Here is a 144179-nt window from a genome sequence, read left to right on the forward strand (position 1 = left end):
CCAACGATCTTCGATTCCCCCAAGGGACACAGCCTCCCTCACGTCCCCCCACTGAGGCAGGGCGCTGGGTACCGCCATGGGAAGAGTGTGTTCCTGTCTGGTATTCCTCAAGCGTCTCAGGATAATGACGGGAGAATCAAGCCACATTTCTATATTAAGAAGACTAATGGTGATCATAGTTTTTTATTTAGCCGAGGTTTGGCTGCAGAGGTTAGCTAAAGAAAGCATCCTCTGTCTTCCTTTTTTTTTTTTCCCTAGAGTGATCTCAGCTGAATGAATGAGAAACCTCTATTTGTAGTTCTATACGTTTTTGATTAATTTAAAATGGCTGATATATTGGTTCTTAAAGGACATCAAATGGTAGTCAAAATATTTCAAATTATAATAGACCTTTAATAAATAAGAAATCGTGGGCTGGGAATCAGAATGTATTTGCCTATAACACCATCACTTGAAGAATGAGGAAGCTAAAGCCTTTGATTATATGACTACTGTATCAGCCTACTTAAACATAATTCACCTACATTTCTTAAAAATATAAACCAAAACGCTCTTTCCTACAATTTGTCTAAAGTGGAAAGGATAATTATATGACATTCAGCCTCAATATTGTGCTGTCCTTGATACCCGGTTTGATATACCCTTATGAGTCAAACTCCCTTACAATAACGCCCTTTGAGCTCTTCAATAATGAAGCCCCTTGGAACTGGGCTGCAAATGAACCTGGTTAGACGAAATCTTCAAGGGCACAGCACTATTGCTCTTGTTACTCATAATGTTGAATGCTTTTTACATTAAATTCCCTCCAACATTTTTATAAGTGATTTTTAAAGTAAACTCCATAATTCGACTGCAGAAAACTGGACCTACATAAGGAGATGATGGAGATTTTAGTGAGCTCTCTGCTCACAACAATATGCATTGGAAATAGAATGAGCACCAGGCTCTCTGTCTCTTGGTTAAATCTTGGGTGTTTAGCTGATATCATTGTTTGGCATTTGCCTTTTTTCTCTCAGTCTTTTACCAATGGGTAACGGAAATACAGTTGTCAGCTTCAAATTATCCAAATGTGAGGAAAGTAACTCCTCATAACATTCTGCCTTTCCCCTTTGAGCCCCACCCAGCCCCACACAAACCTAGTACCTCCATTCTTTAATGGGTAATGGGAAAAGAGCCCAGACAACCGCCATGTCGGATATTTAACTCAGTCTCAGGCCGCTTGCAGGGACTGACGCCTCATGCTTCACGTCAAAGCAGAACTAGATGGTAATTTGCCTGGGCTGGTTTCTAATGATGTGTGTAATGGAAACGTTCCTCCCAGACACCTGCAGCAACTAGCTCAGTCTTCAAAGCATGAGATCTGCTCTCCCCATTTTAGCATACAGGCTTACAAATATTGTTATTGATCGTAAGATTATCCAATCCTTTTAAAATACAGCTACAGTATTTGATTAAAGGACTTTCTACTGCCATAAATTTCAGACTGACTCTCCATTGGTACAGAATTTCCTTTCCACTTAGTTTTTTCAAGTGTCTGCCATTAATTTCCTTGAGCAATTCTTTAGTCCCATGTCAGTGGATGGTTCAAGCCCGAGGGACTGACAGGTTCATTTTACTCTCAGTTTAACAGGACCCTAATTGTCTCCTCTAGGAAAATACCGAGTTTTGCTGCTCCTGACTTTCTGGAGAAAAGTGCATCCTTCCTTCTACTGGGTAAGGACCTGGAGTTATAGAAAATCCTGTTGTGATTCAGACTTGCTCACTTCACTCACTCCTGGGTTGACATGATTCAGCTCTTCCTGGGCCCTTACAGAGTGTGCTCTCATCTCTCAAGTCAAAGAATCAGTTCACCAACTGGCCACCAGTCGTCTGCATGAGGCCAAAAGGTACTATCATTGTTTGCTGGAAGCCGATCCCAGTACCTGTGTTACAAATCAATTCAAACTCTGACTCATAACTTTCTTTCATTCCAAAGCAAGATACTGAGGCCAGCACGTTGTTGAATGGATTTTTAATTTTCAGGTATTAAACCCCATTCACCAATAAGCAAAACAGAACACTCCAGGCTATTTTTAAGATTAGTAGTCTTTTTTTTTTTTTTGGTGAGGAAGATTGTCACTGAGCTAACAACTGTGCCAATCTTCCTCTATTTTGTTTTTATGTGGGATGCCGCCACAGCGTGGCTTGACTCATGGTGCTAGGTCTGCACCTGGGATCTGGGCCTGTGAATCCTGGGCAGCTGAAGCAGAGTGTGTAAATGTAACCACTACGTGACCGAGCTTTACTCTTATTGAAACAGATTAGTACAATACTAGTCATTTGCATTGAAAGATATGATTTCCTCAGGAATATTTTTAAAATTGTTTTTAGCATCAACTATTGGGTTAAATTTATAATTTGTTTTCACTGTGCTATTTTAGATTTGGCCTTAGGAAACCTTTGGAACATCACTCTCAAAAAACATTCTCTTGAAGCCAGCAATCAATCACAATTTCAGAGTGCTTGATTACCAAAAAGACCAAGAAAGAATAACCTATCATCACTCTTCATGTTAGCACGTGTCACGGCTGACAGCGGTTGCTGCCTATGCTATGAGGGTGATTGAAAAGATAGATTTGGTAACAACATTTTTCTCCATGTTTTGGACATGGAAAAACGTCTTTGATTTGTGGCTATAGACCTTATTTGATGGACCTTGTATTGCTTTCAATGAAAAAGGAGGAGTAGTTAGTAATCATCAATGTGATTTTAATCCCCAGTGTTTTTATTTATCCCAGAGATCAATATCTCTCCAGGAGCACTCCTTTCAATAAAAAACACCGTGGAGAAGCTCTGTCCATCATCCTAACCACATCCATCTCTCAAGCCAGTGATCAAATAACTTCAGCATGTATGAGTTTGTTTGGGGTGTCCTTAAAGTAGGCTAATTCTGTTCCAGTTGAATGTCCTTGATTATATGGTTCGCAGACAGAGGAGATTATAAAACACCAGAAACTATTCAAATGTCTTTGTGTTAATTAAATTGCCAGAAATTTTATCATGAGGCTGTAATGATCCCAAGGCCTTGGCAGGATTAGCTCCTTTACAAGGGGTACCACGCGGCTGCAATCAGACTGCAGGCTAGAGCCCCCTGGGATCTGGGCAAAGCAACCCTTTGGTGCTAAGTGGATGGATGAAGGTTTTGCAAGGAGATTTTTTAAATGTGTGCAGTATATCAGACCTTGAAGCCACTCAAATCAGGACAAGGTTTTCTGTCTTATTTATTTCCAAGTCCAGAATGGTTAGAACTTTGGAGTGTGACTTCTCTCTTCACCTTCATAGCCTGCTAGAGCTCAGTTCATGAGCAATATTTAGGGATTTTCTCTTGTTTCTTATCGTTGTACTTTCTTTTCGACCTTTGGAACTTGATAGGAAATGTCTCATGCATTCTCTCTCGTGTGAACTTTGAAAAACACTCTGGGATAGTATTTTGCCCCTAGCTTGGCTTTGAATGTGGGAACCCTATGATACGATGTGATAATGAACAATGTGAAATTGTTGGTGGAGTGATAGTCTCCAGATCCATTGAAAACTCCTGCATGTTCTGAATGAGGCTGGATGGGTTGCTATGCAAGTGTCTCCCTGGAGGTTTGTTTATTTTTTTTCCCCTGAAGGTTTTACTCTCAGTCAGTTGTCTCTTCCAATAAGTTATCCAAAATAAGAAAGAGGAATTTTTCTTGATATTGCAAGGAGCCTTCTTTCTTAGACAGCTGAAACTTTTAACACTGGAAATTTGAAGTCAGGTAAAACTTTCACGTTTCTTTTGAAATCTGACCCCGCTCAGTTTACTAAGAGATTTGCCACGATTTGATGAACCTTTCTATGAACCTCAGGAAATTTCATGCTAGGACTGAAACCGAAAACGAAGCCCATCTCACTAGAGGTCAGATTTCCTCTGACCAGCTAGCCAGGCTCTCCTCTCAGGTCATAGTAGTCATTTTCTGCCTCAAGATGAAGGAGAAAGATTAACAGTCTTTACACTACCAAGTAAAATATTTCCAAGGAAAAGGGAGTCCCATCAAATATTTTCTAAAGAAGTTGACATCACAATATCACAATACATGTAATTTTCCTCTGGACTCATTATTTGACCAGTGGCTTTGTTATAACGCAGATAGTTCTCTGTGAAAATGAAAGCACAGATGGGGATTAAAATTATGACTGTCTAATAATGATAATGACAACAAGATGGACAGTGATAGTTTCAGAGGGAAAAGAAGGAAGAAGTAAAGAGCTTCATGAAATGTTTCTTGGATTAATAAATTTATCAGTGTTTTCACTGACCCAATGGAGCCCTTGATTCAAAGATGGAATTCAAAGGCAAATACACAGCTTATAAAACTGTACAAACTTAGCACATCTCGATAGGCAATTTTGTATAATTCTCTTGAATGAAGTCTTTATGTGCCTAAATAAATGATACCTGCTTCTTAAATGATGTCTAAATCAGGCTTTCTCAACCTCAGCACTATGGACATTTTGGGCTAGATAATTCTTTGTGGTGGGGGCTCTGTCTTGTGCCTGTTTATCAGAAGTCCTGCTCTCTATCCAGTAGACACCAAAAGCATCTCCCCTGCCAAGTCATGGCAATCAAGGCACGTCTCTAGACATGGCCACATGTCCCCGGTGGGGTGAAATCGTCCCTGGTTGAAAACCATTTACTTAAGTCTTATGTGCTCTATGTCTCCAAATGCCTTCCAATTCAGCCATTTACATGTCAGTTTGTTTCTTTCCATGAGTTCAAACTCCAAGGAACGTCTAGGAACAGTCAGAGAATCTGTGAGTTGGAAGGGCCCTTAGAAAAAAGAGAGGATTATAATAACAGCAGCAGCAATAAAATAAATTCTGAAGTGCAAACCTATGAATGAAGAAATAAAGACTGTCCTAAAAAGAAAACAAAAAGATCAACTCCTTTTTTTTGTTTATTTTGAAAAAGTCAACATGTGAAATGGTTGCTGGCTTGTTCTGCAAAAGACTAGAGTTGTGTTCTCCAATACAGTAGACATGAGCCACAGTGACTATTTAAGTTTAAATTTAAATTCAGTAAAATTAAATAAATTAAAAAATTCAGTTTCTCAAATTGCTAGTGCTCAAAGCCATTTGTGACTAGTGGCTACCATATTGAACAGTGCAGATACAGCAGATAGAGAACATTTTCAGCACAGAAACAGTTCTACTGGACAATGCTGCTTAGACAGCATAGGCAGTGAGTGGAAGTTACTGTGAGATAAGTTTCCATTCAATATTAGAAAAAAATGTTAAATTAGAGCTTTACAACACTTATCCTCTCAAAAGACATGAACAAGATTTGAGCAGATGGCAAGAAAGAATTTTTGCTGGGTACACTGCTACCCTGGATGAACAATCCTCTAAGTCATACTCAAAAGGGCCTATGTATAAATTTTTATAATTTTTTATATAATAAAATTTTCATAATTTCTAAACTCAACCCCATGGAATCAGAAGAAACATTCATATTTCAGAATCAAGACATTACAAATGTTAGACAACTTCTAGACCAAAGCAATAATTACAGAATGAAGACTGCTAATTTTTTCTCTGTGGTGAGGTTTGTTCACATCTTATCTGCCTTCAATTTTTTTTTAAGTTTATATGATTACGTCAACATTTTCAAATGAATTCCAGCCACTTAAAATGTGAAACAATCCAAAATCAAGATTTAGTCCTATATTGTAAGGAGGGAAGGACTAGGCTTAGAAGGCTCAGAACACGAGAGGGTGATCAGAGTGGAGTCAAATGCCAGCCATCCAGCAGGGAAGATACCACTCTCGTGTGCAGCAAAACAGCTTCCAGTCAAAGGAAGGAGCACTCTGGAAGCATTGGAAATTCACGCGATAATTGAGGATAAGTTATCCTCAAAAAAATCCAGAAAATTACATTTACTCCTATCTATGACCATTTTTTTTCCAAAGTAAAATGTCCACTCATAAATACACACACACAATTTACAAATCCAATTCACTGAATTTCAAAGAATCCACTAGTCCTTCTTGAGAACTTTGTTTTATGATCTTTATTTATTGTGCCTTGCACTATTGCTAAGACAAAAGGAAGACACAATCCCACACCCTAGGAAGCTTAAGAGTCTAGATGGATTCAAGCGACACACAAATACAAAGAGAGAATGATTGTAGGTCATACTGAGCACAGGACAGTTAGTGTAACACAGTAAACAGATCGTTATAGCTAGAGCAGTCAATGAAGACTCCGAGGAGAGCAACAAGACGAGTGAGATTTAGATCAACAGATGAACGAGTTTAAAGTAAACTCTGCACAGAGAGCAGAAAAGGCAAAAGCAAAGCGATATCCTGGTGAAGGCAAAAAAAGAAATCTGCACATCAGAACTCGGGGTATGACGGGAAATGATTGAATAGCAGAGCAGGGTCCCGTTGTGGGTGGGCTTGAGAGCCAGGGAGAGAATCATGGACCTGACGTGTTGGGAAACTGGGAAATAGGAAGTCTTTATGCGCTTTACACAATCAAGTGGCACAATGAAATAGTGCCTTAAGGAAGATCAGTGGGCATAGGTTAGAACGAACTGGGCGAGGTGAGCTGGGAGGAGTGCAGGAGAGGAATTGCCACACCGGTCTAGTCAGAAGCGTTGTCACAAGGATGAGTGCTGGGGTATGGCTGAGGGCACAGCAAAGTCTGAGGAGGAACATTCTAGCAATGAAGAGTGTTAAACATTGGTATGGATTATGGTAAGGAGCTTGACATCTCTATCGGATAAATTCACAGACAGGCTTCCCTACAAAGAGAATAGTAAGCTGCTAGTTTCTCAAAGAATCTTTCAGCCCTATGGTCCTCTGATCCTCAGCAAACGAGAATCACAGAGGAATTAGGTTATTTCTTTTCTTGATCTTTATTCTGCTGTTCCTTGCTGAGCTGCTAAAGTGCTGGAGCAGACTACATACTCTCTCTGTGCCTGTTTTAGTGCCTATAAAACATAAATTGGTTAGTTACTCATCTCACAGTGATGTTGCAAGGCTTGTGAAATGTTGGACTCTAGGAAACCTTGGGCATTTGGAGGAAAAACAAGTGTGACAAATAGGAGACAGAAACCACCTAAAATTAGATATAGACTTTTACCTTTGAAAACTGCATATTTCTTACCCTGCAGGTACCCAGACTCCATCATGGACAAATATATTCACACACACAAACTCTGAACAGTATAGAATGTTAAAGTCCACAAATCTTCTAAAGTTCCAGAAGCTCAATGATGAGTTATGAATGTGAAAGCTTTAAAAAAAATAGTCTCTTCAAGCTAAGGGATTTTTCCAGGCATTTAATACTCTAGAAAGAAATATGTGAAATAAATGTGAAGATAAAATGAAGGATATTCATGAGCAGTTGTTAGGGAGTGAAAAGAAGTAAATCATTCTCTTATAAACAACACCACTGAAAATCAATTACCATCTTCCGATCGTCAAGCGCATCACTCCCAACCAAGGAGACGACTACTGTGCGATACTAAAAGTCACACAGGAAATCCCTTATTCATGGTTGGAATAAGCTAATGTCAAAAATAGGAAAAAAACATCTTGAGGAACAGCTAGTTCAACCCCTTCACTTTAAATAGGCGAAGAATCTGACGCTCAGAAGGATTAAGTGTCAAGCCCAAGGTCATGCGGCTAATCTGTGGGAGCCAGGATTTGGACTCTCGGTCCAGGGACACACTCTTCACTTTTTGTGGATCACAATTGGTCTTGGTGCCATATAAAGAGTAACCATGGATGTATTATGCCTGAGATTAACTGGTTTTCTTTTTCTCTCTTGGATTTCCAATCTTGCCAGAAGATCAAAATTGAAGAACGGCAGCAAAGGAATAGAAAAATGCAAGTAAAAAAGAGATTTGGAACATTCCAATCACAGATTTCCTTTGAGGGGCCTTGGGTTGTCTCCACTAGTCATCCTTGTTCCACACATCTAGTCTTAGAGGCCAGCATGAAGGCAAGGGAGGAGTTACTTTATAACTTGTATTGTAGATAAAACACTTGCTAGAGAAAAGATAAAGGAGCTTAAGGGGAAAGTTTCCATTTTTGATGTATTAGAAAATATGAAAGATTGCTACTGAAAAAGTAAAAATAAAAACCAAAAAGTGAGCTGAAAGGATTGAACCTAACCTCAAGATTTTGGAGAACAAAATAATGTAACAAACAGAAGAAACACTACGTCATGGAATCCACGTGTGTGGCATGAGGAAGTTTCCAAAGCTCATAAGGTGAATCAAGATCTTCTAAAGAAATAGGTTGCTGGCTTCACAGAATGTTGAGGATGAGTCACATGTTCAAGATCCCCTTGAAATGAGATGAGGCATGTTCATTGTCTAGTAGTGATTAAGAACTCTCAGAAAAGGGATTTAGAGTCGTTCACGTATTGATTTGATGTGACAATAATGTAGAAGAAGTACAATAATGTGTAACATCTGATGGAGAGCTTGCTTATGTTTCCGGAACCCACCAACCCTTACCAATTTTGCTTATTCACATGAACCAAATAATAAGGGAGACAAATAATAAGGCAAAAAATATACAGAGAGAAACAGAGTCTGTATCTGTGATTTTTGACTCCAGAGGGAGAAAGATAAAAATGGGGAGACACATGTACTATTTACAGATTTTCTTCAAATTGAGTCTTATGGCTTAGTAAAATATTTAGATGATATTGAAAACTACTTGCTTTTTCAGAAACATATCACCCAGTATGTAAAAATAGGCAAACGGGTGAAGGTGTTTATTGAATGACAATAGAAAAAAACCATCATGGCATAGTTAAAGTAGCCCTGGGATAGATATAAAAAATTTAGATTTTAGTCATCCATTTCTTCCTCTGTAAGGAAGAGATAATTATATTTCTTCAGGCTTTCTCAAGAGTTGTTGGAACACTCAAATGCAGATATAAAAGCAATTTTGTGATATGTAAAGTATTAAGCAAATGCAATTTTGCATAGCTATTTGTAGACTTGATGACCTGATCTAAAAAATATTAACCTGAAATTTGTAAAAGAGAGACAATTGGGGCCAACTCTGTGGCTGAGTAGTTAAAGCTCAGCACGCTCCACTTTAGCAGCCCAAGGTTCATGGGTTCGGATCCTGGGTGTGGACCTGCTCCACTCATCAGGCATGCTGTGGTGGTGTCCCGCATACAAAGTGGAGGAAGACTGGCACAGATGTTAGCTCAGGGACAATCTTCCTCAATCAAAAAAAGAGGAGGATTGGAAACGGATGTTAGCTCAGGGCGAATCTTCCTCAGAACAAAAAAAGACAGATAATTGTTCAGGTAAATTGATAAAGCTGGGAATAGCCAAAAGCATCAGGTATATATGAAAAGCATTAATTCAAGAGAAAAGTAGCGGGGAATAACACCAAGGTAATATTAAGAGTCTCAGATAATTATATTCTAATGTACAGAGAAGGCTAGAGTCAAGCAAGCTTGAAATTTTTACAGAAAAGAATACAGAAGCCCAATGTGTTAATGAGATTTGAAATAGAGAAATGAACCTTGTGTTTACCAAAAGCACATCAATTGGAAGTGGTTAAAGTCTAGGACAATAGAAAAAGGGTTAAGCAGTTACATAAACTTCGATGAACTAGCAGAGCAAACTAGAGAAGAGGCCATCTGGGTGAGAATTAAAAGAGAGAAAGAGAGAGAGAATGCAACAGAATGGGGGCACTTTTGATCTAAGATGACAACTGGTCCCTGTTAGCTTCAATAATCCCAGTTTATGTCTGTTTTCCAACAGTAATTGCTAATAGCACGTCTTCCACTCTCAAAAGTGTCCTGGTTTGAATAAAAAAACATATGGTGCTCCTAGTGGAAGGTAAATATAGACTGCAAACTTAGATTACATTTACAAATGCACAGCATGACAATTAAAAACAGAAAAGAGACTCATTGTATTTGAGCCGCTCATACAGTACTGAGTTCAAACCTGGTTCCTATACATTAAAAAAAAAGACTAACAAACTAGAGTAACGTAGGCTAGTCAAGGGTTATTTACCATATCATATCATAAGAGAATCAATTTAAGAACTAAAATAAGAGGACTTAAGTCTGACATGATACTGTCTTCATTCTGTCAACAGGTATGTCATGAAACAGTGATGATTCAGCTTCATCTTTAACATTGAAATAGGAAGATGTGGGATTTATGGGTAGAATTGATTGCAAGGCAGCTTTTGGTGGATTGTAAGCAAGTTCTTTCTAATAGTTAGAACTATTCTTAAAACGAATGAGCTGTTTTGATAGCTAATGAGTACCCTGTACCTTGCTGAGTTCAATCAGAGGCTGGATATCTGCCAGTCATGGATGATACGGAAGGAAATCTTGTTTTCCTGGGAGTTTGGACTCTAGGTCTCTTAAGACTCTACGTATCCATCGCTTACGTCTTCAGCAAATGAATCGTGTGCCTCTTCTTTGAGCTCCCTGTATCTCACTCAGCAAAGGCACATGGCCAATATCCACTTAGAGCTATAGATCCGTAAACAAATAATATCTGTTGTTTATAAATGTGTAGGTAATTAATATTTATTAAGCCCCCACTTTATACCAGAGTTTTTCACATGTAATACTATATTTAATCCCCATAATAATCCCACAAAAAAGTCAGTTATCCTTTCCTGAGAGAGAAAGAAAAAGAAGTTTAGGAAGCTTTTGACGGGCCCAAACTTACTCAGTTAAAACTGGTAGAACTGGGATACTAATAAATACTCTGTCAAAACAATATATTCAAGCTCATTTTTATTTTGTGCTCCTAATGCACCAGCAGTGTGCCCTCCTGGCGGGAGTGCTGAAATACTCTCGTTTCCCCTCTTTCTGTATTTTCCATAAAATCAGTACAGCCTATCTCTTTGCTGCAGAAACTTAGATACCAAATGATACCAGAGGAATGTGCTGTAGAGTGTCTTTCTCTCTGCCTCTGTGTATGTGACCTCTTTTGGTGATACACTTCCCTTCTCTCTCTTACGGCTAAAATTAAACCAGTGGAAAATGTTTGCCTCAAAGTACATGTCCTCTTAATGAAACACAACTGTGCTTAAAGGTCAATAGATTAACAAGGGAACACAGATAGATAGTGTTCCTTATCGGGTAGGCAGAGGGTTGGTGCCAGCATAGACGTTTTTGGAAATAAGGGAAATTGGAGTTTTTTGGGGTAATATAGATAGGACAGGAGTATCAGGAGAGATGAGAGGAAAGTGAGGAGATAGATAGATGAAGCAAAGGGTGTGTTTGAAAGTCACATTCAGACTAATAGCAATCCAGGGACCAGCAACGATGTGGTTAAGAGATCATTTGCCCTAGAATCACTGAAAAATAATAAATAATATCAAACTTCAGAATTGTGCAGGATTTTATGCTTTATGGAACATGTTCACTTGCTTTAGCTCACTGGATTGTCATGCCATTTGTGGAAGGTAGACATCATCACCCCCTACTTTACCAAAGAGGGAACTGGGCTCCGGAGATATAAATTGGGAGCCGTCTGGTGATGTTGCTTTTCTACTGTATTCATTTCATAAGTACATTATTTGCTCCTTTGAAGAGCATTTTGTCTGTCTGATAAAAAATTGCATGTAAAAATAGTGTTTTGACTCTTTATATAAATTCTGAGCCAAAAGATGTTAATAAAAGGACCTAGGTGCCATTTCTATTTTTAATAGCATATAAGTTTGATTTTGAGTTGATGTTTCTTTTCTCCATGTATGATTACTTGGAATGAATAATTCCATTTGGTGCTTCCAGATTAAGATCATATGGACTCTATAACAAAAGCAAATTTGAAAGGAGTTGGAGGATTATCTTCTGGTCAAGGCTCTTGACCCACTCATTCCAAGGTGATCTTTCTCTAGGCTGCCAAACCAATCTTTATTCGTTTTAATTTTTGCTATTGAACCAGGTCATCTGAAGTATTTTCCATACCAGGGATCAATGAAAATCTCAGTTTCCTTGTCAAGATCAGTTTTAGGGAGCAAAAAGACAGTTTCACTACTTTTACAACCAGGAGATCATTTGTCTGCTGGCAATGTGATTCGTTGAATTGAACCATTTGATTTCCAGCAATATTTTTTTCAAGATTTTCTTTTATCCTTAAAACATCCTATAAATTCCGATATAAATAGGATTATAAACAGGATAAAGTTGACAGTAATTTCTATGTGTTCCTCTGCAAACGAAAAAGAAAATAGAATCATTGGCTTGCACATTGACTAAGAGGCATGGATGGCATCAAGCTTTGAGAGAGTTCAGTGTCCTTTCAAAATGAGATGAGTGGAGTCAAATTAGAAGGATTTTTGGTGTAATGTGATTTTTCTGAGTTTATTCTGTCACATGCAGCACCTTCTCATGACCTTCACATGGAGTCATGTAAGAATCAGCAGTACTTACCCAGACTGACCTACATTGTTCGTACTGGAGCACTGAAAGTATTGATTTGCTTTCCAAGAGCTTCCAGGGGACACTGGAGCTGGAGACGAGAGATGGAGCTTTATCTTGGCATAATCTTATAATGGCCTTTCCACATGCATGAATGTATTACAAGCAGACACAAAACACTCACTCTTATATTGTATTGATCCAGAGATGATAGAGGAGACAGCAAATTGCCCACCAAAATATATTCTCCCCTTTTTCTATAAAATTAGCCCATGCCTGCATTGCTGCAGTTTCCCAGCCTTCCTTGCAGTTAAATACGGGCATGAGATACATTTCTCACAAATGGATTGTTAGGGGATGTGATGTCTGCCATTTCCAGGTCTGAATTTTAAAACATTGCATGTGACTTTTCCATGCTCTCTTTTTCCTCCCTGCTGGCTGGCACCCAGGACGAGGTGGAGGCTTGGATCTGATTGTGTGGGCGTGGAAAATGCCCAGACAATCTGCAGTTATGCCCCATCAGCCTAAATTGGTCACATTTTACTTGAAAGCAAGACAGACTTTTATCTTCTTTAAGACATCGAATTTAGGGCCATGCTGGCATGGTAGCATAATCTCTACCCTAGTTAAAACAGAGGCTGTCTGGAAGCTCATCAGCTGTCTAACAACTTTATGAAGGAAAACAGTCCAAGTTACATAAAGGAGAAGGTTAGGAACAGCAATAATGTCACCTTATTGTCAGAATTCAAAGCTAGTATATAAAGAGGCACCATGATTCTTTGCATAATTTGTCTTTCTTTCCTTTCTGTCCACTAGAACTATGCCCATTTTGAAACACAGACCTGATGGCTTATTGCATCCTCCACTTCTGAGTGTGTAGTGACCAACCTCTCTTAGGCTATATGCTGTGTTTTGCTGGTTGCTAGAAATAGCACAGTGACCCAGTTTTCAATGGAGACATTAACTAAATTGAAGGCGATGGCATAGAACATTATTTTCTAATGAGATTTCCTTAAAATGAGTATCTGCCAGGTATCTTTTCAGCAGAAGCAGAGGGATGTCCTTGAGTCAGAAAAGTGCTGAGGTAGTGTTACTTACGTATAAGACCTGACAAATCAGTTCTTGTGTTCTAAACTGCATCAGAAAAGCCAACTGAGCAAACAATTTTCAGCCCCCTACTATGTCTTGGGCACTATACTAGGGGTGTGTAGATGAATAAAATACAAACTCTGTCTTAGAGAATTTACGTATATTATCACTTATCCGCAGAAGAGCCACGTGTCAATCACGGGTGCCCAACTCTGACATCCGCACCTGATCCCTGCCTGCCCTGTTCCACATTTTGGTTTTCCACAGCATTTCTGATCTTTAACACATTGTATAATTTACCTGACACATTTATTGTTTGTCTCCCCCTACTCTACCCTCAGAAGGGCAGAACTCTGTGTTTTCCACTGAGATATCTCAAAAATTAAAACAGTGCTTGGCACATAATAAGTACTCAATAAATATTTGTGAAATGACTGTCTCCCAAAAGGGTGACAGACACAAACCACTAGTGTCACATGGTATAGATACAGGATTTATTTGGATGGGGAGGAAATGCAGGAGGAGAAGTAGCAGAGTGCAAGTTCGTATCTGAACTCCATGGCCCTGCTGCTCAGATCAGTCATAAATGGGCCTTATCTGTGTCCCGTGGCTGACGTTCCAGCAGAGAGTCCTCGGTTCCATAATGCATTTAGCAGCAATGGTTGGAGAAGTGGCATGTTAGAATGTAGTGCCTTTTGGTCCTATGACTTCTATCCCATTTTCTGGTAAGTCTAACTCAAACCTGCTGAGCTAACCCTCAGCCAAACTACCAAAAGTGGGGAGAACGTGAACCTCCAGAGCACCCCAATTTTCCCCTCACTGATGAACGTGCAAATACGGAATAAATTAAAGAATGAACTTGGTCTCTATCATCTGCTGACACTTGGGCAGTGGTTTTTAGCATACTACAGGGTCTGTTTGGGTGAAACAGAGAAAGAGTTAAGAATATTAATTACAGTGTCTATTTCCTGGCCTCGTGGTAATAAAAGATCGGCTCTCATTTCTGCCATCATGGACTATGGTTGTTTTTTGGGAAAAAGTTCCATTTCACTGCCAATATATTGAGTGCCCCATACTTAGTGCTTCTCTGAAAGAACTACCAAAATGTGGGTGCTGATGGTGGTGCTTCATTTCATTTAATTTATAGTCTTCGATGATCTGCCAATATAACAACTAAGGTAGCAGGGACCTTATTTGAAGAAATTACAATGTTAGATCAAAGAAAAATGGTGACTTATGTAAAAATAAGATCAAAAGGAATGCATTTAGTTTTGATGTCCAGAATTCAAGGAATAAAATATATGCTGAAGCCCACTAATAATTTTCAGTGAATTTAGTACCAGCATTGGGTATACAGGTCAAAAGTTGTTTCCACTCTTTTTATTAAAATCAAATCTTAATTTTACCTTTTCTCTCTTTTTTGAGTTTACCATTTCAATCCCCACCGTTAAATTTTCCATTATTACTGTATCAGGGAGGGCAAAGTGGCTATATTACAACAAAGTCTGGAGATAGGTCTCATACTCACAGAGGTAGGAGAGTATAATTTGTGTGAGGAAGGAAGAATTTTTTTTTGAAAAATAACTCAATGAATCTACTTTGGTCTGAAAAATAAGCCCCCTCCCCGAGACACAATTTGGAAGAAGATTGTAAAACAAAAAGATAATCAAGGAATAAAATTAAGTTCCTGTTGGCATCATGGAGAGAGAACAAGGGGCCCATGAACAATAAGAAGATGTGAGAAGGGGCTATGGAAAGAGATGAGGACCAGCAACATGATGGAGGGGTGTGACCAGGGAGAAAGACACCAGGATGAGAGATTCTCAGTGTGTTTCTACTACGTTAATGTCTCACATCAAATTTGAAATTAATTCTGCTTTGTTGATTAAATAGCTTCATTAACCACAAACCTTTAGTAAAAAATATTCTCTACATCAATAGCAGTAAAATTATTTTCTGTTCTGTGCTATAATTATGCTTCGCTATCTTGAAACCTTCAGAAAAGACTCTCCTATATCCTGCATCTTGGGTATGTGAAGAAACGCAAGAACAGGAGGGGTAAGTGAAGAGAGCAGATGCTGAGAGGTATTAACAAAGTGTGAAACAAACTACAGAGTGGTCTGAGCAGAAGAACACAGAAACAAGTGAGATTTCCCACAGAGATATGCCCCGTCTTGTTGGCTATGAAGCACGGGGTAAGCCCTGCAGGTTTGAAGGCAGACGTGGGTTTTCTGAGTTACACTTGGGCATCTCATCTGCCTTGAGCACTGGGGCGTACTCACCAATGTCCCCAACCAATCAATACCCAAGGGCTGAGCCGGAAGTGCATCCTAACCACAGTCACAAAGCAGTAGCTGAACGGGCTTTGGAGTGCTGCCACACAGCAACTGGAGATGGTGGCAGCGGCTCCCTTCCAGGCCAGTATTGGGATATTGCTTTAGGAGGTGTTTCCTGAAGACCTTGTCTACCTCTTGTAACTCCAGTCTTTCCAGTGATTCCATGAGCAATCTTTCTTACATAACTAGGTACAGTGGATTCTGCTGTTTCCAGCTAGGAAACCTAACAAATACAACAGCCTAAGATTGAACTGTTTTTTTTCCAATTTTGGTAAAATACACATAGCATACACTTTACCATCTTAGCCATTTTTAAGTGCACAGTTCAGTGGTATTTAATATGTTCATAATGCTGTGCAAGCATCACCACTATCCATCTCCATAACTCTTTCATCTTGCAAAACTGAAACTCTATATCCATTAAACAATAACTCCCCTTATCCTCTCTCCCCAGCTCCTGGCAATCACCACTCTGCTTTTTGTCTCTATGATTTTCACTACTCAAAGTAACTCATATAGATGGACTCATATGGTATTTATCTTTTTGTGACTGACTTATTTCACTGGGCATAGTGTCTTCAAGTTTCACCCATGTTGTAGCAAATGTCAGAATTTTCTTCCTTATTATGGCTTAATAATATTCCATTGTATGTATATACCACATTTTTCTTATCCACCCATCTATCAATGGACATTTGAGTTGCTTCCTTGTTTTAGCTATTGTGAATGATGCTGCTGTGAATACAGATACACAAATATCTCTTAGAGCCCCTGCTTTCAATTTGTTTGAGTATATACCCAGAAGTGGAATTGCTGGATCACGTGGTAATTCTAACCTTAAACTTTTTGCATGAGATAAATCTGTTTGAGTATGGCCTCATCATTAGACCTCTGATATAGATGAAAGGCCTGGATATATGGCTTCTATTATAAACAGATATTGTGGAAATATTAGAATAAGTCCTGTCCCAGGCTTCTTTTCCTCCACCAAGTTCACCATATTTACATAATCTACTTTTAAAAACATGATAAAATATGACCTCCTTTAAGCCTTTTTAACTACATCTGCTACTACCTACATTTTCTTATCCCTCTGCTTCTATTAGTTATAGCATTTCTAAAATTGCAAATTCAGTTCCATAAGCATAATTCCCACAGTTGTGAGCATCAGTTCAATGTTTAAGTGGATTCACTGCTCACCATGACTCCATTTCTCTTGACTTCTAAACTCATATTTTGGTTGGCTGAAGACTTTCCTCTCATAGTTTTTACAAGAATGTTTATGAAAACAACATTTCTTGATTTCTTGTAAGTTTGAAAATATCTTTCCTTAGTTTTGATTATTGCACAGTAGTATAGCTGGACATAAATGTGATGATGTTCATTTTCACTGAAACTTTGTAGACATGTTGCACCGTTGCCAGCACTGGATGTGATTCTGGAGAAGTTTGATCCAGACTTAGTGTTTTTCCTCCTTAAATATCAGACTCTATTTTTCCTTCCCATGCTCAAGGCTCACAGGAGTGTTCTGATATGGTTCCATCCAATAAATTTTCCCACGAAAGGCTCGTGGTTGATCAATCAGCATTTGTTTTGCCTGGGACATGTTCCATTCTCAATTATTAGAATATCTTCTATTATTCTAGGAAATTTTTCTTTGAATGTATTGGTGGAAATTTTATCTTTTTATTGGATATTAGTTTTACATCTGCTGGTGCTTTAGAGTTTTTCATATTTTCCTTCTAATTCTTCAAAACTTCCTTTTTTCTATGTAATTTTGTTCATTTTTCACCAAATCTCTGCTATCTCTGATTGTGTTTTTAGCTATAATTTTATCTGCTTTCAAAATACACTTTTTTTCTAAGGTGGTTCTATTTTTCTCTTCCATTTTTGTTTTGGTGGTAGCTATAATTGTGATTTTTATGTTTACAGCTTGAATAAATAATATATGAATAGTGTTCAAAATTTAGGCAGAGTAAGGTCTATACCCAGTACCCAAATCTAGTCACCCTTCCTACAGACAATGAATTCTCTTCTGTATCTTCTCAGATATACCAGCAATAAAAATATTTATTATTTTCCATTTTTATGAAAAGAGTGGCACACCCTATACATATTAGTCTACATTTTGATTTTTTTTGTATTTTAAATATATCTTGGAGACCTTTCCATATTAATATATAAAGAGCTTCTTTTCTTTTTTCTTCCTTTTTTCCCCTTTTTTCTTTCTTCTTTGGTTCTTTCTTTTCTTTTACAGTTGTGCAGCATTCTTTTGTATTATAATTTATTCAGGCTCCTGTAGACAGATATTAGAATTGTTTTTATTCTTTTGTTATTGTAAACAACCTTGTACTGAAAAACTTTGAAGATATGTTATTTCATATAAGTTGCACGTATATTTGTTGAACAGAGATTTCTATACCTAAGAATAAATTCAAGAAATATTCAAGGTCTCTATAAAGAAAACTTTAACACACTCCTGAGTCGTATAAGGACTTAAACAAAGAGAACCTCATAATATTTTTGAATAGCAAAGGCAATATAATATATGTATCGATTTTCTTTAAGTCAATGTATTAACACAATAGCAAACAAAATGCCAACATGATTTTGAGGGATCTAGAGCAATAAAGAATTCAGGAACAACTTGAATCTTGAGTTCATATGGAAAAAATAAAGATGCAGAGAAATTCTGAATGAGAAGAATAACATACAGTTACATAAATCAAAACAGTGTGGTAATGGCAAACAAATGGGTGGCTAGATCAATGGATCAGAAACAGCTGTCCAGAAACAGTTCAATGCACATCAATATCACCTTAAATCAGTGGAGAAAGGATGCACTACTGAATAATTGTTTTCAAAAGAAAGGATAGCCATATGGAAAGAAATTATAATAACGTTGGAGTGGCAAGAACTTTTAAGTAAGATATAAATTTCAGTAATCATAAAAAGATAAAGATTGAAAGATCATTCTGCATTAACAATCTGCTTAGAAAAAAATCACCATTACAATGTTAGCATGGTACGTTACTGGTGCGAGTGTGAATTAGGACAGCTCTTACTGATCACAACCTGGCAATATTTACACAAATTACTAAAGCAAAAACCTTTTAGTGCAGCAATTATGCCTTCAAGAAAGTACCCAACACATGTACGTGCACGTGCTAGTACAGCGTGTTATGAAATGTTTGTTCTTTGCCAATCTCATAGCTCATAGCTGGTATGCGTGCTTACTCGCATTTCTCTTATGTGAGTTGAGTACCTAGTCAGATGCTTAACAGCCATTGTTATTGCCTTTTTCTTGAACTCTTGCTTATGTCCTTAACTCGTTTTTATTGGGTGATCGGTCTTTTACTTTCTGTATATATTATAGAGATTACAAATGACAAAGTTTTTCTACAAGTTTCTTGCTCATCTTTTATTTTGATTAATGGTGATTTTTTTCTAAGCAGATTTCTTTGGATATAGAGCTTCTGCTTTTGTTTCTCACTCTTTTTATCATTTTTCAATTGATTTTTGAGAAATAGTAGGAGATAATTTATGGTTTCCTTCTCTCACATTCTAACAAATATCAGAAGCCTTTTCCCCCCCTAATATTCTAAAGCATCAGATCTCAATTTTCCTTTTTTTTGTCTCTGGATCCCTTTGTGATCTTAAAAATTATTGAGAACTCCAACGAGCTTTTATGTGTGTTATATGCTATGTACACCACAGCATAAATTAAAACAGAATGTAAAAAAATTTTAATTTATTAATTTGTTTTAAAATATCTCTAACAAACACATTACCTGTTAATATATTTTGATAAAAATAACCATGTTTTTAAAAACAAAAAATAGTGAGAAAAGTAGCATTGTTTTACATTTCTAAAAATACCTTATGTGTCTTGCATAATAGAAGAAAGCTGGATTCTCGTCTACTTCAGCATTCTGTCTGTTGTAATATGAAGCACTAGAAAACTCCAACAACCATTTATGAGAGAATGAGTGAAAAAAGTAAATAATAGTATTATTATGAAAATAGTTTGACATTCATGGACTCCCGAAATGGTCTTGAGGAGCCCCAAGGATCCCCAAACCACGCTTATAACTGTTGTTCAAACCTATATGTATTACACCATATACTTCTTTCCTGGCCTATAAAAATCCCTTCTCAGTCTTCAGGGGGCCTGTATCTCCCCGTCTGATTCTTCACCTCATGTTCTCTTCATTTCCTTGGACACATCAAAAAGCAGGAGAAACACCCCCCAAGAGTGAAATTCTCCTTGTGTGATCAATCCTGCTAGCAGAAGACATTTTTTCATCTGTGCAACCACTATGTCAAAAATAATCTTGGCATAACAGGACCCTGAGGTACCTCAGGGAATCTCCCAAGGGGGAGAGGCATCTTTCACACGGTTGGGCTTAAGCCCTCACGGGCTCCTGGGATAATACGCCAGACTGTCTGATATGTTTCTCAAACACATTATCTGCTCTAATGTTTTGAGTCTTTTCCACCACAATTTACTGCTCTCCATCTTGGAAGCCTCCACTCTCCCCAGAAGAAAAAGAAGCAAACAGCTTCTTCCAAACATTTCTTCTTTCCAGGGCCATTTTGTTCATTTTACCTCTTTCAAGGTGTAAATACATTTGATCCAAAATGCTCTAGGTTCTCAGGCCTTGACAACATCTTTTCAGAAAGCTGTGGTGAGTGAGGGAAGAGAGACTACAGGTGCTGCTATTTCCACTTGGCTATGAGAATGCAAGCTCATAGTTACTGGTGCTGTGTCTCAGCACCTAGGACAGAACCTTGCACACAGCAGGCCTGCATTGAATGTTTGTTGAATGACTAAGGGAATTAATGATGGTCTCCCGGCACCAAAATTGGACCTATCCTTCCAACAAAATAGCACAGCTTCCTGGCTCTTCTCTCTACCTTTCCCCATATTAGTCCAATATGCTCTTCTCCCCTGCTAATTGTCACCAAAAACAATCTGATGATGATTCATATAGAATATAGATTTCTGTAGAGGAAAGAAGGTACTTTTATAGAGTTTCATGGAGATAATACCTCCACTCTATGAAAATAAAGTCTAATGCTGAGGATAACAGTCACTGCAAATGGCAAAGATAATCTGATCAGGGAAGTTATTTCTTTTTTTTGTTTTTGTTTTTGTTTTTTTTTGGAGGAAGATTAGCCCTCAGCTAACTACTGCCAGTCCTCCTCTTTTTGCTGAGGAAGCCTGGCTCTGAGCTAACATCCGTGCCCATCTTCCTCTAGTTTATACGTGGGATACCTACCACAGCATGGCTGCCAAGCAGTGCCATGTCCGCACCCGGGATCCGAACCAGCGAACCCCGGGCCGCCGAGAAGCGGAACGTGCGAACTTAACCGCTGCGCCACCGGGCCGGCCCCAGGGAAGTTATTTCTTATACCTCATAAATCATGATAAAGAAAAATTATCTAGTCCACCTCTGGATAAAACTAACATAGCTAAATCCTATGCCTGGGGAATCCGATAGTGTCTCCTTTTCAGTCCCATTTTCCACCTCACTCTTTTGTGTGATGCATGTCAATAATTCTGCAGTGACATTTCTTTTTAAACAGTCTCTCTCCCTATTTTAACTTCCCTATTAGGACATATGTGCCAGGTTAAGAGCCAGCTGTTGATCTTCTCTATGCCAGGCCTGGTGTATATAAAGAACTGATTTTCATAACTAAGAGATTTTTTGTCTTGTCATGGAATATTTTGTATGCCATATAGCCCAAAGTCTACCGGGATTATCTTTTGGTCTATCTATTTACAAGAACGAAATAAACAATGGTAACTTAAGTTTATACTTAGCACACATGGGCACACACATGCTTGATTTTGATAACTATTATGTTTAAATTTGGAAGCAATGAAATATAGTGGAAGTAGTAAGGGGACATTGAGTCAGAGGCCCGAGTTTCATCTTGGGTCTATGTTTTACCAGCTCTGCGAACTTAGGCAATTTATTCAGCAACACTGATTCTCAATTTCTTCATTTGTATAGTAGACGTAATAATATCACTATCCCACAGTAAAATTGAAAGGTTCAAAGGATATAAAAAAATGTGAATATGCCGTATAAACCATAAAGCAACTTATAGATGTGAGTTGGTGTTATCTATCCCGTACCACAGCACAGCCATTGTTGACCTTATTTCTGCTGTACCACTGGAGATGGATGATGCTCTTACACACAGTATACGCCCACATTCCAGCTTCAAAATTAGGCAGATCCGCATTAGAATCCTTGCTCAGCCATTTATTTAGTGTCTTTAAGTTTTTATTTCCTATGTAAAGCATGAAGAAAATAATAATACTTAATTCATAAGTTTTGGTGGGAAATAAATGAAATAATGCATATAAAACATAACGAAGGGGCTGGCCCCGTGGCCAAGTGGTTAAGTTCGCCCGCTCTGCTGCAGGAGGCCCAGTGTTTCGTCGGTTCGAATCCTGGGCGCGGACATGGCACTGCTCGTCAGACCACGCTGAGGCAGCGTCCCACATGCCACAACTAGAGGAACCCACAACGAAGAATACACAACTATGTACCAGGGGGCTTTGGGGAGAAAAAGGAAAAAATAAAATCTTTAAAAAAAAAAACATAACGATTGGTGCATAATAATGAGCAATACATAATATATTACTACCTTAATTCTAAACACACTACCTGTAATTCCACCTATTCTCTCTTACTCACAAAAAGACACATAACAAAAACGTAGGACTAAAGATTTTTTGATATACAATTGAATCAACCCTGATTTGTTCTTTATTTGGTTAGTCCCAAATTTGACACTTTATTCCTTAAAAATATTACTTCCAATGCAGCTCTTGATCAACTTTTATAAACCAATTTTATACACTGATTGTGAGCAATCAGTGGTCCCCTAGTCCCTGACTGATAAAAGAGCTTTGGAATTATTGAAGTTTTACCTGTAGACTAAATAAACAAGAATAAAACTATCATTAAATGGGAGTTCACCACATATTTTGATACCTAACATGGTTTAACATTAAAATGAGAAAAGGCATGGAAGAAATACTTTTCAGAAAATTTCCAAATGACTGGAACCATAACCAATTAATTTACATCATCAAAATCCTAACACAGCTGTAGGCAGAGGGAATACTTAATCAGTCTTGCTTGATGCTGGTTTGATGGAATAATGTGAGGTGAAAACAAAATTAGGAACCTGAAAATTAGAGGTGATATATGCTGACCTAGATTTCTGTCTCTGGTAAACTTTATGCTTCTCTGAAATTTTGAATTCTTGATTGAAACGGCCTCCACTAACATTCCTCCTGGTTAGAATTATGATTATGTTGTCAAGGTCCTACTAATGGGTCAGTGGACAGATGCTTACTTAGCTGAATACTCATTTTCATGAGGAGAGATTATGATACATACAAGATAGGCAGAAGCCAGTCTGAAGATGCCATAGATGATTGTAGAGTCAGCTACATTTTACTACATCTGCACTAAACATATTTGGGTGAATGTAGTTAAAAGTAAAAAGAAGAAGGTCAAGAAGAAAAGTGTGAAAGGAGAATTTTTTATATGCCTAAATAACTAGTTTAGTTAAATTTTTCTTTCTTTATTTAAAGTCAACTGTATGCCATTGAGTTAGATTAAAACAAATAATCTCTCTCTGTATATATATCTATATCTACTTATACATTATATACTTATGTATATAGTGAGAGAGGTCACATTGGGGATTTGAAGCACGCAGGAGTTTGTGGGACTGAACAAGTGATAAGATCAGCCCAAGAGAAGTTGGAGGAGACTGTGTGGGAAAGAAATAGAACAGACGGACAAAGCTGAGTCAAAAACCTGACTAAGTTATAAACCTACATGAGCTGGCTCTTATTTACAGTGAATTTCTGACGCCTAACCTAGCAGTTGCTTTCAAGAATCAAAAACTTTTGAATGGTGGCCAGAATTAGATCCTACTTTGAATCAAAAGAACTGAATTCTATCTATCTCAGTCAGAAACTTTTCATTTTGCCAAATAACAGCAGATTGAAATGTCGTCAAAACATGACTTTCTCACCATCAGCCCACTTGACACAGAGATTCTCTCCTTTAAGACTCACCACAACTTTGTGAAGTAGGGATTAATATCATCCCCATAATATACAAGAAGAAGCCAAAGAACAAAGTGCCTACAACCACACATTTCACAGCTTCAGAGATGAAGTTTGAACCCAAAGAAGCCCATGAGCACACCTGTACTCTTAACCAAGAAGAAAGTACTCAACAACAGGCTCCTTGGTAGATATACACATATTCATGTCACTACAGTTGCCTGAGAAAGATTTGGAACTCTTTTTGGAATTATAGTCACAGTACTTTACTAGATATATGTCCATATTTAATCTTTATGTATATCTATCTATCATTTATCTAAAAGAAAGTCTCATTACTTTCTTGCTACAAAGAAGTAAAAGTCCCTTTTTCTCCTCCTTTCCTTCTTCCCTATCTCAGTTTGATTCACTTACCTCCATAATAAACAAAGAGTCTAATGACAAAAGGTAGGAAGAAAAGTTAATTCAGCATAAAGAGAGAAATTGTGGGGTTAAGTCACAGCTGGAAGTTGGAAGGTCAGAGCTTGGCCTCTCACCTGCTGTACGTGCTGTTGCAGCATGGATGTGATTGGTTGGGTATAATGAACAGGAGTATCTGGGAGACCACACTAAATCAAGGACTAATACTCTACAGCATCATGTGATGAAATGCTGATGTGCACAGAAAAGAAAAAATCAATCCAGAGCTAGGAGGAAGTTAAATGTTAGAACCTCTCTATCATGAGCAGGAATGAACTGGTTCTTCCAGGGATGGGGGACAAGATCCAAGCAAAGGCATGGAGGCCTGAATTAGTACGACGTGGTCACAAGACCCTGAGGAGAAACCATGTATTAGAATATCCTGAGTGTTTCTTTGGAAGTGGAAGGTAAGGCTAGGAGGGGAAGATAAATTATAAAATGCTAGTTAGAACTGAATTATTCAATGTCAAATATTCCAATGCAAGTATTTTACATTTTATTTTGTAAGCATATCTAGACAATAAATGACACTTTGCACAAGTTGAATTAGTGTGGGGAGAAACTAGAGTGGAGAGGCAATTACAAAATACTCACATATTGAAGACATGAGATAACAAAGATCTTGAACACAGTGGTTGCAATGGGTATAGGGAGAGCAAGACAGATGTGAAATTTTAAAAGAATCTTCAGCATTTTGTCACAGATGACACATGGGCACTGAAGAAGTGTAAGGATTCAAAAATAACGTCAAAACTGAGAACTTGAATATCTGATAAATTTTAATAGTGCCTTTGGTGAACCCTAGGAAAGAGGAAAGAGGTTGTCAATTTTGACAAGAAAGGAGGAAATTCATGTGAAATTGTCCAATGTATAATTGGAAATATAACAATATGCCTGAGTGAGAGGTCACAGATTGAGGTTCATCTTTGGGAGATAGTCTCATAAAGGTAAATAGTATATTTGTGTAAATGATGAGGCCTTCAAGAATAGTTGAGAATTTTGCTTCTGACCATGATGGATGAACAGGGAGCAGATTTACATGCCTATCTTAAACAACTAAAAAACATGAAACAAGAATTTTGAAACACTCAACAGCACACATTTCAAGACTATGATTCCTGAAAGAAAGGAAAGAGATGGGGTGAGTCCTACAATTGCCCCTCACATTTCTTCCTGCAGTTCAAACAGGCCACAGTGGCTGGAATCTATAGGGCAGACTATCAGAGAGGAAGGACACAGAGAGACTGCTCCAGGAACTGCAGAGAGAGCCCCTCAAGGATCTGTCTGAGTACTGATCTGAACATTTGAGGGCAGAAATTACCAAAGGCCGAAGAAAATCTACAGGAAATCAGTAGATAAATGACTCACAGAGATCAGACAAAACTGGGAAGGGTTCACATTCCTACCAGCCAGTATAGAAAGGCACAGAGGACTGGGTAGAGTTCTTGGAAGTTAGTAGTGGCCTTAGACTATTAGAATATTGGTCTTAGACTAAAGGCTGTTCTAGATTTCACCCCACTCACCTCCCAGAAAGTTTCAAATACAGCCTAAAACTATCTGCTTCCAAATAAATGTGCCCCAGGAAAAGTCCAAAACAAACAAACATTCAGCATTCATCAACATATCCACAATATTTTATATCCAATAAAAAATTGCCAGATCTGGGGGCCGGCCCAGTGGTGCAGCCACTAAGAGCACACATTCTGCTTCAGCGGCCCAGGGTTCGCCTATTCAGATCCCAGGTGTGGACATGGCACCGCTTGGCACACCATGATGTGGTAGGCATCACACATATAAAGTAGAGGAAGATGGGCACGGATGTTAGCTCAGGGCCAGTCTTCCTCAGCAAAAAGAGGAGGATTGACAGCAGATGTTAGCTCAGGGCTAATCTTCCCCAAAGAAAAAAAAATTGCCAGATCTGAAAAAAAGTAGGAAAATAATGACTCATAGCCAATAGAAAAAAAAAATTGATAGAAACAGACACAGATATGACACAGATAATAAAATTAATAGACCAGGAATTTAAAATAACTCATATATATATATATTCCATATATTAAAGAAGGTAGAGGAAAGCATGAAAGCGATAAGGTGAAAAATGGAAGAGATTTAAAAAAATAAACCCCTTGTGCATGTGTTGGGGTAGGAAGTATATGGGAAAGCTCTGTCCCTTCTGTTCAATGCTGCTGTGAAACTAAACTACTCTAAAATATAGTCTATGAAAAACAAAAAATCAAAATAAACTCAAAACTTCCAGAGATGAGAAATATAATATTTGAAATAAAAAAGACATAGGATAGAATTAGCAGTATATTAAATACTGTAGAAGAAATGATTAGTAACTCAAAGATGTAGTGATAGAAACTATCTAAAACGAATGAAAGAATGGAAAAGAATTTAAAAAAACAGAGCTTAGCAATTTATGGGACAAAATCAAGTAAGTGAACACATACATTTGGAGTACCAGAAGGATAGGAGGAGATACTGAAAAATATTTTAAGAACTAGTGGCCAAGAAATTTTCAGATTTGATGAAAACTATATACAAGTCCACAAAAGTCAATGAACACCAAGAAGAAGAAATATAAAGAAAGCCACACTAAGTGATTTATAATCAAATTGCTGATAAGCAGTGATAAAGAGAAAAATCCCAAAAGCAGCCATAGAAGGAAAGATGCATTATTAACAGAGGAACAAACATCCTGAATACAGCCAGCTTTTTATCAAAAACAGCCTTAGCACTCACAACCATAACATACAGCTATGTACAGGGGGGCTTTGTGGAGAAGAACAAGGAAAAAACAAGAAGACTGGCAACAGATGTTAGCTCAGGTGCCAATCGGTAAAAAAACAAAACAAAAACAAAAAACCAGCATTAGCCTGGAGACAATGACTTTTTAATAACACTAAAATTCTCAAAGGGAAAAAAAAATCTGTTGGCCTAAAATTCTATACCCAGCAAAAATACTTTTCAAAAGTAAAAATGAAATGCTTTTTCAGATGAACAAAAGTTGAGAGAATTAATGCCAAAGACTTGCAGTAAAGATGATTAAAGAAGCTTCTCCAATCAGTCTGTGGTGGAAAAGAAAATCGCAAAAAATTATTAATCCAATAGAAGGAAGCAAAAAAAAAAGGACGAATCACAAGTAAAACAAACAGCAAGATGATTTTAATCATGTTAATAAGTACATTAAATGAAAATGCTCTAAATGCTCCAGCTAAAAAACAAATACGTCAGATAAGATAAAAAAGCAACACTCAAATATATGCTGTCTATAATAAACCTACTTTAAATATAAAGTCACAGAGAATTTAAAATTAATAGCATAGGAAAAGATACATAATACAAACACTAATCGAAGGAAAATGGAAGGACTATATTAATGTCAGATAAATATTTCAGAACAAAGAAATAACCAAGCGTAAAAAGAGATATTTCATGATAAAGAGAACATGACAATCCTAAGTTCTGAGTTGTTTCTATATAAAATAAAAAATTTTGTTGAATTTAAAGAAGAAATAGAAAAATCCACAAATATAGTTCAAGATATGAACATTCTGATCTTGGTAATTAATAGAAGTAGACAAAAACTCAGTAATGATAGAAAAGATGAGAACAACATTACGAAACCAGACAACTTGGAAGAATTTTATAGAACATGCTGTCCAACAGGAGAATGCATATTCTTTTCAAGTGTAAATTGAACATTCACCATTATAGATTATATTTTGGACCATAAAGCAAGTCTCAATAAAGTTAAGAAAATTGAAATTATACAAAGTACTTCTCTGACTACAATAGAATTATACAAGAAACCAATAATAGAAAGTCATCTGAAAAATTTTCCAAATGTTTGGCAACTAAAAAAAATTTCTAAATAGCCAATGAGTTAAAGAGATATAGGAGAAATGAAAGCACATATTGATCAGAATGAAAAGGAAAATTGCAACATATCAACATTTAGTGGGATTTAGATAAAGCAATGATGAGAAGAAAGTTATAGCATTGAAAGCTTATATTAGAAGTCTCAAATAAGTGTTATTAGTTTACACCTTAAGAAATTAGAAAAAGAATAAATTCCTCCAAAAGTAAGCAGAAGGAAGGGAATGAAGAAGATCAGAGAAAAGAAGAAAAAATAACAGGAAAACAATAGAAAAATATCAATAAAATGAAATGAAACCAAAAACTGGTTCTTTGAAAATATCAATTTAAATTAATAGACATCTAGCAAGGCAATTCAGGAAACAAAGTAGAAGGCACAAGCAATCATTACCCTGAAAGAAGGAAGGGACAGCAGTACAGAGCCAACAAACATGAAAATGGTAATAAAAAATCATTATGAACAGTTTCAAGCCAACCAATTTGACACAGTTGAAAAAGACAAAGTTCTTAAGACACAAAACTACCAAAGCTCACTCAAGGAAGAAGATAATAATAAATAACCTATTTTAACAGCCATGTTATTTTTTAAAGAAATTAAGTTCCTAGATCATGACCTTCCAAAAAATAAAATGCTGGGCTCAAGTGGTTTGACTGTTGATTGTATCAAACATTTAAGGAAGAATTAATACCAATCACGCACAAACTCTTCCAGAAAATAGAATGGGGAGCAGTTTCATTTTATAAAGCCAGTATTATTCTGATAGCAATATGATAATAAGATATTAAGAAGAAAACTTCAGACCAATATCCCTAGTGAACATACATGAAAAATCTTTGACAAAATTTCAGCAAATCGAATCCAAGAACTTATTAAAAGAATGATAAAATTATATAATCATCTCAATGGATGCAGAAAAAAGCATTTGATGAAATTCAACACCCTTTTGTGATTTTTATTCAACCTAATAAAAGGCCTCTATGAAAAACCTGCAGCTAAGTCATAACCAATGGCAAAAAGATGCATGCTTTCCTCCTAATACCAGGAACAAGGCAAAGATGTCTGTTATCACCACTTCTCTTCAATATTCAGTATTGAAAGTCCCAGCCAATGCAACAAGGTAAGAAAATGAAATAAAGGACCTACATATTGGAAAGAAAGATATAAGGCTGTCTTTATTCACAACTGACGTGATTGTTAGTATAGAAAGTTCTAAAGAATAGATTAAAACAAGCTCCTAGAACTAACAAGAAAATTTAGAAATATTGCATGATACAAAATGAACAAAGAAAAAATTAATTGTATTTATATATATACTAATAACCAGTAATTAGAAATTAAAATTTTAAAAAATACTATCTATAATAGCATCCCAAATCATGAATACTTAGGAATAAATTTCCCAAAATACATACAAGACCTGTACACTGAATCTCGTAATTGCTGAGAGAAAATAAAGAAGTCTAAATAAATGAAGAGGTATAACGTGTTCATGGGTTGAAAACTCAAGATTGTTAAGATATCAATTCTCCCCAAATGGTCCTGTAGAATCAATGCAGGCTGTGTTGTAAAAATTGATGTCAATTCTAAAATTTATATGAAAGAACAAAGTTGGAGAACTCACAGTACCTGACTGCAAGTTTTACTATAAAGCTACAAGAATCAGGAGAGCGATATAAAAATAGACATAAAATGGATAATAAACCTAAATTTAAAAGCTAATACTAACTATAAAACTCTTAGAAAAAATATAGAAGAAAATCTTTGTGACCTTGGGATTGGCAAAATTTCATACAAGATACAAAAAGCCTGAAGCATAAAAAGAAAACAAATTGGCAAAGAAGACGTCATCAATGTTATAAAACATTTTTCTCCTCCAAAGATACTGCAAAGAAAAGAAAAAAATAAGCCACAGAAAATATTTTCAAAACATATACTTCATATATGAGAACTTATATCCAGTATATATAAAGAACTTATACAACTCAGTAATAAGGCAAACAATCCAATTAGAGAATGAACAAAAGATAGGAACAGACACTTCTCCCCTTCATCCCCCAAAAAACAAATTAAAAATAAATACATGAACTGATGCTCAACACTAGTAACTATTAGGAAAAATGCAAACTAAAGTCTCCATGCGACACCACTATAAACCCAGGAGCATGTCTAAAATTAACGACTGACCATACCTGAAGTTGGCAAGGATGTAGAAAAACTAAAACTCATACATTGCTAGTGTGAGTGCAAAAAGGCACACCCACTTTGAAAAAGATTTTGGCAGTTTCTTATGATGAAAATATATACTTATAATATGTACCAACAGTAGCTCTCACAGCTATATACCCAAGAGAAATTAAAATATATTTCTGAGCTGTTCAGAAGAGCTTTATTCATAGAAGGTCAAAACTGCAAATACCACAGCGTCCATCAGTGAGTGAATGGATAAACAAATTTGGTATACCATACAATGGAATGCTATTTATCAACAAATTACTACCCGGCAACAAATTACTGATACATCCACAACGTGGACGAATATCTATAACATTATGCTAAATTAAAAGAGTCACACCTAAAACACTAAATCCTGTATGATTCAATTTATATGACATTCTGTAGCAGGTGAAACCCTAGAAACTGAAAACTGATTAGTGTTTGGCACTTGCTAGGTTTGTGGGGAAGAGATTGAGCATAAATACACAGAAGGAAACTTTTGGAGCGATGGAAATATTCTGTATCATGATTGTGGTGACGGCTATATACACGTAAGTGTGTATTGTACATTTAAAATTGTATTGCATATAAATTATGTCTCAATGAAGCAGAGAGATAGAGAGAGTAATAGATGCCCAAGGACCCTGTCTTGAAGAAAGTCCACAGTTAAATGTGCAAAGGAGAAAAGTGACAATAGCTCACCAAAGGAAAAAGAGCGATCAGAGACGCAGAAAGAAAAAGAAAAATGCCACTTGAGCCAAAGATGAGATAATCTGAATACTGGTTCTTAAGATGTACCACACCAACCACTAATGGGTACTTTAGAAATTTTTGGTTGACAGTAATAGTGGAGGATATTTTTACACTGTGTGTCGTGGTGAAAGTGGGGGGAGGAATGCTAGACACCTTGCAATGTATGAGACGGTCCCACAGAATGAGGAATTGTCTTCACCAAACAAACTTTTAAATGACTCATGGAAATTCATATATGTAAAACAATGTCTAAAACTATTTCAGTCTAGGACCTAACTTATCTCATACAAACACAAAGGTTTTCCATGTTTTTAAATACTCTGAATTCTCTAGAAATATAACTACTACATTGTTCTTTATTTTTTTTAAAGATTTTATTTTTTTCCCTTTTTCTCCCCAAAGACCCCAGTACATAGTTGTATATTCTTCCTTGTGGGTCCTTCTAGTTGTGGCACGTGGGACGCTGCCTCAGCATGGTTTGATGAGCAGTGCCATGTCCGCACCCAGGATTCGAACCAACTAAACACTGGGCGGCCTGCAGCGGAGCGTGAGAACTTAACTACTTGGCCACGGGGCCAGCCCGTTCTATTTTGATTTCTTTGAAGTCTTTATCAAATCTTGTTCATCAGTTCATACATTCCTATTTTTGAGGGCAGTGCTGCTCATGGTATTTGAATTACATTTGTATCAATCTGCATCTGTATCTGTTCTATTAATGGTGATTCCATATATTGATGCATATTGTTTCATTAGAAATGTTTCCTTTAATTCTCATGTATATACAGTTAAGGCATTAAACAGAACTATTAAAATTCTGTGAGTAAAGTTATATTGTCAACGCATTTCATTACAGAATGATAGGGCAGCATCACAAGTATTTGTGCTAAAAGGAATTGAGGGTCTGATAAGATTGCGAATGATTATTCTAGAAGAAGGGATTGTTAGAAGAATTGAATTTCAAAAAGGCATCAAGAAGAGTAAAGACTTAGGATGTTGCCACAAGAAGTTTTGTTGAGTTAAAATTTAATCAAAATTTTAAAGAATGAGCAGGCAGTGAAAGATAGAGGCAGAGGACGTATATAATATACACTTAAAAGTTTGGGCAGTAAAAGAGAGGAGATTGACAGATTTCTTAGAGTATGCAACAGAACCAAATGAAGAATTATCAAGTTGAGTGAACTTGTGTATCCTTGAAAGTGAAGGGGAAGATACCCATGGAACGTGGAGAAGTCAGGATGAAAAAAGCCAGAGAAAGTGTCAGAAGATCCTGAGCACAGCGACCGTCCTGAGTTAATGAGGATGGGAGAAGCTGTTCAGGTGGAAGATTTAGCTGTGAGCTGATAAGCAGGGCAGACTGTCCAGGAATAGACAGAGATGGCCCACTCCAGGAGAAGATGAGATCTGAGCACCGATGCCTCCAAACTTCTTTAGTCACTGTCAGTGGTGCCTGATGTCCCACAATTATAAATGTGTTCCTTCGACATGTGGATTCTTTCTCCTATTAAAAAAAAAAAAAAACTTATGTATTAAGAGAAATAGCATATTAAGCCTTAAAGATTTTTACAATTCCATGTTTATTCGGGCTCTTCTCTCAGTTCACATTTTGTTGGAAGAACACATCAGTGGTTTGGGACCTGGGTTTCTGAGACAGAATGGGGGAAACCTTGAAAGCTTAAGAAGGACACAAGCCCTAAAGTCAATCCTCAGTGACCCTACTCAGTTCGAGAAAGCCAGTGAGGGCGGCTCTTCTGGCATTGGGCCGGGCAGTAAGGGCGCTCAGAGCGGGAGTTAGTAGCTATTACTGAGGTGAAATGAGGGATCACAGGTCAGGTGATGTCAATATTCTCATTAAGATATAAAGTGAGATCATCTACCAGTTGCATTGAGGACATGAAAAGAGAGAAGGCCTGGAACAGCCCCTGGGAGTCTCAAAAAGAGAGGACCAGCAGTGTCCTTGAGCAGACGTGACTGCTCACTTGTAACTGGAGTCCCTGACTCTGCAGATGCTGGAGCTGCATAGGTCTCTGACTTCCTTGAGGTTTCTTTTATAAGCAAAAAGAAAAGCATCCAGTAGGGGTATGATAATTTGCTAGGTCTTAGGAGTAAACGTTGAACATCAGCATGGAGGAAGAAAGGCAGCAGAGGCTAGCAGGGAGAACTTTGGGCTGGGCTTCAAGACAAATGTGTCTCGTGTCTACCACTAGTAACCCATTTGACTTTAGACAAGCCAGCAGTATGATCTCCTCTAGAAGTAAAGTTTTATTACCGATTTGACGTGAGGTCTGTCCAAAGAAGGAAATCTAAATACAGAGAAAGGAGCTGGTAATTCAGTTGAAACAGAAACAGACAAGAGCATGGAAGTTTCAGCTGGGATAGATGGAGAATTCACTTAGCCAGGGGGAAAGGGAGAGAGCCCAGGTTGGTCTCTCCTTCAGAGCATCTCGCTTTCATTCCCTTGCCCCACAGGTTGGAGATGCACGGGAGCTTGAATTCCTGCTCTGCCTCTTATCAACTATGTGACTCTGGGTAATTAATTCTCTCTCTGGGCTTCCATTTCCTTGTCTATTAAATAGGTATGATAATAATACAACTATAGGCACACTCTATGTTACATGATGTGGAGCTTGTAAGATACCTAAAAGGGCTTAGTACTCCAAACATAATTGTTCCCTTTCTCTATTCTGTTTTGAAAAAACAATTATTCATAGTTCGCTTTTTCTGAATTGCTATAGCACTTCTTGTTTACGCTCCTTTATTTAGTCCTTTAACAAAATGCTCCTTTGCCTTCGTTCCCGAGAGCATGTGTTTATGGGTACGTCTGTCTATCTGATCTCCTTAATGTGACTGCAAGATTTTGGAGAGTGGAAAGATACGTGTTCAACTCCCTGTGTGTCCCTTTCAGCTTCCAGAATGTGCTACAGCATTCAGCAAATACTTGTTAAATAAATGAGGTTGTGAGTCCTAGATAGAAACTTCTTTGTGCTCAGTATCAATTACACAGCTTAGAAAGAAGCAGGTGTAGAATAATTTAGCTAGGGTTTGGGTGTTTTTGTTTGTTTCCAGTTGGTCTGTGACTATACATAGATTCGATCATAATGAAGCTGACAAAGGAGAGATGACATTTTGGAAACAGAAAAGGAATTTTGGATATTACAGCCCGACATTTGTCACCTCCCCAGCTGACAGCAGCACACGTTCGTTCCTTCCCTTTGGCTAAATTTGGATCAAATGCTGGCTGAGTGCACTGAGCAGCCAGAACTGCATTGTACCTCTATTTTGTGACATACGAGCTCCCTGCTTTAATCTCCCCTCACTGTATAAAAGAGGATCTGAGGCCGTGAAACTTCAATCCGGTGATTCATGCAGCTGCACACAATAGATCCCACCTCTCTTCTCGCTGCTGCACAATCTCAGCTAAACAACGTCTTAGAAAGCTTCAGTGCATGCAGTCAGCCTGTCACAGATTCCCCTCCTCCACACACACACTCCTTTTCTTCCACTGAGCAAAAGAGTCCGAATGCCCAGCACCTGCCTTTTTACTGACATTTCCACAAAGGTAAAGGAATGAACCTTTTGTCAATGCCAACCAAACGATCTATTTTGAAACAATGAGATGAGAAGCCTGGGCCCCTCTCCTTGCAACTGGATTACAGTGAAGAGGCTTAAAATAAAGGACACTTGATTTTATTGATTTAATGAGGGATGGAGGCTTTTCCAGAGCATCCCTCGCAGCCAAGGAACAAGTCTCGTTGGCAGGTACCTTCACTGAGGCACTTCTTTTCCACTTGTTTGGTTTTGCACAGAGCTTGTTTATGGGTTTGGCTGTTAGGATGACCCACAGCGCTCCTTCCTGTGCTGCAGGAAGCAGTCAAATGCCTGCAGTAAAGATTTTGCTGTCTGTCTCTAGACAGGGAGCCAGGGAGGGGAGACGCAGTACTGCAGGATAAAGAGCTGCAGGAAGAGGTGACAGGGAGAGCACATCTCTGAAAAAAGAAGAGTCAAATCAAACAGACTGGAAAAGAAATAGCACTTCTAGCTGCAAAAGAGATTCTGTGCAAAACCTATTATTTCTCAGCAGAATCTATTTCAGCTAGGTTTCTAAACCCCTCTCCAACCGCACCGTTGGCTTTCTCACCCCCATCTTTTCCCCTCCCCCTCCATTACCCAAGTTTGAATAGAGACGAGACTGAGGGGGTTCAGGCAGGACGTTTTATTGCAGACAGGTCCAGACACAGCTAGATAATCTTTTTGCTTTTGTTCTGTTCTTCTTCGGGGTTTCTTGTGATATTATTATTGACATGTTTACATGGAAGTTTTTGCATTATGTGTTTCTTCTTTTATATTTGTCCTAGTTTTTCATATAGTCTGACTTCATTGTCCACTGCCAGGCGAAAGGGACATTGCCAGTCACCTGCTGACCAAATTTAAGCAGTGATCTACTTTCAATACTGAAATGGACAGCGTGGTTGTTAATAGCCATGTGTATAGCCAGGATTCCTGTTAATGTGAGCACATGTCTCTATGCCCTGTGTACATTTATTTCGATGTATTTATGCAGTCCACCCATAGATTAAACACCCCCAATTCCCTCTGGTGTTACTGTCTTCTGATTGCTAGCTTAAAGAGAAACAGTTTCTAAGAGCATATGGTTTCCCAAACACAGCCCTTCTCCCTCCCTTTCAGTTTACACAGAATGAGCAGCACCCCTCCCCCCACCATTTTCTGCTCCCTGCAGTGAGCGAGCCTGAAACCAGGGGGCAAAATCATTAGTTCTCAATTACCTTAAGCCATGCAAGATAACCTCTCTCAAGGGCTGTTGGTAAAACGTGCACATGGTTCCATCGTCCAGACAGTTATGAAATATAGGTGTAAAGCTCAGCCTCTGCAGAACAGCAATGCATCTCAAATGAAGTGCTTTTATTAAAGAAATAGAATCACCAGGATAACTAATTCCATCAATACTACGTAGTTAATTAAACCCATTATAGTCACTATTCCCACGGAGTGGAGGTCAAATAAAGCACCCACCTTCTTGATTCCACTCTGCTAACAGAAGAAAGAGAAATTAAACAAAACACAACACAGACCTCTTCACAGCTCTTAAAAAAATGCTTAATAACTACCTAGTATGTCATCCAAGAAGGTCTTCAAGCATAAGCCATACCCAAAGGCCTCTGGGTTGTTCAAAAGACCACCTTGTAACTTACCTGTACTTCAATTAAGTGATCACCATCTGTTTGCTTGATTGGTGCAACAAGGTAATGACAAGTAAAAGCGAAAAATGGAATGAACAGCCACCGTGTTTTTATTAATATCTTGCAGATAAACATGATGGAGGGCAATGCTTATGCTTCAGTTTAATTTGGCTTCATGACTGATGACAGAGACGGAGCCCACGTACACGTCTCGACCTTAGCCAGGAGCTGCAAGAGTAGCACACTAAAGTTAGGTATTAAAGCCCATTAATCGGCCAAAGGCATAGATTACATATCCTGCAGTATCAACGACAACCAAACCTTCCTGCACTGACAATCAAATATAAAGGACGATTCAGATATGGACACAGAAAAGGAGAGAATTCAAGAACTATTGCATAGTGACATCGTTTTCCAGAGGAAGATGTGGACAAAAAGACACACATCTACACACACACGCACACACAGATCTCTCAAGTACTAATCTCTGGAAAATAAAACAGGGATATTTTGATCCTCCTTGTCTGAAAATTCACCAGGTCATTATATCACTGTCACACCTTCTTCTCAAAGCACTTCATTGTACATAGAGAGGATTTGCATTTACTTCTCCTGATTAACAAAGAAAACTTTGTATAAAAGGGCTGTGCACAGAGATGTGCAAATGTGGCCAGCCTGACCCCCTGCAGGAGCAGGCAGACAAGCAGTAGGGAGAAGAGGTGGACGAGGAAGGAGAAAGAATGCTTTGATCGCCGCGCAGCACACACAATGGAGCAGGGGCACCCCCACAAGTTCTGACCCTGAGCGGGCTGAAGTTTGGCATGGAGTCACGAGCGGGAAGCAATCTAATGAGGAGTGTTTCATGTGGTGGTGAGCCACAGAAGGCTACAAAACCCCCACTCTTGCAGGATGTTCCCTTTATGGTTGTTGTGACTGCTGTCAAAGTTATTGCTATTGTTGTTGATGTTGCTTTCCAGCTCAGGAAATTATAATATTGTTACACTGCAAGATAGGCCTGGTTATTTTTCAGTGAGTACATGCTCATAAAATATAGACTATAAGCAAAAGGCAGCACAAACAATCACACCAGCCCTGTGAAAACACAGGGTCAGGTGCCAAGTCCTTTATTTGTCCGGTAGTTTAAGCTGACACATGAGGCGTTTAGTTTAGATGTAAAGCCATCTTTTACTCACCATCCACACCCCTCGCCCCAACCCAAAAGCTCCTCCTCAGACTTCTTTGCTCGTCTTGTGCAGCCACCAAGCACCATGCACCATGCTTCCAGTCAACCAGACACAGACTCTGGGGAGAGGGTCTCTTTTTTCTTTACTTCATCTCCTTTGCCTCTTTTATCAAATCAGCTGGCAAGTCCAAGAAATCTCTTGCCATCATCTCCTTCCCTCCAAATCCCCTTTCTATCAGCACCCTCCTCACAGCTCCTGCTCCACCCTCCCTGCCTCCAGTCACATCCCCTCAGTCCTGTTACACAGCTCAGCATGTCAGTCATGCCAAAGTATTGTTCTCATCTCTTTATTCTTTGGTTTGAAAGCATACATTGATCACCCAGCAATGTCCTAGAGAATAATTTACGAATTCTCACTTTGGAATTAAGATTGATTCCATTCTGTCTCTATTCCCTGTGCAGATTTTCCCTCAGGACTTCCTTACTTGTGACCTATGCCCCCTCCCTGATCAGGTCACATGCCTTAGAGATACAGCCCTTTGCTCCGTACATGTGCTTCACCTCCAGCCCATCCACCTGGCCTCCCTCTTGAACTCCTACACATCCTTCAGTGTTCATCTTGATGCCTTCTCTGGGAAGCATCTCCTGATGTGCCTAACCTACAGATGACCTTATCACTCAGATTTCCCAGAACATGGGTTTTTAATATGTATTTTATGAGCATTACCATAATCTACCTATAAGTATTGATTATTCATTTCTTCAGATTTTAAACTCTCTGGAAAAATTCAGAGACCATATCTTTCTGATCTCTGTAAGAGCTTAATGAAGTATCTGTCTACTGGAATTGAATTAAAAGTTCATTTTAGTAGATTATGGAATACTCTCAAAAACAAGCTAGGTGTTCATCTACTTGGAAAAGTTTTGTACTATCATAGCTCTTCCACTTCCATCATTTTATGATCTAGAGAAAATGAGCTTCATTATTATAGTTAATTCATGAGAGGAATGGGGTGGACAAACCAACCCCATAAGGTCTCCAAAAATCACTTTGACCCAATGAAACATTTTGTAATTTTGTTTGAATATTTGTATTGATAAGTTGTGTTATTGTAAATTCCATGATTTGTACCTTGATGCCCAACCAGACATAAAAGACCACCTTGTGACTACAAAATTTTTAATGCTCTCCACCTGCCCTGTTCTGTGCCTCCATAACTTTCATGCTGGACTAGATTTACAGCCTGGAATTATTTTACTTACTTTCAGAAACCAAGGCGATTGATGGAGGATGTTAATTATATGAAAGGCAGAACAGTGGAGAGAAAAGATATATGCATTAGGACTCGAGATTTGAGTTCTAGTTCTGGTGCTGCCTACTCGCAAGCTGGATGAATCACTTCACACCTACCAGTTGCCGGAAGGTTCTCCCCATACACACACACACACACACACAAAGCCACACTGCTGGACTTTCTGAACTTTAAAGAAGGAAATAGAAGAATAGCCTTAAAATTATTAAAGGAAGCAAATTGAAAGTAATTAACACATTCACAATTTTAAACTGTATAATATTTTAATTTCATATTATTTTGTAGGAAAATAAAATTTTCTGTTGCTTTGATGTTATAATGCAAACATGATTAATTCAGAGAAAAGAGATGAAGTAATATTAGAAATAAAGAACTGTAATACAAACTTGGAACAACACAAAACAAAAAACAATATAAAATGTAATACAAACTCAGAACAATAACCAAGTCACCACTACCACTTGTAATTAACTACAGAAGCACATGCAGTAACAACAAAACAAACGAAAGGCTGCCGTTCTGGGTGGACACGTGATCACAGCAATGCAAAGGCAAGGGATTTTTAAACCAACATGAAAAATCATTAGTGTTTTAACATTTTACTGCTTATGAAATTTCTCCGGTTTAATGATTGAGAAAAGTAATTATTTGGGTCGAAAATGATTTCATTGTTTGAAAATTGACTTCTCCACCCATTGAATAAATTAGGTATAAGCTACTGAAATACCAAAAAATTCTGAGTCAAGGTGCTGAGAATTTTGACTCTGCCCCAGGCTGGAAGGAGCCTCGGCTAGTTCAGGGCTCACCAGAGAACAATAGATACAGAGGGTGAGCTGCTGGAACCTCATCTTCATCCAAGAAGAACTACTAGAAGGGAAGAAAAATATAGAGTTACGCCCTGTGTGGAAGGGAGGAAGGAAAGAAAAAAAGAGAAAAGGAAGTGGGCCTGGTGGTGCAGCAGTTAAGTTTGCACACTCTGCTTCTGCAACCGAAGGTTCCCCAGTTCGGATGCCAGGTGCAGACATGGCAACGCTTGGCAAGCCATGCTGTGGCAGGCATCCCACATATAAAATAGAGGAAGACGGGCACAGATGTTAGCTCAGGGCCAGTCTTCCTCAGCAAAAAGAGGAGGCTTGGTGGCCAATCTTCCTCAGCAAAATGATTAGCTCAGGCTTAATCTTCCTCAAAAAAACAAAAAAAAAAAGAGAAAAGAGAGAGAGAGGAAAGGAAAGAGGAAAAGCAGGAAGGAGGGAAGAAGGTAGGAAAGAAGGACGGAAATAATGTGGGGTAGAAAGAGAGAAAAAAGAAAGAAGGAGGAAGGAAGGAGCAAGAGAAGAGAAGATAAAGGAAAATTTCTGAAAGAAAGCTGAGAGGTTGACAAGTCTGGAGAACATAAGTGACTCCCCTAAATTTCTCTCAGAGTGTTCACAAAATTTCTCTCCTTTCCTCCATACACGGATTCTTGGCATCTCACTCAAATTTCAGCTTCACCAGGAAAACGGCAGTGCAGGGAAGAGGAACAACCATGAACAAGAAGGAACAGCAACCCCAACGGTATTTCCATACACTTAGCATCACTGCTGCTACACATACATATTTCCTTCCAATGGCTTCCCATTTTCTGCAAGATATATATTCACAGGCTCTCCAAAGACTAAGCACAGCTTAACTCTGAAACCTTATTTTCTGCCACATCTCCACTCCCACGCTATTCTGTAGAAATACCAGGAGACTTGCGATTTCCTGTGGACGTTCGTCAAAGAACAAAGGAGAGAGAGTCGTTTCAAGGAAGGGATGCAGTGTCGACTCAGAGGTGTTGGAGAGCACGCTCTGTCCTCTGTGCAGCCCCCTGGCCTCCTGGGAGAGGTGGCCTCCCTCACTAGAAATCCTCTGATTCCAGCTTTCCTCTCCTTGAGCACCACCTCACTCTACAGAGTTTCTCTTTTACATTTGTGCCTTCTCTACTTAACGGGAAGTCCTGAGAGCTAGGATATTTGATCATTTCTGAGACAGGAAATCTTCACAATGTGTCTGATACATATTAACAGGAATAATAGTTAATGTGTGCATCACGCATTCAGAAGAATTCTGCTATCGTGAAAACTGTACCGAACTATAATAAAATTTCCCTACATTTGCAAAACACTTGATTGCTTAAAATGCACATTCACAAATATCATCATATTTTATCATTAGGTCTGTGAAGATATTTCTGTCCCCAATTCCAAGTTGTGAAAGGTGTTAATAGACCATATTCACTAACTAGATATACTAAATAGAATAATTAGTTGCCGAATTTTAGAAAAGTTACTTCTCTGAGCCTCAGTCTTTCTACTTGTAAAATATTTGACGTGAGTCTCTGTAAAGTCCTCCTCTCTCTCTGCTGCTGTTTATTTGATTTCAGAATGTAAGAATCGTCTAGACAGGACCATCTCTTAACCTAATTTAATTCTAAAAATGTTGGGAGGATGAACTCTAAGAGGTCTCTGTGCCTGACACTGAGGCTGCTCTGAAAACACGTCAGAAGAAGAAGAGACGATTTAAAGAACAGAGACAAGGAACAGAGCCCTCCTGCAGCAAACAGCCAAGCGGAAAAATACAAACAGCCAAAACTGCACTGTGTTAATGAACTGGAAGAGGAAGCCGACGAACTCACAGGATGGAGAACCAGTCCAGTTTGAAACAGTTGCTGGCTTTTTCTGTAAATCCTACAGATGCAACACCAAAAAGTGAGGCTTTCAGATTTTAGGAAGGATAAGGGAACCAAGCAGTTGTAAAAAGTAATCAAGAATAAAGAAGACTTGAGGATGAATAACTTGCCTTATAGCTACCTGGGAATCTTTTTACCCAATAAACAGGGAGGGCACATTTTCTCTCCAGGTACACATGGATTATCCAGAAACTCTACCATGCAGGAGGCCACAAAACAGCTTCAACAAACCCCAGAGAATTCATATCGCATAGCCTTTTTGATCTGACCACAATGCAATACAATTAGTAATTAATAAGTGATAGCTTTCAAAACTCCATGTTACTGGAAACTGTTGAATATATTATTAAAAACATGCTGTGGCTAAAGAGAAAAACATAAGAAAAATTGTGAAATATTTACAGTTAGATAACAATGAAAAGATGTAGACCAAATTCTGGAAGTAAAGTAGTACTGAGAGAAAATTTTTAATTTTTAAATACATTTATCAGAAACCAAGAAAGCTTTAAATAAATGAGTTAAGTGATTGCTGAATGCACCAGTAAAAGAGTGACCAAAGAAACCAAGAAAACCAGAAGGAAACAATAAAGCTAACAGCAGGAAATCCAGGTAAAGATGAGGATGAATGTGTGCCCTTTAATCCACCCCCTCCACAAACCCCAAAACACAATGGTGGAGGGATCTTTGAAGGATAAATCTATAAGGACAGAAAGAACAGAGGATAAAAGACTAGCACCAAAACTTTGGATGATGAAAAACAAAAGAATGAGTATTAAATGACTTTGTGAACTGAGGAAGAGAATCCTAAACTGGTAGCAGAGAACTCTTCGTTTGTCTCAAGAAAGCTCCCTAATGCTTAGATATTGTCAGCACCACGCACCTCTGAAAGTGGGGGTAAATGTGGAACGGAGCCAAAACAGAAGAGGACTGATTAAAACTCTTTATGAATCAGATGTCCAGATACTCTCCTACATTCTGTGTAAGTACTCAACTCTACAAAACAGAAGAACTAAAAAGTCTCTAGAGATAGCAAAACTAAGATTCCCCGACTTTAGGGGACACCAAGTCCAGTGGGAAAATTAAATGGCATACTAAAAATAGTGGAATTAAGCGCAAGTTTACATACTGAATCTGAGAATTCCATTCCTCTTTCTGATTCCGTTACCAGGATGCTAATGGCCAACCTTATGATATTGAGGCTAGAAATTAAAAGATTATTCTCCAGGAAAACTGATAAAGAAAGAGGAGAGGCCTTAAGATACTGGTTTTACAGGTTTCTCAACAGGCTAGCCAGTTCAGCTGACAGGGTCCAACTGTGAGCACAGAGCTTCCCATCAACTTCTCCAAGCTCCACTGTTAGATATGACCCAGCCCTGGGGATGGGAGAGACAAGAAGCAAGTCAGGGGAAAATGAGACTTTGCAAGGAGAAGAAAACTAAACAAGAAACAAATAAAGCTATTATTATTTTTAAAGAGATAAGAGAACATATCACATCCTTGAATCAAGAACAAGATGCTGTTACAAAGGAACAATCAGAAAACATGATAGAGATAATGGCTATTAAAATTATAGCAGTCAACATAAAAAATGCAACAGAAGATCTGAAATAATACTGTTGACAAATCTAAAGGACAGTAGAGCAAACAGACTAAGGGATGGAGAATAGGAGAGAAATTATTTAAAAAATAGACAATTGCTAAATATTAGCTAAAATCTATAAAAAACCCATGGGTATCTAAAACAGTATCTAGAGAAGCAGCAAAGCCATCGCATCTTAAGCAGCAAACACCAGCGGAAGAGAAGGTGGAGGGCAAGAAGAGCCCATATGGACACGGATGGGTCCTTCATAAAGGCGGCAGCACCTATTTAGTCAGGAAAGAGATGCACACATACACGTAAAATATTGTACATTTTTCATTCACATACATATAATTAATAACAAATGTGGATTGGAAAGACAGATTAGGTTGAATCGCATGAAATTGCTGATAGTCAACCATTTTTGACCTACCAGAATGTCATTTCTTAAAGTTCAACCTAATACAATAAATGACTAAGGATTATCTATAAAAGGAAGAGAATAGATATAGAAGAATGGATTAAAGAACATAATAAAATGAAAGAAAGTTCTTTTCTCAATGTGTGAGAAGCTATAATTGCACAAATAATAACTCAGTTCTATGCACCAACAGGTGATGGTGGTGGAAGGTATGCAGACAAACTTACAAAATCATAACAGATGGAAAAATTACCAAGATGGAGTCCAAAGTTGTCATGCTAAGAAAATGATCAAAAATGGAAAAGAAAGAAGACAGGTGATACAAGAAATGTTAAAGCTGCCTTGGGAGAGAAAGAAATATTTAAAAGATGGGTAGTCACAGCTGTGAGAAAGGGTAAAATTAGCTAAATATGGTTACAGAGACCAACAACAAAATCAAGGCCTAAGACTTAGAGGACAAAATGAAAGTTAAATAAAAGAATTGTTAATAACACTTCAGGAGGCTTCCTAACCAGAAGAAAAAGACAGACTTCTACACTTTCCGCAGTGGGCTAGTAGTAACAGTGACAGTGCCTCTGCCCCTGCCTCCCTCACCACCGTCACGCTCAGCACTGTGTCTGACATGCTCAGTTCACAAGATGTGCTGAATGAAATCTACTGGGAGGGAGCAATCACAAATGATTTCATTTTTCCCCTTGAAAGGGATTTTCCTTTGGATTGCACAATTTCTTGAACTCCAGATTTAGAAAAAGACATAGGCTTCACATATTTTTCTGGATAAGGGTGATTATTCTTGTCCTCTTCAACAGACACTTATGACAGTGAATTAAGCCTGTAAATTATATATATTAGACTTGACCATGACATGATACATCTTCTACTTATAATTTAGGTGATCTTATATAATGTGCTAGACAGTAATGTTATCATTATTTACAGAACCTTGAATGCAGCAGTAATCATTAATCTAAATGTCTGTGCATTATTTTTAACAGAGAAGCACAGTGATCTATTCCAGGTTAATGCACAGTGAGCAGGACAGAAGGATTAAACTGAGAGAGAATAGTAGCTGCAATGCTGATCTCTGAGCGCTCTCCTCCCCCGACCCCTCCCTGGACCACTCTTCCCCTACTTTGGGATCCATCAAGCCAACTTCCTCACATTTCCATTTACAGTTAATCCTTCACAGTTTTCATGAATAAAGTAAAAGGTGTGGTAAATTACCAAGGACATTAATTATACAAGCAACATAAAATGTTTGCACATCATACTCAATAATCTCTCAAATAAAGACTAACTTGTTGTGCTTGCACTCACCCATACCAAAACTCAAGTTCTTTTACAGTTTTAATAGGCTTTAACATTTAATTTGCTTAAATTATTACTTTGTTGATATAAATAGGATGTTTACGTACTCTAGCCTAGCAATAATTGAAAGAGGAAGCCTCTGGAGACAAAATACTCAACTATGTTCCACACCAGGAATCCATGAATCATAACATAATAATTGAGGCAAGTGTCTTCCATCAATTTCAGAGTTGCTGTCCATTTGCAGCACGAGACCAAAATGAAAAAGCTAGTTGCTACCAGTTCCTCCTGAGTCATTTTAGTATATCAACTGGGTTATCTTGATTGAACTCCCAGAGTATCTGACCTCCCTCAATTTTAATACGTGTTCAAAACCACTCTCCAGCCATGACAGAAAATGCAGGTGCTCCATAAATGCCTGTTGACTGAAAGAAATGAGTCTAACAATTTAAATTCTTCACACCGTTTTTGCTCTCCTTAACCACACAGATTCTTGCTCACCCTTCCTTATCTTTAAGAAGAAGAATAATGATGCCCCAAAATATTGTGAATTCTCTGAATATATTTTAGGAATATATATATATGTATATATATTCAGGCTTTGTTAATTACTAGTTGTATGATCTTTGGCAGTATACTTAATTTCTCCAAACCTCAGTTTCCTGGCCTATAAAATAGAGATAATAACAATTACTTTATGAGGTCGTAGTGAAATTCAAAGGAAAGAGTAGATGTAGAAGTAACTTGTTCATTTTAAAGTCCTATACAAATGAAATTAGTGTTTGTATGTACCACCTACTATGGGCCCAAGACTAATCTCTAAGTTTAGAGAGAATGTAAGAGGAATACAACGTATGGTCTCTTTCCATAACAAACTTAATACCCATTTGGAATCAGGAAATAATTAGAAAAATAGATGAGACTATATAAAACTAAGCTGTATCGTCCAGGTTATTGTGCAGTAACAGTTCTAAGAAAGGAGAGTTTTAAATGGCCTGGAAATTATGACCATTTTCTTTCCAAATGGAACAGGCTAAGCTTTGCCTGAACAAAGAAGCAGAGATATCTAACAGCTGCTTACCACTCTCAGTTTCTTAAAATATCAGAGGAGTATGAGGTTTAGGCAGCTCGGAGGGCTGAGTCATCTTCCTCCTAACTTGGTATTTGTTCAGGACGTGGCTCTAACCCCGATGACAACAGCATTCCTGACCTCTGAGCTGCTCAAGATGCTAAGGCAGTTCTGAAGGCGACATGGACACCTCACCCAGATTCCCATGCACTTACTCTGCCAGTTGTGTTTCTGCTGCCTCCTGGTTTTCTCACACGGCTGTTCTAAATGAGAGAGGTCTTGACAGCTGAAGAAGAACTGAGAGCAAATGAGAAATAGCCTAGATTTTCTTCTCATAACAACGCTCAAGGCTCACAGCTGGGGCAGTTACAGAAAGGGCTGGAGCGGGAGCCTATACCGTGTACCTTTGCAGTTTGCGTAGCTTCAAGTTCAATCACTTCAAGTTCTCTGAGGACCTGTTTTGACCAAAGCTCTGGAAGCATTGGATATGTACAATTTAGAAAGAGAGATAAAAGATAAAAATCGTCTTTTTAGAGAGACCATGTCACGTATACTTTACGTTCTCATCTAACCCAGCAGTATCTGTAAATGAAGCTTTTATCGTTATTTTTCCAGACAAGGAGGCTAAGGCCCAGAGAGGTTCAACAGTTGCCTGAAATCACACAATTTATAACCTGCAGAGAGGAAATTCAAACCCAGAAAATCCTGCCTCTAAAACCTGGGCTCTTTATATTTGAATTGTCAGAGGGAGAAATATGAACAGGTACAGAGAAGCATTTTTTTTTAAAAAAAGGAAGAGGGTTCAGGGAGTAAAATATTTCCACTATTCTAGATGACGGGGTATTTTCACAAGAGGGGCATAGTGAAGAGTAAGCTAAAAAGCGATGAGGCCATATGAAGGAGAACTGTGTTAGGGTCATCACTTTGCACTCAATTCTGTTGACAACGGGGAGCTACCTTTGGTTGTCCAAATACGGGAGTGCTAGTAGTAAACCCCAGTACAAGCAAAAAGGGGGCATCATGTACGTAGAGAACTTTAAATCTGTAATAAAACCTAGTCATTCTGATTTTAATCATCACCTCGTGCCTACAATTCTAAATAATGAAGTGATAGAATACTCCTCCTCGAAAAAAATCTTTTGTAAATTTAACTTTTAAACAATTGCTGCCACTAGTGTTGAGTTTTAAAAATACATTATAAGGTTTCAATTATCACATTTTTATTATTTACTATCCTTTACTAAACATTACGTTCTCTGTGGAAGTTAATTCGGCAAACGCCCTGTTAACGCAGTTTGCCCCGCCACAGCCGCACTTGCCACAGACAGTGCAGAGTGACCTGGGAACCTTCAAGCTCAGCCTGGGCAGACACAGCTATGATTATAAGTCAAAGAATCAGAACTTGAGTTACTTCGCTTCTGTCATTCTATGGGATCACTTGGAATTTTTAATTTTTGTCTAAATGCAAAATGCTAGTGTAATATTTCTATTTGAAAAGCACAAATTTTAGTTCATGCATAAAATATGCTATGAACTTGAGTAATCTTTAAAATCAAAATCATTCCTTTTATTTGTTGTTTCAAAACAAAAGACTAAAAACTTACGTTGCTTCCCAATTACAACATGAAAATAATTTCATCACATGATGGCGGGGTGGAGAGGTAGGTGCTATAAAAAACGATCCAGTCAAGGTGTCAAATATGCTAGGAATGCCACTGGGAGTCACTGAATGTTTTTAATGGGAGGAGTCACAAAAGAAAGGTCAAGGTGAATCATAAAAGACATCATCATTCTACCTGTATGTGGCTGCATGTAAGTCCAGCTACAAATATGTTGTAACCAGAGGAGGAAAATTTAGGGTACACGTTGTCAAAACAATAAAGCATTGTCAAGGAGAGTACTCTGGCATGGGGTCTGGATGGCTGCTGCATTTCCAGGGTGCAGTATCAATCCACCCCAGCCGGGCCGTCGGCGAAAGCAGACAGTTCTCATTTTTAACTGCCAGCAGAGCACTGTATTTCAAGAAGTCACAGGAAATAATGCGATTTGGAGGGTTTTGTCACCCAATATCTTGGGAAATGTCAGCTGAGGAAAATAAGTCTTCAGAGCGTTTTGCTCAGGATGCACGGCTGTCATGACTTATACTGTTTCCAGTATTCCGTGCACCGCCCTGTGGGAGGACCGCGCATCCCTGTCCTGCGGAGGATCGTGCATCCCCATCCCGGGGAGGATCGTGCATCCCCGTCCTGTGGAGGATCGTGCATCCCCGTCCTGGGGAGGACCGTGCATCCCCGTCCTGCGGAGGACCGTGCATCCCCGTCCTGTGGAGGATCGTGCATCCCCGTCCTGGGGAGGACCGTGCATCCCAGTCCTGCGGAGGACCGTGCATCCCCGTCCTGCGGAGGACCGTGCATCCCCATCCTGGGGAGGACCGTGCATCCCCGTCCTGGGGAGGACCGCGCATCCCCGTCCTGCGGAGGACCGCACATTCCCATCCTGTGGGAGGACCGCGCATCCCCGTCCTGTGGGAGGACCGCGCATCCCCGTCCTGTGGGAGGACCGCGCATCCCCGTCCTGCGGGAGGACCGTGCATCCCCGTCCTGGGGAGGACCGGCCTGGCTGGAGCGCTGCCTGGCCTCGGCGGTGGAACATCCGTGGCCAGCGTTCCGGGCAGACGTGTGCAGAGTCAGCGGGGACTCTGCCAGGCTCCTTGCCCCTGTCTCCGCCGCCCTGCACGCACGGCGCCCCCGCGGCCCGGGTTCCCGATGGCTACGAGGAGCAGGACCCCTCCGTCAACCCACGGGGAACGGACAGCGCGGACGAGAAAGAAACGCTGGAGCTGCAAGCCACTAAGAGTTTCTGGGTACTTGTCATCACAGCACAAACTAGCCCACGTCACCGAGAGCAGTCCTTCCCGGGGCAGACACGCTGGAACCCATCCCGCGTCCAGCCGGACGAGGGGAGATGACACCTGCGGGGCTTGGAGCGCGGATAGCGGAGAATTGCACATCCTGGGCAGCGCTTCGCGTGAAGACCGCCCGCATGGAAGAACGCTGTAGACCCGACTCGTGAAACCCACCCTGGTCCACGCTTGGGGGCGGTGCCTGCGTGGGGCAGTGCGCGGGTCACCGACGACCTCTTCCGAGCTTGAGGGCTCCGTCCGCGTTGGGAAGGGCCGTGTTTCTGAGCCGAGCTGTCTGCGCGTGTGCAAGCCTTGGAGGGACCCCCCCCCCCGTTTTATTTAGTCTTAATTTTGACTCTCTTTTATGCATCTTATCGTGTTTTACTTTCTTTTTCCGTAACAACTTTTAATTGGTGTATTTTACTTAATCTTATTAATCTCTTCAAGTCCTTTAAAGAACAAGATGGGAGTATAAATAGATAAATAAATATTACAGAACAAGATCGTTACCATGTTATTGATTTTTTCTAACCGTGTAAGTGTCATGAATCTGTGTCACGTCACCAAAATTACTCCTAATAAACATCAAAATTTTAGTCCTACTTATTCAGTAATTGGCTTATTAGCAGAGGGCCCCTTGGACGTGAGCTGTGAGCAGCGCACGGCCAAGGCAAAGTGACAAGGGTCTCCCCGAGGAGAACGGGTCTGCTGACGGTATTCGCTTATACGTTTTTTCTTTCCAGAAAGCCCCTGTTCAAGATGGACAATGTAACTCCTTTAATGAATGAATAAATTAGTCTAAAACTTTTACTTAATCGAGCTCCTCTTCTTACCCTGTAAAACGTAGGCCCTGTTAAACTGCGTAAAGAAATGGAAGGCACATCCCTAGACTTCTGGAAGTCTCCATAGTCTAGCTGAGGAGTTCGATTCAGGGAGTAAAGCCACAAACAAAAACAACTCAGGATAGACAGAAGTACTCTGGGCCAGCCGATACCTAGGGGCTGGAGGAACTCGGAACAAAAGGATGGTAGTGTAAGAATAAAATTAATTTGAGGCGGCTTTCTGGAGGAGGAAGACGTTGGGCCAGGTCTATTCATCACTACTCCTTCAAAGCTTCTCTTATCACACTTTCCTCCCCTACTCCTTTAAAAATTAAAAAAAAAATCTCACAATTAAAATGTCTGGCCCAGGAGACTGAGAGCTTACCCTCCGCCCGCAGAAGGGGCTGTCTAAAAGTGGGCCCCAGGACCCCTAAGGCTGCATTCTGGTCTGGGTGCAGATCGGCATTTGTTGACAGAACCTTTCCCAGCACCAAGTATGTTGGGGTCACTGGGAAAGAAGAAACTTATGAATAAATTTGAAAGGGGGTCTGAAAATTTAGATGAATGCCAGAGGAATCCTTTGTGAATAAAATTAAGCAGTCATTGCCATGAGGACAAATGTTTTAACTGGCTCTGCTCCGCAGCCACGGCCCAAGGCTTCCTCGAGGAGGCAGAGGCACGGGTTTGTGTTAAACGGCTTAATTTTCGTAATCAACTATTTCATTGTGAGTTTTTAATTTCATTCCCATGCCTCTTTTTTTTCATTTTGCCATAATACAGCTCTAAGTACCGTGGCAAACATCTGACAGTCTGCTCAGCAGGTGCTGGGCTCTGCCGAGCTTGCGTGGCACTACCTTTTATTAATTGGGTTTCAAAATGTGTTCGTGTGTGAACAGAAGCTAAGATGGGACTATTGTACCTGTCAACATGAAGCTGGGCGAAAGAAAATATTTGGAATGTGTTTTAAAATAACTCATTGTGAGCTTGATCGGATGCGAATTTAAAAGCAGAAATGTTCTTTAATGTTGAAACAAATAATCATGCAATCGAAACAGCAATAAAATTAAAGAAATGATAAGGTTTGTTCAAGTAGTTGATAGCAATGGAACATTTTCTTTGTGCCTAATAGATTACACATTGACGAGACTTTTCTGAACAAGCATTTTAATAAAAACTCTAGAGGCCTGGGGAGGTGGTGACTACTTTGAAAACCAACAGCTAAGGCTCTCTCAATACGTCTGATGTTTCCAAGTTAATTTTTCTCTCACTTTGGAAGGTAATTTTCCTTATCGAGAAAAACTTGTAATCTGAAATTCCAAATTCCAGTCTAAGAGAAGCTCTGCCCAGCACTGGCCCTCTGAGGACCACGTCTCTCTGTTGGTGAAGCAGAAGTAGCTTTGTGGCTCTTTTCTCCCTTTTTCATATATGTATTTCGAATTCAATGAACTTTACTGACACACATTCTGAAACTCCCACTGAGGGCAAAGGATAAAAGGGAGATGAAGAGAGGGCAGTAAAAGCTGATAAAAAAAAAACCTCAGGGGTGTGCCAGGCCCTCTCCTGTCATTATCCCTGTCATTTCCATCCTTAACTTTGCTCGTCTTTGAAGTAGTGAATGTTATCTGCATCCTCCCCGGGCTCAGGGTCTACCTAGTCAGGTCTCCTCCACAGGGCTGCGTCCTGAAATTTAAGTGTGGGGAAAATAGAGGTGAAGCAACAACAATCATAAGATGAAAACCTAAACAACTAAAAATATATATATTCATGTTTGTTTCTGCTTAAAGAAATATACTGTCGTAAAAAGTCTTGAAGAGTTGTGCCAATGGACAAAGTAAAAACTGAAAATGCTGAAATTCTACTCCCAGAGATAGCCACTGTGGATTCCCTACTGGACTTTTTTACATGCATTTTCACACACACACACACACACACACACTTTTTAAAAATAAAAATGAAGCCATGTCAAACAGTCTGCTTCAGCTCGCTTTTGTACACTTGGTAATATATCAGAACAATGCTCTTTCCCCACCCCTGCTCCCAGACTATGCTTTTTTTGGTGAGGAAGTTTGGCCCTAAGCTAACATCTGTTGCCAATCTTCCTCTTTTTTTTTTTTTGCTCCCCTCCCCAATCCCCCAGTACATAGTTGTATATTCTAGTTGTAAGTCCTGCTAGTTCTTCTATCTGTGACGCCTGCCACAGCGTGGCTTGATGAGCAGTGTATAGGTCTGTGCCCAGGATCCAAACCAGTGAACCCCTGGGCCACCGATCTGGAGAGCGCGAACTTCACTGCTATGCTGCCAGACCAGCCCCTCAAGGACAATGTTTTCCTTTGATGTATAGAACTGCCACAATCTTGTACTATCTGTCCAGTATTTCACTCAATGAATGGAAAATAATTTTTTAACCAATTCCTATTGACAACGTTTACAATGTTTCTGCTGTATCAATATCGCAATCACTTGGGTAAATACCTCTGGAGGAGATAGGTTTCTAAAAACAAGACTAAGAAGTTAAAAGTTAAAAACTTGCTACATATTTCCAATTTACCTCCAAAAATGTTGCAGTAATTTACATTCCTATGGACAGTGTTTGAGAAAATATGCCTTTACACATATTTTCAAGCTTTGCTAATCTGAAAGATAAAATTTATCTTGCTTTTGTTTAAATTTGTATTGTTAGCTACACTGAGGTTATTTACACCATTTACTTGGAATCTTCACAATGCTGAGTCATCTCACTAAGGGGCATGCCACGGCTGTGTGTATATCAGGTCTTCTTTCTGTCTTTCAGTCAAGTTATATTATTTTCCTGATAGATATCTTACAAATTTCTTATTAAATTTCTATGCATTATATATTTCTATTGCTGTTGAACTGGGATTTTTTCCACTATATTTCCCAGTGAGTTTACTAATACAAATGAAGCTCATTGATATCTGAATTTGTGTTTTATTTCTAGCCACTTTCCTAAATTCTATTAGTTTTAGTAAAGTTTCAGTTGGTGTCAAGTTGTTGTTTTTGGTTTTGTTCTTGGGTAGACTACCATAATATTATAAGTAATACATTCTGCCTTTTATTTTCCAATGAGTATGCATTAATGCTAATGGCCGTTCTTGCCTTACTTCAGAATTCAATAAGAAAGCCTGTAGTTTTTCACCTTTTACAATAGTGTTGTATAATTTGCTTGGGGCCTTAGACCACTTTGAGAATCTAATAAAAGTTACAGACCCTCTTTCTCCTCCCTGGAAATACATGTGCTGCATAAACAAGCAAATTTTTCATGTATTTTTATTTGAGGCATACACCCTGTGAAGCTGATGAATACACTCACACAAAAACACCCCCTGGACAGGCTCAACTGACATCACTGAAGTTGCTTCAGCAGACTGGCCAAAGGGACAACTTCCAAGTAGGCGAAGGGTGTGAACTTCATGCAACAAGCGTTTGGTGAGCATTCTCATTAGGGGTTTGAGTTACCAACGGAAGGGTTAGCTTTCCAGTGCAATTAAAAACAGACACTCCGCAAGGCACGGGCTCTACATTCCCCTGGGACTACTCCCCGTCAGTCCAGAAGGAGAGACAGATAAGTAAACACCACAACATGAGAAGTGATGTTCGAGATGCGTGCATTCTGGAGGAGAGCACACCTGGACACTATTTTCATCAACTGCAGGAAGTTTTACACAGAATGTGCCTTCTGGAGTGAGATTTTAAAGGGGGTATCAAAAGGGCAAAGACATTCCAATGAGAGAAACAACAAAGAGGGAAATATTTTGGCCTGATATATTTGTAGAACGATGGGTAGTCCCCTGTGCTTGGAACACAGAAAGAGTGCAAAGATTTTCATTGCACTGTTTGAAATGACTCTGTTTTTATGGTAACCTCAGCCAAAATAACATAGTGTTACAAATCTTGCAAAATAAAGATTCCTCAGAAACCTCACACAAATTGCATAACTCTTGAACTATTTTGTTTCAGGGTAGAAACCTCATAGATATTCTCAGTCCTACCATTGGCTTACCAATTTAGTCCTTTTGTTCCTTTCTTAGTTAATTGATCCAGAATATTGTGGCCTGCTGAGAATGCCTGAGGGCTTTCTTTGTCTGGTACCAATTTCAGAGACTTCTGGCTGAATGCATAGTGGAAGTTGTTAGCAGTTGCTGGAAATCTAGTGTGAAAAAGCTGGCTTTGGGGAGGTTAACCCAGAAATACCAATTATCTACTTTACATCCATACATAGAAAACAATATATCTCTTGGGAATATTCACTTACCTCCTACTCATCTCAATTAAGTTCTTTATACATGTTTGTCCATGAGTGGCAGGCCTCTTTTCCCACTGTTGCTGTCAATTCACTCTCTTTCCTCTCCTGATGCTGTCTATATTATAATTTTCTCAGTGGTTTTTCCCCTCGTCACTGTTCTCAGTGATCTTCAGCGCTAGTCACCAGACCAGAATTTGCAAACTGAAAATCCGTTCTTCCAATCTTGCCCAAAGATGGTATTTTGCTTGTCCTTCACTCTCAGCTGAATCAGAATATGGGGGTGAGGGCGTTCCAGAAGGGGAGAGAGGTTGTGGCAGGCATCAGTATTCCTTAAAAGCTCCTCAGATAATTCTCATGAACAACAAGGATGGAGGACCCCTGGAACCCACGGTGTCCCTCATTAACCCGTCAGTATAGCCCTCCCTACTCTCGTCTCCCCACCTCTGCCGCCCATCCCCACACAGGCTCTAATTAACAGAATCTCGCTTCTCTGGGAAACAATCAAAAGCCACGTTTTACTATGGAAATGACCACTATTACATCAAATTTTCTTAGAATTTGAATACCTATTAATTTTCACAGTTGAGACACTGAATCTATACATGTAAAGGGAAAATATCTTTAATAAAAATGTAGTTGCCTAGGTTTTTTCCCCACCTCTGTCTTCCCAGTGTAAAACCACTGAGTTCTCTTTATGCCTCACCCATTGGTCATTTGTCTTGTTCCTTTAATTTTTGAATTCAAGTGACTGGGAACATATTTATATAGTATGATTACAATCGCACTGATTCTCACAGCAATTTTGGTGTTCGAAGCATATTAAGGAAAGAAAAAAGCAACTACAATGCTGAGGAGCTCCTAAAAAATTCCTCAGTCTTTTAGAAAATGCTTAAATGTAAAATATCACCTAAAGTATTCCATCACGTGAAAGCTAAGTTATTCTGTTGTAGACACAAATTGCACTTGTTTGGGTTTTCTTTCTCTTATTATTTCCTTAGCTTTATTTGCACCCTTTAAATCGATGCTGCTTGGTAAACTCTTCATTAGTATTTGTCAAATTATTGTTAGATTCAGCTACCTTCTGTTATTATTATAGTCACATCCTCAAAGTGTATTTGCAACGCATTCTTCATGGGTGACCCTAAAATGAGCTGTTATTAAGCATATGATTTGAGCATATACAATAGAAATCATTTTCAGAAAATTCCAAATAGCTTGAGACGCCTGTGGAGAATTCTGAGAGATATCACCCAAAAGCCATCATACACTTGTTCTTTTCCTCTCAAGACTGGATCCTCTTGGTTCTAACTCCTTGACCCCTCTTTCTCCAAGCGCCACGCAGCAGGCATCCACCACGCTCGTGGTGCGTATGTGACTACAGGAACACATTGAGTTGTGTTGGCTCCACCAAGTTCTCCCTTTCTCTCAGCCTATTACTAACTTCATTGGATAAATTCCAATTGAGTGACATTGCTTTAAGGGCAAGATGTTTTCCCAAGCCAAAATGTCATATTTAGGCTTTAAAGCATTTTAAAATAATTTAAAATAATGGTAAGTCAAAAACAATTTTCCTAATCTTAATTGATATCATGCCCATAAATAGCAATAATTTATTTCTATGCAAAAGCTCTTCAACCTTGTACTAAGAACTGAAAAACCTGAATTCTATTTTTGGCTCTAGCACTGATTGCCTGCTATAAGTCTTTCAGTTTCCACATTTATGAAACCAGCAAGCTAGAGAAAAATAAGCTGTTGTGTGCTTAGGCACAAGGACCTCAGGAATCAATGAGTTAATAATTTACACACAGCACATTTTCCTTAGAGGGGAACAGCTTTCATAACACACCACGAGTATAAAGTTGAAATAACTAAGGATGATAAACGTAGCCAACTCCAGTTATTTTGTGATGTGTATGGTATTTTAACTTTACAAATTCTGCCCTAACATATGGTAGCATTTAGCCAATACTCCTAATAATATTTATAAGTATATGGAGAATTAGCTCACAAATACAGTTCAGGAAGTTTATTTTGATGATTTGTTTTTCATGTTCTGTGAAATGAATTGCTTTTTGAGCTCAGAAAAAGTGCCTTAAGGGGGCACTTCTTTAATATTTAAAGTGAAGTTGATCCCGTTGAATGTTTTAATAAGACACAAGGAATTGGCATCTCTCCTGGGAGTCAACTCGCTAACTTTCTGCCCCATTAGCCAAACTGTTGCACGATACACAGAAAGATGGCAAAAAGCAGAGCAAATCGTCTCTGTATTTACTGTTGTTGCTTTTTAGCCAGGGGAAAGATATAAACAAGCCACTGTGTGTGAGGATGAAGCAGGAACTGGGGCCTGACTCCATCGCTGGCCCTGCACTGTTCTCACAGAGCATTGCAGCATGAAGGCCATTTTCACCAAGAGCATTTAATTTGATCCTGTGACCCCCCCTTGACTTGTTAGTGATTTTTTTTAGGAAAAAAAAGTAAAGGAAGAAAAATTACTGTTGTCAGTCAAGCCGAAGGCAATCAGATCACAAGGTTAACATGAGCTGCCCGACACATCACCACATATATACCCCCAAATCTCACTCAGTTTCCTCCTCCACAACCTACTCCTCACATCCCACCCATGCTACCCACCAGCACACACACACGGACACGCAAACACACGAAACAGATGGAACCATACAACTATTGCAACAGCGCTGGAACAAGTTCACGACTTAGAACAAATGTAGAAAACTTTAAAGAGGAAAGACTTTGACAAAATAAATTTTTAAAAAAGAATACAAATTCACATATACTTTTCTAGGGCAATTTTCCAAGTAGTAACTTTGCAAAATTTCTATTTGAAAAAATAAACAGTGTATTTCATACGTTACTTTCCAACTTTAGTAACTATGTGAACATGTTCTCAATTTCAAAATGCAATTAAACTTCAAGTTTACTTGTGACCTACTAAAGAAGGTTCCTGGATCAGAAGTAAAAAAGTAGAAATTCTTATTAAGAAGTCTTTAATATGGCTTATACAACAGAATATCCTAGGATTTTAGGATGCTGAGCTCTTTCTTAATGAAAAGGCTAGTTATATTAAGTGTGAATGTTAGAAACATACATTAAATGCTTCATTTGCTCCTTAAGGGGGAAACATGTTAAATCAAGCAATAAATATTTTTTTAAAGACTCAGTAAGAGATTTCATGGAATCCTCTCACATTTTCAAAGATTTCGAGATTTTTAATTGCCTCTATATGGCAATAAGTTGTCCATCTCTAATTTTCATTTAGCTTGTTTTTTTCTCTGCCAATGATTTTTGGCTTAATGCTCCCTTTTAGAATGTGTAAACAGAAACATAAGCAGATGATTTTTATTGGATCCACTCAAACTAAAAATAGCTAAGTTAGTATTAAAACAAAACATATACACCACAATGTTTATGTCAGCCTTTTGAGCATTCATTTTCCTGACATCAAAACATTTTCATCATACTACAGCCACTTGCAAATATGTGCTAGAATGTATATTTTGCATGTCTATAGGAGCCCTTATTATCATCAGTATGTTCATTCTACATTCACCAGCATCTTAAAGCACCTGGAACTTTAGTGGCAGAGTTACACAGACATCACAGAATTTCCCTACAAAGCGAATCTAGTGTCATCTGAAAACAAATAATTCTTGGCCCTCAATTACATAAGCAAATAAGGCCTCTGGGCAACAGAAATAGTTTTCCTGACATCCAGGAGGTAAAACCCCTTCACTTCATAATACATTTTTCTCCTGTTTTCACAAAATTTTAAGAATGTTAACTATGCACTTTCTAGACCATGGTAGATTAGAAGCTATAAATGGAAAAAAGATAGAACTGAGTAATTGAGCAAGCACTCCAACAATGACAAGGACAAATAACTAAAAGAAAAACTACTGGGGTCAGACCTGTGGTGCAGCAGTTAAGTTCACACGTTCCAATTTAGTGGCCCTGGGTTTGCTGGTTCGGATCCCGGGTGCAGACCTATGCAACGCTTGGTGTCCCACGTATAAAGTAGAGGAAGATGGGCACAAATGTTAGCTCACGGCCAGTCTTCCTCAGCAAAAAGAGGAAGATTGGCAGCAGATGTTAGCTCAGGGCTAAACTTCCTCGAAATAAATAAATAAATAAAAGAAAAACTACTAAAAGCAGACAAATAAAATATAGTAATTTGAGAAAATCTAGAGATTTATTAAAAGGCAAAACTTGTCTATACTTTTAATGGGCCCTAAGTGCATTGGTACACATATTTATATTATACCTCGGTCATAAAAGTAGTTATGTTTAATATGCTCTCTAATATGTTTGAGTGTAGTTTCAAATATAATTATAAATGTCTCCAATAAAAATAATCAGATTTTTTTTAAGTTTTGAAGTTAAAAACGTGTGAGTTTTGAATATTTAGGAAATTTATTTTTGCAGAACACCTCTTTTTCCGGCAAACACAGGACTAAGTGAGACACTTGGTATTGATATAATTTTAAAGTTCAAATGATTCTTTTACTGAAGTAAAAAGGCATCAGGACTTCAGATAGAGCGGAACGAGCCCTTGGCCACACTGAAAATACTTTGCTGGTCACTAGGTGAACGCAACCAGTAAGGCAGGATTTTGTTGACTGTCCTGGTTTTATTGTTTTTCAGCCAATTAGCAATGTTTACAGAGAGAGGACAATAGCTGAGTGGCAAATCACAAAGATATGGGGGTTAAGTCAGACCACGGTGCCTTGCTGCTGACTTCATTTCCGGGTTTGGCTAGACCCTGCATTTTTCTGGTCCCTGGAGATTCTTTATTTAAAAAAGAAATGATTCTTTTCAGATGATCCACTCTACATAAACACACACATGCCAATATGAAAGTATAAACTATGCCTGGTCTTATGTTTTTAAAAGGGGCAGGAAAGGAGGAGTTTGGGCAAGATGGTAGTTTTTAGGTTAGGCATTTTAGGAAGCATGCAAAACTGGTTAAATATGAGTTTTCTTGAACATAGCAACAGAAAATAATTTAGTTAGCTGATGAACCAGTCCATGGTAAACATTCACTAGCTAACTGTTTCATTTGGCCATGTTCTATCAGATGAACCACCCAAATTCCTGGTTACCATTATCCCACGCTGTTATAGTGCCTATGTTTTATCCCATCATGCTTTGCGGCATGATGGTAAACTAATATCACAAAATTCCAATAACACAATAACACCTGATGACTATTGCTCAAACAAGGGGAATTCTCAGTGCAGATTGGATCCCACTGGCAGAGCTGCTAACTTATATCTGATCCAGATGTCTCAAGTCATTTATAGCGAATTCTCTAGTCTAGCCAATTAGTCTTAACATTGAAGCAATTGAGTTACCTGCTGACAGGCTGAATCAACAGATAATTTATGACCTGAACTTCTGTAATTATTTTAATAGCCTTTTCATACCCTTTCCATTCTATTTACCATAACAGGAGCATTTAAAATGAGAACTCTTCACTAAAGGAAAGTAATACGAAGTTCTTGAAGAAATATTTTATTAAAGGAATCAAAGAACTGCCTTTTAAGAGGATCCATCTTAGAAAAGCTCCTCTATTTCTCCTTTTAACTTGTCAGTTTTGAAATATATTGGACTCTTTTTCACCATTTTGAGTTATTATTCTCTCTTAAATTCCAACTTGTTTATTGCTTATACTAAGACCTTCAAACACTTCAAGGATCAACTTGCTCTTCTTTATCTTGCTATTGTTAACAATGGAAGCTCAAACAGGACCCGTTCGTTTAAGTCTCATTTCTCCTCACTGATCAGGCCGAGGATTCCGGACTTCAAGAGGCCAGTTGGCCACGGAGATGGTGTCAGCCTGTCTTCACTGTGTTTACTCGCTTTCTGCTCCACACTGCATCCTGGAAAAGGTGTCCCCGACACCCCCAGCACTGATAACAGGGCAAATGTCATGGCCGTCAGAGGCGGGCTAAGGAAGAACATAGAACAATGCAAGTTTCATGAAGAAAAATGAATAAATAAATCATTTTAATCCACTTAGGTGACTAAAGAAACTATCACTCAATATTGAACTGCTATACTTTACAACATACCATAGAGAATACCAAAGAAAGTATCGCCTGGGGAGAGGCATGCTCAAACCTTCCCATCTGCAGCTGCTATCAATTATTCTGCCCTGATGTGACCAGAAAGCTCAGTTTCCAATAGAGAAATATGAGTTGTAAAAGAATCCTTATTGGCCACCCCTGCATACCCCGGCCTCTTCATTCTGTTTTGCTTTTCAAATATTTGAAATGTCCACAAACTTTGTATCCTAGCCCACTGGGAAGCTAGAAAAGCAAACTTAGCCAGTTTCAGGGCAGAGGAGAGGTTTTGTGGCTTTCAGAGAATCTCCATTGGATTACAAAAGCTCATAAAAGGGCACCTTCTCCCTAAGTGTTACATAAACCGAGTTCTGTCTGTACTTGTGATTTATGCTCTTATTGAGGATCTTGTGTCTTCCTTCTCTCCATTCTAGAAGATGAGTGAAGGACAAAAAGCCTATTTGGAATGGTTAACCTGATCATTTTTTAAAAGATGTGTGCAAATCACTGGGGCTGGGATCCCATTTGTCAACCAAATTGTCAGGAAACAATTTATTACTGACAAGAACAAAGTGTGCAGCTGGATATCCCAAACAACGGCATGCTAAATGAGCCAGAGACTTATAAATATCTTCTCGAGGACTGCATTTCCTATAGTCTAAAATTATTCTAGAAGCAGCGTGGTATAATGGGAAAAAGAATTGTACTGGGCATCAGGACGTCGGAGCTTTCTTTTGCCTGTTCTGGTGACTAGCTTTGCTGTTAAGTTATGCCACCTCCTGATTTTTGTAAAAAAAAAAAGGAAGAAAGAGAGAAACTAAGAAAGAAATAAAGTTTATACTAGATGACTTCTGAATTCCTTTCAAGCTCCAAAATTCTATACTGACAACACTAATATCTTATACAGGGAACACTGCCACCTAAATGCTACACAGATTAACCTAGGCTCGTTCAAAAGATAAGAAAACAGAATTTGAAAGATGGAAAAGAAGGTCTGTTGTAAAACAGACTTTTGATTTCTGTGTGAATTGTAGAATCAATTATATAATTGTTTTTCCGGCACAGTTAGTACAGTAAATTCAAGAGAGGGAATGTTAATAACAAATCAGAAAGAGACAAAGTAATTAGGAATTGGAACTTCACTTTAAAAACAAACTCTTAAAAAGAAGCAGTGAATAAATGACCCCCTCTCCTTTAGAACCCCAGGCTTTTATTTTGTTACACTCCACCTTGTTTTATAAGTCCCTTATAAATCTGGTTTTTTTGCTGGACTCTTCGTTCCTGGATGGCAGGGCCAGCTTTTACCCTTGTTTACATCTTTCACAGGGCTGTGCCCAGAAAGGCACTCAATAAATATTTGTTGAACTGAATTCTATTTTCAACATATTGGACGAGTGTGGCAAATATTACATGGAGTAATTAAACTCAACTGAGGTTTCTGTAAATTTAAATTTTAGTTGAATCCTCAGCCTCTTTGACTTATAAGTGACTCGGGACACTATGATTCTGTGTAGAACCTGTGAAATATCTAACTAACTGGAGAAGACTTCCTACCTTGAAAGAAAGAAAAATATCAAATCGTAAGTATGTAATCTTATCCTTATCTATTACAGTTTCTCTATCGCTCATTCCTCTATTAATCCAGTTACCATATATTTAATGGGTGTCAGATCCTCTGGTCATACAGCTGTGGTTCCCACTTTCAACAGCATGTTTCTAGTCTATGGAGAGAGAAGGTCAGTTGCAATACCGTGGGATAATTGTGGTGATATTGATATGGATACAATACTTTGATAGCATGGAAAAGTGATGCCTGAATGAATGTCGAGGATCTGAGTTGAAAGCAGTAACTCAACAACTTTATTTGAAGTTTTTCAGAAGAAACCATGGCTAAGTTGAATAACGAAAGGTAATTCTGAATCATTCAGCACAAAGGCCTAAGACTTAGACAAAGACAGTAGCATTTTATATTTATTTAAGGAATTTTATGTAGCCTTTATTATATGCCAGGCATTTTTCCAAGCACTTTATAAACAGTAACTCCTTGAAGACTCATAACAACCATAAGAGGGAACTAGTATCATCCTTCTTTTACAGATAAGGAAACCAAGTCATAGAGAGGATAAATCCCTTCACCAGGTCAAATAGCTAGTAGGTGGTAGAGGTGGGATTTGAACCCAGGCATTTATCTTTTACCTTCTTGGTTACGTGCTGCTGCTCCAAGGCTGCACAGCTGGAGAGCCGGCTGCCCCCACTCACCTCTTCCTCATGTGTGCTCTGCCTCGACACGCGATGCACTCGAGTTTGTCCTGACTGCTTTATCTGCGTCCCTGAGTGCTATCTGTCTTCCCCATCATGCTGCCAGTGTCACATGGGGCTCCCACTGTGGAATATGAGCAGAAGAGTCATGTAGTCGAGTGCTCCGGTTGAAGCAGAGGGAAAGGAGGTTGTCTTGGTTATAATATCTATGGTGTACCTGATATTTCAATGGACTTTTTGGCCCAGGCACATTCGAAGTGGGGAGATAGACTAAGAAGCAAAAGTGTTTCAAAGTAAGTGGCTAAGATCTACTTCAGATGACTCTTAAATGCCTCAACCACATCAAAGTGAAAAAGGGTCTTCAGCTGGAGATCGGAAGAGAATTTTTAGAGAGGAGACAACTTATCTGAAAAGGACTTTGCTGAGTCACAATCATGCCGTTGCTGGTCCAGGAGAGCAGGTGATAGCCCTAACCTCAAACCTAGTCAGAGAACTTCAAGACAGGACTCAAGGAAGAATTTTCTAGAGAGAGTAGTGGGAGGGGCTGGCCCCTGGAGTCTCGCTTAAGCAAAGCAACTTCACTACGACTCCTCCAACAACTTACTGTTTGTCCTCTGCACTTTAGATGGTATCTGACTCCCACTTGGAAATCTAGAGGACAAGAGATGAGCCAACGAATCTTTTCCACGGGCATGTGAAGGAAGTGGGCTGTGCTGAGATGAGGCAGCAGGCCCAGAGTCCTGGAACAAAGAATATGTGAGTGTGGGTCTAGGACCTGGAGGAGGCCACGCATGAGAAGCCAGCACAGAGCTGAGCGGGCAGAGAGCTGTTGTAAGTCCTGTAAGAGGGGTGTCTAGATGATGACTCACACCTTGGTGGACGCTGACGCTTCTGGTGGATGCACAGGGTCTGAAGGATGAGTAAGTGATCACCCTAAGCAGGGCAGCATTTGCCCTTCTCAAGGGGAAGTGTGGTTGAAAGACTTTCATTGATTTGAGGGGTGGGGGTAGAGATGAGGGTTTTCTAAGAGCCCATGAGAGGGCCCGTGGTAGAATGACCTGGCTTTGCCCACCTGCCAAGTCCAGAGAGGGGGAGCTGGATCACCAGGGGATTGTCGAGTGAATGAGGACTTTCCTGCGCCTTTTTCTCACTCCCTTCCATCATGCCCTGTTTGGAAGGGATTCAGAACCCCAAAGTTAGCCAAATGAGGACAGAGGAACAGAGGAACAGAAATCCTGCAAGAAAAGAGTGGAGAAGCCAGCTTTACACTCCTTCCCTAATAACAGGGAGGGCTTTGATATGGGACATCTTCATGATTCCAATGTGACAGTGTTTGGTGACATAAAGTAAAAGTCTTCATTATCTAAATGTAACAGAAGATTTCACGGAGGCTGCCAATCACTGTAAAGAGAAGAGCTTGCCCCAGTGAATCAATTTAAAGGGACAGTGAGGGTCAAAAATAAAGATGCTCGACAATTACCTCAACTGTCACAACTGACATTCAGCAGAAACAACAGATACACCCAAAGTATGCTGACCCAACCCAGGCAGGAGCCTGAGTCGCAGCTCAACAGAGCTTCAAGAGGTCCGGTGACCCCCATGCTTCCCAGAGAAGCCCGGAGCCCACTCTAGGTCACCCACAAGCATGTTTAACTCCATGGTTTTCCTGTGGCAGTTTACCCCATGCAACCTGCAGCCTCACAGACTCAGCAGTCTCTCCCAGTCCCAAGCTCAGGGCCTGACGAAGCAGGATGCTCACACTGCAGCCTGGCCCAAGCTCAAGAAGCAGGACTGAAGCCACCCACTGCTGGGTTCCCAATCCCTCGTCATGCCGGCACCTGCAGTCGTCTTCTGCCACGTTTCCTGCTTTGCTCCTGCAGCGCAACTGCTAGTACTACTCACAGGTCCCTCAACACAAGGTGAGTTTCGGTTCCTCTACACCTCATCTTCCTTCGCCCCCAGATATTTACACTGCTGCCCCCACGTCTAGCACCCTCTCTGATCCATTCCTGCCCTTTCTCTGGAAGCCAAGTGTGTGATTAAGAGCATGTCTCTGGAGAAAGATGTGGGTCTAAATTGGACTTCCTCTATGGAGTAACTTTTGACCTTGGATGACGTACTTAGTCATTCTAGCCCCGACTTCCTCATCTATAAAATGAGGATAATAATATTATTTACTTCGTAAAATTGTGGTGAGGATTAAATGACATAATGAAGAAAAAGTATTTAGCCTATGGCCTGGCACATATTAAGTATCAAAAAACATTTGTTGAAAAACTGAATAAATGGGCAAATAGACCCTGACACATCCGGTTTCCTGGTTGTGGAAAGCCACTCCCTCCACCACAAGTCTGGCAAACTCCTACTGACCCTGCTAAACCTGGACTAACTAGAGTCATTCCAGAGAATGAGTAACCTCTCACTATACTGATGTCTCAGGTCTCCAGGATATACCGTTGGGTGAGAAAAGAAAAGTGCTTAATAGCGCGTATTTGTACCTTTTGTGAAAAAAAGTTGTCATGTTAACCTTTACCTAGAAAGAAGAGGAAATAATACATAATGACTATTTGTGTGTATTTTTGCTAAGTGGAAACCCTGAAAAAATAAACCCGAAGCTACTAGTAGTGATGTTTGAATTCAGCCTCATGAACAGTGAGGACTTTGTGCATATAGGTGATGTCGGTTTTTAGGCACTTGGATCAATTTTTGTTTACGACTCTTATTCCATATGAACCAAAACACTAGTGACTCAGTTAAATTAATTCTGAAAACTCATTTTCCAGGCAAGAGGGGAGTAGAAAGAGAAGGAAAAGAGAACTTGCCTTGTGCCAGCTACCAAGTCAAGCACTTTACGTGCATTAGCTCATGCGACCTTCACAGCCCTGCTAGGTGCAGGTCGAGAGCCAGACAGCTCCTGAGAAGTAGAGCTGGAATCCAAACTCCCCTCGGAGTCCAGGCCCTGCACGCTTTAGCCGCAGAGTGGGGTGTCTGTTTATTGCCCATTTTGGTAACTGACGTGGAATTGGTAAGCCTGGCTTACTCCTACTTCATCATTGAACTTGCTAATAAAGACATCCAACAGTGCTGGCTGAGTACTGACTCTTGCTGCACACTAATAGAGACTAATAGAGGCATAAATTATTTTATGGCACTTATGCAGCTCTTCAGCCAGTTATGAATTCCCATAAACGGAGTCTCCTCTGACTTTATTTCCACATATTTCTACATGTTTAACCTAACATTCCATTAAATTCCACTTTGAAGACTGAAGACTATAAAAATGCAATGAGTTTATTTTGGCATGAATTGTTTTTAATAAGTCAGTGCTGATTTCTAATTATCACTGCTTTCTATTCCCGATACTTATAAGTCATGAAAGCAAGCTGATAAGCTTAGCATAATTTTCTAGAAAGTTTTTGGGAAATTATATTAAAGTCACTAGTTTTTCTTTATTTTCGGGAGGCTACTAAAAGAAATGGACAATATTATCCTATATCTATATTTTTCCAGGATAGAGGGAAACATTTTCAGTTTTCCATAGTTTTCCATATTGGACACATTTTGTGACCAAATTTACAAAGATTTCATGTTCTAAACATGCACTTTCTGAGCTTAGATTCTCAACTGATGACTTACAGAATACAGCTGTTTCCTCGCCACCACTTTCCGAAGTGAGGGTTTCAGTTCCATCATAATGGTGACGTTTGCCCGCTCCTTTCCAAAGCGAAGATCCCTGATAGAGAGGATGGAAATAGAACCAGCAGTTCTGCCTTCTCTGTGACATTGTGAAAGTAGCATTATCTGTGCAATGACTGGGTCTCCATACTCTTCTTTCTCTGAATATTGCTAAAAGCAATTTTTCTATTTTTGTATTAAATAGTATTTTTCACAAGCCTCCAATCATTCTCGACTTAGGCTTGTTAACAGTTTTGAGCTACTTTTGTTGTTGTTGTTGTTGGTCAGTGATAATGTGTCCCTCCTCCCATCTTATTTACACACCCTTTTGAACTCTGGCATCAGAGTTGGGTGAAGTCACACCAGTTAAAATATTTCTGTAAGCCAATGTTATTCCAGTGTTAAATTTAAGTGACATGGTCTGATCAGGAGAAGAATTTAGGGTTTGAAAATATTACCAAAACATCATAACATTAGCACATCCTTCACTGCTTTCCTTCCTGCTGTTTTTCATTCCCTGTAATTCATGAATGATGACATTGAGAACTAATCTTCCACACAGAGCCTATCACCACAAACATTACAGTGGGAAGAGGGTATCTCTGTTTCCATAACCTAGACGCTCGCTCATCAGATGCACACAGACTGGGGCACTTTTGTAATTGCCAATTGGAAAGTTGGTATTCTTTTTTCAGGGGTGGACTAATTTGTTTTGGAAATCAGATTGGGAGAGTCAAACTATAGAGGAGAAGCAAATGATTTGCAGGGCTGGAGAGATTATTTGTTCCCCTGGGACAATTTTCACTTGCCTGTCCTGTGTCTTCCTGTGCATTTGGGACTCAGTTAATCTTTCCTCTCGTGTGCAGAATCAAGGTGTAAATTTCCGTATAAATTGAGATCGGTAGGAACTCAGTAGCTTTAAACCCAGAAAGTCATCATTTTACTCATTTAATCTCTTTCAGGTCACTTTACTTTTCGAAAAGAAAAAAAGAAGAGTTTCAAAAGGGCGTATTTCCTAGGCCAGATCTAAATAAAAAATTACTTTATTATTATTATTAAAAGACAGTTCTCTTTGCTCTCCTTTACTTTATCCAAGCAGCCACAATTTCTTTCTCAGCAAGGACATCATCAACTCTGCTTTGACTTATCTTACAACCAAGCAAGTATTTACAAAAGGATTAAGAGTGTTCAAGACATTGCAAGAAGCAGGGCAGCCCCCTGACACAGGCACTGACTTTGACACCCAGTTTTCTGGACTGTGCCATTGTAACTACTGCCTTTTTCCTAAACTCTTTCCCATGTCCATGCACAGATGGAGAGGGAAGTACAGTCCATGGTCATTTCCATTTCACCCTCACTACAAAGTTTGCCTTCTTTCTTTTAGTCTCAGATTTAAACAGAAGATTCCCAAGGAGTACAAAGCTCATTAGCAGAGAAAATATCTGCTTATTTCACATGAGAAGAAATTGACAGCAGTTAATGTCTAAGGGAGGAAACTGCTCTTGGACAGTGCTACAGCCAGACCACTGTGGGAAAGAGTCATAAATAGAACTCCTCTTTTTTATGTGTGTATATATCTTTACAATGTGTTGTCTTTTCCTGACTAAGCAGCTTGCTGAATATCAATAATGTGAAGGAAAGAAAAAGAAATCTATTCAAGGGTGGCAAGTATCTTGTAGCAAATTTATATGATCAATGCCCAACACTGGGCAGTTCCTGGCTGTCAGTGTGTTTGTGAAATTAATTTCTTTTTAGATCCGTTTTCTTTCTACAGACAAGAAACGAGAGGGCATTGACAAGGCTTTCTAAAACTAAGACATTACGGAAATAAGATTACCTTTTGTCATGTAAACTCAAAAATAAGCAAAACAGGTCAGAACAGAGAGACTTGAATTCCCCAACGGCTCACAGCCTTGTGAATCTGGTTCCAGCTCTCTCCTAAACTATACAATTTTGAGGAATTCACATAACTTCTTTGAGACTTACTTTTCCCATCTATAAAATTAAGAGGTTAGCCTTAACTATCTCAGAGCTCCTTCCCAATTCAAACATACCACTCGTCCTAAACAACTCCCATAAATGCCTTGACTAGCATGGTCCAGAGCTAACTTTTATGAGAAGTCTGTCCTTTTGAGGGGAATGGATGTAGAAAGCCAGGAATTGCAGGAAGCCATACATTTCAGAGCCCTGTACTTCCCACCTCACGGGCTCGATAATCTGTCCTATTGTTCGAATTACATGCCTTCCCTCCTTTGTTAGAATTTGGTTCTTTTTATGAATTAATTAAAGAGCTGAAAGTGGTAAAGTGACCCATCCTAAGTCACACAAATTACCTAGGAATGAAGTCTATGTTTTTGTTTTGTTTCCTTTCCCAGGTTTCTCTCAGTGTAAAAAGTGGCCTTATTGAATGGTGTCGTATTTATCACCGTCACAAGACTGTTGGGGTCCTGCTGGGCACATAGCAAGTTACCAGACCCCACGGGAATTTGTATGGCTCACAAAAGGCATGACTCCTACACATGCACTTTCAATCTAAAATAATCCCATCTGTTTGACCTTTTGAGTGTAGTACATAAACATCTCTTTGTCCTTCAGTAAGCAAATAATACCACCATAGCTCAATTTGAATGGTATTTACAGATGAAGAAACAGAGATTCAAAAGAAGTTAATTAATTGGTCCAAGACCATATGGCTAGAAATTAGTAAGACTGGAACTAGAATACAGGGTCTTCTTTCTTCTTGTTCAATTTATCTTAATCTAAACCATTTCACTTCTGAGCTGCATGGTACAGAAAAAAAAATTCAAATCCTGCACAACTGAAAATCCTTTCCCTCACACATTAAAAATGACCTTCCCAAGTCTCAGAGATCATAGCAAGCCATTTTAGACCTAGCACGGTAACTCTTCAACCTGTCCTGGGTGAAACAGTGAACTTTAGTTATTAACTGAGCATCTCCTGTGGCTTGTCAAGATCCTGGAATCTCTGAGAGCCACAAGGAAAGATAAGCCATGAGCCCGGCCCTACCATTTGGAAAGGCAAGGCAAATGACCTCTCAGAAAGATACCTTGTAGTCTAAGGTAGTAAATGAATGGAAAGTGGCAATCTTTTATGTTCATTTATTCACATATTTAGTATTGTCTATATTTAAGTTACTGAGTGTACAAGAGACTGCTGCACATCTTTTAACAGTGTTAAATAATCCTCAAGAGAAAACTAAAGAAATAACCAAACCAATTTTTGACAAAGGAGCATTATATAAAGGTTCACTGGCCTTTGTATGCACCTGTGTGCATCTGTTCCCTCCTCTCATTCTTGCTGTTCCTACGCATCTTGCTTTCCTGTCCGAGATACTAACATAGTGGCAGAATTGCCCAGAGAGCCATAGAACATTATCGATGAGAAGGACCTTATTGGACACTTAGCCCACACTTCTGCTCTTCCTCCATATAGAATTATTTCCTTCACCTCCTTCACATGTCATTGAGCCCCTGTTTGCCTACTTCCATTGGAAGGACGTTATTGTTTCCTGAGCTACCTCATTCCACTCAAGAGACTAAGTGTAACTATTAAAACATTTTCTTCATGTAACAGGTTTCTGTGCTTGAAAATTTGAGCTATGGTAATTCAGATTCGCTTGTCAGGCCAGTGGAAGTAGTGAAGCCAGGCTAACCAATGTGACAGTGATTCAAAATTTGACCCAAAGGCAATAGCTGGTGTCAGATGGTATGACCATCTTGAATAGACCACATTGTCAGTCTTCCATATTTCCGTCTAGCCCCAGTGGGCTCAATAGACTGAGTCTTTTGAAGCAGTAAGTACACTGAAGAAAAGAAAAATAAAACAAATCTCTGCATAAGACATTAGGATCACAGGGTAGCATGGACTAAATCCAGCTTGCACGGAGGGTAAGATACAAGTTGATTATGGGAAGTATATCAGGACTGGGATTTTTTCTGGAGAATGGACAGGACCAGACTACAGCTGGGATGGAAAAGAAGGATGTATGATCCTCAAGCTCCTTTAGGTTTTTGACCAACCAGTGGCTTCCACAGTAGATATTGCCATAGTGAATCAGAACCAGACAGGAGAAGTACGGTGGAGAGTAAGTAGTGGAACCCAGAGAGTAGCTGAGAAGCCTCTTCCAGAGGTGATATTCTTTTCAGAGGATTCTCAGAACTACCTGAGAAGAATTTGAGAAGACCAGATATCCTCAAAGCAGGGGGAAACTGAAGTAGAACAAATGTTTCACTAATGCCACTGTGGTCCTATTTTTCAATGAGGCTGAATGAAAATAACAACAGTAGCCACACAAAGACAAGCATTTATGACAACTATACTAGGCCTTTTTATGTGTTCTCACCCTTAATGCCGATCATAACACTATGAAGTTGGTATTAGTGTTGTTAGTTTACAGCTGAGCAAACTAAGTCTCGGAGGGCCCAAGTAACATGCCCCAAATTCATGGCTGTTGAGATGTAAACCAGGATTTGAAAATAGGTCTGACTCTTCACTACATCATGCTGTGTCCTGAAGTAACGTGAAAAACATGGGTTATATAAATATTAAATCAAAATCTGCCTCCCTAAATTTTCCACCCACTCATCTGAGTTCTGTCTTTTGAAAAAGTACTGTCTTTGTGAGCTACTCCTTCTACTATATGACAGCTCCTCAGAGGTTGGAAAATACCTATCAAGGACACCACTGAATCTTTGTCATGTTGAGCCCAGGTAGTGCCCTGTCTAGTCTGTTCATCAACATGGTCTTCCTCCACTGGGAAGTCTAGTTTGTCAATATCCCCAGTACTCTAGATGTTCTCTGATTTCCCCTAAAAACAATTCCCACTATACCATGGGGCTCTCCTGAGCTCTCAGGACTCCTGCATGCTACAGCAGCTCCCCATTTTCCCAAAGTTTGACAAGAGACATCATCTCAGCATCACTCTCAAGAGCCACTGAGATAGTGAACAAGGTACCCCATAGCTCACTGCACCATGTGAATTAATTCCCTGGACCCCAGCTTCCTGCCATCCTAATGTAAATGCTATGATAAAATATTAAACTGTATGTATAATTGATGATTACTTCATAGTAACTCAGGGTCTTGCTTGTTTGAGTAAAATTCATTATTTACAGTTTTCTACTAGAAACGCTTTCTCTTTGTTGATATCTCTCCCTAATTGTTTGAACCATATGACACATTTTCCTAGGCAGTATTGAAATAATTTTTATATTCCTCTTAGTTTAGAGTTAGCCTCTAAATTTCTGATAGATAGTATTATAAATATCCTTTTTGCATAATGAAAAATGTCTGCAGCTATATTACCCAGGGATATTTATAGACAGACATAGTCAGCCCAAGTCATGCCCTATGCATCCTAGGAACAAGCCCATGTTATAGACGCCACACAGCTGAACTCCAATACCATTTGTTTACGGCTTTAAGAGGCTATGGTCTATGTTTATGGACTAAAGGGTATGTGTAAGTAGAATACGTTTTTCTATAGAATAAAAAATTTTTAACATAATCTAAAATTTTAACATCATTTACACTGAAGAGCAATATACAGGTTGTAAAGTTATGCTTAGCATCCCTGCCTGTGTGGTGAAAAAAGAAAGGAAGGTCTGTTGACATAATCTAGAACATTTGCCAAGTCATCCACTCAATGAAGAGAAAAGTGCACGAGAGGATCCTCTTTGTTCCTCTCTGCAAGACTGTAGAAACCCCTGCACAGAGAAGAGGTGGACGGGAAGCCCATTTCCCCCCATCCAGGAGTGCACGCAATTCTCAGATTTGAAAAAGGAGACTCACGCTTCCTAATCTGAGTAGAGTTCTTTTCTACCAGCTATAAGCCATCTGAAGAGTGGACCTTAATTTATGTGGTAGATAGCTCAATGAATAGTAAAGACTAACAGCCACACAATCCCACCAAAAAGAAACGTGTATTTTAAGGAAGACATGACATTTTCTTACCCTTGTTCAGCTATAAATCAGCTGGGAGATTAGTCATGACAAAAAAGTAAAAAAGTTTCTTGATAATTTCTTATATTTGTGTGTTTAGAAGATGTATCTATTAACTAGTTTATTGTTTTACTGATTAAAAAAATTATGAAATAAAACTCCATAATTTAATCACATGAAATAGTACATTTGAGCCATTTGACATCTTATTTTCCCAGTATCTTTTGATTTCCAGTGAAAGAAGCATCCCCTCAAGCATTGATAGCATGCTACCCTTTATTTAACAAGCGCAGTGAACCACCTGACATCCATTGCTGTGTTTTTTAGTTTTTAAATATGCACTGTTAATTAGCTTTTTACATTACAACTATTCATAAAATCTTTAAGGGAAAATACCATTTCTCATACTACTTTCTGTCTTTCCAAAGCACCTAAAATAATGCCTTCAATAATTATTCATCCATTTGTCCATCCAACACTCTACCTGTTCACCACGTGCCAGTGGCTGGTGATGCCCTGTCCTCAAACAGCTCTCAGAAAATAATCCCCGAAAGAGACAGAAGGGGCCCCAGCGGGCATTGCTAGGAGCAGGAGAGGGGAGGACTGATGGGAGTGGAGGAAATCTATGGAAAGGAGGTGATGCTTGACTCCTCTCGACAAATGAATAGGAATTTGCCAGTGGAAATCAGATAGGCAATTGATGCAAAGGGGGTTTTACACACAGCAGGCGCTTAATAGGTAATTGCCTACTTGTTTTGGAAAAAGTGGTATAGTTTGAAGTTAGTGACCTCTCAACCCTAAGATTCTGTGTATCTCTGACTTTTTTAAGCCATGAGAGGCCTATTTGTTAAGTCAATGCTTCAGCCTTTCTTTTCATCTAGGAAAACAGAACAGAAAAACAGGACTGCTTTTTAAGAACAGGAAAAGGAAAAAGAAAACTTACTCAGGCTTCATGTCCATATGTACCTTCCAAAAGTAATATACACTAATTTTGGCATCTTTGGAAAATGAAGAAAAATGAAAAGGAGAAAATAATCACACATCCCACCACTGAGAGTCGACCATTGTTAATACAATGGTGCATTTCTTTCCAGTCTTTTTTTTTATTTTGCAAAGCTTTTGGTTTATTATTTTGTTTGACATAATTGCAATCCTATTCATTAACGGTGCATATTTAAAAACTAAAACCCACAGTACTAGCCATCACATGGCACAATGTGCTGACTTGTTAAATAAATGTACCACATCATTAATGCTTTAGGAGTCGCTTCTTTCATTGGAAACCAAAAGTAAGCTTTTATATTAACATTATAACAAAGCATCATCATAACTATCGGTCTTATTGGTTCCATTTCCCATGGAGATTGCCTAAGATGCACATCATTTAATAAAGCGTACTGTTGTTAGACATTTAGGTAATTTCCAAGATTTCAGTGTTCTAAATAATTCTGCAATAAGCATGTTTGTATACAATGATCTTTTCCCTTATATTTTGGATTCTTTTTTAGGATCAAGTCAGAATTAGAGTAAATGGATCAAATGGTCTGAAGTTTTTAAGGCTCTTAATACGTATTGGCAAATGGCTTTTCAAAAAGATTATACCAATTTTCACCTTATCAGCCAGAAGAGTGTCTTTTGACTGCTACCAGCACTGAATAGCATCATTTAAATCTTTGATTTGATAGTTTTTAAAAAGTGACTCACAATTGCATCTATTCCATTACTAGTGGAGTTAAATATTTTCCCCTTTGTCACTTGTTCACGTATTTTGATGATCTAAGGCTGAGTCGACAAGGGGTCAAAATCGATAGCTCAGGTTATCTATGTATACAACTGCATCGGGGTTCTGCTAATTGCCACATCACTCTGTGTGAAAACTAAAACTAAAATAGTCTCTTTGACCACAAATTTACAATAAGAATACTTCCCAGAGCTCACGTCACATTCCAAAAGCTCTCCAGGCCGGTGCCCCAGGCTTGGGCCCATTTGCACTAAAACCTCTCATAGTTTGCTACATTTCCATAAAAGTCATCTCTTTGTGCTTATTTTTTAATAGATGTATTTCCTGCTAGACTCCATTCTCCACAAAGCCCAGAACTTGGCAGTCTTTTTTGCTCCTGTGTCCCCAGTACACATCGCACAGCCTGGGAGACAGCACCAACTTCCTCTATTGGTCAGACTTGGCGTGACGTGGAAGAAGCCTGGAACGGGGCAGAGGAACATCTCCAGAGAGGCTAACCTCCTGAGTTCCACTCCCCTGCAGTCATACCCCACACTAACTTCTGTGAAGTGGTCACTGCTTCGGAGAACTTTTGTCCTTCCTTAAAGAGGTATTTTGACATACTAAATGCTTGCCTCTATTTATCTGTACGTTTAACGTGACCTTCCTAATCATCAGGCACAGAGCAATCGTCCCTGGGCTGCTGATCAGGACATGAGATAATTAGCAAAGAGAAAGTCCTCCTGCCAGTGTGTGCTATGAATAGAAAACTTTCATTTGACTTCCTGAGTCTTGTCCAATTGTGATAGATCATAGTTTGTATCCTAACTTCCTGAAAATTCATAGACAATACATGGTTTCATCTCAGATTTATGTAGGATATACTGGTTGGGGAAAATGCATTGGTTGTAGCAAAGGAGTCTTTTTCGAGCTTCAGTAAACGCTGTCTCTGTCTGTGCTTTTCTGCTGGGCTGCCCATGAAATTACTTCTTGGGAAGATCTATTCTAGTTGGATCATATGTCTCAACGATTCAACTAACATTTAGTCAGCTTTTGTGCATACCTTTCACAATGCTAATTGTTCTCACATACTGTTCTATTCAATTTGTACAAAAACCATATTAGGCGAATATTATTTTTCCCATTTATTTTAGATGTGGTTAAATGATTTACCCAACTTCATCCAACCAGATAGTATCCAGGACCGAACACAAACCTAGATCCTCCAGTCCTCAGTCCAGTGACTGCTTTTGTGTAACTGGGAACGACTTGTCCTCATGCACCTTAGTGTGGAGAGTCCTCCCCACTGCTCAGCATTGCCTGCTGTGGAACATTGACCATGCAGCTCGTTACACAGAAATTATTGAACTGCTTGCCTGTCTCCCCTGCAGGCTGTAAGTCCATCGAGGGCAGAAATCATGTTCTATTTGATGTTGTATCGCCAAAGCCCAGCAGGCTGTGTATGCGTAGAATTAGTGAGTGTTTGATAACATTTTTAATTACTGCATAATTAAATGAGTAAACCGCTAAGTAAATGATGGAGATGGTAATATTTGGGTTATGTGCTGCTTTTTTTTGAACACAAAAAGTCTAAGAACAACTAATAGTTCACTTTTTTTCATCTGTATATAATTTATTTTAAAAGGAATGTTTATTAATTAAAACACAATTCCAACCTTTGTTATCCTAACTCAGCCTTTGCTAATTCCAGTCTCCAACAAGTTGTAGAAAATTGCTTACAAGGACTCCACTGTTGTTTTTACTTTTTCTTTTTTGATGCTTTATGTCAGCTATCACCAAAACCAACTGATTCATCTATATATAGAACAGAGTGCAGGCAACAGAATTACTCAACATTCCTCCCTCTTTCTTTCCCTCTACCCCTGTTCTTAAATTGGAAAGGAATTCTAAAACTTCACTGACCCTTCAAATACTCAACTAGATTTCCCTGGATAATATCCCATCCAAGTGACTTGCCAGCACCTACTAAAATGCCTCCAGTGACATGGAACTCTCTTCCTCCTAATGGAGTTTGTTCCCTATTTAGATTCTTTAAACTAGAAACTGGGAAGAAATGTAACATGTTAATCGGCAAAGTGTGAATTGGCACAAACTTTAGCAATGTAAATCATGAGCCTTTAAAATGTGCATACATTTTGACCAGGTAATCATAAAACTCTATCTAAAGAAAATTACCAATATATATACACCATGAAGCAGGGTGTTCTTTGCCATGTTAGTTATAATAATAAAAAAGAATGAAAACTGAAAATCATCTGATTGCTAAACTATCCAAAATGGTTGTAATAAATGATGGTTCATGTGTATAACAATACAATGAAATCATTTTAAAATTATGCTTTATATAGTATTTCGTGAAATGAAATATTCATGGTATATTGATAAGTGGAAAAACTAAGTTATAGAATAGTATAACAATATCTGTATAACAGAAATAATTTTTTAAAGTTATATTTGCAGGCACAAAAAAAGTCTGGAAACTTATAGAAAATGTTAATAGTTCTTTCTTAGCACTGGGATTATGAGTAGTATATTTTATTTATACTTTACTGTTTCCTTACAGACTTTCAGAGAATAAATTGTTACTTCTGTAATCAGAGGAAAAGTAAGTTTAGTGTAGGTCCTTCTTTAATTGAACTGAAATTTCTCTCTTTTTTTTAAATAATGTCAGCGCATTTTACTTGAGGATATACAAAAGAAAAAAATCTTTCCCACTCATAAAAGTTCTTTAAACATTTGAAGCCACCACAAGGCCCCTCTCCCTGCCCCTCACTTTCTTTTTCCAGTTGAACATCTATGATGTCTCCACATTGGAAACACCATACATTCCATATATTCTCTGAACAGCAGCTAGAGTGATCCTATGAAACAGAGCAGTCATTTCCCTGTTCAAAACAATCCTGCAGCTTCCCATCACACTTGGAACAAGGGCAATGGCCATATCAGGGCCCACTGACTCTCTCTCCAATCCTACCTCCTGCTACTGTTAATTTCTCCCTCCACTTTAGCCTCAAAGTTTTCTTGCTCCCATGTTCTCACCTGTCTTAGTCTATTTGTGCTGCTATAACAAAACGCCATAGACTGAAGGGCTTATAAACAACAGAAATGTATTTCTCATAGTTCTGGAGACTGGAAATCTAAAACCAAGACACACTCGGTGTCTGCTGAGAGCCTGCTTCCTAGTTCATAGACAGACACCTTCTCACTGTGTTGTCACATGTTGGAAGGTGCAAGGGAGCTCCCCAGGGTCTCTTTATAAGGGCACTAAACCCTTTTGTGAAGGCTCCACCCTCATGACACAATCACCTCCCAAAGGCCCCACCTCCTAATACCATCACACTGGGGATTAGGTTTCAACATATAAATTTGGGGGGGACACAAACATTTAGTCCATAGTACCATCTCAGGACATTTTCATTTGCTCTTCTCTTTGCCTGTAATACCCTGCCCCAGATATTCCATGGCTCATTCTGTCAGTCCACTTGGGTGTCTATTCAGTGCCACCGCCTCAGAATGGTCTTCCCTGAACACTCTCCCAAAACCAGCACCCCTATCGCTCCATCCCCTCACTGTATCTATTGCTTTTCCTATCACTTATCACTACGTAATAGTGTCTTGTTGATTTGTCTGCTTGTTCATGGTCTGCCACCACAACCAGAAAGTATACTACACAAAGGTCAGGACTTTTCCAGTTTTTTCTCACTACTATAATCCCCGTTGTCTAGAGAAGACACAGCTTAGGAGTTCAATACATATGGTTAAATTAAGGAAAGAAGTGGTTTCAGTTTCCCCACCCAGCAGCTACAATTCTAAGCCCTCCCATCTGAAATCAAAGTGATACTCAGGAAAGACCACCATGTTCCAGGTACGGTCTGGATGTGAGAGAAGCGTGCCCCTCCTCTCCTCTTTCTTTCCCCATGCAGCTCTCTAATATGCCTCCTAAATTCAAATGACATCCCAGGCAGCCACATCACACTTCTCACTCACACGGAGCATCTAATGAGCACACTGCTGTGAAGCAGGTATGAACCACAGCTCCAATTAATATTTATTCGCTTTAGCAGTGAATGAAGGGATCTGAAACTACATATATTATTTTAAGGGGAAATTTACACAGAGAGGTTTTTTTCCTTTTGGAAAATTATGTGAAAGACATTCTCTCCGAGGTCAAAAACACTTAAAAAGAAAGGGTGAGAAAGAAAGAGTAGAATTGAATAATACCTGAAGCTTGTAGAAGCTTCAAGTCCTGGCCCCACTGACAGATTAAACAATGAACTACTTGTTTGTGCACCGTCTTGGCAAAAACACACAGTTGGGGAAGGCATGACTCAGAGAACAGGGAACAGGACATGCAATAGTTATTCAGGCTGATCCACCCCAAGCAGGCAGACGAGTACGCAAGTTGCTAGTACTTTGTCAATAATATGGAACAAACAGGTACATGAGGACAAGGCCACTATATAAAAGAAAATAGGCATTTATTACTTGACAAGCTGAAATAAGTTTTCTCCTCCGTATTGAGTTATTATAAGGGTCCCTGAGTGAGTTGTCATAGAAGGGGAAAACCCCAGGGATGATATCTGTGGCTCTGTTTTTCATATGATCTGAAAATGTCTCCATTTAGGAAAAGTGAATCAGACACCAAAGTAATGTGATCCTGAAAACAAATTCGTTTTGCAATAACTTGTGAGATTACACCATAAAAAAATGGAACTGTTAACCACTATTACTAATGAGATTCTTTGTGGAGAAGTTTTGTTTTGATCAGAATGGGGGATGTCTTTCTCCCCAAGTTTATAACTACATTCAAGGTTACAGTGCTGAGCTGGCTCTCCTGAAGACTACGTGAAAGATTCAGCAGGCTTGGGGAGGAACACAGGACTGAAACGTGGATAAAGAGGAGACTTTTCTTTTACTCCATTAACTTTTTTAAAAATTTTAAATTTCTAATTTTGATAGAGTATACATTAAAAATGTTACCATTGTAATCATACAGCTGGGTAGTATTAAGTACATTCATGTTGTGCAACCAACCTGCAGAACTCTTTTCATCTTGGAAAACTGAAACTACACCCATTAAACAACAGCTAGTCCACTAGTTCTTATAAGGCTAGAGTTTTTACCAATTAGAGTACATAAAAAATACAAAAGGGAAATCTTGCATTCGCAAGGTGAAAGATGATAACATTTAATTCATACCTGCATGGAAAACTCAATCCTGAAATAAATACCTTAAAAAGACTGGTCGAAAATTTTAGAAGACAAAAAATTAACAACAACAAAATATTGGTTTCATAAATATATTTACCAAGGAGAAGTTATCTGGATGACTAACCAATGTTTGAACTACAGATTCATAGGCAGAATAAATGCTAAGCAGTTGTTCCATTCTTCAAAACGCGATGCTAAATCCATCTCCCTGTTACTCGCCAGCAATTTCCATTGACTATGATTACTCACAGACAGATATTTGAATAAAAGCCTATTACTAGTAGAAACTTGAGCTCTCCAGCCAAATGCAGCAGAATCGTGGTCAAAGTCTCCTCTAGGCCATGCACACATTGCCTCTGAAAGGACATCTGCACCTCAGAGGGCACTGTGGACTTACCCTTCCTAGGAACGTGAACTGGGAGCCTAAGGACCTGCAATGGGCTTGGATTCAAATACCCATCTATGGGGTTTCCCTTAATATCAATTTTCCTGGAATTTCCCCAAACGCTGAACAGTCATTTTCTCATTGCATCATCTCTGTCAAACTCTCTCTATTCAAAGTGACATGACTTTGTTAGGGTTGAGGAAGGAGTAGAATGTTTAAATATATCCCTAGAATTCAGCCATTTTCTTACCTAGTCCAATGGCATTTGCTACTTAAATCCATGGTTAGGTCCACATTATGGATGAAAATTCGTGTTTCACTACCCCCTTTCCCATCACTTGAAAAGAACACTTGCATTATAAAAGTCCATTTCCTCTGTGACTAACTGGGAGAAGGGGGAGTGGGAGGGGATGAAACTACAATCCATTAACAGCTGCCTAAGCTTCTACACCTATCCCAATCTCATTAATAATTTCCCTTTGCCAAAATCAAAAGATAAAATTTTTCTTTATACTTCATGAGAACTTCCCATTCAGTTAATCCCAGGAACTCTCGGTTTAACTTGCAGTTAGCAAAAATAGAATAAAAATGATGCTTTGAATTCATCCAGGGCTGTAGAGTTTTCTCAGTGCTTTCATGGACATTGTCTCATTCTGATGTTCAGAACAATTCAGGATGGTGGATATTGTTATTTCCTTCTTATAGATGAAGCTATTAGGATGAGGACTATATGAGTAAATTGCCCCTAAATTACATGGTAAGCATGTGGGAAGCCAGGACTTAAGCCAAGGTCTTCCCGAAACGATCTATCTCTTATCACAAAATTAGTCTTTCTTGTAGGTCCATGCATTAAATGTTCATTTTTAGAAAATTCTAACACAGTTTTCAATCAATAGGAAAAAATATGTAGACTTCCTTTTCTGCTTTCACAAATACAGGTTGTCCATACAGCTGATTCATGCAGATGTTATGATTTTATAATCTCTGTACATTTGAAGTTAGCTTGAAATGTCAAAGAGTTTTGATATTTCAGGTTTTACACTTCATGTATTTCTCCCTGTGTATTATAGTTTCTGCCAAGCACCAAATTTAGCAGCTTCTCAGAGCTTTTTCTAGCCTGCCCCAAACAAGAAGTGCTAGAAATTACTGAAGACAAGTTGGCCTTGTGAGATTTCCAAACTAGTTCCTAAACCAAAGAAATTGAGTGAGATAAATTTAGAACACGTGGGAGCTTCAAAAGTCTATTTGGATAAATTTCAGTTACTGCCAATGTAAGAGCATGTTCCAGAAACAGAAAGGATGGTCAGACTCATCTCTGGGCAACACTCCTCCCTCATAAAACACACGAGGGCAAACTTTGCTTTGTTGGGAAATGACAACACATTCTTTATACAGAAACCAAAACACATTTAATTGGGTGAAGAAAAGGGATTTTTGTTGTCATTGTTACAGTTTTTATTATCATTATTTTTTTTTACAATTTATATTTCCTGAGGTTTTACCTATACTGGAAATCAGATCAATTTTTTAAAATTATTTTTAATATGACAAATAACTGTTTTGTGGGTTACAGGTTGAATAAAGAATGTACTACACTGGATCACTCATGGTAGTGAGTTCCTTGTAAGGTGATCAATAAAGCATTGTATGTCTGGCCCGTCAATCAAGGTAGGAGATCTTTTCATTGAAGTAAACTGTTTACAGAACACCAGAAATGCCATGGATTTTTCTGGAAAGCAAAATGTCAATATGCTGAGAGTTCATGCTTTTTGACCCAATAATGAATTCTAGGAATCTCTTGTAATACATTAGCCTTAAACACAGGAAATGACACAGACTCTGAAGATGTTCACTACTGGCATTATTTATAATAGTGACAAGTTTCAAATAGCCAAATTATCCAACAGTAGAGGAATATTTAAGTAAACTATGCAATATTCACAACAATGAAATGTTATTATGTAGCAGTTAAATACTATTACGACAGTCTCAAAAGTTGTAAGAATGTACTTTAGAGTCAGACAGACTGAAGTTGGAATCTGGATTTAAACACTTTATTTCGCTCTATAAAACTAATCTCAGTTTTCTCATTTGCAGTGATACTTAAAAACACATAGTCATTTAGAAATAATATACATCACAAATAGTGCAAAGTCTGACACATTGAAAGCACTCAGCAAAGTGTATTTACAACAGATTATTAAAGTGGAAAAAAAGAATGGAAAGCCATTTACATATTACAATCTACTCACGTAAAAATGCATATAGATATAGGAAAAAAACTAGAAGGAAACATTAAAATACCAAAAGAACAATAGAGATTGCCTCCAGAAAGAACATGTCTAAATTATAGTGCATATATATATATATATATATATATGTATACATATATATGCTTTTCTGTATTTTTTTGGATTTTCCCTACATAGTATTAATTTCTTTTATAATAAGAATAAAGACATGCTATAACAATTTAAAGAATAATGTCTATTCAACTACTTAGACTTTAAAATTAGCAGAAAATAATATATTTTTAAAATTTCCAACTTCAGATAAAGTCCCTTCCCATTATAACCACATTTCCCTTACAGAATATTTTCTGAGCACGCTCATTTAGTCTTCTGTACTTTTCCCTCTATTCTTTTCATGGCAACCCTTGCTCATTCTTTAAGGCCAGACGAAACTTTGTCTCCGCTGTGAAGCATTTTCAACTTGTCCCTTCCCCTTCTGTGCTCCAAGCGCTCTGCTTGGTTACACACAGTGCAGAGCATCAGCATCAGCCTCATCACATATCGCACATTTATTAAGGCTTTGTTCTCTAATATGTATCATATTATTAAATCCTCACAGGAACACTATGAATCAGATACTGTCATTGTCCCTCATTTAAAAGATGAAGAACTGACACTTACAGAGACTTTGAACATTCTGATTCCAAAGCCCATGCTTTTAACCAAATTGCTAAAGACTCTTAATTCTTCTTACACCCTTAAGCTTGATATTTTGGCACCTACAAGAGACTAGTGGCAACTCCAAAACCAGACATAGACTATTTCAGGTAAATGTTGATGGTTGGCTTTAATAGGATTTGAGTTGTATACATTCCTGCATCTCTCTCTCTTATAACCTTTATACCTATTTATTATTTCCTTAAATGCCTCTTTTTGATCTCCTTCATGCTTTGTGCTAGGTGCTGCCGAGACAGTGAAGAGAAACACTAGCCAAAGTGTTGCTTCTTAAGGAGACGACAGTCGATCGGTGAGACAGACATTAATCAGAGTCACACAAAATCAGAATTACATATATGATGAATGCTATAACGAATAGGGACGTGGTGCAATGCAAGCACATTATGGAGAAATTTTCCCTTGAGGAAGTGAAGATGACATGGAGGTCTAGTGGGGAGAAGAGAGTGAGACAACCAGGAGTTGAGTTTTGCACATGTAAACGACAGAACAATATTGTTTGTCATCGAGAAGGCAAATGGATATACAAGTCTGGAGTTCAGTAAAAATGGTCTGGCCTAGAGATATAAATTGGGGAATGATCAGAATTTAAAAGTAATTAAAGCATTAGACTTCCTGAGACCTCCAGAGAAATGAGTGTAAGAAGGAAGAGAGGCTATCCCAGATCAGAAGCCTGCAGCAGTTCAATATTTCCATGTCACTGAGATGAAGCAGAACCAGCAAGACAGACTAAGGAGAGACTGCGATGTCAAGTGAAAGCAGGAGAGAGGAATCTACTAGCAACTGAGAGAAGCCAGTTTTTCAAGAAGAATGAGTGATCAAGTAGGTCCAACACAGCTGATAAGTCCAATGAGGGGGGATTCAGTGACCTTTATATTTCACAACATGACAATCATTGATGATTTTCACCATTTCAATGGAATGGTAGGGTCAAAGTCCTGAGTGAATTGAACCCAAGAGTGAATGAAAGGAGATGAACTGGTGTTGTGAATGTAGGAAATACTTTTGAGTAATTTGGCTGTAAAAGGAAGAAGAAAAACAGAGAAGTGGCCTGAGGAAAATACAGGAGGGGAAGAAAAGATATTTCTTCTAAAGACGGGAGAAATAATAGCATTTTTTTTATGCTGAGAGGAATAATCCAATAGATTGCTTATCACTGACGATGTGAGACAGAGAAGGAAGAGATGCTGGAGAAATGTCTTTGACTGGGTAAGAGGGGATGGGATGAATCAAGTAGAGGAGGAAAATGAGCGACCTTTGATTGGAGCACAGAGGAGTAATCCACAGCAACAGAAGGGAAGGAAAAGGAAATAGGCACAAATGCACTAAGTGGGTAGATGGAATGGTAGAGCTTGTGGAAATTATCTTCTGATTGCTATTTTCTCAGTAAAATAGGATGCAGAATCAACAAATGAGAGTGAAGCCTTTAGGATAGAAGAGAATGCATGAAGCAGTCGTCCGTGAGCGAGAAAATGGAGGCATTAAAGAAATGTAGCCTGATGGCCTGGCAGGCCTGAGGGACTGCTTGAAGTTCTTAGACGTGAATTTAAGACGAGATGATTAGGGGCTTTTTCAAGCCTGTCAAGGAGCCAGTGCAGAGTTGGATGGTAAAGAGTTGGTTTTACCAGAAAAGTATACAGAAGGGAGAAAGAAGCAAGAGGAGCTGATGAAAGGTGAGAAGTGAGAGTATGAGGGAGTAAGAGATGGTGAAAAATGGGCATTATAGGTCCTAGAAGTTCTGTTGAAGTAAGAATATTAGAGAAAGAGAAGTAAGATAGGCAGCAATAGTTGGAGAAGAGTATGCTTGAAATGACGATTATGGAAGGGTTAAAAGTATTAGTATGACCTTGTCATGGTCTCAGGTATGACTATGAGAGTCAGTTCTTGAAGTTGAAAGGTGGACAAGGAACTGAGAGGCGAGGAATTGAAGGATGATCTATGTGGTATTGAAATCACGAGAAATTATGATGGAAGCAGTGCTAGAGAGAACACAGGAGAGAGCTAAAACTTCTCACATCAAAGAGCATCAAAGAAAGGTGAGTGTGAACAGGGTTCTGTGGATGATTGCAACATGAAGGGCAGTGGATAGTCCTGCCCAACACCTTGGGATTAAAGATGTGATTTTAGGGTGGATGAGGAGGAACAATGGCTTGGAAGTTAAAGTGAGGAGACGGAGAACATCCATCCCACCTACCAAGCCCCATGGTGCAAGCAAGTGATAAAGAAAAGAGCTTCCCCCTGAGAGGGTTACAGAGGAATCGCTGTCCCCCGGAATCATGGTCCTTGCTGTCAAGCGCTAGCTCCATTGTGTATCTCAAGCTGAACTGAGAACTGATAATCAACTGAGCTAATAAGGCACCCTCTTCTCAATTTTGAAAAAGTAAAAAGAAATTGCAACAGAATGGCAGTTGAAAAGCACTCTAAAATTGTGAGTGTCCTGATAAGCCACAATATATCACAGATAGAAAACATAATGATAAGGCAGAGAATGCTAACAATCACTCACTAAATGTCAGAGACTACAAGCAAAGTCTCTTCAGGAAAGAACTCAGGAAGGAAAATGGGGGAAAAAACTATGAATATTTCCATTATTAATAAACTATTGACAGTGGGAGCCAGATTAATGGTTCAGGGTCAGGCTAACAGAATCATAGGCTCCCAAGAAGTCAAGATAATACTCTGAATTAAGACAATGCTTTGGCTATAGTATTTCCTTTATTTTTCCCAATTCTAATCACTTGTTTCTATGTCAAGGAGAAGAAGCTATGTAAAATTATAAAGCAGGGTAATACAACAGAAATTTCAGTGATGGCGGAAATTTTTCTGTACCTGCAACTGTACAATATAATAACCACTAGCCACATGTGGATATCGAGCTCTTGAAATGTGGTTAATGTGACTGAGGAATTGAATTTTAAATTTTATTTTATTTAATTAATTTAAATTTAAATACCCAGATGACTTCCTGTTTCTGGTCCTATATGTAAGAATCTTGGAAAACACCACTCTTTCCTAACCACAATTAAAAAGCTGAACAAACTGAAAAATCAACAGATCTTCTTAGATCCATAAGAAAAGTAAGATTCTAGGGCAAATTGCTGCCCTCCAAACTGGAGAAACTGACAGACGGACACAAAGAATCACAATTTACTGGAGCAGAAACCCAGGAGCTGAAATCTCTGCAGAAATCGCTACCAGAGTAGGAAAATCTAAACTATAATTGATAAATTGCAGGAGACTCAGTGTGGACAAGTCTGAGAGAGAAAAACTCCAGAGGGACCCAGTCATTGAGGGGGTAGGGCAGGTACTCTCATAAGTTTTACCTCCCAGAGCTCTACCAAGTTCTCACAGTGAATATGGAGAAAAATCCCCTCATGCTCCCAACAGCAGGGGAGGAAAAGTAACCGTTTTGAATTATGCCAGAGCAATCTGTTCTTCTTATCAAAGTCTGCCATCAGGAGAAACTATTTAACCAGAGCCTAACCTAATCTGCTAAGGCCTTGTCAGAGCCTACCTAACTATCTAGAGGAAGGCAAATACCCAACTACGGCTGTCTCTAGTCTTCCACATGGAGGAAGAGAAACAGCCAACTCTAGTCACCCTGTTGAGAAGCACTTGTGAAGCTCACAGTCCAGAGACATAGGCTCACTGAAATACCAAGACCTAAACATAGGTCTACAGAACACTTCTGCTTCCCACACACCTTACCATCACATTACTAAAGGCCTGTTTAGAGCAGCTCCTCTTGCTCAGTATACCACGTTCAGCTATCAAGAAAAAATTACAAACATACCAAGTGGCAAAAAGTACAATTTGAAGAGATATAGAAAGCATCAAAGCCAGACTTATATATGGCAGAGATGTTGGAATATCACACTGTGAATTCCAAACAACTATGATTGATCTGCTAAGAGCTCTAATGGAGAAAGTAGATAGCATGCAAGAACAGATGGGCAATGTAAACAGAGAGATGGAAAACCTAAAAAAGGACCAAAAAGAAATGCTAGAGATTAAAAATACTGTAACAGAAATTAAGAATGAAGAATTCCTTTAATGGACTTATTAGTAGACTGGATGTGGTTGAGGAAAAAATCTTTTAGCTTGAGGATATCTCAATAGAAACCTCCAAAACTGAAAATCAAAAAGAAAAAAGACTAAAAGAACAGAATGTCTAAGGACTACGATACAATTATCAAAGGTATAACATATGGATAATGGAAATACCAAAAGGACAAGAAAGAGAGAAAGAAATAGAAGATATATCTGAAATGATAATGACTAAGAATTTCACCAAATTAATGTCAGACACCAAACTACAGAACTGGGAAATGTATTCAGTTATATAGGCTTATGCATAAGTGTATATATATTCATGTGTAAGTGAAATAAATTATAGCAATGATACAAGGGATCAGAGGGCAGAATCAGGATTATTTTGGCATTATAAGGTACTCACCTTACCCATGTAGGGTATAGTGTTATTGGAAAGTAGACTTGGATTAGTTAGGAATGCATATTGCAAAATCTAGGACCATCACTACAAAAAGGGGGAAAAAAGAAGTGCAACTAACATCCTAAGAAAGGAGAGAAAATGGACTCATATAATGCTCACTTAGAACCACAAATGGAAGGGAAAGACTGGAAGACAAAAATAGGAACAAAAAATAAGGACAAGAAATAGATGACAGTAACAAATATCGTAGATATTAATCCAACTATATCAATAATCACTGTGAACATTAATGATCTAAATGCACCAATTAAAAGACTGAGGTTGTTAGAGTGGATCACAAAACATGACCCAACTATGTTGTCTACAAGAAATCCATTTTAAATATAAAGACACATATAGATTAAAAGTAAATGGATGGATCTTTTTGGACACCATGTCTTCTCAGGCAAGGGAAACAATAGAAAGAATAAACAAATGGGACTTCATCAAACTGAAGAACTTCTTCAAGGCAAGGGAAAACACGATTGAAACAAAAAAACAACCCACTAATTGGGAAAAAATATTTGCAAGTCATATATCTGACAAAGGGTTACTCTCCATCCTATATAAAGAACTCACACAACTCAACAAAAAATCAAACAACTCGATCAAAAAATGGGCAGGGGAGATGAACAGACATTTCTCCAAAGAAGATATACGGATGGCCAATAGGCACATGAGAAGATGCTCATCATCGCTGATCATCAGGGAAATGCAAATCAAAACTACACTAAGATATGACCTTACACCCATTAGGATGGCAAAAATAACCAAAACAAAAAGTAACAAGTGTTGGAGAGGTTGTGGAGAAAAAGGATCCCTCATACACTGCTGGTGGGAATGCAAACTGGTGCAGCCACTATGGAAAACAGTATGGAGATTTCACAAAAAATTAAAAATAGAAATACCATATGACCCAGCCATCCTACTACTGGGTATCTATCCAAAGAGCTTGAAGTCAGCAATTCCAAAAGTCCCATGCACCCCTATGTTCATTGCAGCATCATTTACAATAGCCAAGACATGGAAGCAACCTAAGTGCTCATCAACTGATGATTGGATAAAGAAGATATGGTATATATATATATATACAATGGAATACTACTCAGCCATAAAAAAGAATAAAACCATCCCATTCACAACAACATGAATGGACCTTCAGGGAATTATGTTAAGTGAAATAAGCCAGGGAAAGAAGGACAATCTCTGTATGACTCCACTCATGTAAGGAATTTAAATACATGGACGAAGAGAACAGATTAGTGGCTACCAGGGGAAAGGCAGGGTCGGGGGTGGGCACAAGTGGTGAAGTGGTGCACCTACAACACGACTGACAAACAATAATGTACAACTGAAATTTCACAAGACTGTAAACTGTCATAGACTCAATAAAAATTAACTTTAAAAAAATAAAGTAAATGGATGGAGAAAGATATACCATGCTAACACTAATCAAAAATAAATAAGAGTAGCTACATTAATTTTGGACAAAGCAGACTTCACAGCAAGGAATGTTTTCAGGGATAAAGAAGGGCATTACATAATAATAAGCGATCCATTCTCCAAGAAGATATAACAATCTTTAACATGTATACATCTAACAGAGTGTCAAAATACGTGAGGCAGAAACTTATAAAACTGAAGGGAGAAACAGATGAATCCACTATTATAGTTGGAGACTTCAACTTACTTGTATCAGAAAAGGACAGATCCAGTAGGAAGAAAATCAGTAAGGTCATAGCTGAACTCTACAATGTCACCAATCAATTGGAAGTAATGGACATATATAAACTACTTCATTTAAAAACAGCAGAATACACATTCTTCTCAGTTCATCTGGAACAAAAATCAAGATAGACCACATTCCAGAAAATAAAACATACCCGAACAAATTTAAAAGAATAGAAATCATAATAGTCTGTTCTCAGACTACAATGGAATTAAACTAGAAATCAATAACAGAAAGATAGCTGGAAAACCCCAAAATACTTGGAGAGTAAACAGCACACTTCTAAATAACACATAGGTCAAAGAAGAAATCTCAACAGAAGTTTAAAAATATTTTTTAACTAAATGGAAACAAAATATCAAAAATGTTGGGATGCAGTGAAAGCAGTGTATAGAGGGAAATTTATAACATTAAATGCATATATTTGCAACAAAGAAAGACATAACATAAATCATTTAAGCTTCCACCTGAGGAAACTGGAAAAATGAAGAGCAAATTAAATCCAAAGTAAGTAGAAGAAAAGAAATAATAGGGACCAGCCCTGTGGCGCAGCAGTTAAGTTCGCACATTCCACTTTGGTGGCCCAGGGTTCACCAGTTCGGATCCTGGGTGTGGACCTACACACCGTTTATCAAGCTATGCTGTGGCAGACGTCCCACATATAAAATAGAGGAAGATGGGCACGGATTTTTAGCTCAGGGCTAATCTTCCTCAGCAAAAAGAGGAGGATTAGCGGCAGATGTTAGCTCAGGGCTGATCTTTCTTGAAAGAAAAAGAAAGAAAGAAAGAAAATAAAAATTTGAGCAGAAATGAAAGTGAAAATAGGAGATCAATAAAGAAAATCAATGAAACCAAAATCTTGTCCTTTAAAAAGATCAATAAAATTGATAAGCTCCTAGCCAGGCTAAGGAAAAAAGAGAGTACAAAAATTATTAATATCAGAAATGAAGGAGAGGATATCACTAAAAATTCCATAAGCATTAAAAGCATGATAAAGAAATACTGTAAAAAGCTCTATGCCTATAAATTTTATAACCTAGATGAAATGGACCAATTCTTTGAAAGACAAAATCTGCTAAAACTCACACAAGAGGTAGACAATTTGAATAGAATTATATCTTTCAAAGTAATTTAATCAATATTCTTCACCAAAGTTAGAAATTTCTGCTCTGTGAAAGAAAGACACTTTCAGGAGAATAAAAAGACAAGCCATAGACTGGGAAAAACATTTGCAGAAGACATATCTGATAAGGACTGTTACCAAAACCACACGAAAATATTCAAAACTCAACAATAAAAAAAAATCCAAGTCAAAAAATGGGTCAAAGACTTGAACAGACACCACACCCAAGAAGATATATAGATGACAAATAAACATGTGGAAAATATGCTCCACATCGTGACATCAGGGAAATGTAAGTTACAACAACGAGATTCCACCACACACCTATTAGAATGGCCAAAATATAGAACCCTGAGAACACCAAATGCTGGTGCAAATGTGGAGAAACTGGAACTCTCGTTCATTGCTGGTGGGAATGCAAAATGGTGCAGCCACTTTGGAAGACAGTTTGGCAGTTTCTTACAAAACTAAACACCTTCTTATCTTACTATCAAGCAATTGGATCCCTTGGTATTTACCCAAAGGAGCTGCAAACTTATGTACATATAATAGCCTTCACACGGATGTTTATAGTAGCTTTATTCAAAACTGCCAAATCCTGGAATTAACTAAGATGTCCTTCAATTGACGATTGGATAAATAAAATGTGGTACGTCCAGACAATGGAATGTATTCAATGCTAAAAGGAAATAATAATCCATGAAAAGATGTGGAGAAAACTTAAATACATATTAGTAAGTGAAGGAAGCCAATCTGAAGAGGCAGCATATTGTATGATTCCAAGTACATAACATTCTAGAAAATGCAAGCTGTGGAGATAGTAAAAAAGAGCAGTGGTTACGAGGGGTTAGGAGAGAGGGTGGGATGCATAGGCAAGTACAGAGGATTGTTAGAAGACTGGAACTATTCTGTATGATAGTATAATGGTATGCACATGTCATTATAAATTTGTCCAAACCTATAGAATGTATCAAGAATGGACCTTATTGTAAATATGGGCTTTGGGTGAGAATGACATGTCAATCACAGTACGTACATCAATTGTAACAAATGTCCCACTCTGGTGGGGGATGTTGATAAAGGCGAGGCTGTGCATGTGCAGGGGCAGCGAGTATATGGGAAATCTCTGTACATTCCTCTCAGTTTTGCTGTGAATTTAAAAGCGCTATAAAAACTAAATTCTATTTAAAAAATAGCCACAGATTGGCTACTATATTGGATAGTACACTTCTAGAGCTATTTAGCAAGACAGGTTAAAAAGCAGGTTGGAGGTAGAGGGAGTCAGAAAATTCTAACAGACAAAGGTGACCGCCCTCCAGTCTTCCTCCTTCTTCAGGAGAGGCACTGGCCCTTTGAGCCGTAGAGCTCCAGGACTGCAGAGCACGCAGCTCTCAGGAAACTGTCTTTATCCCCTCTCATCTCCTACAAGAGCTCTACTGAACATCTTTATTAAATAGATATGTTTAAAATCTCAACCCAGTTAAGAAAGCTACAGTATGACCTTGTTTTAAACTAAGTTTCTATGAAACTAGAAGTCCAAAATGAATGGAGAAAGTAAATAGTCAAACATAGAAAGATTATTTACTTTACAAACTGATAGATTACTCATATAAGTTATTAGAAAAATATTATAATTTCACTGGCAGAGGTAGAAAATCATTTTTTAATGATGGAAATAGAAAAAACTATGAATTTTTTAATGAGAGTTTATTTGATTTTCCTTTTGCATAAATGGATTTTATGTACTGAAAAAGTAGCTAATTTTGATAGATATAGCTGGAGTTGGTTTTACAACCAATGGCTGCTGGGGCCAGCTTTCTCATTCTAATTTCTCTTCTGAAACTTCCAATTGAAGATGGCATCAATATTTATGTGAACTGGGCAAAAGAACCAAGGCACAAGGTTCGTAAAACTGATTAACATAAACAGAAGAGGAAAACCCTGAAACCAAATCTAATGATCCATCAAACGACAGTCACTCTTTTCACCAATACTGTGAATGCTGCCAATTTAAAATAACTTGAATCACATAGATAGTAGAGGATAGCAAATATGTTTCTCTCAAGAAATAAAGTATAAAAGCTTATTAAAATCAAAAAGCGAAAGAATGAGAGTGAACTCAGAACAAAACTGGCATCATTCTCCAATTAACTGAATACCTTAGTGAGGACTGTGTGCCTGTGTGCCATATTTAATTTAGTCTTACTCGTAAAATTGCTGCATGCCACTATTTAAAATGCAGCTGAGAAATCACCCTGTTTGACGTACAGATGATAACCTAATTCCAACTATTTTTATCTACTTTGTAATTCAAGTGATGCACGCTGTATATTATTTCCCTAAGAGTCAAAACTATATTTAGACTTAAAATTGGTTTTATGTAGTTCAAGCTATTGCACCCAAAAGCAATGAGTCATGCTCCAGAAGCACACAGATTTGGGAGGCAAATACGGACCCATGAACTGCTCAGCAAGAGCTCATTCAGCCCCTCTGTGCTAAGAATAAGCTGTAAAAATATGAGATAGTTAATGTGGGTTGTAACAGCACGGTCACCTCTGCTCCTATCAAAGTTGCCACGGGCTCTTTGTTTTCTCCCTTAAGGCCATTGGACAGAATCAGGTGGAAGAAAGTTTCCAACAGCCTTGCATTCTGTCCTATACTACACCCCATACGTGAAGGTAATGAAACCTACCCACCTTCCAGGCACAGTTTTAAGTTAGTTTTCTTGCAGTGGAGGTGAATACTCAATGGTCCTTGAACACATTTTTTTCTCTGTTACCTCATAACCACCAAGTAGAGACCATTTCAAAAGACAGAGAGAGAGAGAGAGATACTGTCTGGCTCATAAAGATTTCTAACACATGACCCAGGCCTCATTGGCACAGTTCAGACCAAATGGGCAACCAGACCTCTAACAGCTGGCAGTGATAGATGCACCTTTCACAAGGTTCACTCCCCACCCTCACAGTGACATGTACGGAATGAAGACGGGGGGGTCAACATGCATCAGGCACCTACTCTGTGCTCTCCATTGTGAGCATTCCTTTTTATAGATCTCTCATCTTATCCTCACAAAAGTCTTGGGCAGGATGGCCACTTCACAAATGTGAAAACAGAAGCCTGAACAAGTAAGTATTTTTCACAAGTTCACATAACTGTTAGGAAAAGGGGCGAGGATTGGAACACAGGTTAGGATGACCATAAAGAGCCTGATCTCTCACCTGCAGCTCCTGGTGTGTCTCCTAACCACTCATGTTTGTTTTGCTCTCTGCATCACTTGTGTAAGAAGGAAAATGTATTACCAAGAGTGAGATGTCTGGCACTCTTTTATGGACACAAATTGCTATGAAAACTGTATCAAGAGTTTTTAAAACCAAAAGGGTCCCATAAAATCACATAGTATTTGGGGAATTCAAAAAGTACTAATTTCTTACTATAGTTACAAAATGTCTTTATATTCAGATATGTCACAACCCTAGATAAGATGCCCCAGTGTTTGATCATTAAAATGAAAAAAACAATAAGGTATGCTTAATTATGGCCAATTGATAAGAACTGAGAAAAAATTAGAAAAGCACCCTTAAGCAGAGTCATATTTGAGATGGTGAAAGAATGAGTCAAAAAGGAGATTTATCTCTGAAAAGCAGCACTCAAAAGTGGTCAATTTGAAAAATTCTACTTCCAGCTGTGACACAGCTACTTGTCAGAATAATTCTCCTCTCCAGACCAATTCTCTTATCCAAAAAATTAATGGATAACATTACAAGCAAAAACATTTGAAGACAGCAGAGATTCACCAAGACATCAGGGCTTGAGAGACCAATATTCCAGAGAGAAAGGCCATGCACAGAGGTGAGCATGAACTTCTCTACCATTTTTCTTCTTAAAATTTTTGCCTCTTAGTAAGTGGTATAGGGTGAGAAACCAAGCAAAAAATGGTAGCCCAGAGGTTTGAGCAAATTTACAAGTCTATAGAGACCAAAATGAATTTCAAGGCTACCAAGCCAGTGAAAAATAAGGGACCAAGGTTCTACAGAAAAGAGAACCACATAGAAGGGAGTTTGACATTTTGGCATTCTACACCAGATTTTTTTCTCTTAGCATTTAAAAATACCAAGCTGCATTAGGTGAAAGCCAGAGAAGCCAAGCAAAATTCCAGAGAGAAGAGATTAAAAAACTAACTGGAGATTCCTGCAATAGTATCTTGTTAGAGAGTCAAAAATTGAAGAATAGTGTATAACTAGGAAAATTCCCCAAATTTTCAGTTGATACCTATGAAGGAATAGATCTAGCTGTAAGGCAAGCCAGAAATAGTTCATCACCAAAGGACTCAAACATGACCTAGATTCATCTCAATCCTTGATTGAATCAAGATGATCTTCCATTCCTCTAACTACCTGGCAAAAGTAAAATCAATTCTCTCTGGAAGAAAATAAAATAATCTGAATACAGAATGTCTAGCATCCAATCTAAAATTACCAGGCATACCAGAAGACAGATCCAAATAGCGAAAATCTAAAATAAAAATATAGACAGTAGAAACAATCACTCTGCAAATAAACATGAAATTGCAGTTAATCAGACATTAATTTTAAAATAATTGCAGTTACTGTATTTAAGAAAATAGATGAGAAGATGGAGAATGAACCAAGGAACTGGAATCCATAAAAATGTATCACATTAAATTTTTAGAAGTAAATAATAAAATAATTGAAAATAATAATTCATTAAATAGGTTCCATAGCATATTAGATACAATGTCAATGAGCAATAGAAAACTGGAAGATAGAACAGTAAAATATATTCAGTAAGAAAAAGAAGGGAAAATATTAAAAAAGCATATGGAACACGATGAAATGACCTAACATGTCTATAATTGGAATCCCAGAGGAGACGACAGACAGAATGGGACAGAAGCAATGTTTGAAGAAATAGTTGCCAAAATTACATGACTTAGGACCCAGTCTTAGGTCTATGAAGCCCCAAGTGGGACATAGGCAAAGAAAAAATAATATAATTGTTATTTCAACATACTATTCATGCTACTAAACACTGAAGACAAAGAACATCTTAAAAGCAGCGACAGAAAAAGGCACATTACTTGAAAACTGAAATAATAAAACTGACAGTTGAATTTTCAACAAATTGAAGTAAACTAGAGGAAAAACAGAAGAATTAACAACTTTAAAATGTTGAAAGAAGATTACTGAAAACCCGGAATTCTATACCAGAAAAAATGGAGGTCATATTTTCATACAAAAAGAAAAATCTGAAAAAATTCATTTCCAAGGGACAAATATGCAAAGAACATTTTCCTAGCAAAAAAATTATAATCTCAGAAGTAGGAAAAAATAGGCAGAAATGAAGATCAATGAGAAAAGTAAACAAGTGGGTAAGTATAAATGAATATTGATTATATAAAACAATATTAATGTTTTGTGGAGTTTAAAAATATATAGAATTGCATATTTGAATAAAGTAAAACAAAGGTAGGAGGAAAGAAAGACATGAAAATGATGAGGGACCTCATATTTTCTGTGAAGTTGTAAAAGTACTAAATTATAGTAAATTACAAAAAATAAAGCAAGCATGATGTACTCTCTAAAACCACTGAAATAATTCTTTAAAAAGAACAACTAAAAATAAATATAACTAACTAGTAGAGAGGAAAGTGTAATCATAAAAAATTTTGATTAATACAAAGAAGGACAAGAAAAGTTGAAAAAAAAGAGCTAACACAAATGGGACAAATAAATATGAAATAGTAAGATGGTCCATTTAAGCCCAAATATATCAAATTGCATGAAGTATAAATAAACTAAAAACTCCAATTAAATATAAAGATTATCAGACTAAATTTTCTTTAAAAACCCAACTTTACATTATTTACAAGAGACACCTTTACTTATAAGGATACAAAATACGGCATATAAAAAGATGAAAAAAATATCTACCATTAACACGTTGACCAAAATAAAATTGAAATAACTTTACTACAGTCATGCGCCACATAATATTTTGGTCAATGACAGGCCACGTATGAAATGGTGGTCCCATAAGATTAGCACCATATAGCCTAATTATGTAGTAGGCTATACCATCTAGGTTTGTGAAAAGACACTCTATGATGTTCACACAATGACAAAATTGCCTCATGGTGCATTTCTCAGAATGTGTTCCTGTCATTAAGAAACACACGACTATGTTAACAACCAAAGTATACTTTAAGGCAAGAACTGCAGGAGACAGAGGGATGTGTTGTAAAAATAAAGGTTTAAATCCACCAAAAAGATAGAACAATTCTAAAATCATATGCACACAGATTCAAAATCTATAAAGTAAATATTAATAGTTAGTACAAAAATAGAAAACTTTACAAAAATATTTGAACAATTTAGTATATCTCTTTTATTACATGACAGAGCAAGAAGACCAAAAAAAAAAAAAAAAAAAGTAGATGTACAGAAGATTTGAATAACAAACTTGGCCCAATTTACCTATTTGGAACACCATTCCCAACAACTCTGGAATACATGTTTCTTTTTTTTAATCCTCATGTACATTTGCCAAGGTGGACCATATGCTGGAAAATTCAAAAATTCTCCAAACATTTCAGAAGATATAAATTATAGAGAGTATGTTTACTGATGGGAGTAAAATTAAGCTAGAAGTCAATAGCAAAAAGAGAATTAAAACATTCCTAAATGTTTGCAAGTTCACCAATACTTCTCTAAAATAATTTAAAATAAAGAAAAATTTAAAGGGAAATTAGAAAATAACTTTGAATTGAATAATTGTCAAAAAAGCAACATATCAAAACCTGCAGGATGCAGCTAACATAGTACTTACAGGGAGATTTCTAATAATAAATGCACATGTTGGAAAAGAAGAAAGGCAAAAATTAATGATCTAAGTGCCCACTTCAAGAGGTATAAGAAGAACAGCAAATTAACTCTAAAGAAAGTATAGCAAAGAAATACTAAAGATAAGAGCAAAACTTAATAGAATAGAAAGCAAATGTGCAACAGAGAAAATCAATAAAACCAAAAGTTACATTTTGAAAAGATAAACCTTACAACTGAACAAGAAAAAAAAGAGATGATACAAATTACTGGATCATAGGAATAGAAAGAGAAACATCACTACATACTGTAAAGACATTGAAAATAATAAGAAGGATATTATGAACAATTATGCCAATACATTTGAATAATCAAGTAAAAGGAAAAAAGAAAATCCTTTAGAAAACACAATTTATCAAGTCTGATGCAGAAAAGAAAAAGAAAATCTGGATAGTCCATTAAATAAAATAAATCCGCAATAAAAAAAAATTCAAAGTGAAGCTCTCTTCTATATTGAATTTTTCTAGCATTTAAGAAAGAAAAAACACAATCTTATACAAACTCATGAAGAGAACAGAAAAGGGGAGAACATTTCTTGGTTTGTTTTCTTAGGCTGGCATGACCTTGACATTAAAACCTGACAAAGATACTTAAAGAAAGGAAAATCATAGGCCAATTTCCCTCATGAACATGGGTGAAAAATTCCTAAACAAAATATCAGCAAAACAAATCCAGCTATATAAAAAGAGAATCATAAATCATCACTTTTTTAAATTCTAAAATGCAATATTTTCTAATATTAAAAAATGAGTGTCATTCACATTAACAGTATAAAGGAGAAAAAAATACTGACAGCTCAGGTGATGCAACTAAATGGATAAAATTCAACATGTAAATGCCAAAGATGTATAGCAAATCAGGAACAGAAAGAAAATCTCTTAACCTGGTAAAACATATCTCTGAAATTCCTATTGCAAAAATCATACTTAGCTAAATATTGAAAGCTTTATTTTTCCTTTCACTTACAAAAATAAAGGCGCCTGCTACCAACTTCTGCAAATTATGTTACTGTGGTTCCTAACCAATGTGATAAGGCAAGAAAAAGGAATAAAATATATAAACATGGAAAAGGAAGAAACAAAACTATCACTATTCATGATGATAGGATTGTGTGTTTAGAAAATCCAAAAGAATCTGTAGTAAACCACTAAAATTACTATGTGAATTTAGCAAGGCTGCTGGATGTTAAAAACATACAAAAATATTATTTATAAAAAGACTAACAACCCAATTAAAAAATGGGCAAAAGATCTGAACAGAGATTTCTCCAAAAAAGATAGATGGATGGCCAACAGGCACATGAAAAGATGTTCAACATCATTAACTATCAGGGAAAAGCAGATCAAAACTACAATGATATATCACCTCAGTCCAGTCAGAATGGCTATAGTTAACAAGACAGGAAACAACAAGTGTTGGAGAGGATGTGGAGAGAAGGGAACCCTCATACACTGCTGATGGGAGTGTAAACTGGTGCAGCCACTATGGAGAATAGTATGGAGATTCCTCAAAAAATTAAGAATAGATCTACCATATGATCCAGCTATTCCACCGCTGGGTATTTATCCAAAGAATTCAAAAACACAAATGCATAAAGATACATGCACCCCTGTGTTCATCGCAGCATTATTCACAATAGGCAAGACTTGGAAGCAACCTAGGAGTCCATCAAGGGACAAATGGATAAAGAAGATGTGGTATATATACACAATGTGATACTACTCAGCCATAGAAATGATGGATTCCAGCCATTTTTGACAGCAAACGATGGATGGATGGACCTTGAGGGTATTATGCTAAGTGAAATAAGTCAGAGAGAGAAAGTCAAATACCATATGATCTCACTCATAAGTAGAAGATAAAACTATGACAAACAAACACATAGCAACAGAGATTGTGTTGGTGAGTACCAGGGGGGAAGTGGGGAGGGAGGAGGGTGAAAGTGGTGATTAGGCACACGTGTGGTGATGGATTGTAATTAGTCTTTGGGCTGTGAACATGATGTAATCTACACAGAATTCAAAATATTTAACGATGTACACCTGAAATTTAAAAAAACAAAAATATTATTGTAAATACAAATAATATATAAAAATAAAATGAAGTTTTAAATTGACACTATTTATAATAGCATTAAAAATATCAAATACTTAGATGAATCTATTCTAATATGTGAAAGTCTTTATGTTAAAAGTAACAAAACATGACTGAGGGAAACTAAGAAGTCAAATAAATGGAGGGGTAAACCATGTTTGAGATACCATTCAATATTATAATAATTTTCAATTTTCCCTAAGTTAACCTATACACTTAAAAAAACAATTCAACCAAAATCCCAGTAGGATTTGTGTGTGTGTATGTAAATCAACAAGCTAATTCTAAAATTTATATGAAAATGCAAAGAACGACGAATGACCAAGACAATATTGAAGAAGAGAAAATTGAGAGAATTTAAGCTACTAGACATCAAGACTTATTCTAAAGCTCTTGTAATTAAGACAGTAAACAGTAAGATACTGGGACAAAGACAGGTATTAGATCTATTAATCAGAATAGAAAGTCTAAAACTAGACTTGCTGAGTTAGTATGGAGAAAGGGTAATCCTTTCAAAAACTGGTGCTGCATTAATTATCTGTTCATATAGGACAAAAGTAATAACCTCTACAATGCTCTATAGACAAAGTTCAATTCCAGGGGATTGTAGATCTAAGTTTCACCTTTTCAGGCAAAATAATAACCGTTTTAGAAGAAAACCTAGAAGGATATTTCCATAATCTTGGACTAGACAATGATTTCTTAAACATGACACAAATAGCACTAACTATAAAAGAAAAGATTGAAAAAGTAGAGTTTATTAAAATTAAGAATTTGTATTCATTAAAAGTTATCATTAGATTTATAAAAAGGCAAGCTGTAGAGAGGGGAAAGATATTTGTAATACATATATTCAACAAGAAATTTTTGTCCATATATTTGCAAATATAATACATACCCAGATATACGTACATATGTATGTATGCATAGGTATGTGTATGTTTATTTCTTCAGAACAGCAAGGGAAAACAGAAAATCTAATTATCTTACTCTATGACTTAGAAATTCCTCTCCTATGTACACACCCAATAAGTGAATACATATGTGTGCCAAAAGATAAGTACAAGAATGTACTTAGCTGCATATAGCTGCATTATTCATAGTAGCCAAAAATTGGAAACAACCCAAATATCAATAAAAATGAAATATATAAATAATAGAATACAGTGATGAAAATAAATGAAATACTGTTGTATGCAACAACATGGATGCATCTCATAAAAGTAATATGGAACCAAAAGAAAAGGCAGGCACAAAAGAATATATAGTGTATGACTCCATGTATATAAAATTGAAAAACAGGCCAAAAGAAATATGTGGTGGTGGAAGCATGGAGAGTAAATACCCTAGATGAACTATGACTGATACAAGGACAAAGGAAGCTTCTGGGCTGCAGATCTACGTGGTGTTTATATAGGTCTGTTCACTGCAAAAATTCATTGAGTTGCTCACTTATGATTTGGGTATTTTGCTAAACATATATTATACTTTGCTAAAAAGTATACTTCTATAAAACCACTTACACATCAACACATACAGGCATACCTATATAGACAAATAAAGCTCATAAGGCTGCCTTGTAATAATTTAACTGTTAATCCACATTAATAGTTGGTTGACAAACCCTAAAGTCAATGGCTATTGTAAGAATGGCAATATCTTTAAACAGAGAGGGTTTTACTGTTCAATCTCATTACATCTCATTATCGAAGAACTTTATTTCATTTGATCCTTACACCAAACCTCTGGCTGTTTTCTCCACATCAGAGATGAGTAACAGTAAACAGAAGTATGGAGAGTTTAGGTAATTTGCTCAAGGTGACATAGTCATGAAATAGTGAAACTAGGATTCAAGTAACAATGAAAAATCAGTCAGTCAACTTTCGTGAGGCACATCCCTTGTCTTGTACAAAGAACGTCTTGCTGAAAAAGTGTCTCTAGATCAATACCCTGTAATATCCAATAATTGAAGGATTATAGCTCTTGACATTTAGATAAGTTAAAAGCAACAAGTACTTACTGGGTTTCTGTTAAGTAGCAGGACTTGTCTGAGGTCCTGAAAGCTCAAAACTAAATAAGACACAACTTTTATCCTCAAATAGCTTATAGCTCCAGTAGAGAATATGTATATAAATCAAAGTTCAAACCAGTGTGGCAGTTTTACAACATGGCCCCCAATTTTTTTGATACTTCTCCCACTGAGAGGTGGGGTCTATACCACCACATCTTGAATCTGGATGGACTTGCAACTACCTCAGCCATGCAAGTATGAGGAAAGAGAAACTGTGTCATAGAAGAAGGTGCAGCTTCTGCCAAGTTCTTTTGGAATGCTTGCTGGAATGCTTGCTCTCCTGGAAGGCTCCCTCTCAGGACCCAGCTGCCACGCTGTGAGAAGTCCAAGCCACAGGTAGGTGCTCTCGTTAATAGACTCAGCTGAACCCAACCTTACCTTCCAGTCATCCTGGCCCAGGAGCCAGGAAGGTCAGTGAGAAAACCACAATGCAAAAATCCTGCAGGCTATCTATTCCAGCCCTCAGCCATTCAAGTTATCCCCTGACATCTGTGTCTTCCTTGCTTGAGACCCCAGACATCACAGAGCAGAGCCAAGTCATTCCTGCTGTGTTTTGTACAAATTTTTGACCTTCAGAATCCATGGGCATAATCAAATAGTTGTTTCTTATTCCTCTAAGTGGTTTGTTTATGCCACTCGGGACAGCTGGTTATGCAACAATAGATACTGGGGGGGGTCAGTTTCCTTGGGTTGCTCATCATACACCTGCATCAAAAGTAACCTGGAGTGTCTGTAGAAATGGCAAATTTATGGATCCTCCTCATTACTTTTGAATCAGGAATTTGATTTACTTTTGGGTTTCATGAATTTGAATGTTATCCAACACCTGGGCAGTACAATAAGGTGAGCACCACTGCCCTAAACCAAACTTGTGATCAGCCACAATGAGAGCAACACAGATATTTACTGATCTCGGAGACGTTCAGTGATTCTCAAACATTAGCCTGCATAAAAAGAGAGAACACCCGATTCACGTGTTAAATATGAAGAGTTAAATCTGTAGAGCATCTGTAGACTTGTAAACAATTTATTCCATAATGTGTTACAGGGCACACAAAAGACGTGTGCGCAAGACAAAGAAGAGTGTGGTTATGTCTTCCCAGGGGGTCAGGAAGCCTTCAGAGAACATGTGACATCATATTGAGTCCTAAAAGATGTGTTCTTATTGGTTATTCAAGAGAGTAAGGCCCAGGAAGTCCCCAAACAGAGGAAGCAGATTCAGTAGAATTGAGTGTGAAGTGGCCTGTGCTACCTGAGTGTGTGGACCCCCAGACAAGAGACCAGCTGCAGAAGTGACATCATGGAGAGCTTTCTTTGTCAGGGAATTTGTACTTCCACTTGAGGACAATAAGAAACCTCTGAAGGGTTTTAAATTCGGGGAAACTGTGACCCAATTCGCATTTTCCAAATGCATTGTGGTGACTGTGTGAAAGAAGGAATTAGACAAAATAATTAGAATCTTATTGGGATTACTCAGGCAAGGAAAACTAAAGGAAGATACTGGGAGTGGAGGTAGAGAGGAAATAGTGAAATGATACTTGTCAAAGAGGAGATGCCACACACACACACACACACACACACACAAGGGAACATATTAGTTTCCTTCTTCCAGGGACCACAGCCCATAAGTAAAGAAACCTGGTTAAATCACTCTTCTTCCAAAAATAAAAAAAAGTAGGAAATTTTTATTAGTATTAAGTGAAGTTCTTATTCCACAACCTACCCTTAAACACTTTTTTTGGAGAATTTTCAACATAACTGAAAGCGAGCTATGGCTTTTTGGAGATTCTTTACCACTAAGTCTAATGGACCTCATTTACTCAGCAGAAAGAATTTGAAATCAGAAAAAGTAAATATTCTAACTTTAGATGGCTCCATTTAAGTGTTCATCCAGCTGCTGCATTCTGCTTGTGCAAAGTGGGCTGCTACTGAAGCTGGTATTAAAATCGCACAACAAGGAAGAGATGATGAAATACATATCATCCTTGATTGGGCTGTCCACTCACATAGCTAAAGACAGGATATGTGTGATAATAAAATCTTAAATCTGTGAAAGTAATTGCTTCTGACATCTCCAACTAGGCAGCAGGCTGCCCAGGCAGTGCTGTTCAGTCACAAATTCTAAGCCTAATGAAGTGAGAAGAACACAGTGTAGATACAAATTAAAATGTACTTACAAAGAGCAGTCAGTATTCTTTTCTCTTTTTTGTATACTTCTTTGTTTTATGTGAAGGAGAAAATATCTGTTAGGAATAATCGCACTTTTATGTTTTGAGTCAACAGTAAACTTGTTGTTAACAGAAATGGCCGTCCAGTAATTCTAATATGTTATTGAAACCTTTGGCTCCTATAGAACTATTTTTAGATTCTTTTAATCATTATTTTCAAGCAGGTGAAATACAGCTCTGAGAGAAAAAGGACCTGCTTAAAATAACAGCTAACCAATCACGCTATTGCTCTGATTTTTTTCAATCTTTTTCTCCAGCACATTCAAAATTTTTGAAGGCACAATTTTCCTATAACCACGTTGAACTGATATTGTGCAACTAAAAGGAGCTGAAACTTTAGAATGAGGATTTCATATAACTGAATTGCAATGAAGTATGAAGTAAATAACCAAAGATTGTGAGCAGTCCCAGAAATTCACTTTCCAATGATCATTTGTTTTGTTTCTGATGTGAATTGTTGGTGAGTAACCTTGTTAACTTAGAAAAAAAATAGACAGAAAAGCTCCTACAATATATGACTCAACCCAAAACCTTGCTCACATTCGTTTATATCACCTCTGAGTAAAATCGAAGTGGAAATGCATCTTCTGTGACAAGAACCTTCAATAAGGAAACAAGGCATTATTAAACATATTCCAGCAATAAGTCATCTATCACTCAAAGGCCAATTATACTTTTCCAGCTCTAACTTAGACTTCTGTGGCTCAAAGAAGTCTCTCTGGTTTTGAGAAATCAGATGAAAATTCATACAAACAATTCTACTTTTGTTAGTGCCGGTAAGGGAGTTCTTTTATAACTATTTTCCAAAATGTGGATGCATTTTGGATCCACAGTGTGGATGTGGATGCGCTATATGTACAGTACATTTTTCAAATATAAATGTGATTATTGTATTGCAAGTGGGAAAGATAGCATGGTATGAGAAGGGGAAAATGGGATGGAGCCAGATGGCTCGGGCTTGAATCATCGCTTCATTACTTGTTTGGTTACTCTAAGAGAGCCAGCTACCCTCTCTGATATCAGTGTCTCATCTTTAAAATCAGAAAATAGTGCCTACCTAAATGCTACATATGAAAATTAAATGAAATAATGACACATGCATCTGGCACTGAGTTGGCTCTTTAAAAATGCTAATATCAATTTAATAGCCTGGATGGGATCCTGGAACAGAAAAAGGAAATTAGGTAAAATCTAAGGAAATTTGAAAAAAGTATGGAATTTAGTTAATAATAATGTATCAATATTGGTTCATTAATTATGACAAACTTACACACTTGTTAGATGTTTTGTCATTGTCAAATGTTAATGATGGGGGAAACTGGATGCAGAAATTATGGGAATTCTCTACACTGTCTTTGTAAGTTTTCTGTAAATCTAAATTTGTTCTAAAACAAAAAAGTTTACCTAAAAAGTAAAAAATACAAAAATAAAATAAAAAACCTAACATCCATCTCCTTTCTTTTCCTTTCAATGTTAACCCCTTAAAAGCTAGATTTTCTTCCAAGTCACTAGCAGTGTTCTACATGTAGATTTTACAGGAAAAATATGTCACATGTTTTCCCTTAATCAAGACTGAAGGGTCTCTGGCATTTCTCTTCATATGGTAAGAAACTTAGGGGAATTGAAAAATTCACCAGTCATAACCATTTATTTAACTAAGGAGGCTTCTTTTGTCCCTTAGAACAGCCTACAGTTGGACGTGGAATCTCAAACAGTCCTTCCTATCCGGTTAGAGTGATAACAAAAAGGGTCACCTGCTTCGTGGCAACTACAGAGCTGCTGTAGATCATTTGCCCTGGAGGTTACCCTCTCTTCAATCCCCTTCCTTGCTCCCACTCCACACCATGAATGTTGCTGCCAAACGTTGACTGTAAACTCATGGCTCCATTTCAGTGGGGATTTTGTTGATAACTATGAAGTTAGAAAGACAGAGCTAGCCTAAAAATGCACATTGTCCCTCAGGCAAATTATTAAGACATGAAGTGCCCCTGCTAACTAGGAAGATGCAAAGAGCACCAGTTAGAGAACGCTAGGTCTCGTGCACTTGAGATCTTCGTGTTTTTTTAATGATTACTGTCAAAGTTCTTATGATACTTAGAAGACAATTTTTAAGAAAACCTACCAGAGGTAGAGACTTAAAAATAAAAAAATTACCTCTAGCATTATTTTACATTCTATGACCTTCCTCCAAATATAAAGAAAAGGGAGGTCTTCAAATAAGAAGTAATCAGTGTAACTGGTCAGAGAGTGAGATAATTCCAAAAGAAAGAGCAAGAATTAACAGGTATTTATTGACTACCTGCTATGTCCTTGGCATTCTTCTTGGTGTGGGAAATGTAAAGCAAGATGAGCTATGAATTCCACTTTCAATAAATTTGCAGTTCCATTGGACAGATAGAATAAACAGGATCAATAATACCAAGAGAACAGCAGGCATTATCTCTTTTAACATAATGTGCAACAATCTGGAAGGTAAGTATTATTCTACCTGAATAATAGGAAACCGAGGCTCAAAGAGGTGAAGATAATGACTCCAGACCCACACAGCTAGTAGGTGACAAGCCTGGATTCAAACCCAAGACTGTGTCACCAAAGCCCATACCCTTAACCTATAAAATATGGCCACCTATTTTTAAAAGTCAAATTTAAGCACTTCTTTGCAAACAACTTGCAATAGCTTCCCTGAAACCAAAATGAGAAAATAAGCATCTTCTGTGGCATGTCTCAGTAGCAGTAAGAGAGTATACTCTAAGAGGAAAATATCAGCTAACCAGAGCCTTGTGAGCCAACACCTTGAGCGGCCCTTGAAAGTGACTTGGTCCTGAACACCAGTTCTCCTGCAGCATACGTGGTGCAACAGTCTTCTAACAACTGGCCCGGGAGCTAGTTACAAGAGCCCAGCAAACTTGAAACTGCCATGGCATTCAAGCTCCTCAACCATTCTGCACATTCCTGAAGCATTACCATGATAAAGTGCTCACTGAAGCACAGATAACGTCAAAGCCTGCAAGGGGAAAACAACGTTTCAAGGTCGAATGTTACCCAACTGTGCAGGACCATGTTCAATCTTGGACTATAAAAGTGCAGATCCAGTTTCTCAAGGGCTCTGGGATAAAGTTCAAATTAGATTGTTTAAGAGAGGGATCTTATCAGTTTTATGAGCAGCTTTCTCCAAAATTTATCCAGCTCACTTGACAATATTGGGCAAGAGGAATTTTCCAGCAACAGACGGAGGGACAAAGCAGCGACAAGTTAAGAGCTGTGCTCTTCTGATGCAGATTTAGCATTTATCCCAGGACACTCTTCTCCAGGAAGGTTAGAGTATACAATTTCTCTCGGGACTTACTCCAAACCCTTTGAGAATCCCTTGAAGTGCCACCAATCCTCATCCTCCCTGACTCTTGATATAGAGTAAAGACGGCACTGGTTGGTCCTCCCTAAAGGAAATTTGCTTTGAGTAAGAGGTGTGGTCAAATAGTATTTACTAAGAATTTATGCATGCTCTTTACCAACTGAACTTCTCCTGGACTGGAGCCAATCTGAATATGGCTAGTGAGCTGTTACTCATCGAGATCTCCTCGCCAGCAGTCTTTACTCTCCAGTGAGGTCAGTTAATATATTGAGATAGTAATTTAGGTTTTATTTATCCCTGCATTTTTTTTGTTCACCTTCCCTTCGTTCCAAAGAGGCAGCTACACCCTCTGTGCTGCCAGCCTCAGGAAATTTTTGTTTCACAAGTTGCCTGAAAGCATTCTGACTTTTGTACTCAGAAAGCCTGGATTCCTTAAGCAGACGAAGCTAAGGGTCATGGAGTGGGAGGGAGAGAGGCGAGTGCTTTCGATGAGAAAGGTGTGAAGCAACAGGAGGAAGCTGGACATTGACCTGGGGAGGAAATAGAGTAGATGGTCCCTTTGGTGGTGAGGGTGCATGCCTCCCCCTGGCAGTACTTTGAAAGGTAATAAAACTTTCCAAAGAAATAGCTGCCTTGTGGATCTAGAAGCCTGGGTCTTAGGAAAAGGGACTGCCAGCTCAAGCAAACACCTTCCTGGCCTACTTGGCATTAGGACAGCAGAGCCATCTGCATTCAAGACCAGCGGGGCAGGAACGGTGAGGATCTCAGTAGAAGCCATGCGGCTCTTGCCTGTTTTTTAGGCACCATTTTAGCTTTTTGATGATCCTTGAGTCTCGATATGATTGAGCTAGAATCTCCGGCCAAATTGAAGAGAGATTGAATTTGATTTAGAGACATGTGACTCTTCCCCACCTGAGTTCCTTCCAGCTGTAACAGTAATTTGAGCTTCAGCACTCTTCAGCTTCTACTCCATGCCCCTTCCTCTCCCTGCTTGACCCCATCTCTATCCCTCCACGTCCCCAGCCTCCACACAGAGTCATGCATAGATACACCTACACCATTTTTCCTTGTGGATGATAGAGGGATTTTTAATTTCCAATAAAAGGGAATAGTCACCCATAACTTCTCAATATGAAAACCATAAAGATTTATCTTCACTTAAACATGCAACTAGACATGGCAAATAATTTGCCAATTCATTACCTTTTGAAGAATATCCTGGAAAATTTGAGCTGAAATTAAGTGAAACTTTTGCTAAAAGGAACATTTGAATTTTGCTTTATTGAGCTATTAAGCTAATATATTCTTTTCTTTAAATTTTCTGCTGTGGAATGTTTGATTCAAAGCAATCTTCCAATTGTTTTACCATTAGCTTGAAGCAAAAGAAAATGAAAAGCATGACAAGGCATAAAATTGGCCTTAGCAATATCTAAGCTTGTTTCAGCCGTGACTATTATCCTCAATGCTCTTACAGTCTGAACAAAACAGCCATAAAATTGGGTTATTGTTTTTAATTTTACAACCCATGATTGATTTTGTTTAACTTCAGTGACAGCCTGCGATCCCAGTAAGTGTCTTCAGTGAGGAAATGCAAGCAGGAAATCAAGGCTCAGAAGTCATTAGTTGTAGCATGTAGTTGTCTCATTTGTCTTCCTGTGTAACTACCAGAGTGTGATCCATGTGATTCCTATTATGTAAACTAACGTCGGAAATTCTGCAATAAGAATAGCTCGTAGAATGAAACAGATTTTACATGGTCAGCTTCAGCTTCCCTGGAGGTTCACTCTGACTCTAGAGGCTGGACAGCTAGAACCTGTGTTCCATAGTTTAGATTCAAGGGCTGCCCCAGGAGAATTCTCAAATATCGAGACACCACAGCTTTCTGGTTAGGAAGACAAGTTGTGGAGTCAGGAAGACCTGACCTTTAACAGCTGTGTGACCTTGGGTCACTCTGTTTAACTCTTTGAACTTAATGTTCTCATCCAAAAAATGGGAATAATAATATTATCTGCATCATTGGGTTGTTATGAGAAATAAATAACATAATACCTGCAAAGTGTTTAGCAAATTACCTGATATGACAAGCCCTCAGTAAATGTTTGTCATTATTACTATTCACTGTGTTGTGATGATGATGATGAATGGGTGAATTCCTAATCCTTTGGTAAATGTGAACCAGTTCTTTAATCAATGGACATTCCCTGTCCACGTTACAGTAGTGGTGATTCTTTGCATCATGTAAGACTGTGATCCAAATTTTCCAGGGTATTGTTCTCAATGAATTTTAAGTAAATGAAGAAGAAATGTATAGATATCATTTGTTCATCTTTATACCACGTATCACTTATCTACCAGTGTGTAATGAATCACCCCAGTACTTAGTGACTTAAAACAACAATATTCATCTATTCACCTTTCCTGGTTTCTCTGGATTGTGAGCTCAGGAGTGGTTCAGTCAAGTAGTTATGGATCAAGATTTCTCAAGGTCACTCAGTGCTGCAGTCACCCAAAGGAAATGGAGGAATCATTTTCAGTGTGGCTCACTCACATGGTTGGAGGGTGGTGCTGGAAGTCAAGTCCTCTCCATGTGGGCTTCTTCACAGGGCTGCTTCAATGCCCTTACCCATAATGCCAGTTGGCTTCCCACAGAGCTGCAATGCCTCTCGTGATCTAACCTCAGAAGATACACGCCATCATTTCTGCCATAATCTATTGGCCACACAGGCCAACCATGATTCCGTTTAGGAGGGTGTCATAGACTGAATGTTTGTGTCCGCCTAAATTCGTATGTTGAAATCTAACCCCCAATGTGATGGTGCTTGGAGGTAGAACATTTGAGAAGTGATTAGGTCATGAGGTGGAGTCCTCATGAATAGAATTAGTGCCCTTCCAAATGGGGCCCCACAGAGCTCTCTCTCCCCTTCTACCGTATGAAGACATAGTGAAAAGACATCTGCCTGTGAACCGGGAAATAGGCCCTTACCAGGCATTGAATCTGCCAGCGCATTGAACTCGGACTTCTCAGGCTCCAGAATTGTAAGAAATAAATTTCTCCTGTTCATAAGCCATCAGTCTATGGTATTCTTATACAAAAGCTCACATGGTCTAAGACAGAGAGGACTGAGAAGGGTGTGAATACCAGGAGAGGAGAATCGTTAGGCAAGCTACCACAGCCCACTCTCTGACTCTCCGTGACTCACACACACACACAGCCACACTACACTCACCCACCCCACAGTCACTAAAATTCTCATCCCTTCACAGCCTTAGCTCAGGCTCAAGGCCCAGGATCTCATTATCTAGACAAGGTCCAGGTATAGATAAGTATCCTCAGGTGTAGTCCTTCAAATAAAGCTCCTCAAGTGGGGTTCCTCTTAATCTCAAGACCTGTGAACTAAAAAGACACATTATCTGCTCCAAACACATCAAACGTGAAATGGTAAAACAAGAGTAGTGTAGCACCTGTAGACATTCTTGTTCAGGAGGCTTAGAGCAGGAGGCAGACAGGAGTCACTGATCCATAGTAGTTTGAAATACAGCTGAGCACATGCTGCCAACTCCTTGATTTGAGCTCAGTCCTACTTCTGCCTGGGAGTGTTTTCCTGTGGTTGTTGGCTCTTCTATCTGTGCTCTAAGTTTTTCAATAGCATCACCCTACTTTAAGGTACCCAATTCTGTAATAGTTATTTCTTGCTGCACAATAAATCACCTCAAAACTTAGTGGCTTAAAACAAAAATAATCATTTACTATCTCTCATAGTTTCTGTAGATTATGAATTCCAGAGCAGCTCGACTGGGCAGTTCTAACACTCAGAGGCCCTCATAAGGCTGTAGTCTGATGTTGGCTGGGGTTACAGGCACCTGAAAGCTTGACCAGGACTGGAAGATCTATTTGTAAAGTGGTTCAATCACGTGGCTAGCAAGCTGTTTCTTCTCCATGTGGGCCTCCGCACAGGACTGCTTGGGTATCCTCACAATATAGCAGCCGGCTGTCGCCAGACTGAGGGACCCAAGAGAGCAAGATGAAAGCTGCAGTGCATTTTATGAGTCTGTCTTAAAAATCACACATGATCATTTCCACCATATTTTATTTGTCACACCAGCCAGCCTTCATCCACTTGAAAGGAACTATAGAAAGGCATAAATACTGATGATCTCTGGAAGCTGGCTACCACATATCCCAATTCAAGAGAAAATTTAGTGGGCCTTTTCCCTAAATTGAACTATAACTATACATTTATATTCTATAAACAGGCCTATTAACAAATCAAATTTTTGTATACAACCCCTAGGAACCTTATATCTGGAAAGGGACATTTTGTCCATAACCACATTGAAGCAGCTTGAAGAAACGTAGGCCTCAAGGTCACATGTCATAGGGCAAGCTGGCCACTCAGTGAGGAGTCACAAGGCTGGCATCAGCTTGGGAATTCATTAGAGTCTGGGGTCTGACCATTAGCCTTTAAGACACAGAAATTAAATTTGCCAGCCCATTAAGAAATAAATCACCTTTCTAGGGTTGCTATAGATTGAATGTGTCCTCCCAAAATTCATATGCTGAAACCTAACTCCCAGTGTGACAGTATTTGGAGATGGGGCCTTTGGGAAGTGATTAGGTCATGAAGGTAGAGCCTTTATGAATGGGAATAGTGCTCTTGGAGAGACAGCTCACTTGCCTTTCCACCATGTGAAGTTATAGCAAAAAGATATCAGTCTAGGAACAAGGAAGTCAGCCCTTACCAGATATTGAAACCTGATCTTGGATTTCCCAGCATCCCGAACTGTGAGAAATAAATTGCTGTTGTTTATAAGCTGCTCGGTCTATGGTATTTTGTTACGGCGGCTTGAATGGACTAAGACAAGGGTAGATTTACATTAACCAACCTCCCAAAGACTAATGTGTAGAAAACCACAATGCCAATTTGTCTGTATAAAATGATGTCCCAAACCGTAACAGACTGTGTGTGCTGATGATGGTCCATCCCATAGGTGTATCTGCATGGGAAGTAAAAATATTACTAGAAGAAATATTATCATTGTTGAGCATGGAGTCACATACAGCAGGGGATTTAGTTGGACTGTCTGTCATCAAGCTCTCAGAGCTACGTGCTTTCATTTCCACTCACAGGAACAGACCTGCCACACTGGCAAGCATCCCCACCCCAGGTCAGGTTGCCCTAAACCGTGTTTGGATGGAGCACCACTGGTGCTTGCCTCTGCCCCTCAATCTTTTCAATGTTTCCATGGCTGATCAACTTCCATTACTTTCTTTCTTTACATCTATTACCTTTCATCATATTACAGACAATTTTGCAGCCCTTCAGTCACTTGAAGACAGGAGAATTCACATTTTTTTTTCCACCCCAGCATACCTGAGAGGAATAACACATCCCCGCTGATAACTGTTGCTAAATGATAGTGTGAACTGCAATGGGAGTGGGGCCGGGGTGATTAAAAAGCAAGATGATTTTGTCGTGATCATGCTACAGTGAAAAGCCCACTGCCACCACCATTTTAAGACTTAGATGGTCAGGTAAATTTGCATATTTCTAATGTGATTCATTAAATTTGTTTACAGTTTAACTTTCAAAGTTAGTTCCCTATCTTCAAGTTTTAACAGGGTATCTCATTTTTGCCTCCAAATCTTGCGTACATGCCCCAATTTTTGGCTTGATCTTGGAAATAGGCACATATTTTCTTCCATGGAACTGGATTACATAACGGTTGGGTGTACTTGCTTTTAGAGGCAAAAGTCAGCCAGTTGATTTTGTCTCAGGAGCTTCTGATTACTCATTTCACTGACTAACTTACACGTAACCGTTTATATGCAGCTTTTGTGAGCACATTCCTATAACTCACTTACTTATGGGCCGGGGAACTACTGCATTTTCTGCTGTGCTTTCCGCTAGAAAGCAAACCAGCCACTCTCCCTCCTCCGGTTTCTAACCAGAGTTTGAAGCCATCCAACTCTCTGTGTTTTCTGGAGTTTCCATTCATCACACTTGGCATCCTTTTCTGCTTCCCAATAGAAAAGTCGAGTATAAGCTCTCCCTGGTCTTACACATTCATGAGAGTTCTGGTATCTTTCAAACATTCAATTTAATTGGTGTTAAAATTGTGAAATTGCAGTAAATTTATGTTAATGCTCTCCCCTCTCTCTTCTCTTTTTTAAAAAAAATTTAAATGTGTGATCTTTAAAATAAATGAGTATAGTGCTCTGTCATCAGTTGACCACTTCGTCTCTCTAATTACATTATTTTTTTGTCAGGAATAATACACTCCTATTTTGAATAGCAACATAAATAATTTACAATTATGTAACTTAGCTATGAAATTTATATACATTGACCTAACAGCCATTAATAGGAAACTCAAAATTTCAGCCTACTAGGCGTTATTTCATTAGGAAATGACCATTGTGGTTACTTATTTATATATCAGTTTTTATTCTTCCTGGATTTAAGGCATATTTCAAGACACATCTACAGAAGTGCTAAATTCTCCTCCTTGTTGCCAGTACAGGGTGAGGTACTTAACTCCAGGAACTGCTCAGGGATTCCGTCTGCACATTGCAAAGTAGAATAATAAGATCATTAGATATTAATACCGTTTTACGTAAATGTATAGCATTCACACTGAATCTCTGTCCAGTCCTCATCCTCACATTGTGAAACTCAGCAAGAGTCAGCTGTGTACACATCTTGCCTGCTCAGAGGGACTCAGCATGCTCTAACGTAGCAGCCTCTCACTGGCATCACAAACAGCAAGGTCAGTTCCAGTTGTTCAAAACCAGATTTGACGTAGGACCTGCTGTACACTGGCTCAGTGGAAATTTCTCAAGGACTGGAAAAGAAGTCCACAACATCACCAGTTGTCAAGAATGGTGACGCCCTTTAAGTTGAATGACTGACATAAAACGTCCATAAAGCAGTAAAAAGTTAAAATTCAGCTAGCCCATTTTGTAGCTCTCCCAGTTCAGTCCTATGAGAATGTCTGTTTTGGCAATCCAAGGCTGAAGTTTCATGATGAGCCTTGTCTAAATGCTGGATTTCACTTATTCTTAGTCTCATTCAAATGTCCAGCTTTTACAAATGAAGTTTGAATTACAATAGCACTCAACCCCCATTTATTAATGCAAGATCTCAGCTCATGACTTTCCCTTCAACATCATCACCAAATTCTTTTGGATTTTTTGATGGAATTTCCAGGGGATCAGGGGCTAATCAGTGTTCAGAATGACTGTGGTGCTGTTTTGCTCTGAGAAAGCACTACCAGCCCTTGGCAATGGCTTTCAGACCCTTGTGGGTGTGGGCCGGGGGCGGGGGGGTGGGGGAGGGGGCAAAGCTCTGTCTTTGGTGGTGGTGGAGGTAGAAGCCTTGTGTGTGTGTGTTGTATGAGTGGTGTGTGTGTGGTATGTGTGTGTGGAGTGTGTGCGTGATGTGGGGGAGAAGGTGGTAGGATGTATGTAGTTCCCTGTTCCCAAACCCCTCCAGCTGCATCACAGCTGCCCCTTGAACCTCTGTGACTTGGATGAAACTGCCACTATCCCTTTCTCTACTGATACTCCAGACCAGTCCCTCAGGTCCAGCTAGAGAAAAAAGCAATGACATTTCTTTAACCCTTTAAGTTCTCATTCCCTTGCCTCCCTCTCAGGTGGCCCTGCACTCCTCCCACAACCAAGTCTCTCCATCCTTTAGCCAAAGAACAAAAGCCCCCATATCTATTGAGGAGGGCTGGGGCAGGGGGTACCTCAACACCAGGTGTGTCTAAATCTCAGTTTTAGTCCAGCTAGGACTTGGTGTTACATCAATCTATCCAATAATAAAGTAATTTTAATTCCTCAATAAACAACCTTGAGTGCTTAACATGTGCTCAACAATGAGGATACAATCATAAATAAGATAAATGAGACATGTCTGTGGGCACTGAACTTAGTTTAAAGGGAGATTCACGCAAGGAAGAGGCAATTACAATACCAAGCTGTACACACTTGGTGGGGGGAGGCAGGGTCCTCATGGAGGGACGAGAGACACGTCAACCCTAACAGGCGCTGCAGCAGAGGCTTCTCAGGGAAGCAAATGCCTGGGCAGAAATCTGATTGGCCAACAAAGATGTAGGAGAGGGCTTCAGAGAGAAGGGCTGGAACATGAAAAGTCTAAATGAATTATAGTAAGCTCAGAGAATAAAGAGTAAAGGAAGAGTATACAAGATAAATCTGGCAAAGAAAATAGGAATTAAGTTAGTTTTCCTCAAAATGTGGTCCAAGGACCCTCTGAAAGAGAATCATCCACTGTAATTGTTAAAAAAAAAGATAATAATAATGCTTTTAGCTATTCTGCAATTCATTTGTTTTGAACCAGGAGCACAAGAATGTACATTTTTAACAAATTTTCTAGATGAATCCTGCCAGAGTAAAGTTGGAGAACCACTGGACTAAATCAAGCAATGCCAGATGAGTCACATTCAAGAGTGTGGACTTATCCTAAAATAAGCGGGAAGCCTGTTGCGCAATTCAGTGACATGATTAAGATGTGTGTTTTTGACAGCTTGCTATACAAGCAACTTAGAAAATGGACAAGTTGAGCAACAGAGAGACCTCTCTGCTCATTTTTAGCTGTGATCATTAGTTTACAGTCCAAGATTTCAGCATATTTAAATATAGGGATTACCACATTATACACCCAGCTGCAACTCTCTCCAGCCACATTCTCAGTTGATGTCAGCCTGCTTTATGGTGATGGGCTGTCTCATTTGCCCAGAGCTGCGGGATTCCCAGGATGTGAGACTTCAGTGATAAAAACTGAAAAGTCCCAGGAGAGAACTGGGATGAATTGTTCACCCTACAGTTACCAAGAATAATCCCCACAATAATACATCAGGTCGCATAGAGTTCTCAATATAGTACTTTAAAAAAAATACTGAGATTGAAAGAATTTTTTTGAAAGTGAAACAAAGAGGATATTAAAGAAACAGAATTAAAACAATCTTTTGTAGTTTAAAAAAATAATCCTAAGCACACTGTTGCTTGAACGCAAATTTAAAACAGAAACAAAAATTCTGGCAGCGCCTTTTAATTTGTAAGAACAGAGGCTCTCAAGCATGGCGTTGCAATCAGGGGAGGGGCGTGTTGCCAGGAAATTGTTTTTTACCACTCATAATTAAAAGACTGAGCTTGTAAATGATTTACTCTTAAAAATACAGAAAATCAAGGTTACCTCGCCTGCATTCTGTTATACCTTCTTCAGCGGGAGAGAAGGTGGTGGCGTTATGGCATACCTGCCCAGAATAACCAACGACCTGAGGTGGTTCAAGAATTCGCTCTGGACAGAGGCATATGTATCATCCACCCTTTCCATACTGAAGAAAACAGATTCAGAGGTACCACTACGGCGGTTACTTTACAAGTCAGCTCACCGTTTCCAGACTTTCAAAAGGAAAGACAGAAGACGAAAAGAGACAGAGAAAAATTTAAAATACATTTACTTTAAATGCACAGTTGTTTTGCCTGTCCTGTTGTACCCGAATATTAATACCACAGTTGATCTTAGGTGGTACAAGAATAAAACATTTTAAATTTGAATACTTCAGTAGTGATTTTACTAAGTAATGGGAAAATAAAATCTATACATCAAATGTGTCATTTCATGGATATTGGTGCTTGAGATAAGGTTAAATACAAAAATAAGTCAATTAAAAAGATATTTAGGGTGTTGGGCCCATGGCACAGTGGTTAAGTTCACACGTTCCGTTTCAGCGGCCTGGGGTTCGCCTGTTCACATCCCAGGTGTGGACCTACACATCGCTTGTCAAGCCATGCTGCGGCAGGCGTCCACACATAAAGTAGAGGAAGATGGGCATGGATGTTAGCTCAGGGTTAATCTTCCTCAAAAGAAAAGATATTTAGTAAATAATAGTATAGGTGGTAGACAGAAAAATATGTGAAAGTGGTATAGGAATGACTCAAGTATGGGAAGTATTATACTTGTGTAAGTAAAAGCAGAGAAAAATGGTACATCTTTATCTTACAAAGGTGAATAGCCACAAAAATTCTACATTCCAAAGCTGAATCGCTCAACCTATTGAACACTAGAAACTTCAGGTCATGTATTGCCATGAGTTTCAGTTTTTATCCAAGTTGGATATTTCCAAACAATTGTACAATTTAAGAAAAGAACAGATCAAAACAAAGAAAGCAAAATATTTAAACAATAGAAATTTCTAATTATGATTTTAACATCAATCAAATTACAAAGAATCTAATTTTCTTGCAACTGTATCATGATCAAAATATGTTAGCAGTTCAAATTTTCAACTTGATTACCTAATGGATATTATCCACCCAAATAGGTCAGAAAACAAAATCTTTTAAATCAAAGACAAACAAAACCAGAAAGTCACTTAAAAAATTAAAGCGCTTTGACTATTGTATATACAGCTCATCTCTTCCAAGGACAGTAAGATACAAGAATTTGCTTGGACAATAAAATCCATTGCATTTGTTAACAACTATAATTCAACAACAATAATATCATTCTTGATATTTCTCCAAGTACCTTATGTTTTACCAAAACTCTGTTGCAAAGTCCCATATTTTAAAAATAATCTTTAAAATGCCTGCTATCAGATTATATTTTCTCTCCTTTACAATCTAATTACTTATCCTGAGACCACATTTTCAGTTGAACTCTCTGCTTCATGATTTTATGGTTGAATAAGCGCAGTGCTCCTGGATTTGAGCAAAATATATCAGACCGGACTTTTATGCTCCAAAATGCATTTTCGTAAGTTAACAGGATTTCTCTTCCTGAAGAAGGTACCATTTCTTAAAAAATAAAATAAAAAACATAGTGCATCACAATTCAACCTAGAGTTTATTCTCTAACTGGTCCTGTGTGTTATTATTCAGTCCCAGAAATTATGTTTTCATGGTCTGTAAGAAGTCAGCAGTTAAACTATGATTCTGAATCCCTTATTTGTCAACTTATTTCTAACTAAATAAACTTCAAAGTTCCTGTGGGGTTAGAAAGCTTCTGATACCGGATAATCACATAGAAAGCTCTGAAAGTATCCTTGAGAGGGTCACACACATATCTTCACCATAAATAAAGTCTCCAAGAAACATTCTTATTTCCACTAACTACAACAATCTCTCTTCTAGAAAACAACAGTATGACGTAATAGTGAAGATGCCAAGTGTTGGGAGCAGATGCTTTGATTCGAATTCCATCTCTTCCAATTACTAGCTGCTGACCTCGGGCTATTTACTTAGCTTCTCCTCTCTTTTCCTCATCTATAGAACAAGGATTATAATAATATCTGCCTCATAAGGTTGTTATTGAGGATTAAAGAGTTAATGAATATAAAGTACCTGGAAGGGTGGCTACTGAATTGTTTACTCAGTAAATTAACTTTTACCCTAAGCAGTAGCTCATCGCTCACCACCCTTGTGCAAGCTGCAAAGGACTGAGCTGGAATCACTATTCTCAAAGACCCATTTCCTTGAAAATAGACTGGGAAATACTAACAGGAGACTTTATTTAAGGCAGCCAATGTGCACCAACTGCCTGATGATTAGACCAGATGACCCTGGAGTCTTTCTCAACTTTGAAATTAAATTGCTATGGGGTGTTGTTCAAGGAGGGTGAGAGGGCCATCGTTTAATCCCCACCCCTAACCATTCTTGGTCCCACATCAGCAGTATTGTGCTTGTTAGCAGGATCTGGATCGCAGGACTAGTTATCTTTTGGGGGTGGGAGGAGGAGATACTCAGGAAGGTCCCCAGAAACCAGATTGAAGATTACAGAAACTAAGACTGCACCCATTTCTCAGGAACAAGCAGATCCACATTAGCCAAAATGTGAAAACCAGGAGGACTAAACGGATTGAAATACTAGAGAATTTATTAATATAATTCGTGACATCAATAAGCTGAAGATAATGTGTAGAAATAACGGAACAACTCTTGGTGAGTCATTATTCTTTCATAAACGGGGATAAAAATAGCTAATTTTGAAGATAACTCTGTTCAAGAGCAAGCAACCTCCATCATTTCATATTTCTGTACTGAATTTAGAGAAGACACATGGGGGTTGTTATTTAAATAAAAATAGTAGTTAAAATAAAATTTCAGATGATATTACTAGATTTGTATTAAAGTATCATCAGTACCAAGTACATATTTAGCACTTTGTGCTCTGAAGTGAATTGTTCCCACAAATTTTCATTTCCTCTATTTTTTTACTCTCCAGTCAAATATTACCATACTTCTCAGAACCTTACAATTATAATAACAAGGATCTCCTAATGTTTTCACCATAGACAGGGTCCAAGACAAAGCTAGCCTATGCTGTACTCTAAGGACAGTGGGACATATATTATAGCAAATTCTCATGACTTTTTGACCTTTATTGGAATATAGAGTAAAGAAGCAAAATACTGTCTTCATACTAGTGCCATTGGAAATGAGAACTGTGGCTCCATGTAGCTTTTCCTAGTACGTAAAAATCTTAAACAAAGAAAACAATGTTCTTATACATTCCACGCTGACACAACAATAGATAAAAATACTTTTATCCTACAGAGCATTTCAGAGTCTCCAGCCTTTGATTCCGCTGAAACCTAGTCTTGGTATCGAGAGATTTCAGGCTCCTGTGGAAGGGGAGAGAATCAGGTCCATCACTGATTCTGGGTAATCTGGATAATCTTGGATGAGTTTCAAACTATTCGATTTGATATAGGATTGGAATATAGAATTACGCTGCCATTGTTTTTTTTAAAAGCAGCTTTTTAAAAATTAATTGTATGAATTCCCTTCTTATATTTCAGGAAAACTCCAGATCATGCAGCATAAGTGAAAGCTGACTACAGACTGAAGTTCTCATCATGAAATCGTGCTGCATTTTCCTCAGAAAATGAAGTATGGAAGCTGCAATGATACCTGTAAACTATCGAGAGAAAACAGACAAAAACAGGGCTTTGTCCTTGATCGGCTAAATAATTCAAAATAAAGACTCCTTTTCACCTGAAGTAGTGGGGCTAATTAGAGCCTAAAATAGGTTTGGCTTCAGTTATCTAGATAATCTACTTGTTTGTTTATTTAGTCTGAAATTAGAAGCTTAAAAATGAATCAACTTTCAAGTGAAAACAAAAAGACTTTGAAAACTAACTTCCAAAAGAGTTTGAATTTAAAATGACCTCTTTGGGTGGCCTATTTGTAAATATACTAAATAAATATTGGTCTTATTTACTTTAGATTTGCACATCAAAACTTAGAAATATTAGTAAATTCAAGAGCACCTTCCTAACCTACCTATCGCAAATTCACTTTCTTGACCAATTTCACACAAACGCACATACACATGTGCCCCATCCTTCTGCACCTTGGTCCCGTTCTCAGGCAAGTACTAAGAACAACCCGTGCTATGTAGGACTATGAGTCTCCATTTTGTCTGGACATTAGGATCACATGGGGAGCCAACACTCAGGATACACTAAACACCAATTAAATCCAAGTCTCTACAACTGGGACCCAAGCAGCATGTTTGTAAAACTCCCCAGGTGAATCCAATCTACAGTCAAGGTTGAGAGCCACTGTTTTAAGAGTTGGATAATTTTCCTACAAAGCAGCCTGGAAAAGACAGATCAAAAGCACCCAACTCTTGGGGCCAGCTCCAATGAACATATTCAGTATTTCAAGAGATGGGCAGCAATACATATAGTTAAGTAGAAATTGCTAGGCAAAAATTGTCATATATAGAAGGCACTTGAACTGAGATGAAATATACAAATGATGAGAGGAGACGGCAGCCTTTGTCTCTGGACATAGACGTACTTTAAGTGAAGATACGCACAGCTGTGTACCTGGACTCAGAGGTTCTGAGAGGAGGGCGCAATGGTTCCTTGAGAGAAGAAAAGTCGAAAGAAAAGTGAGAGAGAGGATGAGAGAGCTAATAAACGTGTTGGAGAAACAGCAACTCTAGTCTACAGGATAAGTTGTTGTGTTCCTTCTGCTGGGAATCGTAGCCCCTTCCTCTTTTAGATTTGTTTTACATCATGTTTGTACAGCAAATTTAATTTATAACATGACTAACACTAGTTTGTGGGGATGAGCTCTAAAATCCTCTAACTAATGGCCTCTTTTCTTGATAAGATTTAGCATCTGCTTATCTAACTAACCCGAAGATTGTTGCCCATTTAAAGTAATATAAAGTGGTGCATGGACTTTAGCCAATGAGCAAATTCATCACCAGCAACCTTCTAAAGCTTCGTGTATCCCCTTTCTAGCTCAGTACTAACAATGGGAAATTCTGGATTGAATATTGGTATAAAATACAGATCATGTGTGCTATTTCAAAATGGCTTATTGGGGCCGGCCCTGTAGCCTACTGGTTAAGATCAGTGCACTCTGCTTCCATGGCCCAGGTTTGGTTCCCAGGCACAGCCCTACACCACTCATGGGCGGCCATGCTGTGGTGGCGTCCCACATACAAAAGAGAGGGAGATTGGCACAGATGTTAGCTCAAGGTGACTCTTCCTCAGCAAAAAAAAAAAAAGAAATTACCTGATTCTTCCTCCTCACTCCCAGTTTTTCCCTTTGATTGGTTGGTCCTTCAGAGTAACTGAACTCAATCACTCTGGGTGTAGAAAATTCAGGAAAGACAAAAGATCTCATATTGTTTCAATTCTTTTTTATTCATTTATTCAATCAATAAATATTGTCTACATATCGACTACGCAAGTCGAGGCTTCACAAGAATTTATTGAAGCATAAGCCTTTCCAGGAGGGCTTTCACAGCATAAAGGAAGGATGGTCAGTTAGGAAGTGCAGAGTGGTATTGGGTGATAAGTACTGAAACTCAGGTACTAGGGGCATGGAGAACTGGTTTCCTTGCAGGCATCAGGGACAGGTTTACAGAACAATCACGTTGAGTTCGTCAGGAAGGCGGGGTAGGTGCTCCGAGCAAGAAGCGGGGGTTGGAGTAGCATTCCGAGCAGAGAGAAACTCTGTGGGGCGCGGACACGTGAACAAGGCAGAGAGCCAGGATCCCTAACTAGTTTAGTGTGGCTGGAGGGCAGCACTCAGGGAGTGGGGGGGAGGTGAGTGTGCGTGCATGTGTGTGTGCATGTGTGTGTGTTGGGGAGTTGAGGTGGGTTGTGGCATATGAAGTTGGAGAAGAAAGCAGGAGGAAGAGGACCCCATGCATCTAAGATGAACTGGACCTGGAATTAACCAGTGAGGTTACTATATAAACTTAGTACGTTTGACAAACTCCAATGACCTTTAAGAAACTAGATTATTGTTAAACATATATCATCTTGACGAATACTTTTGGAATACCTTTCATTTTTAAACAATTTGTTTGTGTCTGTGTGAAATTGTGGCACTAGTGTGGAAAACAAAGACAGAATACTTGACAATTAGAAATTGGGTAATTCTTTTGGTTTTAAATTTGCGATTGAGTTAAAAGGTAGAAATTTGAGTCCTTTTAGATTGTGAATATTGGGTAAACTGACTGTGGTCTCACATCAAAAGTTATTGTCTTAAGTCATGTGGCACACTTTGAGAAGACATAGATAGCAGCACATTTTAACATCCTCCTCAACATAGAGGACACGTCCGTATGGTGGATAAACGATTTGTAGTCTCTGTATTTGCTACATGTGCTGTCACCTCGCTCATGACCTTGCTTCTATTTAGACCATCCTTATCCATTTCCTCCTCCATCCTCCAGCCAGTTTCCTCAATCACTGCCCCGTCACATGTCGCTGGACTCCACCAGCATGTATCATCTGGATCTCTCCCTGCCTCTTGCAAGAGGGACACATGCACATGTTTGACTCTTCCTTTAAGGCAGGACCTGAATCTATGTTTTAAAAATAGGCATTTATTAAGAGCCTGGTATTATTCACATATATCATCTCATTTAATCCTAACAACAGCCAGTACCATAACTTAGAAGCTGTTATCCAAATATTCAGATGAGGAAATTGAAGCTCAAAAGGTTAAATGACTTCCCAAGATTTTACACCTGAGTCTAGCAAGCATGTGAAGCATCCAAGTCAAATTTGGAAGCAGGCTCTCTTATCCCCACGACTACACACCCATTACTCTTACTGAAAGAAAGAGTCCAGCACCATGTTTTGTAGAAAATAACTGCACAATAAACATGTGTAATAAACAGCTTCTACCTTTTTTGCTATATTTATGTGAATGCATGACTAAATATGCATGAATGCACCTATACTCATTTTCCATGTAGATTTATACAGATGCGGGGACAATTTCCAACTTACAAACTGGATATGTCCCAAATGTTCAATTGTAAGTCAGTTGTCTGAGATGCAAAACACTTTTTTGTACAGAAACAATGTCATACAAAGAAGATAAGACACCACATGAACCCACTAAACACCTTCTGAACACACAAAGTATCACAAGGCAAGTAGTCACCATCTATGCAGTGTTGCGTTTGAAACTATATGCCTAGTTTTGTTTTCTCCTGAGCCAGGAGCAGGGACATTCCATCATCTGATCTCCCCAGCTTGTGAGGAGGTGAGAAGGAGAAACTTTCCAGATGTGTAGATGCTGCAGATATAATACAGACCATAAATACATGCCACACCATGCATATGACACATTTACCTGTCATGTGACCTCCAAGAGGGCAGAGATTGTTTTGTTCACTGATATGTGCCAAATCCCTAGAATAGGACATGGCGTATGGTAGACTCTCAGTAAATAGTTTTAAATTAAAAAACAAATGTGAACATTTTCCCAAAGAAGATATACAGATGGCCAATAGGCACACGAAAAGATGTTCAACATCACTAATTATTAGGGAAATGCAAATCAAAACTACAATGAGAGATCACCTCATGCCCATCAGAATGGCCATAATTCCAAAGACAAGAAATAACAAGTGTTGGAGAGGATGCGGAGAAAAGGGAACCCTCTCTATGCTGCTGGTGGGAAAGCAAACTGGTGCAGCCACTAAGGAAAACAGTAGAGAGCTTTCTCAAAAAATTAAGAATAGGAATACCATATTATCCAGCTATTTCACTTCCGGGGATTTATCCAAAGAACATGAAAACAGGAATGCCTAAAAATATTTGCACCCCTGTGTTCATTGCAGCATTATTCACAATATCCAAGACTTGGAAGCAACCTAAGTGCCCACTGACAAATAAATGGATAAAGAAGATGTGGTGTATATACAGAACGGAATACTACTCAGCCATAAAAAAGATGAAATCTTGCCATTTGTGAAAACATGGGTGGACCTTGATAGTATTATGCTAAAAAAGATAAGTTAGATGGAGAAAGTCAAATACCATATGATCTCACTCATAAGTAGATGATAAAAATAACAACAATAATCACATAGATATAGAGATAAGATTGGTGATTACCAGAGGGGAAGAGTGGAGGCACAAGGGAGAAAGGGGTGATAGGGCACATGTGTACAGTGATGGATGGTAATTAGTCTTTGGGTGGTGAGCATGACATAGTCTACACAGAAATCAAAATGTAATGATGTACACCTGAAATTTCTATAATGCTATAAACCAATGTTCCTTAATGAAAAGAAAAAGGAAAAAAGAATACTTTCTGGACCTTTTTAACAGCTTCCTCCCATTTCATACCACCAGGCAAAAAGCACTATCTAAAACACTAGACGTGGTAATTTCCAAATGAAGTCATAAAAAATGAAAAGTCTGTCTTTTTGTTTTATACTCAAATTAGAACACAAAAGGCAACATACATTTGGCCCAACAGTGTTCAGACCAACTCACGGCCACACATAATCCTAGAATCCACACCTTAAGTCAAATGGATAGGAGACAAAAATCTAAAAGAGATCCATTAATGTGGCTATAAGAAAGAAAATTGGACACAGGAAACAAATGGTTTTTAAAAATGAGAGGATTTAGTCTAGTTGAGAGCTGACCTAGTACATGCATTAAATCTACGTGTCATCTTTGCACAGAGGTGGCTGACGACCTGAGCTTCAGCTCCAGGGGAGACAGGATATGGAGTTCTAGACTGAAATGGTGCCAGATGAGAATGGAAAACATTGATTTAAGTTAGTTGGAAGCATATGTTTTGTTGTAGAAAGTGTGGTCTTACAGAGATTTAGGCTACTAAGGTAAATTTCGGAATTTTAAGAACAGCAGAAATGCTCTTTTTTGAATTGTTTAGACACCACACAAGTTAGAGGCAAGGACTAGAGGCAGCGATCTTTCAGGTCACTCACCAGCCCATGAAGCTAGGAATAAAGCCAAGTTTTAATGAAATCTCATACAGCTTTGTTCTTGTTTCCCTGGAATTAATATGCTAAATAAGTGAAAACCTGCATATGTGTGGTGTCTTATCAATACAGAGATCTGAAATAATTTCTCCAGGGAACAAATAGCATTTCACTGAGTTCCTGGGGCAACAGGAAGTGAATACACATAAAAACAATTACCAGATTGAGAAGCCATTCCCCTAACCTCTTGCAAATCCTAAATACTACTTATGATGAGAATGTTCCTGCAATTCTCTAAAACGATGTATTATTTACCTACCAGGGAAAAAAATTAACCATATGTGAGAACAGACTCTCAATTAAAGAATTCCAACTTTTTCTCAGTTTTGTCTTTCATCCTTTGCTACTCTATAGTTGTAAAGAAATTAGTAGAAAATACAACAATGTCATCAGGATAGACCCCTAGCGTGCTTCTGTACTCAGAGTGCCCTGCAATGGGTTGTAAAACTTGAGGTAAATCACAGTGAAAAAAACCTCTTTTCCAATGGTTTTGGTTGAAGATAAATTCGGGGAAACTGGTATAATGAAAAGAGCACTGGATCTGGAGTCAAACGTCGTAGGGTCAAATGAAGGTGCCTAACACACCAGCAGCATGACTTTGGGTGAGTCACAGTCTAGACTTAATCGTCTTCATCTGCGAAATTAAAGGAATATACCAACCAGAATAAAAAGTTATTGCAATAACTTTCAAATAGGTGCGTGGATGCGCCTAGCAGAGAGGGTACTCAATGTTGTTTGAGTATTGTTGCAAATTGGCTATTTTCTTACTTCGAAAAATCACAACCTCCTTTAGCGAGAAAAGTGATAAGCAATCTGTGGTGATTTTGTGGAAGTTTATAGTGATGAGGTCGAGGAAGGAGTCAGTTTTCCAGCTAAGTACTGTATATACCCAAGTTCATGGGCCCCAAGTTCCATGTCTGTCCCCAGGGCCCTCCTGACCATCACCCATCCACCCGGTCCAAGGCAGTCTGGGCTCAGAGAGCACCATCCTGCTGTCCCCACTCCTGGAAACAGCTCTAATCCAGTTCCACCAAGGAGGCCCTAAATTCTCCTGCCTTCCGATGTAACTTTTAATCTTCAAATAAAGTGACCCAAGCCCTGATTCCTGGTGTCTTCTGTCTTGCTCCCCTAAAAAACCTCCAGCACAAAGCTGTTTTGCATAACAGACTTTATGGAAAGTTTGGGGATATTAGGAATAATTACAGCACACAGAGCTGAAAACTTCTGCACATTGAATTTCAGCTACTTTTCCTAGAAATCTCTTGGTCTCTCCTCAGTCTATAAATTTCTCACTGACTATAAGAAGTTAGGTTCTAGTCTGCTGCCAGGTTTCTGGGACCTTTTCTTCCCAAACTTTCCTAGACTTTCTTCTCCTTTCATCTTTCCAGAGCCACATCAGAGAAGCCCTACCTTCCTGCCGAATTAGAGCAGTTGATACTCTATTTCATGCTCTCCCACCTGGACTGACATGAGGGCCTTGGGCCTACTTTTCAGTCAGGAGAGCCATTAAGAGATTTTCTTAGGGAAAAAAAAATCTCCCTAAGGGGAATTCTCCTGGAACAAACAGCTCAAGCAAGGGTGACGTAAAAAAACAAAATGCTTCTTCCTACTTCCTACACTTTAGAGTAATAGTGTCCTATTATCAGATTTAGGAGACAGGATTCACTGATCAGGCACATCTGCCAGGGGAAAACATCATTGGTGGGAAGAGGAGTAGAAAGGTTGTAGGTAAATGTTTTCTTTAGCTTTTGCTTTTCACAGAAAAGATAACATTTTCCAAGATTTTCCATCACCTCCATATACACTTCAGGTTTATAACTCACAACCTGAGCCTAATCTAGGCAGAATACAGCATTACAGATCCCAGAAAATGGAAGGAGCCATCAAGTGTCCCCAGATAGTAGGGTCCATGCAGCTTCTGAAAGAACCAGATAAGCTGAAGCAGCCCCAGCGCCCTTGGCTCAAAACCCCTCATGTTTAGAAGCCAAAGTAGAGAGGGGAAAAGCAACGAACAAGGAAAGTTGTGAAGAACTCATTTTATTTCCTACCCTATCAGAAGTCCCGACATGGGAAAGGGAAAGGTTCTACTAAAGTGTAGAATTTGTCAGTAAAGTTACCTTCATGAAATATACCTAAACCTTGCCAGGTACTTGCTAGGAAAATTTGATCACTTCCTCAGCCCTGGAAATCTGGCCCCTGCTTTTCACATCCACCACCACCTTCCTAGTCCAAGTTTTTATGAACTTTCTCCTGGAGTTCTGCAACCCTCTTCTATCTAATCTACCCACATCCAAACAGGTCTCCCTCCCATCTGTTCTCCAAAGAAGCTAGTGTGATTTTTCCAAATCTTAACTGTGATAATATCAACCCCCCCAACCCCCACCCTACAAGCCACTGCATAAAAACCTCAATGACTTAGTATTCCAGTTACGATAAAGACAAATCACCATAACGTGGAATACAAGTCCGTGGATGGTCTAGCCTTCACCCACCTCTCAGGCCTTGTGCCGCCATGCTCCCCCCAGTCTACTCAGGCTGCGGAGGCCCTTGTTTGGTTCCTCTGATTCTCAGTGCTTCCACCTGCCACAGAGCCCTCTGCTAAGAAACTCTCTTCCCTCGCTCTTTCCCTCGTTAACTCCTGCTCATCCCTCAGATGTCCGCTCGTGAATCACTTTCTCAGAGAAGCCTTCCTTATTCTCCTTGCAGGATCAGATGCTGCTAACATCACAGGTGCAATTTTATGTTTGTTTGAGTGTGTATTTGATAAATATCTAACCCTCCTAAAGACCGTAAGCTTCATGAAGATGAGACTATGTCTGAAAGTTTTACCAATGTGTTCTTCTGTGGAATGAATGAACATCAGCTCATTAATCAACAGACATTTTCTCTGTACCTGAGAAATTAAGAACCTTCTCAATCAATGATCACTTTTCAAATAGCCATAATGTTTTAAAGCTCTGTTATGAACGAGTGCTGTTAGTACAGAGATTTGTTATGATCATATTTATTACTATTATCATCATCATAACCAGTTTATTGTCAATATCATTGCCTTCATAACTCAGCATTTTGTAACTATTATTACGTTCATTAATTAGATTTTATACTTCCATTATTTATAAAATGTTTTTTGCTAAAACCAAACCCCATCAGAAGGAGCACATACGTACTAAGACCCCAGAAGCACCACGTTGGGGCTACAGGGTCACCTTAGAACTACAGGCTGCCGATGGATCACTTTATTAGTATCTCCAGGAGATATACACCATTTGGAAAATTAAGGCCTTGAGAAAGATCAAAGCAACATTTATAGCCACTTAAAGAGTAACCTTTTCTAATGATAAACTCATCGCAGTAGATGTGAATGGGACCTTAGAGGTCATTTACCCACATTCCTTATTTCATACACGATAAAGCTAAGCCTGTACCTCCATAAGGTCATATAGCCAAGGCAAGTCCTGGATCTATTTTTATTCAGCTCCCCTAAGACTGAATATATATTAAATTAACTCCAAACCTATTAAAACCACAGGTCCTAACTATTCATATCCCACTATCAAAGAGCTAGCTGGGAAGTGAATAATTTCCCAGGTTCTCAGGGCTGGAATTCCATATAAATGGAGGCCCATTTTTGTTATTTAATTACAGTCTACATTTAGAAACTAGTTCTGCTTTGTAATTCTATGCGTTAAGAAAAAGACACTTCAAGATCATTTCTATAAGTCACTTTCTCAAAAAAGCCTTCCACCTTGAATAAGAATGCTCTGCCACTATGAAAAGGGTTAAGTTCCCCTTGTGACCAAAGGTCAGCTGCACACCCACCACAGTTCCTGTATCTGCTGTTGTCATCCACATCCAGATGCAGAACTCAATACCTATTTTCTCTCACTCAGAAGAATGCATTCACTCTAATGTCAATGAGCAATGCAGCCTTTACTGAAGAAACTCAAGGGGGAAGAAGATGGTATTCATCCTTACTGATCTCAGCAAACAACTTAAAAACCTCAGCAGAAATGTCTCCTCCCTCTAAGCACCTCCCCAGCCAGCTGCGCCAGAGGTTTTGAGGTTTTATTTTCCCTTTATGGGGTATAACCTCCTGTCTCCTCTCCTCCCTTCCAGATTTGCCCTTTCCTCAGGGACACCTTACTCGCGTCCCATCCACGCATCCCGTATTCTTTTTGGAGCAATGTGTCTGTGTCTTAGCTACTATCTGTAAACTTCCACATCCAACTCACCAAAGTTCACCAAAGGGATGGCAGGATAACAGGACCAACTTTCCTAGAAGATCATTTAGGCCTTTTGTTACTTGAATATATATATTTTTTTCTTTTGTTCTTTTTTTCCCCAAATACATACCTAATTCTCCCCTGGAGAAATTCTGGCAACTGAAATTTTCCTCATCCTAAAGTAAAAAGAAATCTTCTCTAGTGATCTTATCTGATTGTGCTCAGGGCATCCAGCTGTCAGAAAGGAGTTTTCTACGGTATTTTTGTTTTTAATGAAAATTTTTAAAATTTAAAAATTCCTAAGAAGGGAGTCAAAAATAGCAAAAAGTTCTCCAATTTGTTTTTTCCAGGCCTTCAAATTCCTACTGGCCCTTAAAAAAATCCGCCAGGCCTCATAATTAAAGTATGAAAAAGCAATTGCCCCTCTCAGATATCTTAGTCTTAGGAAATGATCAGAGGTGAAAGTGTAGACACACAGTGCCTGTAATACAGAGGTAGATTCATGTCTCCTTCCCTTAACATGCTTTTTCCTTAATGAAATGATAGTGAAATGATGAGTCAGTGATCTAACACCCCTTTTGTCAAGGGCACAGGTACCAGCTACCTTTGCCCCATAACGAGGTGACTGTTGGATGCCGCTGTCACCAGTGACACCACCGTCAGGCCACCAGAGAGTTCCCCACCAAGCTCTGAGGGGAAAGAGCTCACAAGCAAATGGCACACAGGCCACCTTCTCAGCTCAGGAGTCTGCTCTCATAAATGCTTGTGGAACAAGCAGAGGGAAGAAAACAGATAATATCTAGAAAAAGCTGGAAAACATGTTGTTTGTAAGTCCTCCTCTGAAATATTTCTAAAGTATGAAATTTTTGCTAAAAACACAGGTACCTTGGGGAACTCCTTTCACAAAGATGTAAACGTTGGCAGCAGTGTTACTATTTTCAAAAGTACAGGACAGGTCTTAAGAAGTTGGAAAAACTGTGGGGGAAAAAATGAGTTAGATGAATAAAAGTCACAGATGTTGTTTTATGCTTCTCTTTTTCAAGTGTAATATTAGATTATAAGGGGAAATGAACAAATATTAATAATCTATGAAGTTAAGAATAAGGCTTGTTAATACTTTACCTTCTCGTAGAATAGAATTTTATATTGGACTATATACATGTGGCCAAATTTTCTTTTTAAGATTATTGAGATTTCAAGATATAAATTCTTTTGTGTGTGTCTGCTAATAATATTTTTATTATGGTACTTCAGACATAAATGAATCTTTTTCTTATTTTTCAATATAGAAAAATATTTTTAAAACTTGTGTTTACTCATTTCTTCAAAATGCATAAGAATAAAAAGTGTAATTTTGAAAATTACAAAAATTGAAATTCCAAATAAAGTAAATATATTGCATTTCTTTATTTACAACTCTCCAAAATAATAATTATATTTTGCATATTTTGAAAAACATTTGTTTCAGTAGTCCCTTATAGTATAACATTACTTCACAGCACTAAAAAACCTGAATGGGCCAAATTCATTAATCAAGCAGAATAGCTAATTGGAAATGAGTCTTAAAGGCTTCAATATTCCACCCTCTGTAGCAGCAGAGTCATTCCTATTTAATTAGGTAAGCCAATGTATTTGCAGAACAATTAAGAATGCAATTTAACGTGAGGGCCTAGTAAACATTTAGGAATTCATTCATCATGATCTCACATTGAGTGAGTTTGTAAAGCAGCATAGAACCAATCACTTTGAACTATAAAATGCAAGGCCTTTTTTTACCCATAGGCCTTATACATTATATGTGCCTTCCATGTTTACGTTGACTCTTTGTGTTTCACTGCCTTTCAAAGCTGGTTTGAGGGTTAGTAAGTTATAGTAGCAATGGCCAGGAGTGACTGACAAGTACTGAGTGGCCGTATGGAGGGAGGTGGAGAAGATAGCAGCAACCCTGGAGCGCAGCTATCTGCATGTCCCAGCATCACGCATCTGTAACCCACCTGCTGACCTGGGGCTGGGATTTTCCTTAGGAGAAACAACCACCATGTGACTTGAGTCAAACTATTTAAACTATGTGTTGTTTTAAACCAGGGGAGGGAGTGGGAAACCAGCCGGCTACAAACATCTAATGTGCTGGACTCATTTTGAGACAGATGTTTATGTAAACTCCCAGGCTGAGATGCTGACTCCTAGGGAATTAACCTGTGATGCCACCTAGCCACTCGTATTGATTAGTCATTATTTTTACCCAAGGAAATCTGAATATGGGTCCAGAGGCCACACACTTTCATACCCTGAGAAAACTCATGTCCCCTTGTTCTCAAATGCTTTCCTGACTCCTATTAGTGTCAGAACATTGTGAATAAGAGTTGTTTTCACATGACAACTGAAATGGACATTTGAAATCAGCTCATGTCTCTGAACCAGATAACAAAGTTAGAATGACAATCCATGAAGGTGGACTTTGAATTTCAATGCAAAATAACTTGATAATGCTGTTAGACAGTAAATACCACAAGTGTAGATTATAATGTAGTACCATTCTGGATGAACGGATGTGTTTTATTTTTTTGTTTCTTTATATTAAATTTAGAGGCAAATGACGACAAACTATTTTTAGAAATAAAGAACTAGCTAAGAGGAAGAGAATAAAGACCGAGTAGCTAAAACGTCCTACTTTACCCAACACCAGTGATTAATGACAAATATGTTTAGAGTGTGCTGAATCTTAACCACTAGACCACCAGGGCTGGCTCTGAAAAATATGTTTAGAGAAGAAAGTCTTACGCTTGCCCTTCTTAACACATGTCATACACCCCTAGAGGATCAGTTTATGACCGGAAACTCTGGGTGTCACTCCTGAAGTTTTGCAAGTCAATTTTAGAAACACTGCCTATTTTACATACTAATAACAGATATTGCTCTAGTATACTTGGAAAGAAACTTAAGGCCATCAAGGAAAGATAGCTTAAATTGTTTGCTTTACTTCCAACCATTGCTTGTTTGGTTAGGCTGTAGCAAACAATCTAGGACACCGCGTGTGTCCAATGGTACAACAGCATTGTACCTTCACATGACATCATTATCCAGTCTATCAGCAATTAATGACTCATTGTCTACGGTCACACACATAGAGCTGATGCCAACATGGCTACAGACTTTGTATTTCTACATGTATGCATTGGAATGTATGTGTTTGTGTTTACAGAAATGCCTCACTCACTCAAATTGGCCTTATGAAGCAGCCTTGTCTTCTTAGAATAAAGTCAGGAACCCAAATAGATGCCACTAGATGATAAGTTACCTAAGTTCACGGATTTTGTCTTATTGGCCATGGCTGTATCTCCAGAACCCAGGATAGAGTCTGGCGTGTGGTAGGAAAATGCTAAATGTTTGTCAAATAAATGAGTGTTATATTGCCTATGCGCGAAATGTCATGCCATCTGCTCGTAAGAGAGCGCCCTAGGCCCAAATCTAGAGATTACTTGTCTCATGCAAGACTCCAGTAAGCTTAGTTTTCTGGTTTCTCAGGCCACCAAAAACAAAAAGAACAAATTACAGGGGCATGAGGGAGTAGTGCTAGAAGCATACTCAACATAATGACAAATGAAAGCTGACGTCTTATATCCAGAGAAAGAGACAGAAAAACTATAAAACTTAGCTGCCAGTCCTCAAAAAACAAAAAACCAAACAAACAAAAAAGAATGTTTATTTAACATTTGAGTTCACTGTTTCAGCACCCATATAATTTTACCAAAAGTATATGTGTGCACACATAATATATATTTATTTTGGTGTGTTTCTGAACATTATATAAATGGAATCATATTTTATGAAGTCTTCTGAGACTGGCTTTATCATTCAAAATTATTTTTGAGATTCATCTATTTTGATATGTCTAGTTTGTTCATTTTTACTATATGTGAACAGACAACAATTTATCCATTCTAATGCCAATAGACATTTAACCATTTCCAATTATTTGCTTTTACAACCAATGTTCCAATGAACATTCTTATATATGTGTGATGCACAAAAATGGTGCAAGAGGTTCCCTAAGGTTTACACCCAGAAGTGGGCCAGCTGGATTGTAGGAAGTGTATGTTTTCAGCTCTCCTAGGTATGACAAAGTTGATTCTCTAAATTCTGATACCACTTTATAACCACACAAGCGGTTGAGAGTTCCCATAATTCCACATTCTTGTCAACATTTTGTATTTATCCAATTTTTAATTTACCAATCTTGTGGGTAAGGCATAGCATCTCATTGTTTTTTGAGTTTTATTTCCTAGGTTATTAAAGATGTTGGGCATCTTTTCATATACATATTAGCCATTTTTCTTCCCTCGTTGCAATATGCCTGTTTATGTACTATGTGTACTTTTATATTGAGTTTTTAAACTCACATTGATTGACTCATAGGAGTTCTTTAATATTAATCCTTGGTCACTGATATTGTTTTTACAAACTGTGGCCTTTATTTTCATTTTCAAACGCAGCATTTATTAACAGACGTTGTTAGTTTCTCTAAAGTACGATTTATCTTATGCCTACATTCATGGAATACAATCTTTGTGTCCTGTTTAAGAAATCATTACTTACCTAAAGTCAGTAGACAATTTTTTCTTCTAAATACTTTAGGGTTTTGCCTCTTACATTTAAGACGTTGACGATCTAGAGTTGATTTTGATATATGGTATGAGAGACATTTCATAGGACTTTTTAATAAACTTTTATTTTAGAATAGCTTTAAATCTACAGACAGGCTGCGAAGAGAATGCAGAATTCTTCAGTTTCCCCTATTGTTAAAATCTTCAATTTGTAGACTTTTGTCACAGCAAGTGAATCAATGTTGATATTTGTTATTAACTAGAGTTCATATTTCATTCAGACTTATTTATTTTTTATCTGCTGTCCTTTTTCTGTTCCAGAGTCCCCTCCAGGATGCGACATTAACATTGTCTTATTTTCCTCAGGCAACTCTGGACGATGACAGTTTCTCAGAATCTTTGCTTTTGATGAACTCAACAGTTTTGACGGATATTGGGCAAATATTTTGTAGAATGTCTCGGTTTGGATTGCTGTAATGTTTTGTTGTGATTAGTCTGGGGTCATGGGTTTTGGCAGGAAGATCACAGAGGTAAAGTGCCATTGTCGTCACATCGTATCGAGAGGACACACTGCTAACACGACTTCTCACTGCTGACAACTTCATCACCTGGCTGAGGTCGTGTTTGTCAGTCTTCTCCACTGGAAAGTTCCTCTTCCTTCATCCTTTCCATACCACACTCATCAGAAGAAAGTCATGGTGGGCAGCCCACACTCAGTAGTGAGCCACACCTCCTCAGTGGAGCAGTAGCTACACAAACTATTTGGATGGGAATGTGTCTACTGTCACCTATTTGTGTATTTATTCAATATTTATATCAGTATGGATTCATGGACATTTTGTTTTATACTTTGAGTGATAATGTAATACTACATTATTAATATTTTTGCTCAAATAATTCCATATTTGGCACTTGGGAGTGCTTTCAGTTAGCTGTGGGTTGGTGTCCGTCATTAATTTTTTTGAAAGTTCTCTGCCTTTATTACTTCAGGTATTTCTTCTGTTCTTTTTTCTCTTTCTGGTATTCCAATCATGCTTATGTCACACCTTCTGATACTGCCCATAGTTCTTGAGGCTTCTATTTTCTGGGGCTTCTTCCCTCATTTTCTCTCCTTATATTTCAGTCATAACCTCTCTCCAAGCTTACTTATTCTTTCCGTAGCTGTATCTTGTATTTCCCTTTGATTCTTCTTATAGTTTCCACCTCTTTGCTTGTATTATCCACCTGCTATTACAAAGTGGGGAGCAGAAGAGAGTTCCATAACCTTCCGACTAAGTCTCAATCCTTTAATGGGCTTGTGTCAGGCCTGTGGCCCTCATCAGTATTTCTGCCCCTCCTCTGGTGCTATCACTTTCTCCCTCAGCCTTACTCCCAGTATTCCCACTTCATTTCTTTGAAGCATTGTCCCTGCTGACTGTTTTCTTTTTTCCCTCATAGGCGACACAGGAAGGCTAGGGAGGTAGGAGTGGGGATGAATTCTTTCTTCCTGCTGGATCAGTTTCAGAACTGTGCTCTGGCCAAGTCTTTTCACCTGGAGAGGAGGCCTTTGGTGTGGAAGGATTGGGGCAAGTTGTATGATGGATCGTTTTCCCGTCCTTCTGCCAGGGCCATGAGGGGATCTTTCTCAGATAATTAGTTTGAGAACCTTGTGGGGTTCCTGGAGGGAAAGTATGCCCATTGCCCCAAGACTGCAGCCACAAAGGAGGTTTTCACTCTCAAGTTAGTCCACACTCAGCCTCCAGCAATTCATCAAATCTACCATTTTAGTATTCCTGCTAGCTCTTGGCTCCTGTGACTTCCGCTCCAGGTGAGCAGATCTAAATGGCTGTGTCTCTTTGGATGCATCCTTGTCTCCAGTTTTCAGGGCAGCTGTTTGCCCAACAACCTCAGTGGTCCATTTCTTTCTTGTTCTAAGGATTGGAGTGACCAGCTCTAAGCACTTTACACATTATAGCTGAAACCACAAGTCCTCCATAGGTTTTCTTTTTTATTGTGGTAGAACACACATAACATAAAATTTACCGTTTTAGCATAAAATTCACTGCTTTTAAGTGTACAGTACAGTAGAGTTAACTATATGCACATTGATGTGCACCGGATTTCTAGAACTATTTCATCTCACAAAACTAAAGTTCTACAACCATTGAACAACAACTGCCCTTTTCCCTCACCCCAGCCCCTGACAAGCACCCTTCTACTTTATGTTTCTAGGAGTTTGACTACTTTAGAGACCTCATATAAGTGGAATCATGCAGTGTTTTTTTCTTTTTGTGACTGGCTTATTTCACTTAGCATAATGTCCTCAAGGTTCATCCACATTGCAGCATATGACAGGATTTCCTTCTTTCTTAGTGTTGAACAATATTCCACTGTATGTATAGACGACATTTTCTTTATCCATTCACCTGTCAATGGACAGTTAGGTTTCTTCTACCTGTTTGCTATTGTGAATAATGCCCACAGTGAACATAGGTGTGCAAGTGTCTCTTCAAGGTCTCATCTCCAATTCTTTTGGATATATACACAGAAATGGGATTACTGGACATACGGTAATTCAATTTTTAATTTTTTGAGGAAATTCTATACTGTTTACCATAGTGGCTGCATCATTTTACATTCTCACCACCAGTGCACAAGTGTTCCAATTTCTCCACGTCCTCACCAATACCTGTAAGTCTCTGTTTTTATGATTGTGGCCATCCTAACAGGTATGAGATGATATATCATTGTGGTTTTGATCTGCATTTCTCTGATGATTAGTGATTTGAGCATCTTTTCAAATGCTTATTGGCCATTTGTCTATCCTCTTTGGAGAAATGTGTATTCAAGTCCTTTGCCCATTTTTTAATTGGACTGTTAGGAATTTTTGTTGTTCTTGTTAAATTGAAGGAGTTCTTTCTATTTTCTGGATACTAACCCCTTATCAGATATATAGTTTGCAAATATTTTCTCCCAATCCATAGGTTGCTTTTTCACTCTGTTGATTGTTTCTTTTGCTGTGCAGAAGTTTCATAGTTTGAGGTAGTCTCATTTGTCTATTTTTACTTTTGTTGCTGGAGTTTTGGGTGTCATATCCATAAAATCATTGCCAAATCCAATGTCATGAAGTTTTCCCCTATGTGTTCTCCTAAGAGTTTTATAGTTTCGGGTCTTGTATTTAGATCTTTAATCCATTTTGAGTTAGTTTTTATTTCTGTTGTAACATAAGGGTCCAACTTTATTCTTTTGCATGTGGATATCCAGTTTTCCCAAAACCACTTGTTGAAGAGATTATCCTTTTCTCATTGAGTAGCCTTGGCACCCATGTCAAAGACCATTTGATTATACGTGTGAGAGTTTATTGCTGGGCTCTCTATTCTGTTCGATTCATCTGTATATCTGTCTTTATGCCAGTACCACATTGTTTTGATTACTATAGTTTTGTAATAACTTTTAAAATCAGGAAGTGTGAGTTGTGTCTATCTCTCTCAAGATTGTTTTCACTATTCAGGGTTTCTTGAAATTTCATATTAATTTTTGGATTTTTTTTTCTTCTATTTCTCAAAGAATGCTATTGGGATTTGAAAGGCATTGCTTAAATCTGTAGCTCACTTTGAGTAGTATGGACATTTTAACAATATTAAGTCTTCCAATCTATGAACATGAGATTTTTTTCCATTTATTTGTGTCTTCCTCAATTTCTTTCAGCAGCATTTTGTAGTTTTCAATGTGCAAGTCTTTTGCCTCTTTGGTTAAGTTTATTCCTAAGTATTTTAGTCTCTTTAATATTATTATAAATGAATAGTTTTCTTAATTTCCTTTTTGGATTCTTTATTGTTAGTATATGGAAGCACAACTGATTTTCGTGTGTTGGATTTATATCCTGCAACTTTGCTGAATTTGTTTACTAGTTCTAACAGTTTCTTTGTGTATGTGGAGTCTTTAGGGTTTTCTGCATACAAGATTACATTGTTTGCAAACAGAAATAATTTTACTTCTTCCTTTCCAATTTTGAGGCCTTTTATTTCTTTTCTTTGCCAGATTTCTCTGGCTAGGACTTACAGTACTATGTTGAATAGAAGTGGTGAGACTGGGCATCCCTGCCTTGCTTCTCATCTTAGAGGGAAATCTTTCAGTTTTTCACCATTGAGTATCATGTTAGCTGTGGGCTTTTCATATGTGACCTTTATCATATTGCGGTAATTCCTTTCTATTCCTAGTTTGTTGTGTTTTTCAATCATGAAAGATGTTGAATTTTGTCAACTGCCTTTTCTGCATCAATTGAGATGATCATGTGGTTTTTGTCCTTCATTCTGTTAATGTTCTGTATTGATCAAGTTTTGTATGTTGAACCATCCTTGCGTTCCAGTGATAAATCCTGCCTGGTCAACATATGATCCTTTCAATGTACTGTTGAATTTGGTTTGCTAATATTTTGATGAGGATTTTTACATCAATATTCATCAGGGATTTTGCTCTATAATTTTCTTTTCTTCTAATGTCTTTCTCTGACTTTGGTATCACAATAATGCTGGCCTCATGGAACGAGTTTAGAAGTGTTTTCTCCTCTTCAATTTTTGGAAGAGTTTGAAAAGGATTGGTGCTAATTCTTTAAATGTTTGGTAGAATTCTCCAGTGAAGCCGTCTGGCTCTGGGTTTTTATTTGTTGGGAAGTTTTTGATTGCTGATTCAATCTTCTTACCAGTTAAAGGTCAGTGCAGATATTGTATTTCTTCATGATTCGGTCTTCATAGATTGTACGTTTCTAGAAATTTATCCATTTCTTCTAGGCTATTCAATTTCTTAGTTTACCTTCATAGGTTTTTAAAACTAATATTCTGCTACTGGCAATATATGAAACTGTTTTTACCATGGCTTTCTCATCACCATTTTATTTTTTTTATAATTTGATAAAATTAAATAGGTGAGATAATTGTACTTTGTGGTCCTGTTTGGAGTAAGCAATGAACAGATAGAAACTAAGTGGTGAGATCCTGGAAAAGAGATAACGATTTGCAGGCTAGATAGGCTCTTGACACCATCATGGTTGACTGGGAAACCATGGACACAAGAAGGGGAAACAGAGAGCCCAGCTAGAAATGAAAATTAATGAATGTGCACTACAAATAAGAGAGGCAGTTGGAAATTTGAGAATTGAAAATATAATAATCAAAATGAAAAATACCTAAGATGGGCTCAACAGCAGATTGGAGGTGACAGAACAAAAGATCAGCAAACTGGAAGATAGATTAACAGTTACTATTCAATCTAAAGAATAGATTAAAAAATTGACTGAAGAAAAATGAATAGAGCCTCAAAGACTGGTTGGTAATGCCAAGCATAACAGTATTCACGTAATGGAATTCTTACAAGCATAGGAGAGAAAGAAAAAGGCAGAGATCTCTATTAAAATTAAAGCTGGTTTATTGAAGAAATTGACAAGCTGATCCTAAAAATTATACGGAAGTGCAAAGAAGCTAGAATTACCAAATCAGTTTTTAAGAAAGCACAATTGGAGAACTTACATTTATTTTAAAACTTTCAGTAGAGCTACAGTAATCAAGACAGTGTAGTATTGGCCTAAGGACAGACGTGTCAATCAATGCAACTGATAGACAGTCCAGAAATAAACTCTTACTTTAATAGTCCACCTATCTAAGACAAAGATACCAAGACAACTCGATAAATAAGGGGCAGTCTTTTCAACAAATGCTGTTGCAACATATGGATATCCATGTTAAAAAATGAACATAGACTATTTACTCACCTGATGTACAAAAATTAACTCAAAATATAAGAGCTAAAACTATAAATCTCTTAGAATAAAACAGTAGGTAATCTTTGTGATCTTTTGTTAGACAAAGATTTTTTAGATGTGGCACCAAAAGCATGATCCGTAAAAGAAAAATATAATAAATTGTAACATTAACACTAAAAGCTTTGTTTTCAAAAGACACCACCAAGGAAATGAAAAAACAAGGCACAGACTATGAAAAAATATTTGTAAATCATGTACTCTATAAAAGATTTGTACACAGAATACATAGAGAACTCTTCCAACTCAATAATACAAAGAGAAAAAAATCAAAAAGAAAATTGAAAAAATTTGAATAGATATTTTAACAAAGAAGATATTCAAATGGATAATTGCTCATGAAAAGATGTCCAACATCATCAGTCATTAGGGAAATGCAAATTAAAACCACAATGGATTATACTACACATTTACTAGAATGGCTATTATCCAACAGACTGATAACATTGATAAGGACGTGAAAAAATAGGATTCCACATAGACTGAAAATGTAAAAAGGCATAGACACTTCAGAAAATAGTTTGGTATTTTCTTAAATAGTTAAACACACTTAAACAATCTAGCACTTCTACTCCTGGATAGATAGATATTAAAGGATATCAAAAACATGTGTCCACACCAATAATTGTATGTCAATGTTCATAGCAGCACTATTGGTAATAGCCCCAAACTAGAAACAATCCAAATGCTCATTGTTCTGTGAGTTATTGTTTACCTCAATAACACTATATGTGTATATAAGAATATTCATATTTTATTATTGACCTTTCTCATCACATTATCTCAAGGTCAATCAAAGAAATTCTCTCTTAGGTCCTCCAATTTTCAACATTTCCCACAGTCCTACAGTTCCAATTCTATCTCTCAAGCACCTTGAAAGAATCATAACATTATCACCATACCCCTTCATTTCTCTACTGGCTGATCCACGCATCCATTTTAAAGTTGAGGCATTTCTCTTTGCAGAAGAAAAAGAGGACTCAAACACCAATTTGAGTATTAATATTTTTTCATGTACTTCTGATATTTGTAGTGTAGGAGGCTATTATCGCAGATTTGATAAGGTCCTGAAGAAGGGTTACCTACTCTAACCTCAAACATAAACACTGTCAGTGAGTCTCCAGGGTTACATTAAACCTCCAGTCTAGCTGACTATGTACCTCTTGCCCTTAACTAATGCTGCCAACCCTCACTCCACTTCCTCCTTCTTATGTTTTGCTATTGTCCCACTTGTATTCTCCCACGTCACAAGGGAGATGACAGAGGAAATGTTTACCCAGAAACCTACACGTATATACCTTCAGAACCTGCAAATAATAGAAAATACCTCTGAGCTCTTATTTTTTTAAATACAATTACATTTAAGTATAAACTATAGCTGTTTTTCTCTTGGCCAAATATTAACCTACGTGGATGAATTAATGATTCAAAGTGCTTTCCATACACCACAAACTGATCACAACTTCAGTGAGAATTAAGAAAGAATAGGATACAGACTGAGTGGTGAACACAACGTAGTTTACCCATAAATTGAAATATAATGATGTACACCTGAAATTTATATAATGTTATAAAGCAATGTTACCTCAATACAAAATTAAACAAAAAAAAGGACTAGGATGATATTTTACAAATTTACATATTTATAATATTTTATTACTTACAAAGCAATTTCTCATGTAATTTTATTAATTTTTATTGAGTCTTATGAAGTGGGTGTCATTAGCCCTGTTTTACAGATTCTAGGAATAATAAATTTAACTATCATTCAAAGATGCACAGAAGTAAATGGTAGACTTGTCCTCTAACTCCAAATTCACTCTTCTTCAAATAAAATCATTAAATTGATTCAGCGTTTCTCATTGGAAAATTGGGTAAATCATAATGGCGCACGTCTCGACTGTAAGTGGGAAGCAGGCTGAACTATTCCTGCTCTGCACCCAACGCCTGCTCTGAGGGCAGGGGGCCTCTGAGTCCTGGGACCTGGTGGAAGCTGTGTTTGTAATCAGGCACCACAGCGTGACCAACAGAGACCCAGTGGTACCTCATCACTCCAAGTCGGTAGTGTTAACCAAATAGTATTGTTTTGGTGGATCTGTGAATATTTTTTTCTAACATAAAAATAAAGCACTATTATAAACCCAAGAGGCCTTTTAGGAATGCTGTTTATCTCCAAACTAATGAATTTAAAGGTGAAATTTAGCATGTACTGTACCTTCTCATTAAAAACAAATACAAGTCACTCTTCTAACTGAGAAAATAATCAGCAAACTTAGTAATCACAACCTGCTATGGGCTATTATTTGTTTGTATTAATATTTTAGTGTTCTTTAGAAATGCTTCCCATCAATACATAAGTGATTATTTGATAAGTACATATAGTTTTATAGCTCTTCTTCAGGTGTACGGCCAGGACACTTCTCCAGCTGTGCTTTGCAAGGACCTGTAACAATCCAGTATTCAGTTTCATCCTTTTTTTTTTCTTTTCTGATTTTGTTGTATTTATTTATTTATTTTTACGTTTACTTATTTTCAGACGTACATCATAATATATTTCAAATTCTGTGCAGATTACATCATGTTCACCACCCAAAAACTAACGGTTTCGTTCTTTCAATAGGAACGGCCACGTCAGAGCGCAGCCAGAGAGATAGACATTCTCTGTGATTAGGAAACTCTGGGTCAGGAAGTCAGTTATTTGCTAAGTGCTTATATTTCTCAGAAGAGGAATGGATTATTAAAGTTCTCACATGACAGTTAAAATTAAGGAATGATGCGTTACTTAAGCTAGCAAATGATTATTCTATCAAATAAAAATCAAAGTGAGCCCTTGAATAATGAAGTGAAAACCAGTTTTCCTTGCCCTGGACATTATTTTAATCATTTACTTTGTTTACTTATTGTTATTATTAATAGCTCTATTAATTGTGCAATTGATATGTGTCAAACATTTTACTATGCTTTTCACATGTATTATTTCACGTGAACTAATCTTTCTTATGAAAGGTTATGAAGGTGTGTTGATCTCCATTTTAAATATGTTACCTAAGTTTGAGGAGGGGAGGCTTGTCCAAAATTACATGACCAGTAAAGTCAGAATTGGAATTCAGGTGTTGCAGATTCCAAAAAACTCCTAGCTAATAACTTATAACAAACACAAGATTTTAAAACACCACACACACCTATGTGCACATGGATGCATGCGTGTCTCATACACATACATTTCTGCACAGTGTGTGCACACGTATCTAAACAACACATAAGCATCATTGTAATGTACGTGAAATGCCTTTTCTTCTTGGTGTTTTATTCCCCAAACAGGCATAGCTGTTTTAGAATTATAATGGCTTTGCTCTATGAGAGCCATGGTACAAGGGATTTCCAAACCTTGAGAGGAGTTGTTTCATCCCACAGAGACCATATGATGCCTGTTATGAATGTTTAAGATAGAGTGCACGGTCTATCGAGTCAACTCTCATCTACTTCAGTGACAGATTATTTTTCTTCCAGGACTAGTGGCTTGAATATATCAGCTACCAAAAGAAGGGACGTTTTTCCTGGAGTTCAAACATACACAAAAAATCATGATGATACCACAAAACAGAATGTAAGTAGCATTAAAAGTCTAACTTGAACCCACAGAAGCAAAGAAATGTAGCATTTTGCCAAACAGTCAGTGAGCATCAGAGTCATTAATTCACGCTAGATAATATCAGCTACATAAAACTCACACAAACTCACATTTATTGGGTATTACTATGTGTCAGAGACTATGTTAAATGTTTTACATGAATTATCACATTTGCTCTTCACCACAACTCTCTGAGATAGAAGTGATTATTTCCTTTTCCAATATGCTGAAACTGAAGCTAAGAAAGGTCAAATTAAGTTGCTCAAAGGCACTGAGCTTCAAAGAGACAGAGCTGGGATTCCAATTCTGATTCAGACACTGAGCTCACAACATCTACAGATATGTGCACGTATAATGTATTTGCATTAGATCTCAGAAAGCAAATTTAGCACCAGGGAAATTCAAATTTACAAGGGGGCAAACATCAGAACTTCCAGAAGTCAATTTGTTTGATAAAATATGCAAAAGATGATATCCATTCATCAGACATATTTAGGCCTCTAAAAAATCTTTTCTAGACTCTCACTTGGAATAACATTTCTCTATTTCTGCTTGAGGCTCTCGCTGAGATCAACACAGCAGGGGGAAACATTTGAAAAGGGTAAAAGAAGTGCATTTTCTAATACACTTTCACCCTTTTTTAATGGAAAGCCATTTGTGTCCTAGATTTGTTCTGGCAAACAGCTCTCTCCACTTGTGCCAACTCTAACTAACCCAGGCACCTTGAGAGCAATCCTGAGGTCTGCCCAGAGAGCAGTGACTGATTAGCATGGTCTGTCAGGGCAGGGGTGTGGCTGCTTGACTTGTATTTGACAACCCTCCCTGCCTTAGACAAATAAATCCACCCACCTGAAATACACTCCAAAGTACTTTACCTACAAGCAGGCAAGGTGCAAAGGAAGGAAGGAAAGGAGGGAGGAAGAGAGGATGGGAGAGAGAAGAGAGGGAGGAAGGGAGGCAAGGAGGGAGGGAGGAGGGGAGAGGGAAGGAGGAAGAGAGGAGGAAGAAGAGAGGAAGGAAAGTCTTGGGATGACTATCTTGACACTTGGAGCAGATTTTAACCTGAAATGTCCACACTGACTAAGCTACATGGATAAGATTGATTTAATAATTGTTGAACTGTCCACACATTTTGTTTTTCTATCTACCTGACTATCGAAAGTCCCACTCCTGGCCCTTGCCATGATAACTTTGTTCAGGCTGTCTTTCTGCACTGTATTTCCCGTCGACCTTTCCTCCATCCAGCCGCAGTCTCCCCATTCAATCCTGCCTCCTCAGTGAATCCTGGCGCAGGTGCTCTGGGGGGAAA

General features: G+C 38.3%; 2 long non-coding RNA genes across 3 annotated transcripts; both read right to left on the reverse strand.

The window, feature by feature from the left end:
- Window positions 1-30697: 30697 nt before the first annotated feature.
- On the reverse strand, window positions 30698-54359 carry LOC139080783 (uncharacterized). 2 transcript variants are annotated; one of them, XR_011535541.1, is made up of 4 exons: window positions 54048-54359; window positions 36481-36696; window positions 36055-36155; window positions 30698-32771 (listed from the first exon to the last, which is right to left on the reverse strand). It is a non-coding gene; the product is annotated as an uncharacterized lncRNA (long non-coding RNA). The 2 variants fall into 2 exon arrangements; XR_011535540.1 differs by lacking the exon at window positions 54048-54359 and adding an exon at window positions 46267-46729.
- A 2483-nt stretch (window positions 54360-56842) lies between these two features.
- LOC139080774 (uncharacterized) lies at window positions 56843-101100 on the reverse strand. The gene is made up of 3 exons (XR_011535524.1): window positions 100677-101100; window positions 62378-62501; window positions 56843-60003 (listed from the first exon to the last, which is right to left on the reverse strand). It is a non-coding gene; the product is annotated as an uncharacterized lncRNA (long non-coding RNA).
- Between the last annotated feature and the right edge of the window lie 43079 nt (window positions 101101-144179).

The sequence above is a fragment of the Equus przewalskii genome, chromosome 32 (genome assembly GCF_037783145.1).
Source record: "Equus przewalskii isolate Varuska chromosome 32, EquPr2, whole genome shotgun sequence".
Classification (NCBI taxonomy): Eukaryota; Metazoa; Chordata; class Mammalia; order Perissodactyla; family Equidae; genus Equus; species Equus przewalskii.